This window comes from Lithobates pipiens, unplaced genomic scaffold (assembly GCF_037356315.1).
Source record: "Lithobates pipiens isolate NorthernLeopardFrog02 unplaced genomic scaffold, aLitPip1_a1.2 Scaffold_13, whole genome shotgun sequence".
NCBI classification, from domain to species: Eukaryota; Metazoa; Chordata; class Amphibia; order Anura; family Ranidae; genus Lithobates; species Lithobates pipiens.
The window spans coordinates 264,854,120-264,998,298 of NW_027507718.1; positions in this window are offsets into that span (position 1 = coordinate 264,854,120).

A 144,179-nucleotide genomic window follows, 5' to 3' on the forward strand; every position below is an offset into this window, starting at 1 on the left:
TGTTCCTAGGTTCCCCAGTTCTTCTCACTAGGACCACGGTGAACTGTAACTAACAAACCCAGATGTGAGATGTATTATTTCACCTATGAGTTCACACCTGTCACTCCCTGGTTACTCTAGCATAAGATGCTGCTAATAAAGCATGATCTGTGCATTATTAGCTAAAGTGACTGGCAGGAGAACATTGGGGGTCTAATAGATCCCTGATGTGTCCACAAACAGACATTCAGGAACACTTTGGGGGTTATTTACGAATTGCAAAATGCCTCCTGTAGAGGAAGCATCATGTCCAAAACCAGCACTGTTGACTGTAGACACAGAGGCTGCTTGCCCTCTTTTAGCGGCCTGTGAGCGTCTGCCTCTCCTTGGTGGCCTTCCAGACCTAATGTATATTTTGTTTTGCAACACCACACTACACTGTATTAGACACTGTGTACACCACCTGCACTGTATTAGCAACTGTACTACGACTGCACTGAATTTTATACTGTGTACACCACCAGAAGTGTAGTAGAAGTGTAGTAGAAACTGTACACACTGTATTAGATACTGTGTACATTGCCTGCACTGTATTAGCAACTGTACTATGGCTGCACTATATTGTGTACTGCGTACACCACCAGAAGTGTAGCAGAAACTTTACACACTGTATTAGCTATGGTGTACACTGCCTGCACTGTATTAGCAACTGTACTATGGCTGCACTGCATTGTGTACCACAATAAACAGTTTTTGACATTTCCTTTATTATAAAAGAAAAGTGTCCCACAATGTACATCCATCATCAATCACGCCGTCCGACGGACCCGAAAAATAGAAAAAAAAATTAAAGAACTCCGCCCCCATGGGAGGGCTCCCACTGACTGCTGTCTTTTGGCTTTGACAGCGTCAGAGGAGACGGATGGCCTCCCATCGAGGTGGATCTTCTTTTTTTTATACTTTTTGTGTCCATCGTGCGGTATGATTGAAGATGGATGGACATCGCGGGACAGAATTATTTTTTTATTTTGGCATGGAGTTCCCCTTAAAATCTATGCCATACCCAAAGGGCCTGGTATGGATTTTGGGGGGGATCCCATGCTGTTTTTTTATTTTGGTATGGAGTTCCCCTTAAAATCTATACCAGACCCCTTAACCACTTCAATGCATATTATATGCTCTACACTGACTGCACTATGTATATATATATATATATATACATATACATATATATATATATATATATATATATATATACACACACATACACTAAACTGCCTGCATTGTATATATAGTCTACACTAAAATTAATATTCTACACTGAATAGACTGTATATATATATATATATATATACATATACATATATTAAACTGCCTGCATGCCTCCAACTAATCTGCCTAATCTAGCTCAAGTTCTCTGAATCTCCTCCACGTATCACACTACATATGACCCCCGTTTAATCAGCCTTATATAGTGTGGGTTGGGGACTTAGCCCCCTGAGCCATGATTGGCCAAAGTCGCCCTGCCTTTGGCCAATCATGGCTCTCATAACAGATCAGGCTGTGATTGGCCAAATCACAGGTCAGGTGCATGCTTTGGCCAATCAGCAGCTGTCAATGCACTGCGATCTCAAAGTGTATTATGGGGTATAAGTGTATTATGTATTATTATTACTCCATAGTGCTCTAATTTGCCGCAAACGTCCCATATGTTCGGTTCATCTGCAGACAAATGAACATCCGATGTTCAAGTCATTCAATTCAAACATTGGGACCATCCCTAATCCTCATTTTGTCAGGCTACTGTGACACACCAGGTATGTGACACAGGTATGTGACACACTCTATGAATGAATGAATGAAAGTCTCTCATAATTGAGGTGCACCACAGTGCACGAATAAAATCAAACTTAAATTAAGCAATATTTCATGCACCTGTCAGCCCTGCTGTCGGTTGCTAAAATCTACTAAGATTTGTGCTCAGCTTTCATGGTTGTTTTGCAACCTGCTATCTTAAATTCACCGAATTGTTATTATTATTATGTCAACTTATTTTAAGTTATTTAGTTTAACATTTATTATTCTGTTATAAATAATTCAGTTCGTCAAAGTTCATAATCTCTTTAGAATGATATTACAGATAAATAAATTAAAAGTCGGAAAAAAAAAGATAGTAAAACATTTCCTTGAAGCCAAACAATGCTTTTAGCTCTTCTGTCATTTGATATTTTCAATTCTCAGCTTTTTGGTTCATATTCTCTTTATAACTCTGTACCTCTGCCAGTAAATGTGTCCAATTAACCTCACTAATGAGCTAATCAGCAATATAAAATCTGTGTAAAATCACAAAGAGTGCTTGATTTATTGAAATGCACTGAACTCTTTCTACCTGAAAAGTGCTTTATTGCACTTATTAAAGTAGACCTGTCTTCTGTCACAAAGCATAATTTGTCACTGGGGCACATTGCAATGCTTTGCCCTGATAAGGAGGATGTGACAATAAACCTATCATAAAATGATTGCCAAAGCAGAAGGAGCAATTAAGATGTCTGAGCGCCACAGCCTATGGCTAGAAAACAGATGGATAATCTGGATAGTAATATGGTATGGACATCAGTGACTTTTAACTATGAGTTTTCTGAAGTTCACCAGCTGTATAATTGCCATAAAAATAACATTTACTTAGAATAAATAAAACATTTGGTACAAAGGCAAAAATATTATGAGAAAACAGATGTAGTGTCCCCAAAATAGTATCAATATGATTTTATAAAGGTACAGCTGTTTATAAAGGGGTTTAAAATTGCATTATTAAAAATGGTTTGAATTTGCTAGATTATTCATGAATTTTTAGAAAAAGGTAGGTTAGGTGCAGTGTTAAATAGATTCTCAACAACTATCTACTGTATCTACAATAAATAGAGAACAACAACTCTCACTAGTTCTTGCAGTGCATCAAATTTGAATTATTTAAACATGTAATCAATTAAAAAATAGCACTTGAAACATTAAAGGCTTGAAACACTGCGCATCATGCCCGGTAGTTAGCAGACAGCAGAATGTAGACATTTAGTTATTTCAACTTTTGTTCCTTCAAAACTGCACAAGAATGCATGTTTTCACATAGGGTCTATTTATTACTGTTTTCATCCAAGATTTACACAACTTTCATACAAGATTCACCAATAATTTTTTCACATGAGATTTAAGAAAAACTGGTTAACCCCTTTGTCTACCAAGGTTCATTTATAAATGCCAAGGAGTTAAAGCAAGCTCACAGCTGCTGCAGCCTTGAGCTTGGTATCAATGTTTGAAATAGGTTTTCAGTTAAAAATGATCCAGGTGGCTCTAGATCACTTTTAGGTGGCTCTGAAGATGTGCCCCCTGATTGTTCCTGGGTTCCCCAGTTCTTCTCACCAGGACCACGGTGAACTGTAACTAACAAACCAAGATGTGAGATGTATTATTTCACCTATGAGTTCACAGCTGTCACTCCCTGGTTACTCTAGCCTAAGATGCTGCTAATAAAGCATGATCTTATTAGCTGAAGTGACTGGCAGGAGAAACATTGGGGGTCTAATAGAGTTTATTTAGGAAAGGCAAATCCACTTTGCACTACAAGTGCACTTGGAAGTGCAGTCACTGTAGATCTGAAGGGGACAGCATTTTAGCTTGCACATGATTGGATTATAAAATCAGCAGAACTTCCCCTCATTTCAGATCTACCCCTCAGATCTACAGCGACTGCACTTCCAAGGGCAACTGTAGTGCACTTGAAGTGCAAAGTGGATTTGCCTTTCCTAAATACCATATTTTCCGGCGTATAAGACGACCTTTTACATGTAAAAAAATTGGCCAAAAAGCAGGGGTCGTCTTATACGCCGGGTCAGCCCGTCGGATGGCTGCTTGGTGTTCAGTAATACTGTATGTAGCTTCGGCCACATACAGTATATACTGCTGAGCCAATCCTGGTGAGCGATGTATTCAAATGAATACAGAGCCTGCTCGGATTGGAGTAACGACCTCTGCCAATCCGAGCAGGCTACTCTGTAGCCTGCTTGGATTGGCTTGGAGAGTCAGAGAGGCGCGGGCTGATGATGTTACAGCCTCTGCCAATCCAAGCAGGCTTTGTATTCATTAATAGAATACATCACTCACTGTGATTGGCTCCAGCAAGTGCAGGAAGAAGAAAGAAATATGAAGCATCGAAAGCCGGGTCGTCTTATACGGTAAGTACAGTTTTAAAAGCGTTTTTGTCCTGTAAGATTAAATGGTCGTCTTATATGCCGGGTCACCTTATACACCGGCAAATATGGTAACCCCCTTTGTAATACAATAGATAAAATGAATTCAAACAATTGTAAAAAGTTACACATCACCCTTGTGCACAGCCCAAAGTGAATACACAGGAGAGGGCACTTTAAAGCGTAACTCCACTTTTGTTGAGAAAAAAACATTCCGCCCTGGGTGATCTATGTACATTGCAAGGATTATAACAACCTTTGTTGCAGATTCTTACCTTTTGCTATTCTGAAGAAATACATGTGTGTTTGTATGTGCCTCTGGGCTCAGTGAGTCTAATGGGAGTGGTTTCAGAATTATCAGTCAGCTGTGGCAGCTACAGGGCCCTACTGAGGAAAGCTGCTGGGCCTGCATCCCTTTAGACGTGTTGCTATTGGAAATATCTCACCAAAAATTACATTTGTGTTGCAGAGGATGCCTTAAATCTGACTTGTATCTTAGGCAGACTTCTGGGAATCTTGGTGAGCCAATCACACAAGCAGGAAATTATGTTTCTGGGGAGTGGTCAGTACACATTCTGTGTACAGAACAACTCCATGTAGCTATATTGCTTTGCATTTTATAGAAAATTACAGCAGCTGCAGATTGAAAAGGAAAGGTCATTTTTAATTGCATTCGATTACAATATGGCTTGTATCTCAATTTTACACACCACATTATTTTTTTTTTATTTTCTATTTTTTCCCCCATGAAAGTGGAGTTACCCTTTAAGTGAGACCTCGAGGATCATTAGTTTAAAATCTCAAACCATACAATCGCTCCATTGTTCAGTCCAAAAAATTAACATTTATTCACATCAACATCTATAAATAATAAAAATCCACAGTAAAAAGCATATGTTACACTTTAAAGGGGTTGTAAACCCTTGTGGTTTTTCATCTATGTATTAAGGTGAAAAACCTCCTGTGCAGCAGCTGCCCCTCAGAGCCCCCTTTTACTTACCTGAACCTGGTCTTTCTAGCGATGGGGATGAGCACACCAGCTCCAGCCGGTGTCTCGGGTACTCATTAGATAGATTGATAGCAGTGGGAACCATTGATGTAGGAGCCGGGAGCGGTGCTGAGTCCTACTGTCTGTCAATGGACGCAGCAGCAGGACATGGGAGCACACCCACACAAGTGCCCCCAGGTGGGCACTTGAGAAGAGGAGGAGCCAGGAGCTCCACAGAGGGACAGCAGAAGAGGAGGATCAGGCCCCTCTGTGCAAAATCCTTGCACAGAGGAGATAGAGGAGATAAGTATGACATGTTTGTTATTAAAAAAAAAACAGGACTTTACAACCCCTTTAAAGAAAACTATATAACACATTGGCAGATTTCCGAATCAAGTTAGTAGTCCCAAAAACTGATATGAGTTGCAATCTCTTTTACCCTGTCTTTTTTATAATTTTGTTAAATATGACCTCACTTAAAAGGCAGGATTGCAACCCACAGCGACAGAAGCCACCTCTCCCCTATCCCCAACAGTGGTCTGCCCACCTCACATGCCTGAAGCAATGTCCCACAAGAAAAACAAGCTGGCAGGGCCCCACGGGTTCACCAACCTTTTCTCTCATTCCCGGTCCTAGCAGTCCCAAGGTGACATGGGCTCACAGCAAGGAGAAGCAGTGGCCACTCATTCTCAACACCTGCCTCTTGCTGACTCCCTCTCAGTCATTAATAATTCCTTTACATCACAGCTGCTCCCCAGGGACAGAACAAAGTCCATTTCATTCTCAAGCCATAGAGCTCCAGTAAACAAAAAGCACCTTAGCTCCCAGAGCACAGATAATGGTTATGATGGGGATTCTATTAACTCCCTAAGAAGGGGACAAGTTCTGGAGTACAGATTTCACTGTAATGTCCAGCTGGCCTAAATTAGAGTTCTTAGTGAGATACCTGGGTGTGCTCAGATAAATTAAGTCCATCCAAAGTCCCAATCCATAAAGAATTGTAAGGGAGAAGTTTGGGAGACACCCACTGATGCTGTCCTCAGAGTTGTGACAGGCTCTGTAAAAATTAGACATGGGCGCTGTCAAAAAATGTGTTTTGTTTCGTTCCGTACGAAAAAAAATCGTATTTCATAATTTGGGTATGTAATTCAATTCGGATTCGTACGAAATATGAATTTTCGTTAAATTCGTAAACTTTTCGTTAAAATAACGAAAGTTCGTTATGATGAATTTATCATTATGAGGGCCTCCCACCATCCCTGTGCTGTGCTGACTTCCTGGGCTTTTACCCTTTAGTTTTGTTAAATTTTTGTAAAAATAATGAATGTTCGTTATGACAAATTTATCATTATGAGGGGTTCCAACCATCCCTCTGCTGTGCCTACTTCCTCTGATTGGTGAACAAAACACCAGTCATGTTTCTGTTAATTTGGATCCGAAATCCATTAATAACATTTCGTATTTTGTATGAAATCTGTAAGCATAGAAATTCCGATAGGATTCCCACCATCCCTGCGCTGACTTCCTGCGGTTTTAACTTTTAGGTTCATTAATTTTTCGTAACAATTGTGAATTTTCGTTATGATGAATTTATCATTATGAGGGGTTCCCACCATCCCTGTGCTGTGCTGACTTCCTGGGTTTTTAACTTTTAGACTTTTAGGTTCGTTAACTTTTTTTGTTAATTATGAATTTTCGTTATGAATTTGGATCCGAAATTTGTAAACAAAATTTTGTATTTCATACGGAATTCATATGCATAAAAATTTGTATTTCAGATTCGTACCAATGTACGAATTTTCGGAAATTCGTACGAATTTTCGTTTCGTACTAAACTAATCGCACATGTCTAGTAAAAATCGAATTAGGACAAGAGAAAGGATGGAAGTGCCAGTCTTGTCCTAAGTGGCAGGGTTTAATGAAAAGGATTAAAAATACTCACAAGAGTATTAATAAATCATGCTCATCTGTACATGACAAAGTACTCCAGCCATCATTTGTCCTGCAGGATCGCTGGGAATATGTTCTGTAGCTGGAGATAGTGAAGGTCTGACTCCGGGGCCTGCTAACATGTGCACAGTGTAAGGTGGTTAAGGATGAGCCGAAAACCCCCCTGTTCGGTTCGCACCAGAACCTGCAAACAGACCTAAACTTTGTGTGAACTTTAGAACCCTATTAAAGTCTATGGGACTCGAAGGTTCAAAATCTAAAGTGCTAATTTTAAAGGCTAATATGCAAGTTACTGTCCTAAAAAGTGTTTGGGGACCTGGGTCCTGCCCCAGGGGACATGGATCAATGCAAAAAAAAGTTTTAAAAACTGCAATTTTTTCAGGAGCAGTGATTTTAATAATGATTAAAGCGAAACAATAAAAGTGTAATATTCCTTTAAGTTTCATACCTGGGGGGTGTCTATAGTATGCCTGTGAAGGGGCGCATGTTTCCTGTGCTTAGAACTGTCCCTGCACAAAGTGTCATTTCGCAAGGAAAAAAAGTCTTTTAAATCACTTTGAATTGTCGGCTCCCATAATACAGAGAACACTCAATGAGTGTTCTCTGTATTACGGGAGCCAACAATTCATTCATTGATAAAAAAATAAAAAAAGCGTGAGGTTCCCCTGAATTCAATTACCAGGCCCTTCAGGTCTGGTATGGATTTTAGGGGAACCCCGCATCAAATTTAAAAAAAAATTGACTTGGGGTCCCCTAAAAATCCATACCAGACACTTTATCCGAGCACGCAGCCTGGCAGGCCGCAGGAAAAGAGGGGGGACGAGAGAGCACCTCCCCTCCTGAACCGTACCAGGTCACATGCCCTCAACATTGGGAGGATGCTTTGGGGGTCTGTGACCTCTTAAAGCACCATGTCCCCATGTTGATGGGTACAAGGGTCTCATCCCCACAACCCTGGCCGGTGGTTGTGGGGCCTGCAGGAGCTTATTAGAATCTGGAAGCCCCCTTTAACAAGGGGACCCCCAGATCCCGCCCCCCCTGTTTGAAATGGTAAGGGGGTACAAAGGTACCCCTACCATTTCACAAAGAAAGTGTAAAAAATGGTTAAATAAGACAAACACACTTTTGAAAAATTCCTTTATTAAAAATAAAAAAATAAAATAAAGATTCCAGCGGTGGTAATCTACTCTTGCTATCCAGCAATGGATGATCATCTCTTCGGGGTCCAGCGATGGCTGATCTGATCCAGCGACGGGTGATTTTCAGTCCAGCACAGTCCATCCATGCATCCCTCTTTTGTCTCCACTGAGGAGACACTGCAGGGATCCCAGCGCTTACATTTCTTATATTAGGAGGGCGGGGCCACCCGTCACCTGACTCCGCCCCTCTGACGCTGGTGAGGGAAGCCAGGGGTTCCCCAATGACGTATGGGTGACCCCGCCCCCCTCTGATGTAACGGAAACCTTTTTTTCTTTGCGAAATGACACTTTGTGCAGGGACAGTTCTAAGCATGGGAAACATGCACCCCTTCACAGGCATACTATAGACACCCCCAGGTATGAAATTTAAAGGAATATTACACTTTTATTGTTTTACTTTAATCATTATTAAAATCACTGCGCCTGAAAAAACGTCAGTTTTGAAAACTTTTTTTTGCATTGATCCATGTCACCAATTTAACATGAAGGGGTTTTACCCTTTGAGCATCTCTCCTCTCTTCAGAAGATCTATTTAACATATGTATGTACCCATGGTAATGAAAGAGACTACATCTTTTACTCACACATAAGGTTTACTTCAGAATTGATCTTTTTGTGCAATGTATACCACCTACTATCTGATGCTTTTAAGAAAACAGTAAGTTGCCTAATAAGACTATATCCTTTTTTTATAATGCCTTCCATGACAAAATATCCTTTATTATATCCACTCTTTTCATACAATGCCTTAAAAAAATATTCATACCCCTTGATATTTTCCACATTTTGTCATGTTACAACCAAAAATGTAAATGTATTTTATTGGGATTTTATGTGATAGACCAGCACAAAGTGGCACATAATTGTGAAGTGGAAGGAAAATTATAAATGATTATTACATTTTTTTACAAATAAATATATGAAAAGGGTGACGTGCATTTGTATTCAGCCCCTTTTACTCTAATACCAAGATACCCTAACTAAAATCTAGTGGAACCAATAGTCGTCAGAAGTCAACTAATTAGTAAATAGAATCCATCTATGTGTAATTTATTCTCAGTATAAATACAGCTGCTCATTGAAGCCCTTGGAAGTTTGTTAGAGAACCTTAGTGAACAAACAGCATCATGAAGGCCAAGGAACACACCAAACAGGTCAGGGATCAAGTTGTGGAGAAGTTTAAATCAGGGTTAGGTTATATAAAAACTATCCCAAGCGTTGAACATCTCATGGAGCACTGTTCAATCCATAATCTGAAAATGGAAAGAGTATGTCACAACTGCAAACCTACCAAGATATGGCCATCAATCTAAACTGACAGGCTGGGCAAGGAGAGCATTAAACAGAGAAGCAGCCAAGAGGCCCATGGTAACTCTGGAGGAGCTGCAGAGATCCACAGCTCAGGTGGGAGAATCTGTCCATAGGACAACTATTAGTCATGCATGCCACAAATCTGGCTTGAGACTGGGGCTGAGGTTAACTTTCCTGCAAGGCAACACATATTCATGTGTTAGAATGGTCCATTCAAAGTTAAGACCTAAATCCAATTGAGGAATGGGCAAATATTTCACTATCTAGATGTGCAAAGCTGGTAGAATCATAGCCAAAAAAACTTGAAGCTGTAATTGCAGTGAAAGGTGGTTCTACAAAGTAGAAGTAGGGGGCTGAATACAAATGCACACCACACTTTTCACATATTTATTTGTAAAAAAAAATTGAAACCATTTATCATTTTCCTTCCACTTCACAATTATGTGGCACTTTGCGTTGGTCTATCACATAAAATCCCAATAAAATATATTTTCGTTTTTGGTTGTAACATGACAAAGTGTGTAAAATATCAAGCGGTATGAATACTTTTTCATGGCACTGTACAATGGAAAAGAAACTTCTACACACAATTTTCCATCCCTCAGTGGTGTAAAGCCTTTTCTATGATTCACAAAGCATCTAATTGTATAGATCACTGCTGGAAATGAACAATCAAAATTGCCTTACACTGGTATTATACACCCTTTCGGTTAACCAAATTCAAACCTTCACAGTCACAACTTTGCTGGAGAGAGTGTCGCTCAACAAGAGCCCTCATACACATATTATGTTATTGTAAACACATAGGCGGCTATTGGAAAGAAAAATGTTCCAAGTTATAGTAAAAATAACTAGCTTCCTCCCTCCCCCCGCTCCAGCTCTAGCCCTGTTAAATTTTGGGATAGAAACCTACCCTTCTCACTTCCATACTATTGTCTCACATATTTTGCTGGCTTCCAGGCCGACTAGCCAGTAGAAATGACAATCTGCACCAAGCCCTATAGAAACCATTTAAATTATTAAGATCAATTTCATGGGTTTTGTTAGCCATTCAGAACAATTAATGCCCTCTTTTTACCAAATTATGAAACTCCTGGGTTTTCTGGTTGAACAAATCCTAAACCATTCTGCTTTGATTGTTCTTTAGGTCTCTCTCCCTCTCCCCCCCCCCCCCCCCCTTTCATCCTAAGTACACTGCAATGATTCTGCTTGGTTTTGCTAAGTTCTGTTTACATGGTATTACTATTACTATTCCACATGAATTCCTGCTCCCTGTAATGTAAAACACACATGGTACTGTTTTGATATTGTATTACACTCTCTTTTACTGATGTGTGGGCTCAACACTATTTTCTTTCTTAATTTTGTCATTTGTTTTCCTCTTATAAAAACTTATTGATAAAAAAAAACAAAAAAACTTTCCTATGTTGATAAGTACAAATTATAACAAATGACTTATGCCCAAACTGGACTAATCACGTGGTCTGATCATGTCCCTATCTCCATTGATCTCCTCTGAAATACTACCTCTGGTACACGTCTGCCATGCAGACTCAATTCTATTCTTTCCAACACAACTTATAAGGAAGAAATCAATTGTGCAATCAAGCCTTTTTTTCAAGCTAATGTTGTCTCAGTATCTGACACCACCCATTTGTAGGATGCTCATAAGGACTTCATCAGAGGCCTTTTAATTAAAACTATCTGCCCATTAGAAGAAGAAACATATGAGACAAATCTCCTAACTTGATAAATAAGAAAAAAGGTTTGGGACTTCATGTGGAGCATGCAGCCAGAGAGGCAACACATTATTATTATTATTATTATTATTATTATAATACAGGATTTATATAGCGCCAACAGTTTACGGAGCACTTTATAATATAAAAGGGAGACAATACAGTTATAATACAATAAAATACAAGAGGATTAAGAGGGCCCTGCTCAGAAGAGCTTGCAATCTAATAGGGTGTGGGAGGTGGTACAAAAGGTTGTAATTGTGAGAAATGAGCTGATGGAAGTGGTAAAAGATTAGTTAGAGACGTGATAGGCTTTCCTGAAGAGATGAGTTTTCAGGGATCGCCTGAAGGTAGCAAGAGTATATGGGATAGCCGGGACAGGTGGAGGTAGCGAGTTCCAGAGGATGGAAGAGGCTCTGGAGAAATCCTGGAGATGAGCATGAGAGGAGGAGACAAAAGAGCTTGAGAGTAGGAGGTCTTGAGAAGAGCAGAGAGGATGATTTGGGTGATATTTGGAGACAAAATTGGTGATGTAGCTCGGAGGAGAGTTGTGAATGGCTTTGTATGTTGTGGTTAGTATTTTGAATTTAATTTGCTGGGTGATTGGGAGCCAGTGTAGGTAGGGATTGGAGAGGGTTGGCAGATGCTGAGCAGTTGGTAAGGTGGATAATTTGGGTGTCATCAGCGTTTAAGTGGTATTGGAAGCCATGGGCGGTTATCAAGTGACCAAGAGTGGAGGTGTAGATAGAGATAAGAAGGAGTCCATGAACAGAGCCTTGGGGGACCTCCACAGAAAGGGGTAATGGAGAGGAGGAGACAGAGTTGTAGGTGACACTGAAGGAGCACTGTGATAAATAGGCAGAGAACCAGGATAGATTGGAATCTCGGAGGCCAAGGGAAGTTTATTGAGAAGGAGTGGGTGGTCAACAGTAGCAAAGGCCGCAGAGAGGTCAAGTAGTAAGAGTATGGAGTACTGGCTGTTGGTTTTAGAAGTTAGTAAATCGTTAGTGAGTTTTAGTAAGGCAGTTTCCGTGGAGTGCTGCAAGCGAAAGCCATACTGTAAGGGGTCAAGAAGGTTATTTTCACTGAGGTAGGGGCTAAGACAGTTGTAGACTAAGCGTTCTAGAAGTTTAGAGGTCTGTGGAAGCAACGAGATGGGTCTTAACATATGTCTTAATATAACAAAATACAATTTTAACATAATACAACATAATACTAAAGATGGTGTCTGGTGGATATACCATATTTGTGACCATATATCTTGCATAATACCAGAGTGTATACAATATGATATAGTAAAACAAGGAAACTTTAATTCCATAACATAGTATATAGTAGCAAAGTAACACAGTGGCATAGCAGCATAATATAATCACAGTGGTAAAATAATGAAAACACCAGGCTCATTGTTGCATGTCTCCAAAGTAACAACATCATAAAAATTGGTAGAGTCCAAAAGAGCATACTATAATTAATGTATAAAAATAGTATGAGAGGCATCTAACAGTTCAATGCGTTTCATGACTATGTTGCCACTCTTCAGGAGTGGCAACTCTGAGGCGGTGACCCCCATGACACAGATGGAAACAGAAAGTAGTCCCTGGAAGAGAATACCCCATGGATAGTGGAGAGTAGTGTGAACCACATATAGAAAGCCCATCTATAAAAAAAAATAATTGTGTATATAATGTAATAAACCATATAAGTCTATATATCATGGTGGCAAATACTTTGATAGAGAGTATATTAATATATGACCAATTAGTGATGGGTACATGCAGTGATAGGGTTTGGATAAAAAACAAGTTAATAAATGGTGAAAAAAATCACACTCAGGGGAGATTACTGGTATGTGAATAGAGAATACAATTACTAAGGTAGAAATAAGAAAACTTTTAATTGAAGAAACATTGTTGGCAAAAATACCTAAATACTTCTGTGTAGATGTGACATCTACATAGAAGTATTTAGGTATTTTTGCCAAAAATATTTTTTTCTGCCCATTCCTCTGCTGATGTTTCCATCTGTGCCATGGGGGTCATCGCCTCAGCTCCCAGGCTGATGATTCACCCGGCCGTCCCTTGTCCCGTCTGCCTGTGCCCAGACTCATGGTTGGTCTGTAAGTATGAGCGGGGGATTTGTTCCTGTACTATTCTCTCTATATAATACCCAATCTAATATTTACCTTAATACCTTTATAGCATCTACATCTCATCTGCACCTGAAGAGTGGCAACATAGCCACGAAATGTGTCAAGCTATTAGATGCCTCTCATACTATTTTTATACATTAATTATAATATGTTCTGTTGGACTCTACCAATTTTTATCATGTTGTTACTGTGGAGACGTGCAAAAATTAGTCTGGTGTTTTCATTATTTTACCGCTGTGATTATATTATGCTGCTATGCCACTATGTACTATGTTATGGAATCAAAATTTCCTTGTTTTACTATATCATATTGCATGGTATTATGCAGGATATACAGTCACAAATATGGTTTATTCACCAAACATTATCATTAGTATTATCTTGTGGAGATACGCACCAATGAGTCTGGTGTTTTAATTATTTTACCACTGTGATTATATTATGCTACTATGCCACTATGTTACTATTTGCATCCTCAAATCCCGAAATAGATCCAGTCTTGCCCCCACTTAGTGACAGAGCTTCATAACTTATGAAACCAACTTAAGCACCATACACACTATCAGATTTTCTGCTGATTTTTGTCTTCAGATTTACCAAAACCATGCAGTGCAAGGGCCTGCCTGATTGCATACAAATTGAAACTCCTAAGGTTTGACCTCATAGTATATGGTTTTAGTAAATCTGAAGGAAAAAAAAATCATCAGCAAAATCTGATAGTGGGTATGGGGCTTTAGTGTCTATTTTCAAAAAGCCTATGTTTTTTTTTTTCATTAAAAGGTTACATCCTAATTTCTACTCCCTCCTTGCAAAACAATATAGACAAAAAATAGAGAAATCCAAAATTTCCTTTCTTTTTGACCTTAACAGTCATAACATTCTCAACCCTCCAGACATAGCTAAACAATTCCAAAATGGCTACCCCAAACACTACAAACTACAGGATTCTCCTGTCCCTCCTTTCCCTATTTCAGATGCCATACTAAAGTTCTTAGATGTGTTTATCTCTCTCCATTCCTGAACAACTACAGACTCTCTCCACTTCTTTTTCACTAGAAGAAGTCTCTAAAATAATTGCAGCCTTACCCTTAGACAAGTTCCCAGGTCCAGATGAATTTACAAAGGAATAATACTTTTCTAGACAGCATAGCCTCTCACATTTGTAATTCATTTAAAAATATTGCAGAACAAGGTTCCTGTCCCAAAGTCCCTTGAGGCCTTAATCATCACCATCCTAAAACCAGTAAAATCTGCTGATAATCCTTGCCATTTCTGACCCATCTCATTATTAAACATAAATACAATGCTATACTCTAAGTGCTTAGCTAACAGCCTCACAAATTTTACACCTCTATTAGTCCACCCTGATTAAGTAGGCTTTGTTACAGGATGGTAGACCTTTGATAGCACTAGAAACAATGGGTGGAGGCTGCCCCCTGTCCCCTATTATGTTTTTTTTAGCTATGGAGCTCCTTGCAGAACTTATATGCTCAAATGTTCACATTTCAGGAGTCAGAGTAGGATATGTCCAACATAAAATTGGCCTTTACACTAAATTTTATCCCTGACTAATCCATTACAATCCTTCCCACATTTGAGTAGCCTCTTTCTAAACTCTGGGCTTTGGACAGCTGTGGAGAAAAAAAAAAGACTGCAGACAAACAGTGTGCTGTCTGAGTAACCATTTAAAGGGACAGGGTAATGGAAATATGGAGCTCTGCAAGTATGGAGTACTTATATACTAAATGTGCTATTGTCTATCAGTAATATGACAGGCATTGTAAGTCAGTGAGTTTAATGGAGTGTTGGGTAGTGGTGTGCACTTAACATGAGGTGAAGTGGAATGCATCAGCTGGAGCCTGTATGGTCTTGGCCACCATGCTGCAGCTCAGTTTCAGGGTCTTGGCAATCTTCTAATAGCCTAGGCCATCTTTATGTAGAGTAACAATTCTTTTTTTCAAATCCTCAGAGAGATCTTTGCCATGAAGTGCCATGTTGAACTTCCAGTGACCAGTATGAAAGAGTGTGAGCGATAACACCAAATTTCACACACCTGCTCCCCATTCACACCTGAGACTTTGTAACACTAACAACTCACATGACACCAGGGAGGGAAAATGGCTTATTGGGCCCAATTTGGACATTTTCACTTTGGTGTGTACTCAATTTTGTTGTAAGTGGTTTAGATATTAATGGCTGTGTGTTGAGTTATTTTAAGGGAACAGCAAATGTACACTGTTATACAAGCTGTATACTCACTACTTTAAATTGTAGCAAAGTGTCATTTCTTCAGTGTTGTCACATGAAAAGATATAATAAAATATTTACAGAAATTTGAGGGGTATACTCACCTTTGTGAGATACTGTGTATATATATATGTATATATATATATATATATATATATATATATATATATATATATATATATATATATATATATATATATATATATATATATATATATATATATATATATATACACATACACACATACATACACACACACACACTATATTACCAAACATATGGGCACACCTGACTTTACACGCACATGAACTTTGATGGCATTCCAGTCTTAGTCTGTAGGGTTCAATATTGAATTGGCCCAACCTTTGCAGCTATAACAGCTTCAACTCTTCTGGAAAGGTTGTCCACAAGGTTTAGGAGTGTGTCTATGGGAATGTTTTACCATCCTTCCAGAAGTGCATTTGTGAGGTCAGGCACTGATGTGGACGAGAAGGCCTGGCTCACACCTCAAACTTGCTTATCCATGTCTTTATGGACCATGTTTTTGTCTCTTGCGCTTGCCTATTTACTTTCCTCTGATGGATTATAAATTGTTTTACTGCAATGTTTATTTGTCCTACATTGTCCTACATTATTTTTCCTACATTGGGATTTGTACTTGTATATTTTTATTGTGGAATTTGTTGTTTTCAGGATCATACATTTTAGGTATGGTTTGTTGCATATTTAGGATCACCATACCACTCATGGGCCTCACCACATTCAGGCACTTTACCCTTTGAGGTTATCCATCAGAATATTTATGATGTTAAAGATTGGTCATCAGTCTATCACGTTTGAAGGAGCTACCTGCCTATACACCCCCTGGCAGTTTACACCATCTTATCTCACCTAAGGTTCACCATTATATGTACTCTTATTATCACTATCTTTCTTGCTTTTTATTTTGGATTCTTCCATCCTCCCACTTCCCCTCCCTTGTTTCTCCCCCTCTACCTCATTCACCCCTTCCCCCTACCTGTTCCCCACCCCTCACCACCTCTTCTCCTTTTCTTTTCTTCTTCCCCTCTCCTCCCCCCTCCCTTTCCTTCATTCTCTCTCTCCTTCTTCCCCACTTATTGCTTTGCTTCTCCCACCTCATCCCCCCTTCCCATGCCCTGGCTTTGTTCTCTTTCCCTCCTCCTTTTTCTCTTTCTTCTTTTCTCCCCCCCCCCCCCCCCTTTTCTTTTTCCATTCCCTTTATATATATTTTTTTTTCCTTAATCTTTCCTTGCTCCCCTCCTTTTATTCTCATTATTCCCCTTCCCTCCTTTCCATTCCCTCTCTTCTCTTCTCCCCCTCCTCCCCCCTCCCCCTTCCCCTTCTTTCCCTATTCCTAACCTTTGTAATTTTTGCTTTTCCCAACTGTAAAAGCAGCCTATTTTTCACTGTGAAACTGTGAATGGCATCCATTCATATGGCATTGTGTAAAACTGTAATAGCTGTCATTGGCAACAGCTATCACAAGGCACAGGTCCACTGAGATAGGCCATATACAATTTGAGCACTGTTAGCAATCAGGGCAATACTCACAATAGTACACAAGGGCTATGAATGAAAGACATTGTTTATAACTGAGATTTGACTGGTCACCTTGATTACATGGTACCAGGGCCATGTGCAGTGGCCCGGTACAATGATCTGTCTTCTACTGTGTCCAATGGAAACTAGGGTACACATTAGGTGCTAGAGTGGGATGATGCCACCCAGGATAGCAGTGCTGCCACCCAGGCATATTATTACACTGCACTATCAAGCTGAGATGTCATGAACATAAAAGGCAAAGCAGGGTTTGGCATGTAAAGATTAAAATAGATCAATTTAAATCATAGTGTAGGAAAAAAATTATATTTGGATGCACATAGGAGCTATGACTAAGTAGTGATTTTGCATGAAACACCTTAGTTTCCCTCATGTTTTTTTATATTGTCGATTGCTCTTATGAAGTTATGCTACAATAAGGGTGATTTTTTTGTATGTGCGGCCAGACAGAATTTTTTCCTACACTATGAAGACTAAGAAGGAGAGGGTCAACACCTGCTAGTATGATGATTGTGGTCACTAATTTTAATAAAGTATTATTTTACTGAAGATGTAGTTGAAGCTTGGAATAAACTTTAAGAAGAGGTAGTAAGAAGGTCAACAGTAAATGGCTTCAAACATGCTTGGGACAAACATAGATCAATACTCAGACAAAAAGTTAACAAAAAACCCCTCCAAAAAAAGCAAAATAAAAAACAACAAAAAACAAACAGGCAGACTCAACAGAATACTCAATATTTTTTTTGCCATCACTGTTTTATGTCTCTATGGTGGAGGTGGAACAGTGGACTGACGTGGAGCGGTGCTTATCTTTCATTTGCATCATTTTGCATCAGTCAATGTAGAAGCAATTAATAGAGTAGGGATTTTTATTTCCTACATCTCTGCTGTATATGTTTGCCACATAACAGAATTGCCGCCAAACCAAAAATGTCTTTGCCATCACCTCAAGTACATTGCATTTGCATTGATTGGGTCATGGGTAGCTAGTCTGCTTTTGTTGAGTTCATTCAGTACAATATGAACCTATTAAAGTGGTTGTAAACCCTTACAAACCACTTTGACCTACAGGTAAGCCTAGATTAAGGCTTACCTGTAGGTCCAGGAAATATCTCCTAAACCTACACGGTTTAGGAGATATTTACCCGAAGACAGCCACCGCTGTCTATGGTGCATGCGCCGCAGATAGCGGCGCGCAGGCACACTGGGCAGGCCGCAGATCATGGCGATATGCCGCGAGTGTCGGCTTCCGTGTGCATGCGCGGGAGTGACATAATCGTGGCTCCAGCGAATCACAGCGCCAGAGCAGCGAGACCCGGAAGTCGCTCCGGGATACATGGCAGCGGCGAAGAGGAAGACGAAGGACCGCTTCGGGGGCTTTGTTCTCAGGTAAGTTATTCACAATGAGCTAGTATGCTATGCATACTAGCTCATTATGCCTTTGCCTTACAGGGTGTTTTTTATTTTTTATTTTTTTGCCTTTACTTCCTCTTTAAGAGGTATGACACAATCAGAATTCATGCTACTTCCATTTAATTCTGAAATTTTGCCAGCATCTTTGTGAATCTACTGTCCAATAAATGGAAGTATAAATGTTAAATGTTTCCTAAAGTAATTCTTCCAGATAGATTTAATAGTTAGTATTATATTTACAAATTATTTATATCTTCACAATATAATTAACCTTTATTATAATTACCTTTACTTTAACATATTTTTCATAGGTACTGTAAGGTATATGAAGGGAGAGCAAAACACTAACTTTAATAGCTCACACAGGAATTTTTTTTTCCAAGGCTCTTATGTTTGTAAGAAGCATGTTGATAACATGCCATTTTATAGCTTCTTTTATAGCAACCCTTACAGGCACTTAGTGCTGATGTAGAATTGAGTTTGTTTATATTTGGTACATATACTGAAAAGTGGTTCAAAATGTACAGTACACAGCTGTACTGAATACTGTAAAAGTGGTAAGATCCCAAAATGGATAACTGTTGGGTATGCTTATTGGGCAGAACCCAAAATAATAAAATTATACATTTCCCCCAAAACTTTTTTGTCCTTTGATGCTGATTTGTTTGTAAATTGAAACTGTTACACAAAATGCACATACTGCATCATATTCATAAGACGGACTCATATGAGAATCTCATGAAAAAATACCTTTCTGGTTTGCTTATAAAGGAACTGAACTGTGAACACTGTCCCTGTGCAGGCAGAGAACACATATTTATTCAGAAGTATTAATGGTAGGCTTACTGCAGCTGATCTTTTCCCCATTATTGACTTACCATGCCTTGTTCTGCAGCCATCTTGGTAGAGGAGCAGTGATTTTCTTGTTTATACCAGAGCTGCCTTCCTGATGATTTCTGAACTAATGGCAAAGAATCAGCAGAAGAATTAGAGAAAGCAAAGATCTATAGAATAAATGAAGCAGACACAGGCAGTTCCTTATACTGTAGGTCCTAAGTTATGACTTTCTCTCCAGTAAGCCCCAGGAAGAGCACTATTTTTTTCAAGTGAAATTGAGATAATTCTTTCAGAGTACTGCCTGGACACAATTAAAGTGATATGAAATAAAAAAACAAATAACAAAATATTTAGCATCTTATTAATCTTAACCACTTCCCGCCTGCCATATAACAGAATGACATGCGCAAAGTGGTTTAGTTATTCTATAGACATCATATGACGTCTATTAGGATAAGCTGCGATTGCGCACCCGTGGGGCACACAGTTATGCCATTGTTGTCAGACTGACACACCGCATAACTGATCTTGGTAAAGAGCCTCTAACATAGGCTGTGTCCAATCACAATGTAAACAGGAAGAGATGTGTATCGGCTTTTCATCCACTTGCACTGACAGATGCAAGTAGAGGAGAGCCAATCGGCTACTCTCCTCACAGGGGGGTCTATACTGATTGATTATCAGTACAGCCCCCCCCTCCCAAGGATGACCACCCATGCCCAACTGGGATGCCCACCCAGGACCACCAGGTGCCAATCAATGCCCCTCGGTAATGCCTGCCAGTGCCTCCTCATCAGTGCTGCCTATCAGTTATATATCAGTGCCCATCAGTTCCACCTATCTGTGCTGCCTGTAAGTGCCCATCAGTGCCACCTATAAGTGCCCATCAGTATTGGCCTATCAGTACCCATCGGTGCTGCCTATGAATGCTCATCAGTGCCACCTATCAATGCCTATCAGTGCTGTATATCAGTGCCACCTATCAGTGCCCATCAGTGCCACCTATCAGTGCCCATCAGTGCTGCATATTAGTGCCTTATCATCAGTGCCCATCAGTGCCACCTCATCAGTGCCCACCAGTGCTGCCTGATCAGTGCCCGTAAGTGCAACCTCATCAGTGCCCATCAGTGAAGGAGAAAGCATACTTATTTACACGATTTTGTAAAATCAAAAGAAAGCTCTATTTGTGGGAAAAAATATATCTAAAAATGTTGTTTGGGTACTGTGTTGCATGATCGCGAAATTGTCATTCAAAGTGTGACAGAGCTGAAAGCTGAAAATTGGCCTGGGCAGGAAGGGGCAAAAGTGCCCTGTATTGAAGTGGTTAAAAAAATCCAACACTTCACAATCCTGATATGTGTCTTCTGTACCATGTGTGAAAATCCCTGGTGTTCCTGCTAGTCCCTCCGCTTATATATATATATATATATATATATATATATATATATATATATATTTATATACATACAGAGGCGGCTCTCTAATTAGGCATATTAGGCGTTTGCCTTAGGCCCCGCACTGGGAGGGGCCTCGCGGCCACCTGATCTGTCTAATTAGAGAGCCGCCTCTGAGGCTGATAGCTCCAGATCACAGATAAAGCCACTCAGCAGGGCTGGCCGCTGACGCTTGTATAAGACCTCCTTAGGGGGGCAGGAGAGGGGGGGCCCTGAAGCTGATGGTCCCTCAAGTGTGCTGGCACCGCCCTGCTCAGCAATGCAGACATCAGACTGGTAACATGCAGCGCCGAGCACTGCGAGCTTCAGCCTCCACACTCACTTTCATCGGCTTCCACGGCCCCTCCTCCTCCCACATGAAAGGCAGATGCTGGACTTTCTTTTCAGCACATCGATCAGTTGCTTCTTCTCTCCAATAGAATCCCCTCCCATGTGGGTGGTACCAGAGCCACCTCCATTCCAGCATACTCGTTGACGAACTGGAGGTAAGTGAGAGGAGGGGGGAGGGGCTGAGTGAGACCAGGGGGAGGGCCCAGAAAACACAGTAGCAGGAATGGCATGGATCCTCAGAGGAAGGTAGAGGTGCTGTATCATGCTGGACTGTACTGATTACACACAGCCTGCTGCATGTATATAATAGGGACATCTAGAGAGAGATCGAGGAGGTATAGATGGGGCAGAGAAGAGGATATAAGGACAGAGTGAGGGAATAAGAGAGATGTGTCAGTTAGAGAGTACATGGGGGCAGACAGAGCAAAGGTGATGGGACAAAACATCAATTAGGCCCCTTTCACATGGGACAGACTTTGCTTTGCTCAGCAGGGAGTCTGCCTGCTGACTACCCTCCGAGCAGAGCAAGAGGTTAACTGGTCTGCATCTGCTCCACTTATGCCAAGCAGACACAGTCCATACTGTTCTATGGGCAGTCAGGTGTAAACAGACTGCCTGTCTGTTTATACCCAACTGACATTCATCCTGATCAGCCCAGACAAAGGGTAATGGATCCCCCTTCAGTTTGTTTTTGTTGGGTCGGATTGAAGATAGGCGGGTGTAAACGGACAAAAGTCCATCCACCGCTCCATAGAGGAGAATGGAGGGTCCGCTCAGGTCTGCCTGAAAAAACTGACAGGTGAACTCGATTGGATCCTTCATGTGAAAGTGCCTAAATATACACACACACTCTCCAATGGTGCTGTGATAATCTTGTGCATATCCGCTGCAAGCTGTTTGCACAGACTTCGGTGTACCATCACCAAAACAAAGCACATAATGTACCATTTGCTTACCAAAAAATGTGACTCCTTACATTTTTGAAGTTACATGCACTTGTCATCTGTGGGATATTTACAGCCAATTCACTCAAAAAGTGACAGTTTTAGTAACTTTCTCCCAGAGCATCTTTTCCCCACTCTGCCTGGTCAGGTACCAACCACAGCAAACCCGTGTATGCAAAGAATAAAACATACTGTATGCATTACCAGGACATTTCTTTATTAAAGTAATGGACTTACAGCAAACTTTACTAGGATAAAGCAACAAATTGTTTACTTTCATAGTTAGTAAGGTTGAATAAAGACACCAGTCCATCCAGTGAGTGTCTACAATTGTCCCTATCCCTGTACATTGTACACTCACATTGGTCCCTACCCTCAAGGAGCCCACAATCCAAGGTCCCCATCCATATACTAGGGCCAATTTTGGACAGAGTCCAATTAACCTACCTGCATGTCTTTGGAGCATGGGAGGAATAAAGGAGTACCCAGAGGAAACCTACGCAGGGGCAGGGAGAACATGTAAACTCCAGGCAGGTAGTGTCATGGTTGGGAATCGAACCAGCGACCCATCTTACTGCTAGGGGAGAGTGCTAACCATTACACCACTGTGCCACCCTTGTCCTGGTATTGCTTTATTCTTTGCATTTACGGGGTTGCCTCTGGTTGGTACCGGACCAAGCTACTATGCCTGTAGTGTTATTTTTGAGTGAAGTGGTTGTAAATATCCAGCAGATGACAAGTGCATGTGTCCTCATAAGTTTAAGGAGTCTCATTTTTTTAGTAAGCAAATGGAATGTGCTTTGTTTTGGTGATGGTCCACTGAAGTCCGAGCAAATAGTTTGCAGTGGGTCTGCTCAAGTTTATCACAGCACAGTTTTGTTGGATTTTTTTGTATGACTTGTATGTTTTATGCTTATTATTTATTGTACCAGCACTTTGGAATGTACATATATTAATTATTCTTGATATCTATCACACTATATAACATTTTACTGTGGTACACACTTATATGATGGATGTTCTTTTCTTTTCTTTCTTTCCCCAGTGACAGCCTGCCAGAATAGCTAGGATCTGTGAGAGCAGCTCCGTATTATACATTACTGTACCCTCCTGCCCCTGTACTGTGTCCACTTACCCTCTCCCTGTACTGTATCCTCCTGCCCCCTATACTGTGTCCACTTCCCCTTCACCTGTACTGTACCCTCCTGCCCCCTGTACTTTGTCCACTTACCATACCCCTGTACTTTGTCCACTTACCCTCCCCCTGTACTGTACCCTCCTGCCCCCTGTACTGTGTCCACTTACCCTCCCCCTGTACTGTATCCCCCTGTCCCCTGTACTGTGTCCACTTACCCTCCCCTTGTACTGTACCCTCCTGCCCCCTGTACTTTGTCCACTTACCCTCCCCCTGTACTTTGTCCACTTACCCTCCCCCTGTACTGTGTCCACTTACCCTCCCCCTGTACTGTGTCCACTTACCCTCCCCCTGTACTGTGTCCACTTACCCTCCCCCTGTACTGTACCCTCCTGCCCCCTGTACTGTGTCCACTTACCCTCCCCCTGTACTGTACCCTCCTGCCCCCTGTACTTTGTCCACTTACCCTCCCCCTGTACTTTGTCCACTTACCCTCCCCCTGTACTGTGTCCACTTACCCTCCCCCTGTACTGTGTCCACTTACCCTCCCCCTGTACTGTGTCCACTTACCCTCTCCCTGTACTGTACCCTCCTGCCTCCTGTACTGGGTCCACTTTTCCTCCTCCGTACTGCACCATCAAGCCGCCTGTACTGTGTCCACTTACCCTCCCCCTGTACTGTACCCTCCTGCCCCTTGTACTTTGTCCACTTGCCCCCCGTACTTTGTTCACTTGCCCCCCCGTACTTTGTCCACTTGCCCCCCCCCCTGTAATTTGTCCACTTGCCCCCCCCGTACTGTGTTCACTTACCCTCCCCCTGTATCCTTCTTATACAGTTAATTTTTATCGCTTGAATTATTTGTCCTATTATGGGCATGAGTGGGGCCTCATGTTTAAAGAGGGATTCCACCTACAAAAAAAATATTAAAAGCCAGCAGCTATAAATACTACAGCTGCTGACTTTTAATAAATGGACACTCACCTGTCCCGGGTTCCAGCGATGCCGGCAGCCGAGGCCGATCGATCGCTCAGCTCTCGGCTGCTGCCGCCACCATTCTAGGTGAGGGAATCAGGAAGTGAAGCGAAACGGATTCACTTCCAGGTTCCCTACTGCGCATGCGCGAGTCGCGCAGCACAATAGGAATTGTGCACGCTGTCACTGAGACCCGTGTGTGTCCCAGCAGACAGTGCGGCAGGACAGGAAATGGCGTAGACTCCCATGGGAGTCTATGCCCGGAAGTGGGTGTAAATACCTGTCTTTGACAGGTATCTCCACCCCCCTCCCCCCTGAAAGGTGGCAATTGTGACACCGGAGGGGGGGAGGGTTCCGATCAGCGGAAGTTCCACTTTAGGGTGGAACCCCGCTTTAAGTTTTGCCTAAGGCCTCACAAAGCCTAGAGCCACCTCTGTATATATATATATATATTAACCAAACTAGGCCTGATAGCACAATATGTTCAGTTTTCTAGCTGTGCTGGGAACTCAGCCTATTCTCCTCCAATGTTCATAATTCCCCTGAAACCCCCTTCCTGCACAGCCATTTATTGAGAAGATCAGTGTACTTCTGTCCCCCCCCAGCTCTCTGAACCCCTTTTGCAGCTGAGAACACAGAGTATGTGATCACTTATATAAAGGGAGAAAAGGTGTTTATATGTTTTTTTTTTATATGTGTACACAAATGTTTCCTTTCATTTCTATTTTAAACTGAATGGGTTGTTTTACAAGGTAAGGGTTTACATACTCATACTTTATGGTGACTGCTTTCATTTTATTTAGCTTTGTTTTCACCTGGTGGTCCAGCCAGTAATACACTTCCTGTCTTAGGGTACCTCACTCTACTGGAGGAGCAACAAAGCCAACTTTGGACAGAAGCATTGTCAGTCTGGAGAGAGGATAGTTGCATATTTAATTTGACTAACAAATGAATGCCAAAGTCAATCTTTTGTAGGCAGCTACAGCAGCAGTTTTTTTTTTTCCCTTTCTATATAAGGGTCTTGCATAAATTGATATAATCTGACCACTGTTAAATAGTTTCTTAGAACCCTCTAGCTGCCACTATTGCTGGGCATCCTGGTATGTTAAAGGAAGCTGAAAAATAACAGAATTTACAACTTAGTAAATAGGTGAAAATAAAGGGAAATAAAACTAAAAAAGGAACATAACAAAGTCACCATATCTAAAAATTAGTAAGCTACAATATATATATATATATATATATATATATATATATATATATATATATATATATATATATATATATATATATATATATATATATATATATATATTCTTTTTCAGGTTAAATACCATTTTAACACTTCTACATTTTCATATAATGGAAGATTAAACACAAAAGAAACAAATATCCATATTTACTAGCCTCTGAAAAAAAAAGCTTAATGGGAGAATTTATCTTGATGCATAAGAAATCATTGTCAGTGTGCTTCTCAATCTCCCTGGTGCTGAAAAAAATCAAATTTAGGCAAGAAAGTAAGCGGCAGGCTGTTGGAGAGAGTAATTTATACAATAGGCTAACCTATCCCAGTTTCGCCTTATGATGCTTTAGATTGGATGTGCCCTTTAATAAAACCTTGAATTTTATGCAATGGAAGAAATATTATAGTGCAGGAAAATAAAGTCCTTAATTTGAAAAATTTGAAGCTTTAAAGTATGAGTATGGCAATCCCAATTGTGCCATTCACATTGAAGCAAATAAAAATGTCTGTCATGTAATAAATATTTACTTCAAGAAAGGGTTAATATTTTAACATGGCAATATATACTAAAATGTAACCTGCCTAAATAATAAACTTTATTGATGTAATTAACATATTTGTGAATCTCAGCATGAAATTGTCTAGTAAAATGTCCACCTTTTAAATATTTCAAATGATAAAAATGCACAATATAAAGATAAGCTTTTCTGAAAGGTGCGTATCTTTAGTATGCAATGATCATTGATATGAAGGTTCCAGTTTCTAAATCAACATAACAAGTTTGATTCATGTTACATTACCTAATGTGACACTCTCTCTGTGTTGTTGTAAAACAGCAATTTTATAAATGGAAAGTGCTAATGAATGCACTAATGAATTCACTTATGAACTGACTTACTGTATTAATCATGACACATTAGAACACCTTTAGAGTGTTTCTCCAATAATCGTAATTAATGTCCCCTCTTATGGACATATATTATTAAAAGTGTGCATGCTGAAAGTGTGCCAATGATAAGAAATCATTATGCGAAAAAGGGTAATAAAAAAAAAACACATTTGTTTCTACCGTGGCTATTTTGAATCCATGTTTTATTGAGTACATTATACCTTATACTTTTTTCTCTCATTGGGAAATAAAAATCCCTATTTGTGATGTTCCTGGGCATCATATGAAGTTGTATTTTGCTTCACATCTATATGTTCAATGGGAATTTCAGAAAGCACATCCTTGTGAGGCATGTAACTATACAGAGATAATACATCTATTGTCACAAGAAGTGTATTTGGAGATAATTGCTGTATATTATGTAGCTTGTTTGGGAAATCAGTTATATCTTGCAAAAGAATAGCTATGTTTTTCACAAATAGCTTTAGCACATTTTCTAGCCCTGGGAGTTGTTCAGTGAGTGTATTCATACTTGTTATGTAGCTGACTGAATTTACTAACTTGTGGAGCTTGGACAGAATACAGGATTTCCTAATTTTTGGATTTTTTTGAAATTGCACTGTTCAGTTATATGGGAGGGGATGGTAGTGATTTAATAAGACTTTTTAGCTGTTGAGTAAAATTACAGGTGGGATTCCAACAACTCACAATGCTTGCCTTCATGCAGCCATTCATACATGAATCAATCAGTAGAAGATGTATTTTTGATTACTGGAGCCCAAACAAGATGACAAAACCTTACAGGGGTAAAAACTTCAAACTGTGGAGTCACAACTATACATTAACCCCACTGTTGCCAGAGCCATTTTCAAATTTTTTGCACAAATGCTTAAAAAATCATTTAAGGTCTAAAGATTAGGTAAAACCTCCAAACATTATATATTTGCAGTAGGAAAACACCCTGTATGTCACAAAATATTAGCAAAATTGTTTATAAAACTCAAAATTTCAATAAAAATACACACATTTTAGGGCACATAACTTTTGGTTACATGAAAAATATGAAGGTATGCTAAGTAAATAAACACCCAACATGTCAAGGTTTAAAATTGTGTGTGCCTGTGAAGCGTAGCATACTTTGGTACCCTATATTTTACATAGATAATGTTTCAAAAGCCCCTATAGGTCATCCGTTTAGAGTTAAGCATGAATAATGGGCCCATAATTATTTGTCTCACTCTAGCATGCACAGTAATATTTAAGGTGTATAGCCCAATTGACCTTTTTATGTGTAGGCACTCACAATGTGTGTATTTACAGGGGGGGGGGGGGGGGGTGTCACATACCAGGTGAGTAGAGCCTGATTTATGCAGAGGAATGCCTATCTTACACCTCTGACTTAGGGCCCCTGGTAGAGTATACAGGTGGCGCAGGAGTGCAGAGTCTCACAGGTGCCGGTAGACGTGCTAACTGCTGCTGGTTGAGTAGTTACACCAGATAGCAGCGGATGTTCCGAGGGCAGGAACAGGCTAGTACCTGGATGAAATTAGCCAAAGAGCAGGTCCCCTGTGCAGATGGACAGGTGCTTGAAACTTGGTAGCTCTGAATGGACTGGAACATAAGCAGAGTCAGACAAGCCGGGTCATACACAGAACAATCAGATCAGGTACAGATGCGGAGACAGGAGAATGGTCCAAGAACAAGCCGGGGTCCATGCAGATGGAGAGCAGGAACAGTCAGGAGCAAGCCGGGTCTGTATTTCAAGAGCAGATGCAGGTAACAGGGAACAGGACAATCACAGAATGCTGTAAAAGAGACAGCACTGATCCTGGGTGCTGATTCAGCTTAAATATCCCAACGCCTTTTTGTCTGCAGGCATTATTCTGTTTCCAGACCAGCCGCCGCAGTTTTACTGTGGCAGGTTGGCTCCCCTGGGCAAAATGACGTTACCTTAAGCCGCTTTGCCTTTTGGCCACTAGGGGGGCGTGCGTGCAGCCGGAGGCATTTGACGTGCCCATGGCTTGCCGCCTAAACTGATGTGAGTGCCCAGAGGGCGCAGTGACCACCGGGCACCCGCGATCGCTCATTTCTTTCAGGGGAGAAGAGACTGATCGTGTTGATTATGAACACCGATCTGTAATTTCTCCTAGTCAGTCCCTTCTGCCCCACAGTTAGAACACAGTTAACCACTTGATTGCCCCCTAGTGTTAATCCCTTTACTGCCAATGACATTTATACAGTAATTAGTGCATTTTTATAGCACTGATCACTATATAATTGTCACTGGTCCCAAAAATGTCTGATATGTCCACCTCAATATTGCAGTCCCAATAAAAATCACCAATCAAACCTATGCCCTAGTGCAAACTACAAGTGCAAAGTGCAGATCTGAGGGGGACCATGCAAGGAAAGTAAAAAACAGCATTTTAACTTGCACACGATTGGATGATAAAATCAAGAGAGCCTCCCCTTATTTCAGATCTACCGATCAGTTTTACAGTGACTGCACTTCCAAGTGCACTTTCAGTGCAATTTCAAGTGCACTTTGCACTTGTGGTGCAAAGTGGATTTGCGTTTTGCAAATAACCCCCATTGTGTTTTTTTTTTTCAAAATCGTCACTGTTCTTTTGTTTATAGCGCAAAAAATAAAAAAACTCAGAGGTGATCAAATACCACCAAAAGAAAGCTCTATTTGTGGGAAAAAAGGATATAAATTTTGTTTGGGTACAATGTTGCAAGACCGCACAATTGTCAGTTAAACAACGCAGTGGCAAAATGCAAAAAATGGCCTGGTCTACCAGAAGCTGAAGTGGTTAATGAGGCATCGGGGGTCTAAAACACTCTGTTGTCTCACCTGACCTCCATTGAGGCTAATAGAGTAAAGGTACAGTCCATTAGCTTTTTCCCCATCTTACTGGCTATGGAAAGTGACAGAAGGACCCACAAGATACACCAGCAAATGAAAGTTTGCTGATCCCCCTCCCCTCTATATACAGCACCCACCATGCTTATTCCCGGTCCGCTGTTGGGCACAGGGAGCCCAGGAAACATGGCAGGAGTGCATAGAGGGGTTATGTGGAAGCAATTGGGCAACTGTACAACTAACAGCTGCTTTGTCAGATTTACGCACACGCCAGGCAGCTGCAGCCACCGCAATTGTATATAACCCTGCCCACCACTACTGATGTAAGATATATGGTGGTGACAGTAAAATGGTTAAAAATTCTAAAAAACAAAAGGAACTTTGAGTATGATATGATTATATAGCTGCACTTTCGGTAATTTGGAATATCTAATTCAATGCAAAAAGTACAAGTTAGGCCGCGTACACACGGGCGGACTGTTCGCCCAACTAAGTTCGTCAAACAATCCGACAAACAGTCCATTCAAAATTAGCATGAACGGACTTGACCACACACGATGAACGAACAGTCCGCTGAAAACGTGCGTGATGACGTGTACAGCACGTACGACGGGACTAGAAAAACGACGTCCTATACACTGCAATGCAACCTTCGGCCGTGTAAACCCTTTCTGAGCATGCGCGATACTTAGTCCGTCCAACTTGCCTACACACGAGCGGACTGTCCGCTGAAACCAAGTTTGGACGGACAAAACCAAGTTTGAACGGACTGTCTTACGGAAATTCCGTAAGACTTTGTTCGTTAGACTGTCCGCTGAAACAGTCCGCTGAAGCCCACACACGAGCGGACTGTCCGCTGAAACACTGTTCAGCGGACTAAGTTGGGCGAACAGTCCGCCCGTGTGTACGCGGCCTTACATTAGCAAAACAGGACAGTATTACATAAAAGAATGAATCTTTATAGACACACCATAAAAGTACCATAAAAGTTGATCAGTGCACACCTGTGGAAAATCATTTCTCAAAATTGACCATTCTTTGGAAGACATACATCTCACCTAAAAAAAATTGACTTTTTGTAAAAGTACTGTTTGGACCCTAGATGAAGAGGATATTCCTCCAAAAGCTATATAACAAAAAGCAAGATACTCCCAATGGCTTATACACAGTTTACAAGTAATGAAAAATACTTTATTTTAATGTATTATATACTTATACTTATATACTTGTCTTAATATTGTTTTTAGTTTCAATGGGTAAAATTGCATCAATAAAAGCAGCGATAACAAAAAAGAAAGGGGATGGGAAGGGGAACATGTGGAAAAGGAGGAACAACGACAAGAGCACTGTTGTACACAAAAATAAACATATTAGATGTCTATACAACATTTAACAAAAAGAAATCCACAAATGGTATATCTGTGGATCTTACTGTTTAGACTAACCCCAGCATGTTTCAATCATAATTTTGTATACAATCTTCTTCAGGGGTATAGAGACATCTATAACATATCAATACAGAATATTAGCAATATTGACATCAATAACATCATCATCATTGGGAATAAAGAGCTTGTATATGCAGGAATTAAAAAATAACAAAGGGTCCTACCTTTGATACGAGAAATATTTAAATAGCCAGTGCAAAAAGACATCCCAACACATCTGGATATGCTCAATTCATAGATATCTCACCTACAACGTTGTATTTTTTTGAGAGCAGCACTAAATAAATATTCTTTAATTCAATGAGAATATGAAAATAATCATCTGTTTCTATGTTTACAGAGTCAGAATTTCTTCATGGAGACGCACATTGTCCTAAAGAAGTCACCTTACTATGTTTGCACACCCGTTTGTGAATCTTTAAAGGCTCTATGTGATTTAGCTTTGATTGAATCAGTCAATGTTTGTTTCTTTTGCACTTTTTTTGCACCTATGATTGTTTGCACTTGCTGATTGATCACACATTTATAGTTGCCCACTTTTGTACCGAATTTTAAGAGATGTGTAACAGTTTGTATCTTTTACACAGATTGTAAAGTGTATGGTCATTTGCACACTTCTTCATACATTTATTTTCTATGTTGATTTTTTTTTTTTTATATTTATTGCCTTTTTTTAAACCTATAATTAAACATAAAATAGCACTAATACAATCCTAATTCCACATAAATATTGTATCCTACCAGCACATACAAAAAAAAGGAGAAGAGAAAAAAATAGATGAAAAATGTCACATTGGGTACAGTGTCGCATGACCGTGCAATTGTCATTTAAAGTGCGACAGTGTTGAAAGCTTAAAATTGGCCTGGGCAGGAAGAGGCTGTATTAAAGTGCCCTGTATTGAAGTGGTTAAGAATTATTGGCAGCCCCACGCATTTTTGAAGAGCAGTGCGTTTTGGCTTCTGGTGGTTGGCGGTTGTTGAATCCATTGCTATTCCAGGACCCGCAACCACCCCAATAGCGTGAACAGCGTCTTAAATTGGAGAGATCTCCTCCTGCTTCCTGTGTCTCTGAGACAGAAATTACATTTCCCTGATGGGAAAAAAGGTTTTGGAATTACAGGCACTTTAATCTTTTATAACTTAAAAGGAATATATAGTGGTTTTTAACATTTTTTTTATTTTAATTTTTTATTATTTTAAATGAGAATTAGAAAACTAAGTAAAAAGAGGTTATTTTTCACTAGCTAAATATGAAATTTTACATATAAAAATGTTTTGTTTAGGGGCATTTCCAACTTGCAGTATAGAAACAACCTTTTAAACAAGCTCCACTACCACTCAGCTATCCTAAAGATCATCTTGCAGATCTTCTTCAAAGCTGCCACAGCCTCCAACAATTACTCAACTACACATAGCAGCCACAGCGATGGTTAAAATCAATCAAAATGTTTGCTCACAGGCAGGGAAAATTGTAACTAGTCTTATGCACATGAACTTTAATCCAGAAATAGAACATGTTTCTATGCAAAACATTAAAGTGTCACAAAAATACTATCAATAAAAGCCGTATTACATGCTGTCAGTCACTATGAGTATTTCCTCCATATCACCTCTGAGCAGCCCATGTGACCATAGAGTCACATATGTGGGCATACACAAATGAAAGGCTCACTCCCTCCCACCCCTCCATGCCCACTAATCAGCTAAACACAATAGGGGTGGGATATTACATGTAGATTAATGGAGGCTTCTCCTCCTTCTTATTCTAATGCCGCGTACACACGATCAAACAATCGGGTGGAAAAGTCCAGCAAACTCAAGTCCGCTGGACAATCCCACCCGTGTGTAGCCTCCGGCAGACTTTTTTGACCCGAAAGTACGGCGGACTTAGAAAGTAGTTTTGCACTCCAATATTCCCGCCGGACTCGCATTTCGGCGGACAATCCAGCCGTGCGTATGCCAGTCCGCCGTACTTTTGAAATGAACAGACTTTTCCCACCCGGAGAAAAGTCCGCTCATTTCGAACGGGTCTCCAGGTAGGCGGGACCCGCGAAGGAGACGTCGCTGGCCCCGCCACCTGGTATGGACTTAAAGGGGAACCCCAACGCCGAAAAAAATCGGCGTGGGGGTTCCCCCCAGGTCCACATCAGACCCTTGTCCGAGCACGCTACCCAGCCGGCAAGGAAAGGGGGGAAAGAGCGAGTGTCCCCCCCCCTCCTGAGCCGTACCGGGCCGCGTGCCTTCAACATGGGGGGTGCCTTGGAGAAGGGGGGGCCGCACGTCCCCCCCACCCCAAAGCACCTTGTCCCCATGTTGATGAGGACAAGGGCCTCTTCCCGACAACCCTGGCTGTTGGTTGTCGGGGTCTGCGGCCGATTTTTTTGGCGTTGGGGTTCCCCTTTAAGTCCATACCAGGTGGCTGGTCTAGCGACGTCTCCCTCGTGGGCCCCGCCTACCTGGAGACGTGCTCGAAATGAGCGGACTTTCCTCCGCGTGTGTGGGTGAGTCTGTTCATTTCAAAAGTACAGCGGATAGTACGGCGGACTTAGTATGCTGTATTAGTCAGCTGAAAAAGTGCCGTGTGTGGGCAAGTAGTCCGTTCGGAAAGTCGGACGGACAGTCTGGCGGGGAAGTCCACCAGACTAAGTCTGTCGGATAGTCCGCTACGTGTGTACGCTGCATTAGACACAGCCCGTGAATAGCTGAAATCCACCCATACAAAGATATTGCCAAAAATAATAAAGATTTAATTTTAAATATATATTTGTATGACAACTTAAAACAGTTGATATTAGTTATTTATTTTTACTCTGTATTCCAAAGGTTGTTTTTTATTATTTTGAACCTGTTTTCTCTGCAGACAGGGTGGGAAAGATCTGGGTCATGTGACAGCTGTATATCAATTAGGAAAAGGGTATTTAGATGAAAGAAAAAAAATAGTAACAATAGCATCATCCATTTACAGAAATAGAAGTGACAATATAAATGAAACAGCATTTGTTTAGTATCACTTTAACATGGTATTCAAATAAAAATGTGTCCATGAAGGCACGATCAGATCATCAGATGAGTAATCTCTATACTTTCTCATTCAAGCGATTCAACTAAATTCTACAGGTATAAGGCCAGCATTAGTTTTTTTTTTTCCTTTTAAACAATGCAGTGACATGCTGGGTAGAAAAAGCAGCTTAACTAACAGATGGACAGTAACAAATTACTGTCCCACTTTAAAGGATAAGCTCACCTTTTATAAGAAAATGATAAATGCATCTTATTTCAGGTAAAAAAAAATGCATTTTTTTTATTTTTTACACTAAAGCCTGTAAAGCATTGTACCCAAACTCAGTAGATCATGGGTGTAATGCCAGCATACTTCAGACTTTAAGTACACTGCCTGTCCACACCTCCAATACAGGAAGGCAGTTTCTGAGTTGCAGAAGGAATCAATTAACTAGAGCAGGGGTGTCCAAACTTTTTTCAAAGAGGGCCAGATTTGATGAACTGAACATGCTCGAGGGCCGACCATTTTGCCTGACATTCTTTGAACCAATAAAATTCGGTCTAAGTGTGTTCGGCCGAGCACTAATACACTACCCAACAAGAATTCTCATGCCTTTGTGGCTGTGTGTGGTGAAGAGATGAACTCAAGTGTATTATTTGGATACACCGTATTTTTTGGGGTATAACACGCACCTTCACTTTAAGAGGGAAGCTTCAGGAAAAACATTTTTTAATTTTAAATAAAGAACTGAAGCAAAATAAGGGTCAGTGCCCATCTGCAGACCCACAATTGCCAGGAACCCAGCGCCCACTATTGTCAGGAAGGCAGCGCCCACCATTGCTAGAAATGCAGCGCCCACCATTGCTAGAAATGCAGCGCCCACCATTGCTAGAATTGCAGTGCCCACCATTGCCAGGAATGTACCCACTATTGCCACGAATGCAGCCCCACCATTGCTAGAAATTCACTCACCATTGCCAGGAATGCAGCCCCACCATTGCTAGGAATGCAGCGCCCACCATTGCTAGGAATGCAGCGCCCACCATTGCTAGGAATGCAGCGCTCACCATTGCTAGGAATGCAGTGCGCACCATTGCTAGGAATGCAGTGCCCACCATTGCCAGGAATGTACCCACCATTGCCAGGAATGCAGCCCCACCATTGCTAGAAATTCACTCACCATTGCCAGGAATGCACCCACCACTGCTAGAAATTCACTCACCATTGCCAGGAATGCAGCCCCACCATTGCCAGGAATGCAGCCCCACCATTGCCAGGAATGCAGCCCCACCATTGCACGGAATGCAGCCCCACCATTGCCCGGAATGCAGCCCCACCATTGCCGGGAATGCAGCCCCACCATTGCCGGGAATGCAGCCCCACCATTGCCGGGAATGCAGCCCCACCATTGCCGGGAATGCACCCACTATTGCCAGGAATGCAGCCCCACCATTGCCGGGAATGCACCCACCATTGCCAGGAATGCAGCCCCACCATTGCCGGGAATGCACCCACCATTGCCGGGAATGCAGCCCCACCATTGCCAGGAATGCACCCACTATTGCCAGGAATGCAGCCCCACCATTGCCGGGAATGCACCCACTATTGCCAGGAATGCAGCCCCACCATTGCCGGGAATGCACCCACTATTGCCGGGAATGCAGCCACCATTGCAGCCACCATTGCCAGGAATGCAGCCACCATTGCCAGGAATGCAGCCACCATTGCCAGGAATTCACCCCCAATTGCTGGGAATGCAGCCACCATTGCCAGGAATTCACCCACCATTGCCAGGAATTCACTCACCATTGCCAGGAATGCAGCCCCACAATTGCAATTGCCAGGAATGCAGCCACCATTACCATCAGTGCAGCCATGGAGGGCAGGACGAGCGCCAAAGACATCCTACAGGAGAATTTCCTGTTTACACAACGGCCCCTTTAAGAGAAAGTCCCGCCTCCTCTGATGGACAGAACAGTCGTCCAATGGCAGAGATGGGACTTCCTATTACAGCTGCCATGTACACAGGAAATTCTCAGCCTGTGTGCATGGCACTCGTCCTGCCTCCTCCCTCCAAGGCAGCTGGACTATATATCTTTTGTGACCCCAGCGCTGGGGGCCACAAAAGATGTATATGTTTAAATAACCAGGCGGGCCGTTCAAAACCAGACCGCGGGCCGCGATTGGCCCGCTGGCCGGACTTTGGACATGCCTGAACTAGAGGATGCTCCATCAGCTCCCTCACAGTTCATTGAGAACTACAAGCCATTGGCTGAGGTGCTTGTAGTTAGTTATTTTTCAGAACTCTTTGAATGAATGATGTGGCCACATGGGGATCAGGGAGAGAGGAGGCAGGAGCTGGAACATGTTACATGTTCCACCATAAATACGGGTAGAAGATGTAACATGTTCCAAAGATGAACTTATGCCTCGTACACACGATCGGACTTTCCGACAACAAAACCGTGAAATTTTGTCTGAAGGGTGTTGGCTCAAACTTGTCTTGCATACACACGGCCACACAAATGTTGGCCAACAATTACGAACGTAGTGAGGTATTAGACGTACTATGTGTTTTTTCAGCTCTTTAGCACCACCCTTTGGGCTCCTTCTGCTAATTATGTCTTAGTAGAAGTTTGGTGAGTGTTGATTCCCGCTTTTATTTTCGCGTTTTTCATTTAGCACTTTTCCGTTTGTTTCTGAACGGCCGTTCGTCAACCAGACATGCTGCGGAATCAGAGGAGATAACATGTTATTTATTATTGGCATTGGAGTTATTGCTTTCACATAATTTTTTTGGTTGAATAATGATTTGATTTGGTATATTTTCTATATTTTTGGATGCATAGAATGCACTTTTTGGTTAAAGGGGTTGTAAAGGTAAATTTTTTATTTTCTACATAGGTTCCTTTAAGCTAGTGCATTGTTGGTTCACTTATCTTTTCCTTCGATTTCCCTTCTAAATGTTTTTTTTTCTTTGTTTTCTTTGTCTGAATTTCTCACTTCCTGTTCCTCCTCAGTAATAAAGAACTGAAGCAAAATAAGGGTCAGTGCCCATCTGCAGACCCACAATTGCCAGGAACGCAGCGCCCACCATTGCCAGGAAGGCAGCGCCCACCATTGCTAGAAATGCAGCGCCCACCATTGCTAGAAATGCAGCGCCCACCATTGCTAGAAATGCAGCGCCCACCATTGCTAGAATTGCAGTGCCCACCATTGCCAGGAATGTACCCACTATTGCCACGAATGCAGCCCCACCATTGCTAGAAATTCACTCACCATTGCCAGGAATGCAGCCCCACCATTGCTAGGAATGCAGCGCCCACCATTGCTAGGAATGCAGCGCCCACCATTGCTAGGAATGCAGCGCCCACCATTGCTAGGAATGCAGCGCCCACCATTGCTAGGAATGCAGTGCCCACCATTGCTAGGAATGCAGTGCCCACCATTGCCAGGAATGTACCCACCATTGCCAGGAATGCAGCCCCACCATTGCTAGAAATTCACTCACCATTGCCAGGAATGCACCCACCACTGCTAGAAATTCACTCACCATTGCCAGGAATGCAGCCCCACCATTGCCAGGAATGCAGCCCCACCATTGCCAGGAATGCAGCCCCACCATTGCACGGAATGCAGCCCCACCATTGCACGGAATGCAGCCCCACCATTGCACGGAATGCAGCCCCACCATTGCCCGGAATGCAGCCCCACCATTGCCGGGAATGCAGCCCCACCATTGCCGGGAATGCAGCCCCACCATTGCCGGGAATGCAGCCCCACCATTGCCGGTAGTGCACCCACTATTGCCAGGAATGCAGCCCCACCATTGCCAGGAATGCACCCACCATTGCCAGGAATGCAGCCCCACCATTGCCGGGAATGCACCCACCATTGCTGGGAATGCAGCCCCACCATTGCCAGGAATGCACCCACTATTGCCAGGAATGCAGCCCCACCATTGCCGGGAATGCACCCACTATTGCCAGGAATGCAGCCCCACCATTGCCGGGAATGCACCCACTATTGCCGGGAATGCAGCCACCATTGCAGCCACCATTGCCAGGAATGCAGCCACCATTGCCAGGAATGCAGCCACCATTGCCAGGAATTCACCCACCATTGCCAGGAATTCACTCACCATTGCCAGGAATGCAGCCCCACAATTGCAATTGCCAGGAATGCAGCCACCATTACCATCAGTGCAGCCATGGAGGGCAGGACGAGCGCCAAAGACATCCTACAGGAGAATTTCCTGTTTACACGGCCCCTTTAAGAGAAAGTCCCGCCTCCTCTGATGGACAGAACAGTCGTCCAATGGCAGAGATGGGACTTCCTATTACAGCTGCCATGTACACAGGAAATTCTCAGCCTGTGTGCACGGCACTCGTCCTGCCTCCTCCCTCCAAGGCAGCTGGACTATATATCTTTTGTGACCCCGGCGCTGGGGGCCACAAAAGATGTATATGTTTAAATAACCAGGCGGGCCGTTCAAAACCAGACCGCGGGCTGCGATTGGCCCGCTGGCCGGACTTTGGACATGCCTGAACTAGAGGATGCTCAATCTGCTCCCTCACAGTTCATTGAGAACTACAAGCCATTGGCTTAGGTGCTTGTAGTTAGTTATTTTTCAGAACTCTTTGAATGAATGATGTGGCCACATGTTCCACCATAAAAACGGGTAGAAGATGTAACATGTTCCAAAGATTAACTTATGCCTCGTACACACGATCGGACTTTCCGACAACAAAACCGTGAAATTTTGTCTGAAGGGTGTTGGCTCAAACTTGTCTTGCATACACACGGCCACACAAATGTTGGCCAACAATTACGAACGTAGTGAGGTATTAGACGTACTATGTGTTTTTTCAGCTCTTTAGCACCACCCTTTGGGCTCCTTCTGCTAATTATGTCTTAGTAGAAGTTTGGTGAGTGTTGATTCCCGCTTTTATTTTCGCGTTTTTCATTTAGCACTTTTCCGTTTGTTTCTGAACGGCCGTTCGTCAACCAGACATGCTGCGGAATCAGAGGAGATAACATGTTATTTATTATTGGCATTGGAGTTATTGCTTTCACATAATTTTTTTGGTTGAATAATGATTTGATTTGGTATATTTTCTATATTTTTGGATGCATAGAATGCACTTTTTGGTTAAAGGGGTTGTAAAGGTAAATTTTTTATTTTCTACATAGGTTCCTTTAAGCTAGTGCATTGTTGGTTCACTTATCTTTTCCTTCGATTTCCCTTCTAAATGTTTTTTTTTTCTTTGTTTTCTTTGTCTGAATTTCTCACTTCCTGTTCCTCCTCAGTAAGCTGTTCAGTAAGCTGTTCTGGCTGACTAACCACCAGCTTGGATGATGGTGAGAAGTTTACTGAGGAGAAACAGGAAGTGAGATATTCAGACAAAGCAAAAAAACATTTAGAAGGGAAATCAAAGGAAAAGGTAAGTGAACCAACAATGCACTAGCTTAAAGGAAACTATGTAGAAAATAAAAAAATTACCTTTACAACCCCTTTAAGTTCTATTGACATATAGCATGTCTATTTTTTTTAATGCACAATAAAAAAAATTGTGGAGAATAATACTTGGCTATGTGTTTTACTTCAAATGAGAGTTTGATAGAAGGTGGTTACATTTTAAAAAATACAAATTGACAAGGGACACCAACATAGTTGTATCTTTGTTTTTAAAAACTAGGGGATAATGGTGTTGTGGTAACTTGCACAAAAAAAAAAAAAAACATTATTATATTATTCTTGATATCACTAGAAAAAAAAGCTTTTGAACATTTGTTTGTAATAACTCCATCAGTATCACTAGCAAAGCAGCTTCATTATTATCCCATTAAAGAAGAAGAGAATGTGCGCTGCATTTGGAGATTTCATAATTTGCCACATCACAAATGTAATTCTCCACTATGAGCGCTAGTTTACAAGACCGAGCACTTCTGCTTTCGAGCATGCGTGTTTGTACTTTGGACTTTTGTCCAACAGACTTGTGTACACACGATCGGAAAATCCAACAACACACATTTGTTGGCGGAAAATTTGAAGGCATGATAGTCAATATTTGTTGGCGGAAAGTCCAACAACAATTGTCCGATGGAGCATACACATGGTTGGATTTTCCGCCAACAGCCTGTCATCACACATTTCCCATCAGAAATTCAATCGTGTGTACGGGGGCTTTAGTCTTCAAGTACTATAAACTTTAAAAAAGCTCACTAGTAGCAACCTGTCAAAATCTATTTGCATGAGGTCTAATATATATTTCTACTACATTACCTTCTTTATCATATTTTTGTGCACTGCAATTTGTGTCAATATAATCAGATATTTCTATATAAGTAATAAAAAATAGGTATGCAATATCTGTTATATTCTGAATGTTATTAAAAATCAAATGCATTCTCAATTTTGGAACATTAAGGATCTTTTCGCAGCTTATTCTTAGCCTCTTCTTAGCTTTTTTGATTTCTCTGTTATAAGGAGAGCTCACAAAAAAAGAGTAGCAAAGCAGTTATGATACAGTTGTAACAAGCATAAATATTCAAAATTGCAGTATTTTCTTAATTACAATGATTTCCATACCCTCTCTGCCTTAGGTCCATTGCAGTGCCTTTTTGTGTAAATAACTGAAACCAATAACAAAATCACATTCTTTCAACCCATGACATAATTAACATATTTTCTCCAACTATCTACTATGATGTGACCTAATACTTAAACACATGATGGGCATACAAGCAAATTATCCAGCTACAAATTATGTTTTGTATAATTTTGTTTAAAATGTGTATACATAAATATTAGGAAGAGCTTTAAAAATTGCATTGTATTTAGGCTTTTTTTCTGCTTACATTTTGAATGATACCTATTTCTCAAGCCTATTTTCCAGTGCCATTTCTCATCAATGTACTGTGAAGGATTAGAATTATGATGCTCCTCAGACACATCACCCTACCTTTCTCTGTTTGCTCTGGTTTTATGGAGGTGGTAATACTGTACATTTGATCTTTGTATTTATATAATTAAGAGACCAGCAGAAATTTAAAGAGTTGACTCTTTTGGCGTTGATTTTTTTTAAGTGTGATTATTTTTTGTAATGCTATTTTCACAAGTCAGAAACCCCCTTTTCCCTTATTATGACTTCTATCTGCATCTCTCAGACTGCTTGTCCTCTATAACAATAACTGTGATTATCCGAACCCCCACTGGCAGCAGATGGAATGAGGCTGCAAGATAAGCCATGTGCTTTTCTCTTGTGTTTCAGATCAGTATTGGAGCTGAGGGAAAGCTGTTCTTCACAGGGAACCCAAGTGGGAGCCATTTTAAACAAGTGTGAAGAAAATATTGGGGTAATTACCAAACACATGGAGGGGGTCTGTAGCTATCAACTGTTGTAAGAATGGATTTTAAAATTCATTTAGCAGATTAGTTGATCCTTTCCCTGCAGTCGGTCTTATAATATAATTTATGTGCACATTTCATGCTGAAACCCAAAGCTAATACAGATAAACCAAGAAATGACTTGCAATGTATTACAGAATATAAATGTTGCAGTGTGTGTGTGTGTGTGTGTGTGTGTGTGTGTGTGTATATATATATATATATATATATATATATATATATATATATTCAGTAGCTGGTATAAACCAGCTGGTATAAAGCAGATTTCTAAAAAAAAAATTAAATAGAAAAAAGCTAGAAATGTTCTTTCACCAACTTTTCTATTATCATTTATTTCATTTTTATTTATTTTTTTGCTATTATTATTATACAGGATTTATATAGCGCCAATAGTTTATTCAGCACTTTACAATATAAAAGAGAGACAATACAGTTATAATATAAGAGGATTAAGAGGACCCTGCTCAGAAGAGCTTACAATCGAATGACTTGACGTAAGCAAAAGGGGTTCCAGAATACCCCCTGGATCACTGTCTGCATGGACTAGGAAGACTTGAACTGAGGTCATCAGGCTCTCTTTCTGGTTGATTTTTAATGGTTTTGGTCTGATGTTCCCTTATGGACCCCGTCTTTTGGGGAGTTTTCATTTTTTTCCATCCATGTTTGCTTCCTGCTGCATAGGCTTGGGATTGTTTTCTTATCTTTTTGATTAGGGCTGTAGATATTATTTACTGCACTTCTATTTGCTCTAAGATACAGGAGCCTTACTACGTATCTTTGGTGAGGTATAAACTGTTTTGAATCTATCCAAACAATCAGTGTTACCTCACCTTCTTAACACTGGTAAAAGTCTTACTAGTGCACTGAAGGTCTACAGTGGTTCCAATGATCAGAGACTGGCCATTGGAGGTGCACGATATACAGCTGGTGGAGGAGTGGAGGTATCAGTGTCTTAACAAATTCTCACAATTAAATGAAATGTGGGCACTAAGGGTGGATTTCACTACCTCTGATATGTATAAACAATTGATATTGTGAATATGTTATGTACAGTTAGATCACAATCTTCTTTACAGCTTGCTTATGATGCTTTTGGTCTAAGGATACCCCTCTTTTATGGTTCTGCTAACCCTCCCTTTCTCCTTGAGGGGAGGAGGGGGAGAGCTGGGGCTTTAGTGATTTTTGATCCTTTATTTATTACTTCTTGGTTTATGCCCCATCCCTTATATGTTTGATTTCCAGAGACCTTATTTGAGTTATCCCGCTGATGTTTATAGTTTTATGTGCCTCATGTCACTGATACCCATTGTACTATGTTTGCTATTTGAAGTTGTTCTCCTGGTATATCTCAGGGGACATGATCCTGCTAGGGGTATGGGTGGGTTGACACCGTTAACACCTATGATATTATGTACTGGCTGGCTTATGTTAAATCGTGTCTCTGTTGTCCTACTTTGTTATTTTTTAAATGTATAAATAAAGATTTTTAAAAAAATTTACCGCCTTGATTTCTTTTAAAAAAAAAGAAAATATATTCCCATTTCTAGCTGAAATCTACTTGTTCTTTTTTTTCAGCAATAATTTGTATTTGTTTTAGACATTTCTCTTCCAAAAACAAACAATTGTAAAATCCAGTCTCTCTGTTACAGGTAAATGTCAATACAACTTTGGCTTAAAGGAATGACAGCCCCTCCACGACTCAATTTAGGATAATTAATTGTTTTCTTTTTTCCTTACTTACCTTTTACGAAGTACCTTGTGTACTTCTGTCCCAGCCTCGCTGAGGCCCAGTGTGTCATGTCCTCTTCTCCCCCACTGCGTTCTGAGACTTTTGTGTGTGCCAGAAGATGACAGGGCCATTCAGGAAGTATAGTGTGACTCGTGCATGTGCAGTTGGAAACCAGCAGTGAAGCCTGAATGCTCCACTGGGAAGGGGAGGATTCTGTACTGTAGGAGGGTCTGTACTGTAGGGGGGTCTGCACTGTAGGGGGAGGGGTCTGTACTGTAGGGGAGGATACTGTACTGTAGGGGCTTCTGTATTGTAGGGGGTCTGCACTGTAGGGGGGTCTGTACTGTAGGGGAGGATTCTGCACTGTAGGGGGGTCTGCACTGTAGGGGGGTCTGTACTGTAGGGGGGTTTCTGTACTGTAGGGGGGGTCTGTACTGTAGAGAGGGGGTCTGCACTGTAGTGGGGATCTGCACTGTAGGGGGTCTGTGTAACATGCAGGGGGTCAGGAGCTGTGAAGGGCTGTGTAATGTAAAGGGATGCAGAGGTGCAGGGTGCTGTGTAATGTAAAGGAGTCCAGAGGTACAAGGGATGTGTAATGTAAAGGGGTCCAGAGGTGCAGGGTGCTGTGTAATGTAAAGGGGTCAGGAGGTTCAGGGTGCTGTGTTATGTAAAGGGGTCCAGAGGTACAAGGGCTGTATAATGTAAAGGGGTCCAGAGGTGCAGGGTGCTGTGTAATGTAAAGAGGTCCTTAAGTGCAAGGTCCTGTGTATTGTAAAGGTGTCCTGAGGTGCAGGGTGCTGTGTAATGTAAAGGGGTTCAGAGGTGCAGGATGCTGTGTAATGTAAAGGGATCCAGAGGTGCAGGGTGCTGTGTAATTTAAAGGGGTCCAGAGGTGCAGTTGTGGAGAGGGGGGTACACAGTAGTGACAAAAAGATATTGAAAGATGCAGAGGTATGCAGGGGGCACAGTGGGGTGTTTTTACATTTTAAGGTGGGGGGGTGCCAGATATAGGATCCGCCCCAGGTGCCAAAGGCTCTAGGTATGCCCCTGCATAGCTACACTTGAAGTAATGTAAGAGGCGCCTGCAACGTCACACTATTTTATATATCTGCCACTCTATTCATTTTTACATTGTAAGTGTCCATTTGGCCGCTCTTAATAAAGATTGTATTCGTGTTTTAACATATTACCCTATGGGAATCTTTCCTCTATTCTCCATACATGATCGCTATATGTGAACACCGCAATTGCACTGGTTTATTTGAGCCATAAGATGTAAAGGAACATCCACTATTATCAGGAATCGGTGGTGATTACCTTACCCTTTGAATGAGATAAGCTGATTTTCTGCTGTATAGAGGTAAGAGCATGGGGAGGATTGAGTGACATGCCCGAAGAACATTCATTGGAGAATGTCTTTGAGGATTCTGGTTTAAGTGTTGCTGCATTTTCCTCTGTCTATACCAGACACGGTGCATGGACTGTTGTTTTATTTCCTTGTGTGTGTGGTGGATACACACACATTAGAACTGACAGTATACTCACAGAAAACTGCTATAGTTTAATATTTTTAAAAAAAGAAAGGAGCAACAGGCGGGACTTTGTATGAGGCACATGGGAGCAGAAGCATAAAATTTGGTAAAAGTAAAGTTTTTAATAAGTACAAGTAGTTATATATTTACATGTTATTGCACAATCATAAATTAATATTTTCTATTTCATCAATGTATACACATTCCAACAAGGACTTAATAGTAAACATGTGAAGAGCTGAGTATTCAATAAACACAGATTATATATAAATACATGACACATTAAAGCGTCATTTAGAGAAAAACCATAAAATTAAAAGAGCAAAAATCAAAGAGGAACGTTCATGCTTTGTTGACAATTGTATACACAAAACGGCAGTTGAAAGCTCTACGTGTTTCGTGGCCTTATAGCCACTCGTCAGGAGCAACACCGTAGTGGTAGCCTATGAATGAAATAAAATAAACAACCATTTTTGAGGGGAAATTTTTTTTTAATTTTTTTTATTAAAATGAAAAAATGTACGAACATGGAGAACCCCCCACAGATGCACATTCGACCCACAGACTTACATATATATCTGCGCAGAGGCGGCACAGTACACCGAGAGTCGGGCCGACCCAAAAATGCCACGGACCGGGGCTGAGGGAGCATGCCCAGGGTGACAACCAAAACACATGAACCACCCCCCTAGCAGGTTGGGATAAGGGATGTAGCAAAAGTTGAGTATGGGAAGTGGGGTGGTCCTCATGGGGGGACCTATAGAGAATAAGCAAATAAAATTAGTGTGTGTTAAAATGTGTGTGAAAGATTTATAAAAGTGTGAGCACTAACATTTGATTTAATTTATTTCTTTTTATAATTTTTCATTTTTGATTCTTTTTGGTATGAATTTTGATTGTTAGTGTGTAGAAACTATTAATTGGAGACTACACCCTTTTTTTTTTTTTTTAATTTCTATTATATTTTTATTTTTTAGTCCACTGACTTCATTGCATGTGCGCATTGGCGGTGTCGGGTGCTGTCAGTGTTGTGACTCTCGGTGTACTGTGCCGCCTCTGCGCAGATATATATGTAAGTCTGTGGGTCGAATGTGCATCTGTGGGGGGTTCTCCATGTCTGTACATTTGTTCATTTTAATAAAAAAAAAAAAAAAAATTTCCCCTCAAAAATGGTTGTTTATTTTATTTCATCCATAGGCTACCACTACGGTGTTGCTCCTGACGAGTGGCTATAAGGCCACGAAACGCGTAGAGCTTTCAACTGCCGTTTTGTGTATACAATTGTCAACAAAGCATGAACGTTCCTCTTTGATTTTTGCTCTTTTAATTTTATGGTTTTTCTCTAAATGACGCTTTAATGTGTCATGTATTTATATATAATCTGTGTTTATTGAATACTCAGCTCTTCACATGTTTACTATTAAGTCCTTGTTGGAATGTGTATACATTGATGAAATAGAAAATATTAATTTATGATTGTGCAATAACATGTAAATATATAACTACTTGTACTTATTAAAAACTTGTCTTTTACCAAATGTTATGCTTTTGCTCCCATGTGCCTCATACAAAGTCCCGCCTGTTGCTCCTTTCTTTTTTTTAAAATACTAAATCGGGATGGAGGAGGGGATGTGAACGGCCCCTATTACCTCATTTAAAGTCCCAAACAATTTCTTTTCTTCCTTTTGTTAAATGCTATAGTTTAATGTTATACATATCATTTACGCAGCATTGTTTTAACATAGGCACACAGGTTTATTGTTTTAATACACAGCATTATAGATTATACTTTATTGCACGTTTATACTGTTCATGATTATTGCGATTTTGGCATAGCATTTATCGCAGTATTCACTGCATTTATCATCACAGGATTTTTGTACAATCTGTGGTCTTCCCCTTTGTTTGCACATTATCTTTGCACATTGTTTATTGCACAGCATATTCTTTGCACATTTTTGCTCTTTTGCACAGTATTTGGAACTGCGATTTACCTTATAGGAATATGTCAGTGGTTTGTTGTGCAAGACCATCATGTTTGGCACAACACTGTTATTCCTCACAGAATATTTGCAATTTTGCACACATTGGTGGTTTTTGCACAGCTTTTTTGCACAGTATCTATTTGCACATATTTGTTTTTTTTGCACTTTTAGTGATCCATTTGATCAGTTTAGTTTTAGTTGCGCTTATCTACTCCATTTTACTATTTATTTACATGAGTGCACGGTACACACTCCAGATATAGCTGCAATTACCTAGTTTATCATTTTTTATATAGATATTGCGAGGGACCCTCATTATTCTTTATACATAACCTGTGAGAGTGCATACAACATCATCTCCCACTGGTGATCTGTTACAGGGCCCAAATTTGGACCACTGTTCTTTAGCCAGAACAACTACCAATGCTTGAAACTTAGCATAAAGAGTGGAATAAAATTGGGAAATCACACCTTTTTTAGTATCACGTCTCTGAACTATAGACAAAATAGTGGACCTGCTATATCGCAAAGTACGTGCACAAGTTTGAGACTTGATGGCATGTCTCAGCTGAAGGTACTGAAAAAACCTCTGACGTGGGAGGTCAAATTCCCCACATAGTTGATCAAATAATTTAAGAGAAGAATTTTCATACAATTGTACCATATACTGTATCCCGTTATTATTCCACAATTCAAAACCCTTCAACTTATTCAACTCCCCATATTCCCTATTATACCATATGGCAGTGTAATCAGTAAAACCTTGGATAACTGTAATATTTTTCATTTTTGCATACTTTGTTTAATAACTATTCTGTGTAGAAATTAGAAGGATGATTCAGGTGTCTGGCCTCCAAGAGAAACAGGAGTGGGTACCTATTATATTCAGTAAGCACTATCCCTTGTATTGGGTCAAACTCCTGAATCTTATCCCATCCTAGCAGATGCTGTAGTTCAGAGGCCAGGAAATAATATGTAACATTTGGTACAGCCAACCCACCTACCTCTCTATTCAACATCAGCGTTGTCAATTTGATATGCAGATGTTTCTTCCTCCAAATCAGCTCCTGAAACAGGGTATACATTTTTGTAAACCAACTAGATGTAAGCCATAACAGAGAATGATGAAGATTGTATATTAAACGGGGGGCCCAAATCATTTTAATTATGTTTACTCTTCCAACAACTGTAAGCGGCAATCTACAGCAACTTAAGCATTTATCCTTAACTATGTAATATGTACTATTTGAATTTGATGAGCTTAAGCCAAAAGAGGATCTTGAATATCATCTAATGGGAGGAGAACAGATGTGTTACAATTTATTTGGAAACCATAAAAGGATCATGGCAACTAAGGACTGTTGTATGTCATCTAAAAATGACAGGGCATTGTCAGTTTACAGAGCCACCGTATACTCCCTTATGCCTCATCTGAAGCCAATAATCCCTATCATTTGTTGAATGGCCAAAGACAATGGTTCAATGGCCATGGCAAATAATAATGGCGACAGTGGACAGCCTTGTCTGGTACCCCTATAAATATGACATGGTTGAGAAAGCATATTAATTCTCAATCTAGTAGTGGGATTATTATACAATAAACAAACTAATGACACAAAATTCGGACCAATAGCAAAGGCAGATAAAACTTCCCATAGATATTCCCACTTGACACTGTAAAATACCTTATGAGCTTTCAAAGAAAGGGTTGCTCTATGGCCACTATTATCTGCTGACAATTGCATATTCAAAAATAATTGTCAAATATATTTAGCTGCTGCTCTATTAGGTATAAAGCCTGATTGATCAGTGTGGATTAGGTCAGGAATGCAATTAGATAGCCTATTAGCAAGAAGTCTCATCAGAATTTTAACATCTGATGTAAGAAGGGAAATAGGATGATAAGACTCTGGCTGAAGCTTGGCCTTCCCAGATGTAGGAATTGCTATTATTGTTGCTTCTAACATTGAAACAGGGAGTTTATGTTGTTGTCTAGCCTCCCCAAATACTGACAAAAGTTCAGGCACAAAAGAGATCACTGGCATCTAATTAAATTCAGCCAGTAAGGGTTGTCCCTCCAAAGCGGTCTCCCCAAAATTGAAACCGCTTCGGAAATCAACACACATGGGCGTGTGATCAGACAAGTCAATGGGTGCATATGAAACAGGAATTGAGCAAATAGTTTCAGCACAGCATTATTATATGGTGGAGGTACATATATATTTGGCAAGAGAAAACATCTATTTTCGAGAGTACAAGCCATAAAAATACCCTCTGGATCAATATTGTATTGTCTGCAGGAGAATGTCACAGCGGAAGAAACCAAAATTCTCACTCCCCTTGCATAAAATGAGTAGGTGGCATGATATTGAAATTTATGGTTAGCCTTATGAAAAAGAACATTGACATCCCCGGATACATGCATCTCTGTAGGCACACAATAGCTGGATTATATTGTAATAAGGAGTAATACCTGTTTTTTTTTACTGCATCCCCCAGACCCCGAACATTCCATGATAGGATAGAAAATATATTTTAACATGTGCAACAACAAAAAAAGGTACACTAACCATGAAGGGGGGACAGCAAACAAATTGTCTCCCTCAGTCCCCCGACATGTGTTGCATGTTGACTAAATAAGTACAGTACACTACTACCTAGCCTCACATCTTCGTGCAGCGATATCCTGATCTTGCCTTTCACCGCCAAATAGGTGGTTGGAGATCGAGATGGGCTCTTTGTTTCCCACTCAGCCCTGCTCCCTAATCTGGCCCCCTTCACTGCACCAACATTTCAAGCTTCTTTGCCTAGGCCCTATGTTGTTCTCATCAAAGATATGGCGTACCTGTGGTACAAGGTTCTCTCTCTCTTTGTCATGCCCCCCCTCTAAAGTCCTCTATAGCCCCTTAATCCCAGACAGTTTGTCCCCCAAATGCATTCCTGGGCTGAAGGAAGTCTCTTCCAGCTCCGCCATTTCACCCATCCAATTTCCTGTAAGCTCCAGACCTTTTCAGATCTCCAGTATAAACATCAGATACCTGACTGCCAGTTCTACTCATATCTCCAAGTAAGCCATTACCTATCCACATCTCCTTGACCCGTACTCTACCTAAACCAATGGCTTTTGAGCTGCTTTGTTCCCAAGGCCCCATCAAAGGTGTATAGTATCTACCATATACCAATTACTGCAGGAGTCCTCTCCACTCTCTGAGGACTTATACGCTTACATGCAGAAATGGGCCCAAATCACTCAAACACCAATATCTCTTCCTCAATGGTCTAAGATTTGGACTCATACGTCCAAAGTATCCAGGTGCATGACGCAGAGAGAGACAGCACTTAAAATATTACTCTTCTGATACAGGACTCCAGAATGACTGCATCATTTTGATCCCTCCCTCTCTCCTCTGTGCTGGAGGTGTGGTAAATCCAGGGCACCCACTATCACATCTTCTGGCAATATGAATTGATTACGCCTTTCTGGTTCACGGTGATGTCCCAGCTTCAGCGTATATTCGAACATCCCCTTCCACTGGATTCAGTACACCTCCTTTTAGGTCTCCCCTCCTCTGAACTAGGGAAAGCTTCGAACAAATTAGCCTTCTATATTCTGCTGGCTGCCAAACGAGTTATCCCAATTTGTTGGTTATCCCCCTCCCCCCATCTCAGGACCTATTTCTGCAGGTCATCACAGAAATATGCAGAATGGAACACATGACAGCCCAGGTAGATGATGCAGCGGACAGATTTGATAAAGTTTGGGATCTGTGGGACAAATCTGAGTTCGGTATCACACCCCAATACCCACATATCCATCTTACATCTCAGTCCCTCATCTTCAGTCCTCAACTTCTCTTAGGTTATAACCCTCAGGCCGCGTACACACGGGCAGATTGTCTGCCCAACTTAGTCCGCTGAACCGTGTTTCAGCTGACAATCCGCTCGTGTGTGGGCTTCAGCTGACTTTTTCAGCGGACAGTCTGACGGACTTTGTCTTTTGGAATTTCCGTAGTTTTGTCCGTCCAAACTTGGTTTTGTCCGTCCAAACTTGGTTTCAGCGGACAGTCCGCTCGTGTGTAGGCAAGTTGGACGGACTAAGTATGGCGCATGCTCAGAAAGGATTTACACGGCCGAAGGTTGCATTGCAGTGTATTGGACGTCGTTTTTCTAGTCCCGTCGTACGTGCTGTACACGTCATCGCGCAAGTTTTCAGCGGACTGTCTGTTCATTGTGTGTGGTCAAGTCCGTTCATTCAAAATTTGGACGGACTGTCTGTCGGATTGTCTGACGAACTTAGTTGGGCAGACAATCCGCCCGTGTGTACGCGGCCTTAGACTTCACTCTTTTGCATTTCCTTTGATAGAGTTATGCCTTGTACACACGGTTGGACTTACTGTTGGAAAATCCGATCGTGTGTGGGCTCCATCTGACTTTTTCTGTCGGAATTTCCGACACACAAAGTTTGTGAGCAGGATCTAAAATTTTCCGACAACAAAATCTGATTGTTTAAATACCGATCGTGTGTAGACAATTCCGATGGACAAAGTGCCACGCATGCTTAGAATAAATTAAGATACCACAGCTATTGGCTACTGGCCCGTTTATAGTCCCGACGTGCGTGTTGTACGTCACCTCGTTAAGAACGATCAGATTTTCCAACAACTTTGTCTGACTGTGTGTATGCAAGACAAGTTTGGCACAAAATCTAATGGATTTTGTTGTCGAAATGTCCGACTGTGTGTACAAGGCATTACACATCTTGTACTGGACCTGTTTGTTGTCATTAGATCTGCAAATGATTCTTTTGAATTTCAATGTACTAGATATACCTTTCTCTACATTTCTCAAATTCTGTATTTACATGTTATATATTCAATAAAAATCCACCCCAAAAAATAAAATAAAGTACACTACTTGTTAAAGGCATATACTCTATAGTAAAGAGAGGGAGATCATTCCCTAAGTTATTACCATTTAAATAACCCATGGCTGAGTCTATAGACAATAAAGGCAGACAATGAAAAATAAAACCATACCACAATCTAGAAAAGTTCTGCTGGACATAAAAACAACAAAGAAACAACACAAAAAACACCATTGTACAGATAGGACACACATCTAGGGGTTGTCTATTGACTAAGTTGGAATAGTGGTCAACCACAAAAAAATTAGTCCACATAATGATCATAAACACCAAAAAAAAAAACTGTGCTTATGATTGGGGACAAAACTGTTTACACCTACTATAACTCCATTTATTGCCTTTAAAAAGAGAAGTCATGGGTGTTGGGGGGAGGGGGGTTAGGGCGAGGAGAAAAATATAAGCATTTTCAGTATGAACGGTCTAGGCTGATTTCCAGATGGCAATGGGTGGGTGGCGATACACTTTGCCTTTTTTTAGTAAAACCCTCTGATCCAAACACATCTTGAAGCCATTGTTCTATAAATTCTGTTGGGTGTTTACCTTCAGCCCACTCCGTCAGGCCCAGTATACATACGGTGTTCCACCTTGGCCTATTTTCAAGATCTTCCAACCTACGATTGGAATTAGCCACTTCTGTTCGGGTATGTTTGATCTCATTTTTCTCATCAGGAAGATCATCCTCTATCCCACTAACTCTACCTTCCAGAGCAGTAGTGTGCTTACTTATTTTTTGCATATCTCACTGAACTATAGCAATGTCCTCTTTAATACCCTTCATTTGATCTGCAAGGAATTGCAAGGACATATTACAAGCCTAAACTGCCCTGAGAACATTGCCCAAAGTAGGTTCTGTGGACTAAATAGGTTCCACAGGCTGCTCATGCTGTTCAAACTGTGTACATGCAGATGTAGGGGCTGTACCAGGAACTAGAGCTGTACATAAGTCCTTTCCATATATTAGGGGCTCAAGTTCAGGCTCAAACTCAGGTTGGTCAATGACAGTCTGCATGATCCATCATGCTTACAGGGAGTCCAGGCATATTTATGAAGCTTACTGGTAATCTCACTTGTCTAGGCTCCAGTGGATTGTACAGAATGCATCTAGTGGTTGGGCCCATTTTGACAAACATCCTCTGACTCATTCTGCTCCGTTTAATTCAATCAGGTCTGCGTGACTTTACAAGAGACAGCACACCACAAAATAGCAATAATACCTTAGATCCCATACTGGGATTGCTTCCCCAGGACCGGCAGGTAGGGGGAAGAATCTCTCCAACCCAGCCCCAACAAACAACACAGAGTACTGACAGGCTGATGAAACAGATGCAGCGCTAATAACAAACTTATATAAATGTGAGTGAAAAATGGTGACCAATTACAAAAACAAAAAAATGTGACAAAAAAAGAAGAAAACTAAAGCAGAGACCCATCAAAAAGAATGATGATGTACGGGTAAAATCCAAAAAACATCCAATTAGAATAAAGTGTCCACAAAGATCAATGAAGAAATAGTTGTGACATCCGTGATATAACTTAAAAAAACGTGCAAAGTGCATCCACATCACAGGCAAAAGTGCATGAATTGCCTTCTTACCAGAAGGTGATGACTGCAAAAGCAGTCTCACCCAGCCTCAGGAAGTAAGGTCTCCCTCAACCTTATGGATACTCTGGAACTCCCTTATGGTATAAGAGATACTCCTTGCTGCAGTGCTTCTCTACCCCGATTCCTTTCACATGTGTGGTTTGGCTTTGCTCATAGGTGTGCTACATTCTCTTTTTGAATTAGCAGTTAAAACAGACTTCAAAATATTACTTGCTTATTTTACTTGCAAATATGTACTATTTTGCACTCTTCAGTCCAAAAAAATATTGTTTATTTAACCAAGATAAAATCTGTGTGTTCTCTCCCTCTGACATAACTTCTTACAGCAGTGGTCATCAACCCTGTCCTCAGGGCACACTAACAGGCCAGGTTTGCAAGATAACTGAAATACATCACAGGCAACATCATTTTCTGCTCAGTGATTGCAGTATTGTAGTCTGAATCTCCCCAAGGTAATACATAAAACCTGGCCTGTTAGTGGGCCCTGAGGTCAGGGTTGATGACCACTGTCTTACAGCATAGATAAAAAGGAGTACATACTGTCTGTTTTTCTTGATTGATGTAAATAAAAAATCTGTACACCAGCTGTAAACAATGATTTAAGCTGTAGGGAAAAAAGTGACCAGTGATCATTCCCAAACCATATGAATATATATGCTGCACTACAAAAAATATGAATGTGTAACATGTAATAATATTTACAAAAATAAAATAGCAACTAGAAAGATCAAGTGATGAACACTTCAAATAAATAACTAAATATAAAGTGCAATAATAAAGTGTACACCATCAAATATAAATGTGAATAACATAACAGAAAACTCTGCAGATAACAGTGCAGAAATAAACGGTGAATCAAGTAAATCAGTAAACAACCTGTGAATGAATATTTGCAGAAAACACCACCACCTTTATTCCCTTTTGGGCATTCTCTCACCTTAAAGTATGACCATCATCACAAAGGTCACATAAGGGCTCATTCAAAACATAGATCTCCAGTCAGGCAGCAGTGAATGGATTGAATACTGACAAAATAACAATTCTGGAACTTCCCACACAGGTGTGTTCAATAGGCTGCCGTCTCCCTAAATCAGATGAGTTTTAATTTGGTAAAAACTACTATATGACAACAAATCATATATCCCCCAAAAAAATAAACAACATTGCACAAATGTGGTAAGAACATAATAAAAACTAAAACATGAATATAGTTAAAATATCCTAAAAGCTATAAAAACTAGGTGTCAATCCAGGAACAGTTAATTCCTAATTATGGGCATACCTCTGCCTGAAGTAGACACCATGTATCCACTACTCCTATACATGCAATTAAAAGACAAATATATAATGCAGAAATAAACACAATGTGCATAAAATAAGTAATAGGGATATGCAAAAATTGAGATAGTTGAATAATGATATACTATGCATACAGTATATTCAAGGTTGTAAAAATATATATGTGAAAACTTACATATGCCACATTGTTGCAGCACAACAGGAGGGGCTGATTCCTGATCCTGTGTAAACTACCTGGTTGCAACTTAATGCAAGTACTAATCCCACATAAAAGAAAACAAGGGAAACATTCCATATGTGATACATAAAATAAGTACAAATTCAAACCAAAGCCTTAACTTGCTTGTTGTGCTGAAAATTTTCTGGAATAATGTTATATATAACACCTTCAAAGTCTTTTTATCTTCATTTGGAGCAGCTGTTTTCTTGACTTTTGCATTTGCTGTAGACACACACTAGTAATTAGTGATGGACGAACATCTGATGGGACAGTTCGCGAACACAATCGATCCCATTCATTTTAATGGCAGGCGAACATGAAAAACCTCCAGGTCATATTTGCAGCCACAAAATACTAACTAGCTGTGCACACATAGTCCCACAACATGGACATCGACAAGCATTCTAATTGCATTTGTCACTCTTTGTAGTTGTAGTATCGCTGCAGAACCGCTCAGCAGTCACAATGCTGCACAATACAAATCCACTACAATATGCTTTCTATATTAGACACACCAAGCAATAGTACACCTATACCAGTCCTGAAAAGGACTTTTGTGGACCTATATTAGTTAGCGATTTGTGTCACTACAGTCTGTCCCTGCTCCACACAGCAACCTCTCCCTACACTGATCAAAGACAGCTGCAGAACCGCTCAGCAGTCACAATGCTGCACAATACAAATCCACTGTAATATGCTTTCTATATTAGAAAGTATATTATAAGTGTATTACACCCCTATATACTGCACACCAAATAGTACACATATACCAGTCCTTAAAAGGACTTTTGTGGACCTAATAGCTAGTGATTTGTGTCACTACAGTCTGTCCCTGCTCCACACAGCAACCTCTCCCTACACTGACAAAAGACAGCTGCAGAACCGCTCAGCAGTCACAATGCTGCACAATACAAATCCACTATAATATGCTTTCTATATTAGAAAGTATATTATAAGTGTATTACACCCCTATATACCGCACACCAAATAGTACACATATACCAGTCCTTAAAAGGACTTTTGTGGACCTAATAGCTAGTGATTTGTGTCACTACAGTCTGTCCCTGCTCCACACAGCAACCTCTCCCTACACTGACAAAAGACAGAATGTGAAATGGCAGCCAGATCAGGTCTATTTATAAGGTAGGGGGAATGTCCATGTGCTGAAATGTCTCAATTGGCTGTCCTGTACCACATGATGGCTGTGTCATGGGTCAAAGTTCTTCACAATGTAAAAGAATGTGGCGGCCGCAAATAGCTCCATATGTTCGCTGGTTCGGCGAATAGCGAACGTGCAAAGTTTGCTGCGAACCGCAAGGCCATCTCTACTAGTAATCTTCTGCTGCCTTAGTAAAGGTAATGTTTTGGCTTCTTCTTGCTGTACCTTTAAGGAGAAAAACACTGCCTCTAGATAAGCCTGCTCTCTGATTGCAATGCATTTTCCCATAGCTGGAAAATGCAGACAGGTAGACCACATTTATCAAAATAGTCCTGATGCACAATGGCTTTCACCTACATTTGCATATGTATGCAACTAAAACTCCTGTTGTTAACCTAAATAGTTGAAATGGTTTTGTCAGGAAAACCAGAAAACCGAACGTATGCTTATGCTCAAAGAAATGTGCATGAAAAAACAAAAATAAATACACACAGAAGGGTCCACAGAACTGTGCACAGAATTAGGACCATCTACACAAGCACGTTGTGAGTATTAGCGTGCTTCTTGTACTCATGAGTGTTTGTGTGCATGTTTGTATGGACTTTGGACTATTTAAAGCTCTACAGAACTCAGAATCATTGCTAAGTGGTTGTCTTTTTGCCTGTGACCCGATCTTGTGTGTACTTCTGTATCCTAATGCAGCTTGTTGACTTTGCTTGTTCCCGAACCCCTGTTACTGACCTTTCTTCCTGCCTGCTGTCCTGGTACCTCCTCTGCTCACCCGATACCTTGGCCTGGATTTGATTCCGCTCCTGGTTTCTGATTCTTTACTCCTGCTGTCTGATTGTTGCACACTCCTGCCTGTCTGATCACACATCTGAGATTCTGCATCTTCCAGCTTGCCTGTTGTACCGTCTTTAGCTTTACATCTATCACAATTTCCTGACCCGGATCTCCTACAGGCACCCATGCCCTCTCATTAACTCAGTCTCAACCAGTTTTTTTTTCTGCTGTTTAGCTTGAAAGTGTGCTAGGGAAAGTGTGCTGGGGGCTGCTAGGGACTCCCAATGGCTTATATATGTTGACTTTGACATAGTGCTGTTCTGTTGAAGAGACTAAGACTTTAGGTCTTAGTACTAGCTTGAAAATATTGTCTTAGAACTAATCTATTTGACATGTATTCAACTGACAACCCATGCTGTCTGCTTATTCATCTTTCCTCACCTCTCCATTCACCTAAATATATACTTGCTTGGGTTAAGCATGATGTAGACATGCCACCAACCTGTCAGAATCAACTTTTAAATCTTCAAGATTGGCCACCCTCATATGTCTATAAATGTACTTGTTTTATAAATATAAATCTGCATAATCCAAATATTTTCCCTAATACATCATTGCCCTCAGTAGGAGGTTATAATATCAAATTCATCTAATCAATACAAATAATGAACTGTGCTTTCAATACCAACATGGTGAACATAGTTTTGAATACCAAAGGATTGTGTCAAAACTGACACTTTGCAGTAATATATGCTGCTTAATAAAGGTTTGCAATCATAACTTGATCCTAAAGAGACTACATTTTAGTTATTTTCACCTGAAGATAATATAACATAAACTTCACATATTTTTGTTCTATCAAAAAATATATAGAAAATATAAGGTAACTATCTAGCACATTTCAACTCAAAACCAAAAACACATTGCTTTACTTTTCTTTAAATTTAGAGAGATAAGAAAGCTGCAGACTTATTTCTGTTTTTGATTAACTGCACTGTGCTTATATATGTTCAAAAGCTTTTAGCTCCATTAGAGAAAATGTTTTTACTTGATAAACTTTCATTATGTGAGTTGCCTTTGATGTAAGATTACCTCAGTCAACATTAATTTTAAACTAATAGAGAATCATCCCCTTAAGCATGTTTCTTATATTGCTACTTCTTAGAATTGACATTGAAAAATACAGACTGATTTTTATAGACACAAAAGAGTCATATTAAAAAACATTCTTCCAGGACAAATTAACCTACCGTGAGATTCCAGTGACCCTGGAGAATTTCATAAATTTTGTGTATCCTGGTGGACACTCGTTTATCTGAGAGAGGGTGCCAGAGACAATTTTTTCCTTACAGATTTGATGCTAAATCCTCTCCTCAGCAATTACTAGTTCCTTCTGTACTATCTGCTGTAGGGTCTGAAGGAGAACCTATGGATGTAGGGGCTGTGCGTTTGTCTGAAAATGAATGTACCAAACGCAGGACTCTAGGCCTCTGTTTTTATTGTGGTAAGCCGGGTCACCTCCTGCATTCTTGTCCGGTGCAGCCGATAAACTTCTGGGCTTAATGGGTGATCGAGGAGCCTCATTAGGCCATGCAGTTTTGAATCCTCCTCAAGAGAGATTATTAGTCCCTATATCCTTATCTTGGAATGATAAGTGCTGGTGGGGTATTTCTCGATGCAGCACTGGTTAATAGTCTTCAGATTCTGATTGTGGCTAAAGATCCACCGCTCTGTGTGACAACTCTTGGCGGAGACCCTCTTGGGGATGGACTCATCACTCTTGAATCCAAGCCTCTTTCCATCCTGTTGGGTGCTTTGCATTTTGAAGTGTTATCATTTGATATCTTTCCTTCTCCTAGGTATCCTGTCATTCTCGGTTTCCCTTGGTTACGTAAACACAATCTGTCCATTGACTGGTCCTCTTTTCAAATGTCTGCCTGGAGCACATCCTGCCATGTCAACTGTCTCTAAAAAGTAGTACGTAATGATGTGTCCATTCATATGCTGACTACTGCCCCTGAACCACCTGAGGCCTATGCTGATTTTTCTGATGTGTTTTCTAAAAAGGGAGCGGAGGTTCTCCCTCCCCACCGCCATTATGACTACGCTATAGATTTGCTTTCTGGAGCTCCCTTACCCAAGGGGAGACCCTATCAGCTCAGCCTAGCGGATACCAAGGCGATGGAACAGTACATCAAAGACAGTCAAAGGAAGGGTTTCATTCGCCCTTTCACCTCTCCTGTGGGGGCTGGGTTCTTTTTTGTGGAGAAGAAAGATAGAGGACTTAGGCCCTGCATTGACTATAGAGTGCTTAACCAAATTACTGTAAAAAATTGATACCCCCTTCCATTAATTACTGAGCTGTTTGACCGTGGTCAAGGATCTAAGATATTTACCAAGCTGGACCTCCACTCAGGTTGTATGTCAAACTTTCCAAGTGCTCCTTCAAACTACCTGAAATGCCCTTCCTGGGTTACATAATTTTGTCCGCGGCATTCCAGATGGATTCCAAGAAGCTCAAGGCCATTTTACTATGGGCCAGACCTAACACATTAAATGAAATTTCATTGGGTTCTGTAATTATTATCGGAAGTTTATCAAGAATTTTTCCAAGATTCTAGCTCCCATCACTGCTCTCACTAAGAAAGGGACCAACTGCTCCGTGTGGCCTGCGGAAGCTCTGGAGGCATTCAATCATCTAAAGTCTGCCTTCTGCTCCGCTCCTGTACTCCGCCATCCTCAGCCTTCTGCTTTCTTGGAGGTTGATGCGTCTGAAGTAGGCACTGGAGCTGTGTTATCTCAATGAGAACCTACTTCCAACAATCTTCTTCTCCAATAAATTCTCCATCACAGAACAGAATTACGACATGGGGAATAGATAACTTTTGGCTATCAAGCTAGCCTTCTCCGAATGGAGACACCTTTTAGAAGGTACGGAAATTCCTGTTGTGGTTCAGACTGACCATAAGAACCTGATCTACCTGGGGAAAGCTCAAAGACTGTATTCCAGACAAGCCCGCTGGTCACTTTTTTTCCCCAGTTCAACTTTGTTGTAAAATTCATTCCTGGCACCAAGAACCAAGGCCGATGCCCTGTCTCAGCAATTCCCTTGGGAGAATCTGCAAATACCTCTTGATCATATTGTCCCTCCTGAATGAATTATTGCACAACTGGATACTGCTCTACAAAGGAACTTGGCTGCACAGTCTCGAACACCTTCTAATCTCTCAGTTCCACCCAATACTTTGTTTGTTCCCCTAGAATTACAGAAAGAAGTGTTTTAATGAGCCCATGGCCAGAAGATATATAGACGTTGAGGTATCAATTAAACCTTTCTATGCTTACAGTCCCTGGTTTGGTAGCCTACTCTAAAAAAAGGATATTATAGCCTTTGTTAGAGCCTGTTCGGTTTCTGCGGTCATCAAAATGCATTGTTCTGTTCCTCAAGGTTTATTACAACCGTTACCTGTTCCTTGTGCTCCCTGGACTTATATTAGCATCGACTTTATCGTGGACTTCCCCTCCTTCAGTGGGAATACTGTCATTTGGGTTATAGTTGACAGATTTTCTAAGTTAGCCCACTTCACTCCTATGCCGCATTACCTTCTGCCCCCATCTTGGCCATATCCTTCCTTGAAAATGTCATCCGTTTACACGACATTCCTGACAATATAATTAGTGTCAGAGGCCCTCAGTTCATTTGCTCATTTTGGAGGGCCATTTGCAAACATCTGGGAAACAAGAATTCCCTGTCATCAGGATACCACCCCCAATATAATGGCCAAATGGCAAGGGTACATCAAGATTTGGAGATATACCTATGGGCTTATATCATTGCTGAACATGACAAATGGTGCGAGATGCTACCTCTAGCTTAATTGGCACACAATTTGCAATGGCCCTCTTCCTTAAGATGTTCCCCTTTCCAAGCTGCCTTAGGGTATCAACCCAGGGTTCTTCCCTTCCAGTCTTCTCTGGTAAAGGTACCTGCAGCAGCCAACATGGTGTCTAGATTAACAAAGCACTGGAGGAATGTAAGAAAGGTTCTGCTGCAGTCTGTACACTGATACAAAGGGTTTGTGGACCGTCGAAGAAAACCTGCCCCCCGCTTTTGTCTTAATAAGTTGGTATGGTTATCCACCAGGAACATTAAGCTGCGGCAGCCCTCTCCCAAATTAGGTCCTAGGACCTTTTCACATCCTTCATAATTATCCAGTGGCTTATAAACTTTGCTTGCCCCCTCACCTTCATTTACCCAATACATTTCATGTATCCTTGCTTAAACCCTTTGTTAAGAATAGGTACTCTCTACCCTCTAGATGTCCTTCTCCAGTCTCTGTGGATGACCATCAAGAGTATGAAGTTATAAAGTTAGCAATATTCTGTATTCCCAAAGTAGGGGTAGACAATTACAATATCTAGTGAACTGGAAGGGCTACTCCTTTGCAGAGAGGACTTGGGTGCCTGCTTGTGATGTTCATGCCCCACGGCTGGTCAAGTACTTCCATGATAGGCACCCATGCAAACCCAAATAGTTTGGGGGCAGCTTTGTGTGGGGGGTACTGTCACGCCATGTCCGGGATTTGATCCTAGGACCTGGTGTTCGCAGACAGGTTCCTTTTGCCAGGGAACTTGCTTTCTGGTAGAATCTCTGTTTGGTTCTACTCCATGAGTTTGGATGTTGGCTCCACCCTGGGACCAGCTGTTGGTAGTCACCTGATCAGTGACCCTATAAATCCTCACTTCCCCTTCCTGTCCTTGCCCTAGTATAGGTCCTTGTTTGTGTTAGTTTGGTGGATCCTATTTGTTTCTGGTTGCTGACGTTGCTTGTTCCTGACTCTGATTATTGGATTACCCCTTGGATTTATGTTGATCTTCTGGTTGCTGACTTTGCTTGTTTCCAACCCTGATTCTTGGATTACCCCTTGGATTTACTCTGATCCCATTGCCGATCCTGCCTGTTTCTGACACTGCCTTCTAGTAGACCCCTGTGTACTTCTGCCTTGGTCCGAATTGTCCTTTCACCCACCGGGTTCCTGTCTTTGGCCTCTACTAACTGTGAGATATTTATTGGTGGTTCCCTGTTAGGCTGTTTGCACAATCTATTGCAGTCCCTTTATTCTGGCTGCAGGATCTCAGCCATCTTTTCATCTGATACTGGGATAACAAGAGTACTGGTCAGGAAACTGGAGAGGTGGTGGAATTTCCTGGCAGACCTGACACTCTGTACCTTTAAAAGTAACGAAAAAAAAATCAGTGTTTCTTTATTAAACAGAGCATGTGGCTCACTCATTTTTCTACCATGTTACCCTAGGTGACTGAGCCAGTCATGAGGAGGAAGAGAGAGTCCCCCAGTTTTGTGTGAGATTCAGTTTGAGTCCACTCTTATACAGATCTACGTCTCTTCACTCCTGATGGCAGAACAAGAGCCAACACAAGGCTAGCTTGCATGCATGCTCCTGGCAGCAGAACAGAAGTGAGAAAACAAACTGTAGGAACCTATGTGCCACTGATGAGGCAAAAATTAAAACAAACCTATTGCTTTGTCCTGCATGAACTAAGTGCAGATTCTTCTTAAAGTGGGACTTTAGACAGAAAATGTTGTCTGGCTAGATCACTTCAGGCTGACTATGTAAAACATTAAGAATAAATGTGTATACTGTTCAAAATACAGTAATACGTTGTCTCATCCTGCTTTGCACATGCTCAGTTGCTCTTCATTTTTAGGTATTTTTAGGCACTGCAGAGTTTGTAGAGGCTAATCTGTTGTCAGCCTTACATTGCAAGTAAACCCTCCTATCCTTTAACAGTAAGGGAGCTGCTTCTGTTTTAACTGCATCTGTCATGATGCAGCACATGTGATCAGCTATGGCACCAACCATTTGATGGATTGACAGTTTAGTTGAGGACACAATCAAATTTGACAGTTTTTGACAGTCAGTTTTTTCCAGCATTCCAGGAATGTAACTGTTTTTTGAAACCGGTAAATTGATGGGTTTAGTTCTGATTTATGATTTACTGTGGGGGCTTTGGGCTTCAGCAAAATGGCAGCCTCCAGCAAGAAATAACAGGGCTCAGCAATAGCAGAGGAATTCGAGAAATACTATGCATCGCTTTACAACATTAACAAATCAAGCCCCCCAATTCAGTCCAACACGGCCAAACTAACAAAATCAAACAGTTTTTGGAGCAAAATTGGGGGAGGAAGCTGACCCAAGACTTGACCGACAGCCTAGAAGGCCCAATCACCCAACAAGAATGGACAACAGCGCTGAAACAACTAAAACCGGGCAAAAGCCCAGGCCGGGATGTATTATTGGCCGTTTATTACAAAACTTTTGCAGAACACCTCGAGGCCCCATTCAGAAAGGCCTTTAACTCTATAACACCATCCAACCCACTTCCCCGGGAAATGCAGGAGGCCCACATAGTTGTAATTCCCAAAGAAAACAAAGACCCCACACAGACCGCAAACTACAGGCCAATCTCATTGCTTAACGTAGACCAAAAAATATTCTCCAAAATAATGACCAACAGAATCCTACCACTCCTCCCATCAATCATTCCCAATGATCAAGTTGGATTTGTCCCTGGATGAGAAGCCAGGGACAATACTATCAAGGCCATAAATCTACACTACCATATCACATCCTCCAACCAAAAAGACTTTTTTCTATCCCTGGACGCAGAGAAGGCATTCGATAGGATACCATGGGATTACATGGAGGCAGTACTCCAATCCATGGACATAGGCCCTAACATGCTCATCGTCATCCTATCCTTATACTCAAATCCCTCAGCAAGAGTTAGAGTGAACAATACCCTGTCGAGTGCCTTCTCCATCCACAATGCTGTCCCTTGTCCCATATCCTATTTATATTGACCCTGGAACCTCTCCTAAACAGTATCAGACATAACCCTGACATCCAAGGCATTAAGGCTAAACACAAAGAGTTTAAGCTTTCCACTTATGTGGATGATATACTCCCTCACAAATCCACATACCACGCTGCCAGTCCTACTAAAAGAATTCCAACATTTCAACCAGATATCCAACTTGAAAATCAATCTGTCAAAATCGTTTGCCCTCAATGTGTCCCTGCCCCCAGCACTTGTGGCACAATGTAAAGAAAACTTCCCTTTCCAATGGAAAGTGGATGCAATCACTTATTTGGGCATCCAGCTACCATCTAACCTACAAGACCTACACATAAAAAACGACATACCGATTTTGAACAAACTGAAGACAGACTTAAAAAATGGAACAAGCCAATCTTCTCATGGTTCGGTAGGGCGGCAATTCTAAAAATGAACGCTCTACCGAGAATCTTATATATCCTACAAACCATACCCATCCATATCCCACCCAACTTCTTCAGCACATACAGGAAAATCTGCTCCAAGTTCTTATGGGGGGATCAAAGACCCAGAATTAGCTATACACACCTATCTCGACCTAAACACTTAGGAGGAATCGGCCTTCCAGATCTTCAGAACTACTACAAAGCTGTACACCTGACCCACATCATCGACTGGAATTGACACATATTATCAAAAGACTGGGTAGGTTTAGAAGCTTAGTTTACAGTCTTACCCCTTAAATCCATACTGTGGATGAAGAACTATCAAATTGCTTCTGCAGAACATGCAGACAAACCCAATTATCGTTTACTTCAGGCCCTCTGACCCCATTAAAAATGAACACAGACTTCCCCCCCGGGCATGACCAATGGCTTCCTCCAACAACACTGGTCCAGAGACCAAATACTGGCACATCACTTCAATGACCAGGGGAAAAAACAAACAACCTCTCGCCTCGCCACACTTATGGACAAACCCACTGTCCCAATATGGACATAGCTGCAGACCCCACACTTTCTGAAGGCACTAGATAAAACAAGCTCCTGCTCAAGGGAATTGACACCCTTCGAAAGAGTATGTACACAAAACCCACCCAAACCCATCTCATATCCACAATCCACTCTCTCCTCTTCGCGAACCACCAACCAAATGATCTTACACAATGCAAAGCTTGGGAAAAAGACCTACCTCCCTAACATCAGAGGAGTGGGAAAATATACACCTCATCATACACAAAGGATCAGTTAGTGTTACAACACAGGAGAATGGCTACAAAATACCGGACACGTGTTGGAGATGTCTAGAAGACAAGGGCACACTGTAACACGTTTGGTGGTCTTGCACACGCATTCAAAATTTCTGGAAGGAAGTCTACCGCATTAGCACACACATTACATCCCTAGACCTGAAAATGACCCCGTCCCAATACCTCCTTCACTATACCCATCTATCCCACAACACATATCACAAATCTATTGCGATGCACATGATCAACGCCGCAAAACAGTGTGTCCAAATCCACTGGAAATCGCAAGTCACTCCAACACTTAAAGAATGGTTCGGAAGAATCAAACACATAGCCGACATGGAAGAACTTATATACAGCGCACGAGATAACCCTCACAAACATGGCATGAAGTGGGCCTGCTGGTCACACTTCCAGACAACAAGGGAATTCTCCAAACTCAATGAACCACCACAACAGACACAAGACTAGCAGTGCATCCGACAGCATGACTCAAGGACAGGCACATGTCCCGTCAAAATTGTAAAAAAGGTTACTTGGACCCTCGACCAATTAGCAGACCGTTCACCTCCCCACCCACACACCCGATCCCACAGAACTAACATCATACAAATCACCACCCCCCTGAGGAGGGAGGCCGGAACTAGGCAGGAACCCCACCCTGAAAAGCCGATACCCCCATACCCCCTCCTACATCACCCTGATTTCCCACCTCTGTCTTCCCCACTAAGACACCCCGACACCCCCAACATCTACTTATTCAGCCTAACTGGGGTCCCCTCTAGATATGCCCCTCTCTCCCAAAAGAGGTACCATTAACACTATCAATCAAGAGAGGGCTCACCCATTAGACAAACCTCATGGATAAAACCCACACTTCACAAGAAGCTATAATCCAGAAAGCCATGATTCAGAGTCCAAGGGAGAAAGAAGTCAAATGACTATGAGTAGTTACTTATAAGTACAAAAAAATTATCACAAACGCCCTGGTCTTGGTTCTCCCCTGAATCATGGCATTAAGCAACAAATGCCATACTCATGTGCCAACAAAGACCAAGCATACAGCAAGATGACCCCCACTAGGTCGAATCGGAAGCGACCATACATACGGGGTACTCCGCTAAGCACTATATACTAGATGTTGATAATCCTATTTCCACTCCCTAACTGTTATTAACCATTATTAACCACTGTTAATGACCTGTTAATGTTGAAGATACTTGTACAATGTGTTTTATGCCATGTACTGCTGTTCAATATCTTTATCAATAAAAAATATTTGGAAAAAAAAAGAAATAACAGGGACAGTGCTGAAGGCAATTCACAGCACACACTCATTTTGGTAGCATAATTATTATTGTATGTTCCTTGCTAAAGAACATTATTTTCTAACAAGTTTTTATGGGTAAAGTTCCAATATGGTATAAAGCTGTAGCATGGCCATGCCACCTCTGCCAGAACATATTATAGGTGTGTTCCTAAACATGGAATTTTTGTTATGAATTAAGAATTGAGATAATAGAGGTGAGGGAATAAGCCAGTTGTGAGCTTTTGGAGCTATGCAGTTGAAACAGGTCATTGCAGACATTGCAGATGAAAATTAACTGTATTAAAAAAAAATAAGAGCCCCTTAAACTAATTTTGTGCTTTTTTTTGTATTTTTTTTTTTTAAAGTTATGCATATTTTAAGCAAACCCCCCAAAAAATGAATAAAGATGAGCGTACAACCCTGAAGCAAAGTCATGTAAAGAAATTGGTAAGAATTTGTTTCTAATGTTGCACAAGAAACCCCAGGACATGTTCATTTATTAGAAGCATCCTAATTTGAAGCCTAAAAACTAAACAGCTGAGGGTGGCTGGAAAGGCAGAAAAAAAACAGCTGAGATGCATACTGCACTCACATAATCCAGCCCTGGCATTAAAGGATAACTAAAGGTTCATGTTTAAAAAAAAAAAAAAAACATGTCATACTTACCTCCTCTGTGCAGTTGGCTTTGCACAGAGTGACCCTGATACTCCCCTTTTGGGGTCCCTCAGCGGCGTTCCTGGCTCCTTCTCTTCTCGAGTGCCCTGTTGGAGAAGCGTTCTCCGTCGGGGCACTCGTACGGGCGTGCTCCCGTTTCCTGCTGCTGCGTCTATTGACACAGACAGCAGGACTCTGCCCCGCCCCCGGCTCCTGCTGCGTTGGATTTGATTGACAGCAGCAATCTATCCAATCAGGACCCGAGACACCGGCTGGAGTTGGTGTGCTCATCCCCGTCATGGAAAAGACCGGGTTCAGGTAAGTAAAAGGGAGGCTCTGGGGTGCTGCTGCATTAGAGGAGGTTTTATACCTTAATGCATAGAATGCAGTAAAGTGAGAAACCTTGAGAGTTTACAACCCCTTTAAGCAAATCAGTACACAACACAACACACTCATCTGTCATGTGTACAATAAACGAGTATCAAGCTGCACATCACTGTGTGTGTGTTTTTTAAATACCCATCACCATCACCCAAGTTGGGTATTGTTTAGGAGTTCTTATCACAGCCAGGCAGGCTGAGCAGGAACAGCCATAGGGAAGAGGTTAAAATCTAGTGAACCAGGTGTAAAGAGTGCCCCACCAGTCCGCTCTGGTGACCTTAAGCCCTGATTCACACTGACTGTGGGAATGAAATTGTGAAAGTTCAGTTGAACTCACACGATTTCATTCCTGCATGTCAGTCCCGACTTCGGGGGCAATTTCAGAGACATCTGAGAGACACAGATTTCAATGTAAATCGCACCCCCAAATTGCCAAAAGTAGTACAGAAACTACTTTTGGGAATTGGTGCGCAGCGCAAATGCGGCGTTACAGCAATTCAGACACTGCCATTGCTGCAATTGCTGCTGATTTGGCATGCGATTTGGCAAATTGCATGCCAAACCGCATCAATGTGAACCAGGGCTAAAGTGAATAACGCAACACCAACTGTACCTTTAAAAAAAAAAAAAAAAAAATCTGAGTTTTTTTTATAAAACAGAACATTTCTAGACAATATCACCTTTGAGCCATTGTGGATCATTTTTTGGCTGTGTCAATACTATCCTCATTATGGAAATGATCTCCCCAAGGCTCCTTTGTATACACACAGCTAAAGAAAGTATTTAATACATTTTCCTTCTCTTTGTTCCCAGTCAGCTACTCCAGATTACTTTGTGAATAGCCTACATGTTTAGACCTGACCTTTTTACTATTGATAAATTTGAAGAATGTTTGGGGGTTTGTACTTGCAATCTGTCCTTCCTTTTGAATTTTCACATCCTTAATTTCCTTTTTACATGTTCTGATATATTTTTTGTAACATATAAATGCTGATAGTGTGCATTCATTTTTATATTTTTTAAAAGCTCTTTTCTTATGTATAGCTTTTTTAACTTTGGCTGTGAGCCACATAGGTTTTATTGTTATCCTTTTAACCGCTTAAGCCCCGGACCAATTTGCAGCCAAAGGACTAAGCCCCTTTTTGCGTTTCGGCACTGCGTCATTTTAACTGACAATTGCGTGGTTGTGCAACGTGGCTCCCAAACACAATTGGTGTCCTTTTTTCCCCACAAATATCTTTTGGTGGTATTTGATCACCTCTGCGGTTTTTATTTTTTTTGCTCTACAAAAATAGAGCGACAATTTTGAAAAAAAATGCAATATTCTTAAATTTTGCTATAATAAATATCCCCCAAAAATATATAAAAAAATTTTTTTTTCCTCAGTTTAGGCCAATACCTAGTCTTTTACATATTTTTGGTAAAAAAAATCGCAATTAGCGATTATTGATAGCTTTGCGCAAAAGTTATAGCGTTTACAAAATAGGGGATAGTTTTATAGCATTTTTATTAATATTTTTTTTTTACTAGTAATGGCGGCGATCAGTGATTTTTATTGTGACTGCGACATTATGGTGGACACATCGGACATTTTTGACACATTTTTGGGACCATTGTCATTTATACAGCAATCAGTGCTATTTAAATGCACTAATTCCTGTGTAAATGACACTGGCAGTGAAGGAGTTAACCACTAGGGGGCAGTGTCGGTGTTATGTATGACGTTATGTGTTTTTTTATTGTAGGGGGCGTGGCCTGGCATGTGACGTCACTGATCATCTTTTCCTATAAAAAGGAACAGATCATCGGTGACAGCCACAGTAGGAAGCACAGGGAGAGGTTTGTTTACACAGACCTCTCCTCGTTCTTCAACTCTGTGACCCGATCGGGTCCGCTGGTCCCGCAGCCACGGTCATGGAGCTCAGGACTGGCTGGCTGGACACTTAAAAAGCAACGTAGAGGTACGTGCTTTTGCCCAGCCTTGCCATTCTGCCGACGTACATCGGCGTGAGGCGGTCCTTAAGTGGTTAAACGTATTGCCCATGGGAATATACTTTGAAGTGAATTTACATACAGTATTTTTGAAGAATTCCCATTTCTGTTGTGTATTCATTAATGGCAATATTCCCTCCCAGTCTAATGCCACGTACACACGATCGGACATTGATCAGACATTCCGACATCAAAATCCATGGATTTTTTCAGACGGATGTTGGCTCAAACTTATCTTACATACACACGGTCACACAAAGTTGGTTGGAAATTGCGAACGTCAAGAACGCGGTGACGTACGTAAAGCCAAGAAAAGTTCAATAGCCAGTGCGGCTCTTCTGCTTGATTCCAAACTTGCGGGGAATGTTGTGAATCGGATCTGTGTACACACGATCGGAGTTTCCGACAACGGATTTTGATGTTGGAAAATTTGAGATCCAGATCTCAAATTTTTGGTGACAGAAATTCTGATGGAAAATGTCAGATGGAGCCTATACACGGTCAGAATTTAACTTGAAAAGCTCCCATCAAACATTTTCCAGCAGGAAATTCGACCGTGTGTACGGGGCATAAGTCTTGGAAAGCAGCACTCATCCTTGAAACATTTGCTCTCCTAAAGTTAAGTGTATTTATATTTCCAAATTAGCATGTTGCTTACATCTAACGTGAAATGAAATCATGCTATGGCCACTGCCACCCAGATGTTCTTTTATATGACATGGGGTCCCACACAAAATCCACACCGGGCCCTTCAGTTTTGGTGTGGATTTTAAAGGGAACCTCATGCCAAAATGTAAAAAATAATGGTGTGGGGCCCCCCCAAAATCCATACTAGACCCTTATCTGAGCATGCAACCTGGAAGACCGCAGGAAAAGGGTGTGAGAGTGCCCCCCCTCCTGAACTGTACCAGAAAACATGTCTTCAACATGGGGAGGATGCTTTGGGGTCCCCTCATCCCCACAACCCTTGCCCAGTGGCTGTGAGGGTCTGCAGGTGTGCACCCGATCCCGACCCCTTCTATGTGAATGGGTAGGGGTACATTGTACCCCTAACCATTCACCAAATAATTGTCAAAAATGTAAAAAATAGAGGAAACAGTTTTTGACAATTCCTTTATTAAAAATAAGTATCCCGCAATGTCCATCCATCTTCAATCACGGCGCCTTGTTAAAGGGGGCTTCCAAATTCTGATAAGCCCCCGCTCGTAGACCTCCACAACCACCAGGCAAGGGTTTTGGGGATGAGGCCCTTGTCCCCACCAATATGAGGACAAGGTACGGTTCAGGAGGGGGGCCCTCTCTCATCCCCCTATTTTCCTGTGGCCTGCCAGGTTGCATGCTCGTATAAGGGTCTGGTATGGATTTTGGGGGCCCCCATGCCATTTTTTAAATTTTGGCAGAAAGTTCCCCTTAAAATCCATACCAGACCTGAAGGGCCTGGTATTGATTTTAGGAGGAGACTTCCACGGCATTTAAAAAAAAAATTGCCATGAAGTTCCCCTTAATATCCATACCGGACCTGAAAGGGCTGGTATGGACTGGGGGAGGGGAACCCACGCCGTTTTTCAAAAGATTTTTTAATGTATATTGCCGGAATCCAACAATATATTACAGCTGCAAGCAATTTGAAATGACATTTTGTTTTCCTTTAGAAATTAATTTTTTTGTGGTACTGTTACATGGAAAAGATGCACTACTTTACAGGCAGACCAAGGGGACCCCAGGCACGATATTTAAAGGAATATTTCATTTTTTGTTTCACTTTAAGCATTATTAACCACTTAGTAACCGTCCCATAGGCGAATTATGGCTACAGGGCAGTTGCTTAACTCTGGGAGGGCGTACTATGACGTCCTCCCAGAATTCCGCTCTCACACGCCCCCTGGGGCGTGCACCCGAGATCATCCGTGATCGCTCCGTCAAATGATGGAGCATTTTACTTGTAAACATGACTCTCTGTGCACCGATCAGTACATTGTGAGAGAAGAGGGGGAGAGATTGGATGGCAGCAGTGCTGTGGGCTGGATCTGTAGTGCCCACAGCACTGCTCTGTAACAACTGCAGTCGCATCCAGCCAGCCATCCATCCCTCCATGCTCAGCCATCCCTACAGGCTCAGCCATACCCTGCCATACTCTGCAATACCCTGCCATAACCGGCAATACTCTGCAGTACTCTGCTGTACTCTGCCATACCCTGCCATACCCTGCAATACCCTGCAATACCTTGCCATACCCGGCAATACCCTGCAATACCTTGCCATACCCAGCAATACCCTGCCATACTCTGCCATACTCTGCAATACTCTGCCATACCCTGCAATATTCTGCCATACTCTGCCATACCCTGCCATACTCTGCCATCCCCTGCCATACTCTGCCATACCCTGGCATACTCTGCAATACCCAGCCCTACTCTGCAATACTCAGTGATACCCAGCCATACTCTGCTGTACCCAGCCATACTCTGCTGTACCCAGCTGTACCCAGCCATACTTGTGATATCCAGCCATGCTCAGCCATACACGGCCATGCTCAGCCATGCTCAGCCATACTCGACCTCTCTATGTGGCCAGGCTGTGCAAGTCTCACACATGTGGTATCGCTGTACTCAGGAGGAGTAGGAAAATCTAGTTTGGGGTGTCATTTTTGGTATGTACATGCTATGTGTTAGAAGTATTGTATAAATGGACAACTTTGTGTTAAAAAAAATGCTTTTTAACCGGCGTCATGACTCTCTGTGCACCGATCGGTACATTGTGAGAGGAGAGGGAGAGAGATTGGATGGCAGCAGCACTGTGGGCTGGATCTGTAGTGCCCGCTACACTGCGCTGTGACAATTGCAGTCAAATCCAGCCAGCCATCCATCTCTGCATGCTCAGCCATCCATCCATGCTCAGCTATACCCTTGTCCTCATCAACATGGAGACAAGGTGCTTTGGGAGGGACCCCAAAGCATCCTCCCAATGTTGAGGGCATGTGGCCTGGTATGGTTCAGGAGGGGGGGGGGCGCTCTCTCGCCCCCCCTTTCTGAATATCTCTTACAAAAAAAGAGCGACAATTTTGAAAAAAAAAACACACTTTTTTACTTTTTGCTATAATAAATATCCATATATACATAAGTGCAGTGCTTAAAGGTACCTATATCCATAAGTGAAAATATGCATTGAAAAAAACAAAGCAAAAAAATGATATTGGTGAAAAAGTCCACTAGAACTTGCAAGTAGATGTTAAACAGATTAAAGAAAGTTAGGTACTCTTACCAGATGGGTTGGACACATCCACCTACTAGCCGAATGGTGTTTTCCCCTCAGGATTCCTTGCGATCTCCAGGTGGAAAAGGTGGATAAAGTTTCTGAACCGTGAATTGTTGAAGGACTTGGTACCAGAATTCTCGTAAAGGATTCACCATAGGGGGGACAAAGCATAAAAAATGCCTCGCATAGTGAAATACAACCAATGATGGTTTATTGAAAAAATTAAAAATAAAACAGCACTAATAGTCTATAAAAATCACATGATACATAAAAACAAAGTAATTGCAATGTGGGGAGCAACAAAATGCTGGTCCTACGCATTTCGACCTCTAAGTAATCAACAGGGGCATCTCGAAACGCGTAGGGACAGCATTTTGTTGCTCCCCACATTGCAATTACTTTGTTTTTATGTATCACATGATTTTTATAGACTATTATTCCTGTTTTATTTTTAATTTTTTCAATAAAACATCATTGGTTGTATTTTACCATGCGAGGTGTTTTTAATGCTTTGTCCCTATAAGGTAATGAGGGATATAGGTAATGAGGGAACCATCTTGTTAAGAGACATCCATTTTGGGTATTGGAAAATTACTGTTAGCATGACATAGAAACCTATTGCTTAAGGTCATATGTGTTTTTTGCTTGTACAAGGTATTTTATCACAAGGTTAGTTATCTGTTCAGAACAGTTGGATGTGGTTAAGCTACTTCCTTTTAAGAGCAGAAGTAACTTCATGGCGTTAGACCACAGGCCTATCTTGGATTACATCTAAGAAACATTCTAAACTGTGAATATATATATTTAGCTTTTTGTTTCTAGGCAGAAATTGCTTGTACAAAAAACCATGATGACGTAGTAAAATATACTATCTTGCATATTTTATGTGGCAGTCCCTGATTGGCTAAACCACAGGGCTGTGCTTTAGCTCAAACTAAATAAAACTGCTGTGTGTGCTCCAATATGCACATTCATTATTCACGTACAATCGTGTGTATGTGTGATGTTTGTCCACCGGTGAACGGGACCTCCGCTCTTCCATCCTAGCCTAGGCTACCAGGGGTTACTTACAGAAGACGAGCAACCTAACAGTTTTGGTACCAGAAGTGGGGTTCGTCTCGTCTTGCGACAGGTAAGTCACTTTACTCTTTTTACCTGATTGGTGAATGGTGTAAACACTTACTCTGTCCGGGCGGCCGCTACGAACTTAGTTTAAAATTAAAAGAAGTAACTGTGCCTTCGCGGCGGACTAGGCTGGTCCCTCGGAAGGTTAAAAGGGCTCGCAAGGAATTTATAGGTTTAGGGGAGTCCGACTAGGTTGGTCTGACTTAAAACTATTGGTAATAGTATTTTTAACACGGGAAGTAGTAGATTACGCCCGTGACAAAGGGATTGGTGGAGTGGACGCCCATTTGAATTTTTTTAAAAAAAAAAGTGCACTATAAATTGATAAATGTATTGCAATACGGTTATGTCATGTCTTAAAGTATATTAAGAATATGTCTGTTTCTCTCTAGGTACGTGTGTAAGTATATAGAGTATAAGTTTTAATATAGAGTATAAGGAAAATAATTGTTGTTGTTTAAATAAGTGCAGAATATGAGGAGCCCTCTTGTAGTGACATAGCATCCGCCTGCCCCCATTGCACGTTAGGTCTACTCTTCCTAAGAATAGATGACAAGTGGATTTTACTGACCACCAGACCAGGGGGGTTCTCTTGCAGACTTGGTGTAAGAGGGGTATATCCCGCCACCAGGAAAGATTTACACTTTATCGTATATTAAGGGTGAATCTTCATAGTTTTATATAAGTCCATCTGCCCCAAAAAAGATCAGGGATCCTACTCCCAGACCAGAGACCGGATTGTTGGACAAACCGGGTGTTATCACCTGTGTCCTGCCACTAGACACACACTGCCCAGACTACTAGATGGGGAATTCTGCAGCAACCCAAGCCATGGCCACCCCATCACCCTATGAATTTGTCAGTAATATGATCCCTGGCCCCCAGGTAGAACCATTTTGGACACAAGTCCGGGAAAGGTGTCACCAATTGGGAATCCATGACCCAGGACCCCAAGGTCCTTGTTCAGAGGAAGACTGGCAAGAAGTCAGTAAAATTTGTCAGGTACATAAGCATTCTTATCCTCCCTGCAAAGGGACTGACCCACAATACATGAAGGATTGTTTCTGTGCATGGAACAAATGCCTTGTAAAATATAGGCAATTGTGGACAGCAAGGACATTGGAAATCCCAGTGCCCTTATAGGACTGGACAGATTAGAGCAAGAGGCAGAGGCAGGGGATTTAACCCCCAGACCCGCCCACAGTATCCCCGTTATCCGCCATACCAGAACCCTCGTCAACCACTACCCCAATATCCTACACAGCCACAAATAATGCACCTTCTTCATGATCTTACCCGCCCCCCTTGAAACACATGCCATCTGGGCAGAAAATAAGGGGAGCGTAGGTTTCATTAACTGTACACCTTACTCCCCACAGATGCGCCCTGATGCAGAAGCACAATATCACAAACAATACCCCCTGCCCCCCCGAAAAGACCCAAGGCATTGCCCCCCAGATCAATGACTACATATCTAAAGGCATCCTAAAACCAATCATTAGCCCCTGGAACACACCCATTTACCCTGTAAAGAAGGCCAGTGGCGAGTGGAGACTCGTCCAAGACCTCAGAGCAGTAAACCAACAAGTGATTCCCCTCCCACCCCTAGTCTCAGACATCACTTTTATTTTTTCATGCATACCGGCAGACTCTCTATGCTACACAGTAATTGATTTAGCGAATGCTTTCTTTAGCATTCCCATTGCAGAGGAAGCCCAACCTATGTTTGCTTTCTCCTGGGCCGGGGGCCAACTAATCTGGATATGTTTATTGTAAGGGTATGTAGACAGTCCAGCCGCCTTCTCCATGGTACTCAACGAGACTGTCAAGTCTTGGACTTCTGAGCGTGGGTCGGTACTAATACAGTATGTGGACGACTTGCTCCTGTGCAGTCGAACTGCTGAAGATTGTGCGGTCGATTCAACATCACTGTTACAACACCTAGCTCACGCCGGGCATCTAGCATCAAGGAAGAAAATACAATGGTGCCAGCCACAGGTAGAATACCTAGGGTGCATTCTAAAGGAAGGGACAAGGCTAGTGTCCCCCAAACGTGCCGCAGCCCTTCGAGCTCTCAGTCCCCCAAAAGACAAAGCTGCCCTGCTCTCGTTCTTGGGTGCAATGGTATATTGCCGCCAATGGATTCCTGACTGTTCTCATTATGATAGTATCCTAAGAGAGGCTACTGGCTCGACAGCCCCTAAATTAATAGATTGGACTGAAGACAGACTACAAGCTTTTCAAGCTCTATTAAACAGTCTGTCAAATGCTCCCGCCCTAGGGTTGGTAGACTATGGTAAAGCTTTTCAACTATACTGTGTAGTCTCGGGGACCTCTTTTGCCGCGGTTTTGACACAACAGCATGGAACAGGCTACCGCCCTGTCTCCTACCTATCTAAAAAAAAAAACTCCCCCTTCAGGTTCAAGGCATGCCATCATGCCTTCAGAATTTAGCCGCCTGTGCTATGGCCGTACCAGATGCCAACAAGATGGTCTTGGGACACCCGATGACGCTTTACACCACACATTCTGTCACCCACCTCATACAGAACATGAACACCCAACACATGACCTCACAAAGACTCAGTGGATATGAGATTTCCCTCATGAACACAGACAATCTGTCTCTCAAATATGTTCCCGCTAGCAACCCTGCTGTCCGCCTCCTGCACTCCATGCTGCGTCTACCACAAGACCCAGACCAGCTTCATGACTGTGTGGAAAAAGTGGAATCCATCACATCCCCTAGACTTGATCTCACGGATACACCTATTATAGATGCGGAAGATGTTTTCGTTGACGGTAGTTGCTCCCGCCCCTCTGATTCCACTTTCCTAACAGGTTATGCGATAGTCCAATTACCAGACAAGGTGCTAGAAGCCAAGCCGCTACCTCCCTCTTCGGCCCAAGTAGCAGAATTGGAAGCTCTCACTAGAGCCTGCATTCTATTCACTGATAAAAAGGTGAACATTTACACCGACAGTAGATATGCTTTCGGAGTGGTGCATGACTTTGGTGTGATATGGGCTAATAGAGGTTTCAAAACCGCAGACAATAGACTAATTGCCAATTCCACACATATTATGGCTCTTCTCCAGGCCATCCTTCTCCCAAAGGAAGTGGCTATTATCAAGGTAAAAGCCCATTCCTCGGATAACAGTAAAATATCCAAGGGTAACGCCCTAGCCGATAGGACTGCAAAGCAGGCTGCCGCCTCCTCCCCTAACCCCCCTGCCCCCACAACAGTTTTCTTTAAAGAGCATTTCACTTCATCTAACTTCAAAACAATTGTAGCACAAATACAAACAATGGCCACAGACCAGGACGTTCGTTTCTGGGTCGCTGCAGGATTGACCAAAGACCCCGAGGGTCTTTGGACAAAAGAGGGGAAGGTACTGGGAATACCTGAAGCAAGTTGCATAGGAGCTGCCCCTTTAACCAACCTGTATAATAAATCTTTTTGTACAAATAATTTGAATAAACAAATCCAACTTCTGACTATTACCCCCATTAGACCCTAACTCTGACATTAACATTTATTCCCAACAGGAAGTGTACGTGAAAAATCTGGTAAGTATGCTCCACGAAATAAACGAACAAGTTTCTGTCACCTTTTTTCCCTCTTCCCACAGAACCAACGCATCCCTTCATCCCTGGGGATAAAGTGCTGATCAAACAATTAGCACAAAGAAAGAGTATCGGACCGGCTTTCTCAGGACCATGGAAGGTGGAAAAGGTATCCAGGACCGCAGTGTTAACAGACCTAGGAAACACCTGGATCCACGCCAGCCGTCTTAAAAAGTGTCCCCAGCTTCCCTCGACTCCAGAGCCCCTGGCAGTGACAGAGAGCAGCAACTCCCAAGAACAAGATCTACAAGAAGTTCAGAGAGGCATAGAACAAATTTCCCTGGAAGATCCCACACCCCCTCAAAAGGACAAAACAGAGCCAACAACTGCCGGGATGAGAAACGAAGAAGAAGAACAGAACTCTTAGATAACAAATAATCAGAACTTTAAAAAACAAAGATGCTTTCTCCATCAGTGTCAGGGAAGGCCTTGTGCCTCTTATGCTGTATTACCCTAGTAGTGTTCCTACCAACCTGGTTGATAGCTAACTGTATATACCACCCTGAAGATTTGGGACCCCTTTTCCAGCCTAAGCTTTGGCCAGGGAATACTTGCATGGTTAAAAAACACCGCCATGACTATAATAATGATATTTTTTTTTTTTTTTGTTCCTATATGTCTGTTATAGGTTTATAATGTGTATAATTGTTAAAGCATCACATACCAGAAATGAAACTATTAAATTAGATGCATTTTCCCATGATCCTAAGGTATGGTATAAAAACCAAGAGCACAAGGGTTCGGAGTATGAAGCCTGTGCTATTAAATTAGAAAAGGAATGATCATTATGTAAATCACAGAATGATCAAAGGGAGGATTATAAGGTAATGAGGGATATAGGTAATGAGGGAACCATCTTGTTAAGAGACATCCATTTTGGGTATTGGAAAATTACTGTTAGCATGACATAGAAACCTATTGCTTAAGGTCATATGTGTTTTTTGCTTGTACAAGGTATTTTATCACAAGGTTAGTTATCTGTTCAGAACAGTTGGATGTGGTTAAGCTACTTCCTTTTAAGAGCAGAAGTAACTTCATGGCGTTAGACCACAGGCCTATCTTGGATTACATCTAAGAAACATTCTAAACTGTGAATATATATATTTAGCTTTTTGTTTCTAGGCAGAAATTGCTTGTACAAAAAACCATGATGACGTAGTAAAATATACTATCTTGCATATTTTATGTGGCAGTCCCTGATTGGCTAAACCACAGGGCTGTGCTTTAGCTCAAACTAAATAAAACTGCTGTGTGTGCTCCAATATGCACATTCATTATTCACGTACAATCGTGTGTATGTGTGATGTTTGTCCACCGGTGAACGGGACCTCCGCTCTTCCATCCTAGCCTAGGCTACCAGGGGTTACTTACAGAAGACGAGCAACCTAACAGTCCCCCTATGGTGAATCCTTACGAGAATTCTGGTACCAAGTCCTTCAACAATTCACGGTTCAGAAACTTTATCCACCTTTTCCACCTGGAGATCGCAAGGAATCCTGAGGGGAAAACACCATTCGGCTAGTATATTGGGGTGCGTGGCTGGAGCCCCCCATAAGCTCGTACGACACACTACTATAAGGTGGATGTGTCCAACCCATCTGGTAAGAGTACCTAACTTTCTTTAATCTGTTTAAAATCTACTTGCAAGAGGCTCTGAGGTCTGAGAAAGTTGCGAACTATTCTGCCACGAATACCATCTGACAACTTCAAAAAGTCCCAGAAGTACCACTTTGAGATCCATAGAGATTAATTTTGGGACTGTTTACACTTATTTTTTGATTCTAGTGGACTTTTTCACCAATTTCATTTGTTTGTTTTGTTTTTTTTAAATGCATATTTTCACTTATGGATATAGGTACCTTTAAGCGCTGCACTTATGTATATATGGTAATCTGAACTTGGTTTGTTTGTGTGTCAGCAGCTTGGCTGTGTTTTTCACAGGAATATTGCAGTTTCACTATTTTTTGTATTTATTATTGAATTAGCGCAGTTTTTCTTTTCTTTTGTATTTCTTTTCTTTTATAATAAATATCCCCCAAAAATATATAAAAAATATATATTTTTTCCTCAGTTTAGGCCAATATGTATTCTTCTACATATTTTTGGTAAAAAAAATAACAATAAGCGTATATTGATTGGTTTGCGCAAAAGTTCTAGCGTCTACAAAATAGGGGATAGTTTTATGGCATTTTTTATTATTATTTTTTTTTACCAGTAATGGTGGCGATCTGTGATTTTTATCAGGACTGTGACATTATGGCTGACACATCAGACATTTTTGACACTATTTTGGGACCATTGTCATTTATACAGCGATCAGTGCTATAAAAATGCATTGATAACTGTGTAAATGACACTTGCAATGAAGGGGTTAACCACTAGGAGGCGATAACGGGGGTTAAGTGTGTCTTAGGGAGTGATTCTAACTGTTTCGGGGATGGGCTACCAGTCACATGACTGCGATCACTGCTCTCGATGACAGAGCAGTGATCGCTGTCATGACACAAGCCAGAACGGGGAAGTGCTTTGTTTACATAGGCACTTCCCCATTCTGAGGCTCCGTGAGACGATCGCCGGGAGACACGATGTACAGTGTGACCGTGCCTGAGGGACTGACAGACTTGATGTCAGGGATTCTTAGTTTACATATATTGAAATACATGTTGATTATCCATTTCTCCTTCTGGTGTGGTTCACCTTTTAAAACTTGTGTGATAGGCAAACAAAGAGACAAGGCAGAAAATACATAATGGTATAACGAGGCATGAGTAATAGAAACATACAGGTAACAAACGTAATGTCCCACAAAATTTAACAAAAAGATGGAAGACCCATTCTGAAGTGTCGCTGGGAGGATAGGGTGTTTCTAATCAAAATGTCCACTTATATAGCCTGGACATATGCTAACAAAATGTTGTGGTCAAGAGTTTCCCTATCAGGCAGGATACATTGTTAAAAATTTACATATATTAAAAGCAATGTTGAAAACATAATGATTCAATGATAACCATCTCGGCCTGGCCTATACCTGGAGGGCTAATAAAGGTATGGATTGAATGCATAAAACATAGCAAAGAGAAGAGAAGGAAAAAGAAGGAAAGTCCAGTAGAAAAGAGGAGAGTGAGGAAAGGGGAAAGGAGGGAGGAGGAGAGTCCACGGGATGTGCGTCGGGGAAGTATCAATGCAGGAGAAGTGTGGAGTCAAATCGAGAGGGTTGGAAGTACATGATCCATGGCTGCCAAGCTCTGAGGTATTTATCATGTGTGTCTAAAAGGGTGGCAGTTAGCTTCTCATTTACCATGACCTCATTCATACTATTTTTAACTGCTTGAAAACTGAGTATGGGGGATTTCCAGTCTTTTGCAATGGTCAATTTAGTAGTAGCAGTAAAGTAATTTGTTTACCAAGAAGGGCTTCATAGAGGTCTCTTTTAAGGTTTATGTGAAATAAGTTATGAAGAATGGTATAAACCCTGACCCATAACCTGCACGCCCTCGGGCATGACCACCATATATGTGCCATAGAGCCTTCTTGTGAGCATCCTCAAAAACAAAGAGGAGAGTACCGTAAGTTGGAATGAAACGGACCAATCTAGCTGGTGTGTAGTACCACCTATATAACACTTTATAGGCATTCTCCAATATAAGGACATTTCTTGAGCACTTGTAAAGGGCTATGGTAATAGTCTGCCAGTCCTCTGGGTCTCATTGTCTCCCCAATTATTTTTCTCATTGACGATGGTAGGATCTCAATGGAGGCTTTTTTGTAGAAATTATGAAAGAGTATATTAACCACTTGCCGACCGCCTCACGCCGATGTACGTCATCAGAATGGCACGGGCAGGCATAAGCACGTACATGTACGTGCTTTGCCTCCCGCGGGTCGGGGGCCCGATCGGGCCCCCGCCCGGTGCCTGCGGCGGTCGGTTTTCGTTCGGGAGCGATCCCGGACGAGGGGACGGCCATTCATTCATGGCCACCCCCTCGCGATCGCTCCCGACGAATGGAAATCCCCGGTGACATCACTTCCTCTCCTGTAATGTAAACACAGGAGAGGAAGTGATGTATTCTCTCCTCCGTGTCGGTATTTTTCGTTCCGACACGGAGGAGAGCGGATCAGTGAGTTGCACCAACACATCCCACACACAGTAGAACATGCCAGGCACACTCACACCCCCCCTTTACCCCCCGATCACCCCCCCAATTACCCCTGCCCCCCAGTCACAGTGACACCAATGTCATTTTTTTTTTTTTTTTTTTTTTTTTTGCATTGGTGTCATTTGTGACTGTAATAACTGTTAGGGCAGTTAGGGTTAGCCCCCTTTAGTTCTAATGTACCCCCCTAACCCCCCCAATAAAGGTTTAACCCCGTGATCACCCCCCGTCGCCAGTGTCACTAAGGCTGGGTTCACATTGCAGCGGTTTATGAGAACGAATGTGATTCGCACCGCACTGCAGTGCAAATCACATCCGATCTCTGTGCGATTCGAGTTCAGCCATTCGCCGCACCCGCCGCACCCGCCACACCCGCCGCACCCGCCGCAAATTCGCACGGGACCCTTTTTTTGGCCCGCAGCAGAATCGGATCGCATGGGTGTTCACACCATGCGATCCGAGTTTGCAGATCGCACTGCGATATGCGAACTGATCTGGGGGTGTCAGTAACATTTCACTGACACTCCCAGCAGTTCGCATAGGGCAGTGTGAACTGCCGCCGGGAGGCATGCGATGCGGGAACCCGCCGCGGATTCGCGGCGTTTCCGCATCGCTCCAGTGTGAACCCAGCCTAATAAGCGATCATTTTTCTGATCGCCGTATTAGTGTCACAGGTGACGCTAGTTAGGCAGGTAGGTATTTAGGTTCGCCGCAGATTTTTATAGCGCTAGGGACCCCCATATACTACCGCATAAAGCCCCCTGATTGCCCCCTAGTTAACCCTTTCACCAGTGATCACCATATAACTGTTACAGGTGACGCTGGTTGGTTAGTTATTTTTTTATAGTTTCAGGGCACCCGCCATTTATTACCTAGTCTCACTAGTGTACCCCTAAATTTAGGGGTGTCTACTTTCTAAAATGGGGTCATTTGGGGGGGGGGGTTTGTGCCATCTTGGCATTTTATGGCCTTCAAAACTGTAACGCCCTTAGAAAGCCTGAAGGCGGTGCTTGGTTTTTGGGGCCCCGTACGCGGCTAGGCTCCCAAAAAGTCCCACATATGTGGTATCCCCGTACTCAGGAGAAGCAGCAGAATTTATTTTGGGGTGTCATTTCACATATGCCCATGGCATGCGTAAGCAATATATCATTTAGTGACAACTTTGTGAAAAAAAAAAAAAGTTTGTAATTTTCCCGCAACTTGTGGCAAAATATAAAATATTCCATGGACTCAACATGCCTCTCAGCAAATAGCTTGGGGTGTCTACTTTCTAAAATGGGGTCATTTGTGGGGGTTTTGTGCCATCTTGGCATTTTATGGCCTTCAAAACTGTAATAGGTAGTGAGAAGTGAACTCAAAAAATTACGCCCTTAGAAAGCCTGAAGGCGGTGCTTGGTTTTCGGGGCCCCGTACGCGGCTAGGCTCCCAAAAAGTCCCACATATGTGGTATCCCCGTACTCAGGAGAAGCAGCAGAATTTATTTTGGGGTGTCATTTCACATATGCCCATGGCATGCATGAGCAATATATCATTTAGTGACAACTTTGTGAAAAAAAAAAAAAAAAAAAAAAAGTTTGTAATTTTCCCGCAACTTGTGGCAAAATATAAAATATTCCATGGACTCAACATGCCTCTCAGCAAATAGCTTGGGGTGTCTACTTTCTAAAATGGGGTCATTTGTGGGGGTTTTGTGCCATCTTGGCATTTTATGGCCTTCAAAACTGTAATAGGTAGTGAGGCGTGAAATCAAAAATTTACGCCCTTAGAAAGCCTGAAGGCGGTGCTTGGTTTTCGGGGCCCTGTACGCGGCTAGGCTCCCAAAAAGTCCCACATATGTGGTATCCCCGTACTCAGGAGAAGCAGCAGAATTTATTTTGGGGTGTCATTTCACATACGCCCATAGCATGTGTGAGCAATATATCATTTAGTGACAACTTTGTGTAAAAAAAAAAAAAAAATTTTTTTTTTGTCATTATTCAATCGCTTGAGGCAAAAAAATAAAATATTCAATGGGCTCAACATGCCTCTTATCAATTTCCTTAGGGGGTCTACTTTCCAAAATGGGGTCATTTGGGGGGGTTTTGTACTGCCCTGTCATTTTAGCACCTCAAGAAATGAGATAGACAGTCGTAAACTAAAAGCTGCGTAAATTCCAGAAAACGTACCTTAGTTTGTAGATGTGACAACTTTTGCGCAAACCAATAAATATACAATTATTGACTTTTTTTTTACCAAAGACATGTGGCTGAATACATTTTGGCCTAAATGTATGACTAAAATTGAGTTTATTGGATTTTTCTAATAACAAAAAGTAGAAAATATCATTTTTTTTCAAAATTTGCGGTCTTTTTACGTTTATATCGCAAAAAATAAAAATCGCAGAGGCAATCAAATACCATCAAAAGAAAGCTCTATTTGTGGGAAGAAAAGGACGCAAATTTTGTTTGGGTACAACATTGCATGACCGCGCAATTACCAGTTAAAGCAGCGCAGTGCCAAAGTGTAAAAAGACCTCTGGTCATTTACCAGCAAAATGGTCCGGTCTGAAAGTGGTTAATGATATCATGATAATAGGGGTATAAATGTGATGCTTACCAAACAAAAATTAATTAAACCATAAAAACAGTGAGCCTTTGGAAGTACCACAACAAATAAATCCAAAGCAACAAATTGCATCCTTAAATTAATGTCTCATCAACATTGTATAGCCAAAGATTAATAAACCAATGCTAAAACAATTAATGAGAATCCTTCCGGCAAATAATAATCACCAAGCAGGAGTAAAAATTGCTAAAACAATTAAAGTAGATCCTTCCTCCAAATGACCAAACATGAATATCAAGCACAGTGTCACTGAATTATTTGGATGAATTGGAATTCACATTGAAGGAGATTGTCACAATCGGATCGCACCGTGTATGGGATCTTTTTCAACAATTTATTGGATCTTTTCACTATCTGATGATCATTGTACTAAGCACTTTGTTGGACAATTTCTAGACTTGTTTTATACTCCGTATTATGCATTTTTGCTGTTTCTGCATATTTGTGTGTCTTTATTAGCATTTTACTTAGGTTTAGCTCGAGGTGAATCATAGAGGGCTGACTTTTTTGATATATAACATTTTATTTAGAATTACATTGAGTAATGGCAGCAACTCTGTAGTTATATATATATGTATATATATTGTGTATATATAGGGCACTTATAGTTTAGGGTGTAGCTGTGCAGGACTAAAAAGGGACATGGTAAGTTAGGAGAGTAGAAAGAAAACAAAGAAAGAAAAAGCCCTGGGAAGGCCTGAAAGGGGAGATAAAGAGCTCAAGCCCCCTCATGACCCAAGAATAAAAAGGGGTAAAAGGAAATTGTTAGAAAAAGGAATAAAAATAATGATAATAAAGGACTGGTCATAACATATCTTTAAGAGTGGTAGAAGTGGAGAAGTCGATCCAAACATACCATAGGATTTAAAATTGTGTTTATTACATTTAAAGCATGTAGGTTTTATGCTGAGGAGTGAGAAGTAAAAGAGTTTCAGGTGAAAAAGATTTTATTAAAAGTTTTAACAGTCCTACAGGAGCAAATGTTTACAAGACTCTCAGGGCTCAACCCTTTTTTGATTTTTGATGAGCCCTTTCACCCCTAAAGCCTTTCTGCACTAAAAAAAGAAAAAAAAAAGAAAAAAGAAACAAGAAACTGGTAGTCCTTGCTCCTGGACAGTGATATGCCCATCTAAGGACATGTGAGCAATATTACGTGCAATAGCAGTGTGAGCCCAGGCTGATGTGCTAACATACCTCCAATAATAACCTGATATAACAGGAAGAAGGTTGGTTGATGCTGGGCATTTTAACCTGCAAATATTTTGGCAATAGATTGCAAAGTAGAAAATCTGCAGGGGCAGTAATGGACAAGAGGGAAGTTTTGTTGTCGAAGCTGAATTTGTTTTAACATGACCGTCTATATATTTTTAAAATAAATAACAAAAGTTGCTTCTCAGCCCCAATACAGTTACAAACAACAGATAGCATGCACATACAGTATGTGATATTGTTGCAATAGCCAGGAAAAAGGAAATGTATTGGGTTGGTCTTTGGTGGTAGGCCATAGTAATAATAAGAGATATACCGTATAACAAAGTTTTAAAAAAAAGTTTTTTTTTTTTTTTTTTTATATTTTGGCCCATTTTTTTCTTTGTTATTATAAAAAAAGTCAGGAGGTATATTCATTGTCATTTACTACAAAATAAAAGCCAAATTTGTCTTTAAAAAAAGTTATCATTTATTATGAACATTCAGGTTGTGATGATATGTACAGTTGCAAAACTAGATTAGGCATTAGGATTTATTTTACCCTACATGCAGAGCTTAACACAAAAATTCGAAGTTAACCAAAGTTTTGCCTAAAAAACAGGGATTCCTAGTTTGCATAAATTGCAATACATGTTGAGTATCCATTTCTCCTGCTGGTGCTGTTCACCATTTAAAACTTTTTTCATATATAACATTTTATTTAGAATTACACTAAGTAATGACAGCAACTCTGTGGTTATATATGTATATATAGGGCACTTATAGTTTAGGGTGTAGCTGTGAAGGAGTAAAACAGGTTTCTTCATTACATTTAGAGGTAAATACAGTATATAGTAGGTTTTATGCTGAGGAGTGAGGGGTAAAAGAGTTTTAGGTGAAAAAGATTTTACTAAAAGTTTTAACAGTCCAACAGGAGAACATGTTTACAATCCTCTCAGGGCTCAACTCCTTTTGATTTTTGATTACCCCTTTTACGCTTAAAGCCCTTTCGCACTAAGAAAAATAAAATAAAGGATACAAACATGAGGCAGTTTGGTAGTCCTTGCTCCTGGACAGAGCTATGCTTATCTAATGACATGTGAGCAATGTTCTGTGCAATATTATTGTGAGCCCAGGCTGAGGTGCTAACATACCTCCAATAATAACCTGATCTAACAGGAAGAAGGTTGGTTGATCCTCGGGATTGTAACCTGGAAAAGGATAGGCAGTATATTGCAAAGTAGTAAATCTGCAAGGGCAGTACTGGACAAGAGGGACTCTTTGTTGCCAAAGCTGTTTAAAAAAAAAAAAAAAAGACAGTCTATATGTTTTTTAAATAAATAACAAAAATTGAGTTTTAAGATTTATTGTTCTATAGCACACACCTAGGAATTTACGTGTTCTGTTACAAGGACTGTACCAATCCCAAGAAAGAAAATAAAGTTGTTTTTGATGTTTTGTTCACTGTATGATTATATAATGTTGTCTGATGGGGGCTAGCAAAAATGCAGATCATAACATTTGTTCTGCAATAAAAAGCAAGTGTCAGCCCTTGTTAATCTGGCAACTCATGTAAGTTAAAAGCTTTTAGGAAGATTTGCTCCAATACGCTATCCATTGCATTACAGATTATTGCAAGGATATCTAAATCTCCGTGTGATCATGTAGATCACACACATTTTATGTAAGGCTCTCCTTTACAAACAAACTCTTCTAAGCAGGTTATTACGCATGAATGGTTAGAATTATTGAAGACATTTATTCAAACTTTTCTTTTTCCTCAAAGCATTAGAGTCTTGATATACAGACTAATTTTAGAAAGCATAACTAGCAAAAGCAACTTTCATCTTAATGCATTTCATTACTCTGGAGATAAGGTACAAAAACAGGACTTCAAAACTAACTTGAATTAAAATGAAAGCTCACACTGATTTCGTTAGAAAAATAAACAAGAAAAGATGTCAACATTTTATTTATTTACAACACAGCATAAATGTTTTAATGGTGGTGAACAGAGACTGTGTTTATTAGAAGCTGGTAGGTTCAACTTATTGATGCTTCATCAACAAAATGTTGCACCCACTGTAGATACAGGATTACAGATAGAAAATTGTTTGCTCGGTGAAATAAAGAACAAATAAACATAGAAGAATATACTGTATATATTTGTAAGTAACTAGGGAATGAGATGGCGATAAACCACGGGACAATGATTTGTATAGGTCAGAAAGTACTTGGCAAAGCCAACTTTCTAATGACCCTCCTCACATGACAAAGGACATCTTATGTGGTGAGTTATATAATGTTACAGTGATTGATGTAATGTGAGTAGGGATAAGGTAAGATAAGACAACCTGACATGGGGCCCCATACAGACAACCTGACACAGGCCCCCATACAGCCAATGCTTCAGCTATGAATAAACACAGTGATTGATCAGTACAGATCATGCGAAAGGAAGGAGATGGTAAATATGATATATTTACCGGCCCCTTCAGTCAATTTCAATCTTGAAACATCCTATTGTCTGCTTGAAGCTGCCAGTGGAAAGGAGAGAAGGCACCCCAGCACCACTGTGAGGGTAGGAGGTGCAAAAAGGGGTGCCTGGGCAGCAGGGAGAAACATATGGTGCACAGGAAGAATGATTAGTGTGTTTGGGGGGGGACAATTAATGTAACTGATCCTTTGTATAGATGTCTCTGCAGCAGCTTAAATTCATTGGCAGGGAGAGGAGAAGAAGTCAGCTTTCAGCTGCTGCAGAGAGCCATACAGGAGACTGGTTCAGGTAATTGCCCCACTCCGCACCGATCACCCTCCCTGCCCACATCTGGTTCACCCTGCTGCCTGGGCCCACTGTTGGCCTGGGTCCCATACAAGAGGACTGGACCCCTTATCCACTGCCCTGTTTGGGGCTATAATAGATTTGAGTTAAACCCAGCCCAGTTGCAGTTCGTAGACCCACTAAATCAATGTGCAATTTTAACCCATAGTAACCAACTAAACATAATTAAATTCCTAACTTAGGTCCGGTGGCTTAGAAAAGTCAATAAAGGGGCTTTTGGATAAGCTAACCCCATCACTATTAGAGAGTGGGTTCCTAGCCATATTAACAATCTGATATAGCTGTGATAGGGAAAGCATAGGAAATGCCGCTGTTCAAGTGCATAGGGGCAGGCCAGTGAAGGGCTTGTAGACTTTGGCAAGTATCTTAAACCAGATGTAAACCCTAGCAAGACATCATGTAAGTAGCCAAATGAAGCATGCTTTGCTCAGTGTAATGCTGGTGATGTCCTGCATCTTCTTTACAGCCAGTACCTGTCCATGACAGTGATAATAAGCTACTTGTGTTTTTTTTTACATGGGACAACATTTCTGTTTATTGCTGGCTGCAATTGTTTAATGGTGAAAACAGTTAATTATGCTTGGACAATGTGCCTCAGCAGAGATCCTTTGGGAGAAAATGTCACAGGGTGATTTTCAGGCAGAAGATTGCGGAAGACAAGGAAAGAGCTTTTTGACCCTATAACACAAGGTGGCCAAAACAAGGACCTTTATATTAGTATAACCAGCTGTTATTTTAAGGAAAGCTAGTCATTAAAATATAAATAGGCATTTCCTGATAATATTATGCTAAGCTTATATGAGATTTTCGTGACTGGATTAACACCTACTTTAACTGTGCTTTAGCTCTTTGAATTGCACTGCTGGAGTACATTTACTTGCATGGCCAGGCCTGCCGCTGTGCACAGATCTGTGCACCCAAAAATTATTTTTAAGATCGATACCTTCCCAAAATTACTGATTATTGTACTGTAGGTAGCTCTTCAATTGTAAAGACACAAGGAAGAAGCGCCTCTGGATGCAGACACAGGACAAGGTTTCAATATAGATAAAATCCACAGGCAATTCACATTTTTGTGGTTAAAAAAGGCATTGGTCCCAATCACCATTTACCCTTTTCTTTGGTCACTCCCCCTCTTTACCTGTTATATTGTAAGGCTTTGAGCTTGAAGAAGGAGCTCGGCTGCCACATCACTCGCAGCCTGTATGGTCAGGAAACTCGTTGCATTCCAGTGACATCATCCCTCCTCGCCCGAACCCTTTCTGCTCCAAGCCTCGTACCGAGTATATCTCCACTGCAACCTGCCAACGATCATTCAGCGCTGTTTACAGCGAGCCTGGAAGTGCCCACAAAAGCAGGAACAGGCTGATTTAATTGACGATACCCCCTATGTTGGGACCAATGCCTTTTTTAACCACAAAAATGGGAGTTGCCTCTGAATTTTATCTATATTAAAACCTTGTCCTGTGTCTGCACCCAGAGGCGCCTCTTCCTTGTGTCTTTTCAGTGTCATTGAAACATGGTTTCTGTTACCCCCTGACGGCTGCCCTGAGTACGGGACTCCCCTCTTCATCATCACTCCATATGGTCTGTGGACTTTCCAAATCACTACTAGACTGTGGATTTTTATTATGTTATCTCTACTGTGCATTAAGGATGAGCAGAACACCCCTCGGTTCGGTTTGCACCAGAACCTGCGAACAGACCTAAACTTTGTGTGAACTTTAGAACTCTATTAAAGTCTATGGGACTCAAATGTTCAAAATATAAAGTGCTAATTTTAAAGGCTAATATGCAAGTTACTGTCCTAAAAAGTGTTTGGGGACCTGGGTCCTGCCCCAGGGGACATGTATCAATGCAAAAAAAAGTTTTAAAAACTGAAGTTTTTTCAGGAGCAGTGATTTTAATAATGATTAAAGTGAAACAATAAAAGTGTAATATTCCTTTAAATTTCGTACATGGGGGGGTGACTATAGTATGCCTGTGAAGGGGCACATGTTTTCCGTGCTTAGAACTGTCCCTGCACAAAGTGTCATTTCTGCAGGAAAAAAGGTCATTTAAAATCACTCGGGCTATAATGATTTGTCAGCTCCCGTAATACAGAGAACACTCATTGAAAGTCATTGATAAAAAAAGTGTGAGCTTCCTCCAAATTCAATTACCAGGCCCTTCAGGTCAGGTATGGATATTAAGGGGAACCCCGCTTCAAATTTTAAAAAAAATTGACGTGGGGTTCCCCTAAAAATCCATATCAGACCCTTTATCCGAGCACGCAACCTGGCAGGCCGCAGGAAAAGAGGGGGGGATGAGAGAGCGCCCCCCTGAACCATACCAGGCCACATGCCCTCACCATTGGGAGGATGCTTTGGGGACCCCACCAAAGCACCATGTCCCCATGTTGATGGGGACAAGGGCCTCATCCCCACAACCCTGGCCGGTGGTTGTGGGGGTCTGCAAGCGGGGGGCTTATCAGATCCCGGCCCACCCCTGTTTGAAATGGTAAGAGGGTACAAAAGTACCCCTACCATTTCACAAAGAAAGTGTAAAAAATAGTTAAATAAGACAAACACACTTTTGAAAAATTCCTTTATTAAAAAAAAAAAAAAGATTCCAGCGGTGGTAATCCACTCTTGCTATCCAGTGACGGATGATCATCTCTCCGGGATCCAGCGATGGCTGATCTGATCCAGAGACGGGTGATCTCTCAGTCTAGCGCAGCGAATCCATCCATCTTCTGTCTCCAGGGAGGAGACACTGCGGGTTCCCGGTGGCCTGACGTTTCTTATATGAGGAGGGCAGGGCCATCCGTCACCTGACTCCGCCCCCTCTGATGCAAGTGGGGAAGCCGGGCTTCCCCAATGACGTGTGGGTGACCCCGCCCCCTCTGATGTAACGGAAACCTGTTTTATTTATTTATTTTTTAATAAAGGAATTTTTCAAAAGTGTGTTTGTCTTATTTAACTATTTTTTACACTTTCTTTGTGAAATGGTAGGGTACTTTTGTACCCCCTTACCATTTCAAACAGGGGGTCTGGGATCTGGGGGTCCCCTTGTTAAAGGGTTCTTCCAGATTCTGATAAGCCTCCCGCCCGCAGACCCCCACAACCACCGGCCAGGGTTGTGGGGATGAGGCCCTTGTCCCCATCAATGTGGGGACATGTTGCTTTGGGGGGGTCCCCAAAGCATCCTCCCAATGTTGAGGACATGTGGCCTGGTACAGTTCAGGGGGGCGCTCTCTCGTCCCCCCCTCTTTTCCTGTGGCCTGCCAGGTTGCGTGCTCGGATAAAGGGTCTTGTATGGATTTTTAGGGGGACCCCACGTAAAAAAAAATGTAAATTTGATGCAGGGTTCCCCTTAATATGCATGCCAGACCTGAAGGGCCTGGTAATTGAATTTGGGGGAACCCCACGCTTTTTTTTATCAATAACTTTCAATGAGTGTTCTCTGTGTTACGGGAGCTGACAATTCATTATAGCCCGAGTGATTTTAAATGACTTTTTTTCCTGCAGAAATGACACTTTGTGCAGGGACAGTTCTAAGCACGGGAAACATGTGCCCCTTCACAGGCATACTATAGACACCCCCCAGGTACGAAATTTAAAGGAATATTACACTTTTATTGTTTCACTTTAATCATTAATAAAATCACTGCTCCCGAAAAAACGTCAGTTTTTAAAACTTTTTTTTGCATTGATACATGTCCCCTGGGACAGGACCCAGGTCCCCAAACACTTTTTAGGACAGTAACTTGCATATTAGCCTTTAAAATTAGCACTTTAGATTCCTCCAATAGACTTGTACAGGGTGTTCCGCGGCTTTTCGAATTTGCCACGAACACCCCAAAATGTTCACTGTTCGCCGAGCAGGCGAACAGGCAATGTTCCAGTCAAACTCAAAGCTCATCCCTACTGTGCATATATTGAATATGCCTATACAGCATATTACCTAATGTGGGGTATCTACTGTTCTTGTTCTCTGGGCCTTTTAACTCTTCAATTGTCAGCATCTTAGCTCCTTTTTTTTTATTAATTTAGGGCCTTTGCCCTTTTCTAACGTCATTTGGAAGAAAAACTAATAATTGCAAGAACAGTGAGCATCCAAACCATCTCATGTTATAACACTGAGAATCACTGCATTCTTTCCTCATAGATAAAATAAAAGCTAAGCATACACCAGTTAGGCATGTTATTCTTTATTAAAATTGTCTGTTGCCTGTGTTCTATGTCTCTAGTAATAATTTCCTGTTGCTGAAAAAAATCATATTGCATGTCATCTGTGAAATATTAATTCTTGTAGTAAAACATGTGCATGTATTTTTTGTGTCGAATACATTTTGACCAATTCTCCCTCATTAAAAATGTCCTGCTGCTGGTCAATTTCTTTTAGATTACAACTTTAGCTTGGGGGGATTAGAATGCAAAGGATGGTTATTGTTGACAGCCTGTTCAATAGCTTTTCTTTTCAGTACCTCACTGCATTCTTTAAAAAAGAAATCGGAAAACATTGTGCATCCTAAACACTGTACACCCCCAGATTTTTTTTAAAAATCAGCTTCCTATTCACAAATTCCCCTGCTGTGCTCAACGACCTTTCTGACATGACACATGCAGTAGGACGTGACTTGGCCAGTGAAGAGAAAGCCTCTTTTACAAAAAATAAAAATGTTAAAATCATGAAAAATTTAAATAATGTTTGAAAAAACAAAAACCAAAAAAAAAATAAAAAAAAAAATATTTGTGATGATGCGTGGCAAAATGGCTAGACCAGTGTTTGGCTCTCAACAATCACAAAGTCAGTTTTTGTTCCCTTTTTTCTTATTTCAGAGATGACCGATCATTTAAGCCTTGATTAAGTCCTTTGTACAAGGAATTCCGCATGTAGCCCCTCCTATTCATGACCCTGTGCCTCAACGGGATCTAAGGCTGGCCATAGATGACTAATTTTTGATCAGCCAGAGGGCTGTTTTTATTTCTTTTGGATTTTTGTGATTAAATATTCATGTTGGACCTTTTAAAAAAAAAATAAAAAATGGGGTACTTAAAGCATAACATTCACTTGTTATGAACCATCTGTTCTTGGGACTGCTTTTTGTTCACAGTACACCACTGAATCCTTTGATGTGCATGTCTGAGCATGCGACCTTACGTATCTTGCAAGGAACCTCTTTCATAAGGTTTTAGGACATCCTTCTTGCCTAAAAAGAGTACCCAGTTTGTATTGTTGTCCCTGCCTGTGTTTGCTTAACCAGGGTAGGGATACCTTTATAAAATAAAAAATGACAATAAAAATAATTGAAAAAACGAAATTATAATTGTGCTACCAATATATTAAGCGTGAAGTGCAGCAGCCAGCATCAACAATGATTGGATTGTGTAAATGAGAATAAAATAAAAAATGCAGCGCTACCAAGATACACCCCCTAGAGGAAGCCTACTAGAGAGAATATCCCCACAGAATAAGAAAATGTGATAAGTGTAAGCAGAATCGTGTGACATCAAAAAACATGTGTAAAATTCTAAAATGACATATCACAGCCAAATAACAAATAAAAAACAAAAAAAAAAGGTGTCCACCAGAGATTTCTTCACCTTTATTATTTTGTTTATTTAGATATCACTTATTGTGTTCACCTTCCAGGTGTTGAATGGTGGACACCATTTTTTTTCTTTTTTTTTTTGGTTTTTCTTTGTTATTTGGCTGTGATATGTCATTTTTGAATTTTATACACATTTTTTGATATCACAGAATTCTGCTTACACTTATCAAATTTTCTTATTCTGTTAGGATATTCCCTCTGGTAGGCTTCCTCTGGGGGGCGTATCCTGGTAGCACTGCTTTTTTTATTTTATAATAAAAATAATTGAACAATTTAAAAAAAGATAAGAATGTTAAATATGTAATAATACAAAAATACAACTAAATATAATACAATTAATCTCTGCGCCTCTGGAAATACTGTGCAAAATAGAGTGTTGTAAGCTGCTGTATGCCTCCTTTTTCCAAATGGAAAATAGTAAAGCATTACACATATAGTTGACTTGGTGCAGCAATCTCAACAAATACATACACTAAACTCTACATTAAATAAGAAAAAAATCCACTTAAAAATTGACTATAACCTGAGGATGTAATATCGATGAGAGCCATGCTGACGTCACATCCTGCTGTCTCATTTATGGCTGCTGAAGCGCAGGGCCACTTTGCCTGGGACCTGGAGGTGCTATAAATTCTCAAAGCCAACCGCACTTGTCAGCCTGTAAGTGCATTTTAATGTGTAGGGATTTTTTTTTAACTAAAACATACTACACTTTTTAGGTCTCTATCCTAGCAATTCCTTTGCATGTTTCTGGAAGCAGAGTGGGAAGAGCTGGAGAAGGTGTCATATGGAGCCAAACTGGACTAAATAAAGGGTGTTAATTTAGTGTTTGTAAAACAAGTCATAAGTATCAAGTGAGTGGCTTTTCAAAAGGGGAGGTAGAGAGCACTTTTGGTATGGTGAAAGAGCACAATTTAGCCCTTGTTCACATTGGAGCGACTTGTCATGCAATTTGACAGGTCAAATCTCATGACAAGTTACACCCCATTGTTGGCAATGGCACTGTTCAAATCAGTGCAACGCTGACTTTGCAGTGCCGCATTGATTTGAAAAAGTAATACCTGCACTACTTTTTGAGATTTTGGGTGCAACATGCATAGACATCTATGTATGAAGCTGCACAGATGTCTTCAAAGTACATAAAGTCGCACTGAAATGCGACTTTGAAATCCATTTCATATGAATTTGCGCAATTTCAAAGCCGCATTCAATGTGAACGAGAGCTAATGGAAGCACTTTGTTTGGACTGGTTATATATTGGACGTTGAAAAGTTTTACATAGCATGATGACTTTACAATAAGGACTGGTGGGAGGGGATTTGTAGTTGTCATAAATATTGTCATTTAAAGCTAATATACATTCATGGTTTATGTTGAAATTTGCATTTTACAAGGTAATAGCTGGCAACAGCAGATCGCCAATTATATGAAAATAGCACCAGCAGGGTTTCTTCTATTTTTTAGGTTTTGTTTCACACATTACACTGAAATTTACATAGTTACATAGTAGGTGAGGTTGAAAAAAGACACAAGTCCATCAAGTCCAACCTATGTGTGTGATTATATGTCAGTATTACATTGTATATCCCGGTATGTTGTGGTTGTTCAGGTGCTTATCTAATAGTTTTTTGAAACTATTGATGCTCCCCGCTGAGACCACCACCTGTGGAAGGGAATTCCACATCCTTGCCACTCTTACATTAAGGAACCCTCTACGTAGTTTAAGGTTAAACCTCTTTTCTTCTAATTTTAATGAGTGTCTTGTTAAACTCCCTTCCACAAAAAGGTTTTATCCCTATTGTGAGGTCAACAGTACTGTATATGTAAATTGAAATCATATCTCCTCTCAAGCATCTCTTCTCCAGAGAGAATAAGTTCAGTGTTCGCAACCTTTCCTCATAACTAATATCCTTCAGACCATTTATTAGCTTTGTTGCCCTTCTTTGCCCTTCTTTGTACTCACTACATTTCCAGTACATCCTTACTGGTGCCCAGAACTGGACAGCATACTCCAGGTGCGGGCAGATCAGAATCTAGTAGTGTGGGAAAATTATTGTTTTATCTCTGAAGTTGATCCCTTTTTAATGCATGCCAAATATTCTGTTTGCTTTGTCAGCAGCAGCTTGGCATTGCGAGCCTATCATCTACAAGGTCCTTTTCCATCCTAGATTCCCCCAGAGGTTCTCCCCCTAATGTAGATTTCATTCATATTTTTGCCACCCAAATGCATTATTTTACATTTTTCTACATTAAACCTCATTTTCTTTGTAATTGCCCACCCCATTAATTTGTTCAGATCTTTTTTCAAGGTTTCCACATCCTGTGGAAAAGTTATTGCCCTGCTTAGCTTAGTATAATTCACAAATACAGAGATTGAACTGTTTACCCCATCCTCCAGGTCATTTATGAACAAATTAAACAGGATTGGCCCCAGCACAGAACCCTGGGGGACCCCACTACCCTCCCCTAATCATTCCAAGTACTCCCCATTTATCACCACCCTCTGAACTCGCACTTGTCGCCAGTTTTCAATCCATGTACTCACCCTATAGTCCATGCCAACGGACCTTATTTTGCACAGTAAATGTTTATGGGGAACTGTGTCGAATGCTTTTGCAAAATCCAGATACACCACATGTATGAGCCTTCCTTTATCTAGATGAAAACTCACCTTCTCATAGAAGGTTAATAGATTGGTTTGGCAAGAATGATTCTTCATGAATCCACGCTGATTACTTCTAATGATACCATTCTCATTACTAAAATCTTGTATATAGTCCCTTATCATCCACTCCAATAGCTTGCATATGTTAGGCTAACTGCTCTGTAATTCCCAGGGATGTATTTTGGGCCCTTTTTAAGTTTTGGTACTACATTGGCTTTTCTCCAATCAGCTGGTATCATTCCAGTTAGTGGACTGTAAGTAAAGGTTAGGAACAATGGTCTGACAATTACTTGACTGAGTTCCCTAAGTACCCTCAGGTGCAAGCCATCTCATCCCCGTGATTTATTAATGTTAAGCTTCTCAAGTCTAATTTTAATTCTGCCCTTTGTTAACCAATTTTTAGATGGTGAATTTTTTTACATTTTTTTTTATTTGGTATATTTCAGTTTAGTATATGTTTTTTAATGATAGCACTGTGCCAACCCAACTATATATGTAAAAAAATAAATAAAAAAAAGTCATGGCAGGTGAGAACATGGCTGGGCTTGGACCAGTGTTTCACTCTCAGCATTATAAAAGGTCATGTTTCTACCCTTTCTATCTTGTTTCAGAGACCATCAGCCTTTTACAACTAATCTGGTTCTCTCTGTTCTACAGAAAATAACTTTCTAATTTCTCCTACAATGTGGAACTCTTTGTAGCTATCCCTTCTGCTAGGTGAATAGCTGGTGACTTTATCTTACAAGAAACCCTTTCTGTTTTTTTTTTTTCCATAAAAGATTTTTATTAGGTTTTGCACAGAACAGCTTATACAGCGAAAACATCCCATCTCCCATTACCTCATTGTATGCCCTCTCACTCCAGATAAATAACAAAACTTAATGGCACCAGTCACGGCACCACCACACTATATTACCAAATGTATTGGGAGGCTTGCCTTTACACCTACATGAACTTTAACTAGTTGCCACCTGCCCACCGTCAAATCACAGCCGGACGGTGAGGCTCTCGTTCGGGGGCCCATCATATGATGGCGTCCCAGAACAGCCACTCTCGGATGCTCGCAGGGGTGGTCAGCATGGCAATCGCGGCTGTGCTGTGTTGCTAGGACACAGTGTGACCCCGATCTCTGGGTGTAATCACTTTTGTGAGATACTCTACAAAGTTTAGGAGTGTGTATAGGAGAATGTTTGACCAATCTTCCAAAAGCGCATTTGTGAGGTTAGGCACTGATGTTGGAGAGCCTAGCTTGCAGTCTCTGCTCTAATTCATCCCAATGTTGTTCTATCGGGTTGAGTTTAGGACTGTGCAGGCCAGTCAAGTTTTTCTACCCCAAAATCACTCATCCATGTCTTTATGGATCTTGCTTTGTACACTGGTGTGCAGTCATGTTGGAAAGGGAATGGGCTACCCCCAAACTGTTCCCATAAGATTGGGAGCATGAACTTGTTCTAAATGTCTTGGTATCCCTTCACTGGAACTCAGGGGCCAAGCCCAACCTCAGAAGAACAACCCCACACCATAATCCCCTCAACCAAATGATTTGGACCAGTGCACAAAGAAAGGTCCAAAATGGCATGGATGAGCGAGTTTGGGGTGGAGTCCTGACTTCAACCTGATAGAACACCTTTTGTGGTAATTAGAGAGGAGACTGTGAGCCAGGCCTTCTCATCCTTTTCAATGGCTGATGTCATGCACTTCTGGAAGAGAAGAATGGTCAAACATTCCCATAGACACACTCCTAAACCTTGTGGACAGCCTTCCCAGAAGAACTGAAGCTGTTACGGCTGCAAAGGGTGGGCCAACTCAATACTGAGCCCGACAGACTAAAATGCCATTAAAGTTAACGTATGTGTAAAGGCAGGCATTCCAATCATTTTGGTGTGCGTATATATATATGTGTGTGTGTATATGTATATGTATATATAATGTTGCCCTGACATACTGTACACTTAAATATTGCTTATACTGTAGGTGGGGTAAAAAAAAAAGACAGTGATGAATGAAATGACATAAGAAAGGTGGGTGCTGTATGTGTCAAGATTGAAGCTTTGGAATTGGAATAGACAGAGATGTGGGGGGACTGAGAGAATTCAAGGGGGAAGAAAAAATGGAATAGACCTAGGAATAACAAATCACTATTGGGAGTGTTGTGTATGATCAGCAGAAATATGGATGCTTTAAATGTTTCATGTAGCTTTCAATGTCAATACATTCATAGACATATGTGGTCATGCATGTCCTGTAACAGAACATGCGACACACAATAACATGCACCCAATTCTCTTATACTTTAATTTTCTCCTCAAGAGATACTTTGTGTCAATTTAATTTGTTCTAAACCTGCAAATTGGTTGAGCATTAATAAACAGTAGACACTAAGAACCTGTAATATAATATTTTTCTGATTTTTTTTTTTTTTTTTTTTACAATAGATGTGCCTTAATATACAAACATTATCACAAATATATGTAACATAAATAATATTTGGCAGCAACCAACGTGTTTTCTTTGCTTAAGATAGATAGTGCATAAATGTTCAAATTAAGTTAATCTTCTTGTCTCATCTATATTCTCCACTACAACTGATTTACATTGCAATGATAAACACGGTTGTCACCAATTTTAACATCAGTAGTTGCTCATCATAATTATTCATTATACTTTATAATTGACTTTGATCAATCATGTTTGACTATTGTATGATTTACTAAGTTCCTCTAGCATGGTATGGCACAAACAAGGAAGGCTGGAATGATTTTATATTGCAAATTTTACTTAAAGTAAAGTAAAACTGTACATGTATATCGCTAATTACTCTCAGGTAACTTTTTAATGTACAGTGGTCAACCTCTGTTGCTTGCATAGTACAAAACGTAATGTTGTATAAACAGTATGTATAAACACAGTATCTCACAAAATTGAGTACACTCCTCACATTTTGTAAATATTTTATTATATCTTTTCATGTGACAACACTGAAGAAATGAGAATTTGCTACAATGTAAAGTAGTGACTGCACAGCTTGTATAACAGTGTACATTTGCCATCCCCTCAAAATAACTCAACACAGGCAATAATGTCTAAACCAGTGTCCTGTTGCTTGTTAGTGTTACAAGGTTTAAGGTGTGAATGGGGAGCAGGTGTGTTAAATTTGGTATTATCGCTCTCACTCTCTCATACTGGTCACTGGAAGTTTAACATGGCTCTTCATGGCAAAGAACTCAATGAGGATTTGAAAAAAAGAATGCTTGCTCTACATAAAGATGGCCTAGGCTATAAAAAGATTGCCAAGACCTCGAATCTGAGCTAAAGCATGGTGGCCAAGACCATACAGTGGAACAGGACAGGTTCCACTCAGAACAGGCCTCGCCATGATCCACAAAGAAGTTCAGTGCACATGCTCAGCATCATATCCAGAGGTTGTCTTTGGAAAATAGACATATGAGTGCTGCCAGCATTGCTGCAGAGGTTGAAGGGGTTGGGGGGGTCAGCTTGTCAGTGCTCAGACCATACACTGCACACTGCATCAAATTGGTCTGCATGGCTATTGTTCCAGAAGGAAGCCTCTTCTAAAGATGGTGCACAAGAAAGCCTGCAAAACTGTTTACTGAAAAAAGCAGACTAAGGACATATATTACTGGAACCATGTCCTGTGGTCTGAGGCCAAGATAAACATATTTGGTTCAGATGGTGTCAAGTGTGTGGTGACAACCAGGTGAGGAGTACAAAGACAAGTGTGTCCTGCCTGCAGCCACACATGGTGTTGGGATTGTCATGGTCTGGTACTGCATGAGTGCTGCCAACACTGGGGAGCTACAGTTCATTGAGGGAACCATGAATGCAAACATGTACTGTGACATACTGAAGCAGAGCATGATCCCCTCCCTTTGGAGACTGGGTCACAGGGCAGTATTCCAACATGATAACAGCAGGGGGAGTGGAAAGAGAGAGGAATAGAGAAAGAAGTGGAATAAATAGTGGGGGCAAGGAGCAAGCACCGGAAATTGCACCCAAGACACTTTGGACACAGTTCCCCACAGACAGCTAATGTGTAAGTTAGGGTTTAAAGGCTTAGAAAATGTATTTAATATATAGATAGAAAACGTGATTAAAGGCTATGTTCATACTACTACACTGTCTGACCCTTACTTTAGGAAGCATTAAGGTGAAAAAACATGAAGGTTTACAACCTCTTTAATGTGTGTCTTCTTAATCCACTCCTTTGTTGCTTTGGCGGTATGCTTTGGGTCATTGTCATGCTAAAAGACCCATCCATGACCCATCTTCAGTGTTCTGGCTGAGGGAAGAAGGTTCTCATCCAAGATTTTACAATGCATGGCCCCGTCCATTGGCCCCTCAATAAGGCAAAGTTGGTCTGTAGCTTTAGCAGAGAAACAGCCTCAAAGCATAATGTTTCCACCTCCGTACTTGACTGTAGGGATGGTGTACTTAGGGACATATTCAGCATTTTCTTCCTCCAAACATGGTGAGTCTCCCTCCCCAAGAAGGCACATGTACAGTCATGCAAATGAACATCTAAATGATTCAGGAAAGGATTGGCAGAAAGTGTTGTAGTTAGATGAGATCAAAATTGAGCTCTTTGGCATTAAATCAACTTGCCATGTTTGGTGAAGATAAATGCTGACTTTGACCCTGAACACCATCTTTACAGTGAAGTACGGAGGAGAATACATGATGCTTTGGGGCTGTTTCTCTGCTAAAGGTACAGGCCGACTTTTCCACATTGAGGGGACAATGGATGGGAACAAACCTTTGATAAGAACCTTTTTCCTTCAACCAGAACACTGAAGATGGGTTATGGATGGGGCTTCCAGCATGAAAATGACCCAAAACATACCACCAAGGCAACAAAAGAGTGTCTCAAGAAGAAGCACATTACGGTCTACGTCACTAGAGTGGCCTGGTCAGTCTCCAGACCTAAATCCTATAGAAAATGTATGAAGGAAACTAAAACTTTGAGTTGTCAAGAGATAGCCAAGAAACCTTAAGGATTCAGAGAAAATCTATAAAGAGTAGACCAAAATCTCTCCTGAGATGTGTGCAAACCTGGTCACTAACTACATTAAACGTCTTACCTCTGTGCTTGTCAATAAGGGTTTTTCCATCAAGTACTAAGTCATGTTTTGCTTGTGGGTCAAATACTTATTTTGTTTACTGAACTGCAATTTAATTTGTTGTATGTGTGCATTTATTGTATGCGTTTTTTTTCTGGATTTTTGGTTGATATTCCGTCTCCATCATTTTAAATACACCTACATTAAAAATTATAGACCCTTCATGTCTTTGTAAGTGGGCAAACTTACAAAATCTGTATGGGATTAAATAATTATTTTCCTCACTGCATAGAATAGTGCTTCTGCAGTGTCATATGTCCCTTTCCATGTTCTACAATACCTGGTTGATCCTGCCTATTCCTGTGTTCCCCTATGTAATCTGCCCACACCTATCATGGCTGCTGCCATAATAACATGGTCAGTTTACATCCTTCCATCATCCTGCTTTCTCCTCAGTGTGACTGCATCTCCCCCTCCCTCTCTCCTTGTCATTTCCATAGTCTGTGCAAGAACCGGATTTCCTCCTCTACCCTCCTGTCTTCACTGTGTAATACTATTCCCTTGCAGCTGGCCATGGTTACAAAGTCAGAGTGGCCCTGTTATTCTGACTGGGCGTCATATGACATCCAGCAGGATACCATGCTGGCACACGTCCGTGGGGGCATGCAGCGCAGCGATCAGGAGTGCGTTGTCTCAGCCTGACACCTTGCCTCTCTGATTGTGACAAGAAACCTCTGTCAAAGGCTTCTTACCACGTGATCAGCTGTGACCAATCACAGCTGATGATCGCGTGAACCAGGAAGTGCCGGTAAACGGAATTTCCTGGTTCATGCTGACAGGGAGAGCCAATCGGCAGCTCTCCCTATCAGATGGGGGGTCTATGCTGATAATCAGCACATTGATTATCAGCACAGCCCCCTCAGATGTGCCACAACACCTTTTAAAATGTGCCCATAAGCTGTCAGTCAGTGCCCCATAAAAACAAAGCTCACAGTGCCCATCAAAGAGCCAATCAGTGTCCATATCAGTGCTAATCAGTGCCCACCGCAGTGCCAGTCAGTGCCCATCTCAGTTCCCAGCAGTAAAACATGTCAGCACCTCAACATCAGTGCTGCCCATCAGTACCACTTGTCAGTGTCAATCAGTACCGTTTGTCTGCCAATAAGTGCCACCTGTCAGTGCCCATCACAGCTGCCTGTCAGTGCTCATCACAACTGCCAGTCAGTGCCCATCAGTGCCACCTATCAGTGCCCATCAGTGCTGCATATCAGTGCCGCCTATCGGTGCCCATCGATTCTACATATCAGTGCATCCTCATCCTTGCCCATCAGTGCCACCTTATCAGTGCCCATCAGTGCCTCCTCATCAGTGCCCATCAGTGCCGCCTCAGTGCCCGTCAGTGAAGGACAAAACTAAATTTTATAAACGAAACAAAGAAAAACTTTTTTTTTCAAAAATGTGGTTCTTTTAATTTTGTTTAGCAAAAAATTAAAAACACAGAGGTGATCAAATACCACCAAAAGAAAGCTCTATTTGTGGGAATAAAATGATAAAAAATTTGTTTGGGTACAGTGTAGCAGGACCACACAATTGTCATTCAAATTGCGACAGAGCTGAAAGCTGAAAATTGTCCTGGGCGGGAAGAGGCGAAAGTGCCTGGTATTGAAGTGGTTAAATACTTTTGTCTTCTCTGTTTTAGGTCCATATCAAGTGCAGCGTATGTGTGTTTTTAATATTACATACCTTTTTTGCACATCACTGCTGTGCAGTCACGTGTCCTCCCTCTGCTAACTTGCATACATCAAAAGGGAATCTCAGCCCCTTCCTATGTACTCCCTTAGATTGGAAAGGAAGCAAAGGGAGTACACATGACTGTACAGCAGCACTGTGCAAAGAAGGTATTTAGCATTAAAAGTTTTTTTTGTTTTTTTTTTTAAACACGCATACTACATTTAATTTTGACCTCAAACTGAGATGATAAAGGTGTTTAATAGCTGTGACTTTGCAACTACTTTAAATGTAAAGTTATACACTTGGGGGCTAAAAACATACACAATGCACTCCTGGAGAAGTACAGCTGAGAGAGTCAGTATTCAAGAGGGGTCTGGGCATTTAGGTACATCACAGGCCTAATAATAGCAGGTAAAGTGAATCTGCAGGTAATAAAGCAAGCAAAATACTTGTTTGTATTAAAAGAGCTATAGACTCTGAGGAGTCTTGCCCTTATAGTAAGGTCTCATTAGTATGGAATATGCTTTACAGTTTTCTGCACTAGCTCACAAAAAAAGGATGTTGGGGAACTGGAGAGATGAGGAACTAAACTGACAAGAGGCATGAAAGACCTCTTCTATGGGGAAAGAATCTGAAAAGAGGCAAATAAAGGGGATGTGGTCACCAAGTATAAATACATAAAAGGTCCATTTAGTGAACTTGGTTAAAAGTAACTGCAAAGGACATTGCATCTGGAGGAAAGGAGTTTTAACTTCACAGTTAAAATAGTGGAATGTGTTTCCTCAGGAGTTAGATAGTTAGCTCAGTTGATTTTTTTCTTTGAAGCTGCATGAATTCCTAAATGAACAGAATCTAACCAGATATGAACATATAAGTATTAAAAAAGCAAGATGGTTGATCCAGGTAATATATCATTTTGGATCAACAGAGGGTGTAAGAAACTCTGTAATAAACTCTGTTTATGTAGGTTGTCTAATTTTCAATGTATTTATTTATTTTCTCTATTGGTTTCTCTTAATGGACTCTTAAAAAACACCTGCCACTTGAAAATGCTGAACAAGTGTTGTCTTTTACAGACGTCATTAATACTTTTGTTGTACAATTAATATTCCTCATAAGATATATTGCTACATACCATTTTTTTAACGTATGCCACAACTTGGATAGGGGTATACAGAAATAAGGAATGCTATTTAAAATCTGCATAGATCCATATGACAAAAATATCTACTTAGAATATATACATATTTATAGACGCCATATTATTATGGCAGTCATCGCAATAATTAGAAATGAATGTGCTGTGTAGAAGAAGCATTGCTCCTCTATATGCCTATCTTCTTTTACATTGTGGTAGTTATGTTGTTATGCTGTCTTCTTAGGAGCCAGTTTGATACCAAAGATGACAGTTCCTGCCAAACTATTTATATTTACTGTATCTAAAATAGTAAGTCTCTCAGACTATGTGCTGCTGTTCCCTGCATTCAAAAGCAGGTGCTGGGACATATAACTCTTTTAATACCAGTATAAATATTTCATTTTAACATTGTTTTATTGAGCATTAGAAAGCTATTATTTGGGGCATTCAATGGAAACCTGTCACAAAAGTACTAACTATGAATACTCTAAGGTTATAATTGTTATTAAACAAATGTTTTAATAAAAAGAACAAGATGGCAGATCAGATGACCTTTCACACACAGTGGAGGGGATGAGTCAGAAGGCAAACTTCATGTTAAGGTGGCATGCACATCAGGTACAGACACCTAGCCGCTAAGGTAGCAAAACACCTAAAAGTCGTTGTGAAGTCTTTTTTTCTTTTTTTACTAAAATAAAAAAGATGTTATATTTGCCTGCTGTGTGCAGGAGTATTACACAGAGCAGCCCCGGACCTCCTCTTCTGGGGTGTCCTAATGGCTCTCTACCTCTTCTCTGTATGCCCCCATATGAATCAGTTTCCTATGGTGGCATACATGTGAGCTCACTTCCAAGCTGGGCTGTGTGCATCCATAAATACACACAGAGTGGCTTGACCCACTCAGCTCCCACCTCATAGGATTTTACTGATGGCAGCAAAAGCCAATGGCTTCCATTGCTCTCAACCAAGCTTGTGAGAACAGAGAGAGGAGAGAAAAGAACTACAGATGGGCACAGCACTGGATTAATACAGGGCTCATGTAAGCATTTAGGGAGGAAAGGGGAAGGAACAGAAATAATAAAGTTTTTTTTATCAATTATCAGATGGAAGCCACCCAAGATCTTTCAACCCCCCCCCCCCCCCCCCCCGTAATGCCCCTCTCCCACACACACGCCTCCGTCATGCATCCTGAGATCCGTGTGCCCACTGGAGCACCTGTGACCAAAATGGCCGTTGCCACCAGAGGAGAGAGCGAAGTGGATATGCATTTGCTCTCCTACCCTTCTTCTTTCTGACATGTAAAATGTCACTTTGGGGTACCTGTTAGTATCCCCAGCCTCTATGGCTGGTAAAGAATCTAATGCAGTGTGATGTGCACTACATTTGATTCATTAGAGGACAGATGAGACACCAGAGGTATTTTAGAACCCTGGTGTCTCATTAAATGGAACTTCCCCAAAATAAATCATCATATAGGGGCTTTTTTGTCCCAATGTGATGAAAAAAATGAAAAAAAAAATGGAAAAAATGACAGTTACACACAAGCACATAAACCCCCCTCCCCCCCCCCCAAAAAAAAACTTTTGAGGCCCCATCCTGCGATGCCATTTTCTGTATTTGAAGTATATGCTGGACCTGGAAGTGGGTCAGCGGTCAGACATTACTGTCTGTTAGTTGCTTGAAACACTAATTAATGGTTTTAAGGCACTGTTTACATCAGAATGTTTGTTTTTTAAATGGGGAAATATTTTAACGATTAATAAAGTGTGGTGCACAATGATCTTTTGTTAGTGGCTTCTCTATGTGATGTGCTGAGCATTGGTGAGGAGGTACCTGAAGTAAAGTGATGGCCTGGCAGAGCAGTGGAATATGACAGAAAACCTATGCTACATGCAATTTGACCCAAATTAAATAGAGAGTCACAATATCTCTGGTGAGTTGTTACCTTTAAGGGGAAAGTGTGGCACATCACATGTTTGGAGAACTTTTGTTTGGTCAAGCAAGCACTTACACAGTGAATTGTGTTTGAGAATATATTTTCTTTTATATATTATGTACATTGACTGAATATATGTTTGCTACAAGAGTATTATAGACAAAATAATGCACAACAGTGGTACAGCATTATTTATTTGTTTGTAGCACATCCATAGCACTGATCAATTTTGCATAGAACCTCATCTTTTATATTTTATCAAAAATTGGTAATTTATTGTATTTGCCCTAAAATAACCTTTAGTATATTTTTTATGTGCTGTCTGAGGTACTTGATGTGTGGTGTAGTGGACATTTGCTTCAGTCCAGGTCTCATTTTTAGTCCCCCCATGGTTTGCCTATGGTGTCCTTGTTTGTTGGCCCTGTTGTGAGGGGGCAGGGGGAATGGAGGGGAGGGCCTGCTCTGGTTCTGTGGGGAATAGGTGAGTGGGGGTTATTATAATTATTATTTTTTCTCTATCTCTCCTTCTCCCCTCCACCACCTCTTTACAGATGTGGATAATATATTTTTCATTGTACATTGTATAATGATATGCTTATGTTTTCATTATGTTTTCAGAGGCAGATGGAGTGTCCTAAAGAACGAATTGAGGGACTTGGGAGCGAAATTAAGGAAAGGGACCTTCAAGGTAGTATTTTCAGGAATACTAACGGTACATCGAGCGATACCAGAAAGTCAGAGGGAGATTAGTGAAGTAAACAAGTGACTGAAGAGCTGGTGTAGTTAATAGGGGTTTGGATTCCTGGAGGACTGGGCTGACTTCTCAGTCTATAGAAGGGATGGACTGCACCTAAATGAGGAGGGTGCAGATCAGCTGAGAATGAAGATGGCCAAAAAGTTAGAGGGTTTTCAAACTAAGCGATGGGGGGAGGGTCCAGAGGTAGAAATAGTCAGTGCGGAACACATTCTAGAGGGTAGTACTGGAGGCATTAGTGGTAGGTTGACCAAAGCACATAAACCCAAGGTAAGTAAAGCAGCAAGTCCTAGTTTCAATCTTGAAACACCCAGTAAGAGGATAATATGCCACCGGTCTAAACTACGGGGCATGTTCACCAATGCCAGGAGCCTGGCAGACAAGATGGGTGAACTAGAGATACTGGTGTATGAGGAGGATTTGGATTTTGTGGGAATTTCACAGACCTAGGTCAACAGCTTTCATGATTGGCTAGCAACCATTCAAGGTTATACACTTTCTCGATGGAAAATAATACTGGGAGTATGCTATAGGCCCCCTAACCTGAGGGAGGAAGGGGAGACAGATCTCCTATCACAATTTGGATTAGCAGCAAGGATGGTAAGTGTTATCATAATGGGGGATTTTAATTATCCAGGCATAGACCGGGCAGAGGGAACCACGCATTCAGCTAAGGCTCGCCAGTTCCTAAATGTCTTGAAGGACAATTTTACGGGTCGGATGGTAGATGCACCAACTAGAAATAAAGCATTACTGGATCTACTTATTACCAACAATACAGACCTGATCAAGGATGTGGAAATGCAGGGCAATTTAGGTAACAGTGACCATAGGTCAATTGGCTTCAGTATAAATCACACAAATAGGAAACATAAAGGAATACAAAGACACTGAATTTCAAAAGAGCCAACTTCCCTAAATTACAAACCTTGCTAGAAGGCATAAATTGGAATAAAATCTTAGGAACAAAAAACACGAGGAGAGATGGGTTTGCTTTAAGAGCATATTAAATGAGGTCATTAGCCAATGCATCTCATTGGGTAATACATTTAAAAGCACAAATAAAAGTCCTGGATGGCTTAACTCCAATGTAAAAATGCTTATAAAAGCAAAGGAGAAGGCCTTCAAAAAATTCAAGGTTGAGGGATCATCATCAGCATTCAGACTATAAAGAATCCAACAAGAAATGTAAGGGTGCAATAAGGCTGGCTAAGATAGAACATGAAAGACACATAATGGAGGAGAGAAAGAAAATCCAAAGAAATTCTTTAAGTATGTAGACAGTAAAAAAGGGAGGACAGACCATATTGGCCCTATAAAGAATGAGAAAGGACATCTAGTTACAAAGGATGGGAAGATGGCAAAAGTGTTGAATTTCTTCTTTTCCGAAGAAGTCTTCACGAGGGAATCGAAAGGCTTCAGTAACCAAAACTGCAGTGTTTATCCTCATGACACATCACAGGAAACACCTCCATGATTAACAGAATAAATCACCAGGACCAGATGGCTTGCACCATGGTACAAGCCATCTTAGGTACTTAGGGAACTCAGTCAAGTGATTGCCAGAGCATTGTTCCTAATTTTTACTGACAGTCTACTGACTGGAATGGTACAAGCTGATTGGAGAAAAGCCAATGTACTGTAGCACCAGTATTTAAAAAGGGCCCAAAATACAACCCTGGAAATTACAGACCAGTTATCCTAACATCAATAGTATGTCAACTCTTGGATGGGATGATAAGTGACTATATACACAATGTTAGTAATGAGAATGGTATCATTAGCAGTAATCAGCATGGATTCATGAAGAATTGTTCTTGCCAAACCAATCTATTAACCTTCTATGAGGAGGTGAGTTGCCATCTAGCTAAAGGAAGGCCCGTAGACATGTTGTATCTGGATTTTGAAACAGCATTTGACACAGTTCCCCATAAACATTTCCTGTACAAAGTGAGCTCCATTGGCATGTGCCATAGGGTGAGTACATGAATTGAAAACTGTCTACAAGGGGAGTTCAGAGGGTGGTGATAAATCGGGAGTACTTGGAATGGTGCGGGGAGGGTAGTGGGGTTCCCCAGGGTTCTGTGCTGGGACTAATCCTGTTTAATCTGTTCATAAACGACCTGGAGGATGGGGTAAACAGTTATTTGTGGATCATACTAAGCTAAGCAGGGCAATAACTTCTCCGCAGGATGTGGAAACCTTGGAAAAAGATTGGAACAAATGAATGGGGTGGGCAACTACATGGCAAATGAGGTTCAATGTAGAAAAATTTAAAATAATGCATTTGGGTGGCAAAAATACCACCTTCAAATGTGCCTTCTGGTTACAGGGAGTGAACATATATATATATTTTCAGAATACAGGGGTTTGGTAGAAAAACTAACAAAAATGAATCACAAAGCTGGCTTAATATACTTTATAGATTATATGTGATTTTTAACACACATCATTCCTCTGTGAGTAAAACTGTATTATCAGACTATGATGTTTATGTCATATATATATATAGTTTCAATGACTAATTAATCTAAAGCTACAAGCCTTTTCATGTTCCGCTGACCAATTCCCACTACAGGTATAGAAAGTTTACCTTGTATACAAGGTAAACTTATAAAATGTTTTTGTCCTTTTTATCTGTTATCTTTAAAATCAGTAATTATGTTTTCCATTTATGATTTATTCAGTATGAGGTTAAAAAATGTATAATTAGAAACAGAACGATGATATTAATTGTGCCTTTTCTTTTTGCATTCTTCCTTTTTGTACTGTGTTTTCTGCATGTTGTGTTCCATCAGCAATGTCCCTTAGATAATTACTCATGAATATGCCGTGTATATATCTTCAGTGATAATGAGTAAAAAATAACGCTCTATAATATTCTTCAGCAAAAAGGACATTGAAGTGCACTGTTTATAGCTTAATTAACAGCAACCATTGTATAAGCTCTTTGCTCCCATTCTACATTTAATAAACATTCAGAATCACAGCAGGAACAATACCACAGGGCTCGTGTATTTTTACTTTTGGCCATCCCTACTCTGCAGTATGTATGTAACTGAAATCCAGCTTGTTTAGTAAACAATCCCTGAGTGAAATGTGGTGAATGATCATTAACAAGGTATAAAGTAATAAAGTACATACTGCACTTGTTGATAGAGAACATGCTTTAAAGTAACATGCTATTCAATCATAATTACCATAAAATACTATTACAGTGCCCTGAAAAAGTATTAATACCCCTTAAATTTTTCTACATTTTGTCATGTTACAATGAAAAACTTAAATTTATTTTACTGGGATTTTATGTAATAGACCAACACAAAGTGGCACACAATTGTGAAGTGGAGGAAAAATAATACGTTTTTCAAAATGTTTTACAAATAAATATCTGAAAAGTGTGATGTGCATTTGTATTCAGCCCCCTTTACTCTGATCCACCTAACTAAAATCTAGTAAAACAAATTGCTTTCAAAAGTCACCTAATTAGTAATTCGAGTCCACCTGTGCGTATTTTAATCTTAGTATAAATACAGTTGTTCTGTGAAGCCCTCAAAGGTTTGTTAGAGAACCTTAGTGAACAAAGCACATCATGAAGGCCAAGGAACACAACCAGACAGTTCAGGGATAGTTGTGGAGAAGTTTAATACAGGGTTGGGTTATAAAAAAAATATCCCAAGCTTTGAACATCTCACGGAGCACTGTTCAATCCATCATTCGAAAATGGAAAGAGTATGGCACAACTGCAAACATACTAAGACATGGCTGCCCACCTAAACTGACAGGCTGGGCAATGAGAGCATTGATCAGAGAAGCAGCCAAGAGGCCCATGGTAACTCTGGAGGAGCTGCAGAGATCCACTCCTCAGGTAGGAGAATCTGTCCACAAGGCAACTATTAGTTGTGCACTCCACAAATCTGGCCTTTATGAAGAGTGGCAAGAATAAAACCTGTGTTAAAAGAAAGCTGTAAGAAGTCCCATTTGCATTTTGCAAGAAGCCATGTGGGGAGCACAGCAAACATGTAGAAGAAGGTGTTCTGGTCAGATGAGACCACAATTTTACTTTTTGGCCTAAAGGCAAAACGCTGTGTGTAGCAGAAAACTAACACTGCAAATTACCCTAAACACACCATCCCCTGAGGAGATCTTAGAAGAAAACTTGTTAGTGTCTGGAAATGGCTTGAGGCTGGGGTGGAGGTTCACTTTCCAGCAGGACAACGACCCTAAACATACAACCAGAAGAAGAATGCAAAAAACAATGGGCTGTAATTGCAGTGAAAGGTGGTTCTATAAAGTATTGACTATATACATATATATATATATATATATATATATATATATATATATACCCCCGCAAAGAGCTGCTGGTAACTGTTTCCCCTATTCCTGCACAGCCAGGCAACGTGCATTTTTCACTTGCATCCAGACACAAGAAATCAGTCCCAGGGCTTGTTTTTGTTGTTTTTATTAGGCATAACAACTTGGATAGGGTAGAGGGGTTATGGGATGCCCAACTTGACTGAAACAACAGATGGGGGCAATTTCCTTTCTATGTACAGAGAAAAGATCCTGGACTGTTCTCCTTCCTGGACACACTCAGTCTTTAAGGATCAATGGCAAAAATGTCAAAGGAGCTCTTAGTCCCCTTTGGAAAATAGCACAAAATGTTGCAGATGAAGATCTCCCAGGGCACAGGATAAAGGGTTAAACACAGCACTGTCTTTTGAAAGCTTGCTATATGTGGCTGTCTCTCCTCTTGTGACTCCCTGGGTATGCTGATGTACTCACTCTGTCCTCTTTGCTCTCTGCTTCTCAAACTGTTCTGCTGATAGGATCTTCCCAAGCCAGCCCAAGCACAACCTGGAGACAGAGTTCCCTATAGACCTGGGGACCCCTCCAAGGCATCCTCAGCACTCCATGACCCAATCACCTCCCCTGCTGGCATGGCTCCACCATATCCATCCCATAAATGAATTAGAGCAGAGACTGCCAGCCAGGCCTTCTCATTCAACATCAATGCCTGACCTCACAAGTGTGCTTCTGGAAGACTGGTTAAACATTTCCATAGACAGGCTCCTAAACCTTGTGGATTGCCTTCCCAGAAGAGTTGAAGCTGTTATAGCTGGAAAGGGTGGGCCAACTCAATATAAAGTTCAAGTGCATGTAAAGGCAGGTGTCCCAATACTTTTGACAATATAGTGTATATGGACACTGATTTGGTTAGAGAAATTCTCAGCGCTGAAACTGTTGCAGTAAAATAGTGCCCTGAAAACTATTGTACCAAGAAAAAGGAGTAGGGTGGACCAGTACAACACAGAAAAAAATATAAATAAATAAAAATCAAATCAATAAGCAAATAAACTAAGGTATGTTTCCTATAATTAATTTACCCTTTTGTATAACTTGACCCTCCCTCCTAGATTGTAAGCGCTAACGAGCAGGGCTCGTTTCTATCAGAAAAGTCTTTGATTCCCCCTGTATTGAAATGTGTTGTAATTGTACTGTCTGCCCTAAAGTTGTAAAGCGCTGCACAAACTGTCGGTGCTATATAAATCCTTTATTATAATAATAATAATAAGAAGAAGAAGAAGAAGAATAATATTTTAAAAGCATATTTCAGTTTGTATTGGTGTATACCTTTTTGTTGTTTAATGCACTTTTTTACTAATAGTTATAAAAGCTGTTTTTCTTGTGTTAAAATGCTTAAACTCAGAATTTGAGGGGTTTGTCATGCACATGTTAACTAGTCTTTGTGCCGAACATAGTGAGCTATTTATCATTCTGAGAGAAATAGAAATGGTTGTCATAAGTGACAGTATAACTACTGACCAGCACAATGGTTTGTCCCTGCTGCATTTCAAATGGCGATATGTTGTCATATAATATTTATTTTCATTTCAACTTGTATGGTCATTTTTCATATGTGGTGCCCTTGGTGATGATGGAAATTAGTTGTATAATAACTTACTTTAAAGGACTGTCAAGCTTAGAGGAAGCCACTGCCATTGACACTTAGAAAAAGGTAGCCCTATAAGGAGTCATGTGCAAGAAATTGAAATGTCAGTAAAGAACAACCATGAATTTCCATTTAAATAACAGTGATCTATAATTGTATTATGCCTCTATAAATTACCTCTTCCTCTGCTGTGTCACTCAAAGATATGGAACCACATATCAAAACCGATGTAACAAGTGAGAGATAAAATAATCTTGCCACTAAGGTCATAGCTGGAGATTTGAATCAATAGCTTCTGTATGCAGAGATTAAAGGTTTTTATCTCACAAACAAATTCAGCACATGTTTTGCGTGTTATGTTAAGCTAAGGCTAAGAGGCCTCAGAGAACAGGTTTTATGCAGTAACATATTCAGAGCATTGTATTAAAGCAAAACAAGTCACTACATCCAATTTAGGACACTGACAGTTTCTGAAAAGTGCTGCATTTTAAATCAGGATGAATTTTTAATATATTTTATATACAGTATTTTGCTGCATTTAGGAAAAGTTTAGACTAGTTGATCTATGGAAATCCTAGATATGAAAAAAAAAAGATATATTAACACAAATATAGTTGATAAGAATATATGTATTTTCTTTATCAGTATTGGATATGTGGGTTAGAGTAGGGAATGGTAAAAAAAAAAAACTCTGTCAGTATATTTGTGTGTCTGTGTGTCCCAATGAGGATATGTTTTTACCGCCAGTTCTGGAGACACAGAACAAAGTGAAAGGACGTCAATCTAAAATTATGGGAATTTCCTGCTTAGACAGTTGTTCCCACTGGGAGATTTCCCCCTACACCTTCTGTTGTGTAATAATTGTACAATCCATCATGTTTTGTCCAAGTGAAGGTGAATCTGCCCAAGGACAAGGGCTGTAATACAAACCTGAGAGGGCTTATAACCTTTCTACATTCATCTGTGTAAAAATTGGGACTGTCTGGTCTGGTGTATTGGCCAGGGAAACTACCCAATCCTTCCTTATTCAGACTCTAGAATACAAATTAATTAACAAGCTGAATTTTGATCCATGGTGGGCTGGCCTAAGTCACAGCTAAGTGATCTTCTCGAACATAGTTCAGGTTAATTTTCCTGTCAGGCCAACTTTCTCCATTTGCAGCCCTAACATACAAAACACCACATTATGGGCAGCATATAAATCCCAAATCCTGTATTTATGGTTAAAAAGGGGGTTTTGCTAACCCATTAGGAAGCCTGTGAAGATGGAATTTAGCACATAACTTTATTGAGGTGTAGGGGTAACAAAACATAGTTATAATAGTTATAACATAATATAAATCCTTGTTAGCCATGATGTCCAGAAGTAAAATGCCAGATAATCTGGGAGACATCATTGACCGTTATGGTCATAATCATATGCGATCAATGTCATTGTTAGGGATCACTTAATTACCAATGGGAGTGTGGCCCATTAACATTGTTGGGCTGTGGGTTGTTATGATTAATGAGAATTTGCAATCGCCATGATTGACAATAGGTTTGCATCGCTGGATGTTGTGATTAATGATACATTTACATTATAGAACATTATGGAAACTTTGTTTATCTTGAAATTGTTCTTTAACGTAATATAAAAGATCTTGACTATTGTGTTGGCTTGCATTTTCTTTTTTTGTGGGAATGTCTATTAAAGAATATTAATGTACCCTTGTATTTATTCCTCTAAATGATGTGGATATCCAGGGGCTGCCTTGTTATGAAGGGGTTCCCGATTACTTTTTAAGTCACCCCATGTCCTTTTAGCAGAGCAAGATATGGGGAAGAGGCCGCAAAAAGTCAAATGACCACAGATGTGGTCATAAGACAGTTACATATAGGACAATATGCAAGATATATATAAAAAAAAATGAAATCTCATCAATAACTAATACTTATTAATAATGTTCAGTTATTATTACTTACTTATGCCAAAAAGTCACTACCATTAAGACAACTAATATTTATTTTTAAATCGTCACAACAAAATAGAATATTTAATTTGTCACCTTATAGGTTTTAAAAGCAACTGTGTTCCATGCATTTTCCTATCAGTATACTGTACATCCAGCAGTTCAACTCCAGGGACCACTTAGTTTACATAATCAAATCACCACCTCCTCCTGGTGTCAGCACATCGCCATGTATTACTCTTGCATACTAGGCTAATAGACTCTACAAGGTTTAATAAGATAATTTAACAAAGCTAAAGCGCTCTTAAACTGTGCTAAACATGTTGCATACTCTTTATCTCCTATGTAGGATATCAGAACATCTTTATCACAATTTCTTATTTCAGTACTCCTACATTGATACAACAGTTAATTTCCAAGAGTCTTAAAGTATTCAAAATTCATATATCACATTTGCCTGCTGTTACAATTTATTTCCAAGGAACAAAATAATGTATGTCATATCTGTGCGACACCTTTATGTATGCCATATCTATGTCTCTAAAGGGTACTGAGGTTTCACATCAATCATTTTTAAGGTACAGGCAACATTACTGAAAGGGTCAATGTTGCTTGCATAGCAGCTAATGCTTGGTCTTACTACCCTTTAGTCCAGTGGGGAAGAGGCTCTTTTTCCTCCACATCAAGACAAGGTTCTTTGCAAGAGAGGGGAAGGCTTTGCCCCCCCCCCCCACAAGGTATCCCCCAATTTTGAAAAGCATATGGCCTGGTATGGTAGAGGACAGGGGGAACTCATACTTACCGCCCGCTTGTTTCTGGACACCCAAGCTGTATGCCTGAATAAAGGCCTAGTTGGAATAGTGTGGGAAACCACAAGACACATTTTTAATTTTTTTTGTAAAGTGGCAGTACATATTAAATTACAACTGTGTGGGCTTGCCTTTATTTTCTATTCATATGCTTATCCAACCATGAAGTCTGGGTGGCCAGGAAACTGAGCTCAATAAGCATGTGACCCCACTTCCGATACCATAACGAGCCTTATACATGTCAACACTCGGGGTATCTTGCAAGGGTGACAGAACAACCTCTCCTCCCGCAAAGAACCCTATCCCAATGTTGAGAGACAAGGGACTCTTCCTTCCATCCTGTCCCCCAAAAGGGATATAGAGGTTTTTGAGAGGCTTAAAAGGGAATGTGAAAGCCCTTTTTATAATAAGAGGGCCTCAGATATCTGGCCCCTCATATTTGACCCAAAGCCAAATCTCACCACTAGTATCTACATTTATGCCAGGAAAGAAGAAAATGCCAACATGACCCTTAGCATTGGTAGGTGATGCCTAGGCAGGCCATAGACTATGCAGTTTTCTTTCTTTTCCCCATGGGTGGAAGGAAAAAAATAGCTTGATTCCCCTGTCAACATAGTCAGTGTTGATTGGTGAATCCTTCCCATAGTGAAATTGTGTTCTGCCGGTGGGGAGCACAGGGAACCTTCCCTGCTGGCAGAGCACAATGATAAATGTTGGTAGCTATAGCTGACAGCACTAATTGTTTGGAAAGAATCTGACAGGCTGGTTGTACCCAAGTCATTTGATAGATCGGATTGTGTATAAGCAGGGTTACATACATAGATTGAAATTCATCCAGTCCTTGCTGAACCATATGAATTTTGATCCATGCATGGCTGGCTTAAGTGTGAATTCACACTGACACTCTGTGAAAGCGATTCACTTGTCTGGCCACACTGTGTTGCTGGCTGCTATGGGAAAGTGTGGTGTGCATGAGTAACCGGTTCCCGACTGACGCACACCAATGTACGTCGGCTGAATGGCACGGACAGGTAAATGGGCGTACAGGTACGTCCCTTTAAATTTGCCGCCATGCCATCACGTGAGTGCCGCCAGTGGCACACGTGTGCCAGCCGGGACCTCCGTGAGTTGGCTTGCGGGTTACCAGTGATCGTCTCACGGGGAGGAAGAACAGGGAAATGCTAATGTAAACAAGCATGTCCCCATCCTGCCTAGTGACAGTGTCACTGATGTCTGCTCCCTGTGATTGGGTGCAGAGATCAGTGACGTGTCACATGTAGCCATGCCCCCCACAGTTAGAAACACGCCCCAGGACACATCTAACCCTTCCCCTGCCCCCTAGTGGTTAACCCCTTCACTGCCAGTGTCATTTACATAGGAATTAGTGCATTTATATAGCACTGATTGCTGTATAAATGACAATGGTCCCAAAAATGTGTCAAAAATGTCTGATGTGTCTGCCATAATGTTGCAGTCACAATAAAAATCGCAGATTGCCACCATTACTAGTAAAAAAATATATATATTAATAAAAATGCCATAAGCTATCCCCTATTTTGTAAACGCTATAACTTTTGCGCAAACCTATCAATAGACACTTGCGATTTTTTTTACCAAAAATATGTAGATGAATACTTATCGGCCTAAACTGAGGAAAAAAACTTTTTTTTTTATACATTTTTGCGGGATATTTATTATAGCAAAATCTAAAAAAGAATGCATTTTTTTAAAAATTGTTGTTTATAGCGCAAAAAATAAAACTGCAGGGGGGATCAAATACCACCAAAAGAAAGCTCTATTTGTGGGAAAAAAAGGATGTCAATTTTGTTTGGGAGCCACGTTGCATGACCACGCAATTGTCAGTTAAAATGACGCAGTGGCGAATTGCAAAAAGTGCTCTGATCAAGAAGGGGGTAAAATCTTTCAGGTCTGAAGCGATTAAGCACATCATACAGCTCCCTTTTTTTGTAAAGCTTTATTTGAGGTGTATAAAGTGTACACTTTATTCACTGCAATGTTTTGCAGTGAGATTTAGACTGGTGCACTGCAATAAAGTGCAGCATATCTGCATTTTATCGCAACATGCTGCAGCGCAGTTCTAGACTGCATTGCAGTGCAAATGGATCACATAGGAAACCATTCTTTCCTGTGTGTTCCTGCGGTAACAGACATTTTACAATGCAGTAAAACGTTTGTCATTGCATGTAGTGTGACTTGGCCCTAAGTCACAGTTAAGTGATCTTACTAAATGTATTTCAGGTAAATTAATCTGGATTAAACTGTCTTGGGGCCAATTTCTTGCAGTATGTAATTGGGAAAACAATGGTGTGCATTAATGTGTCAGCAATCTCTGACAGACTGTTACACACAGACAGTCTGTAACAGTCTTCACATTTAGAATGTAAACAGTCTGTAAGTCTTTACATTTACCATGAATACATGAAGATAATTGTAACAGTAGCTAGATTCTTCTTAAAAAACAATATTATTATACACGATTTTTATAGCACCAACAGTTTGAACAGCAATTAATAAACAATTGAGTACTGTCTGGGATGCTTGTTTTTTGCACTTAAGCCCCATACACATTATCAGATTTTCTACTGATTTTTGTCTTCAGATTTACCAAAACCATGTAGTGCAAGGGACTGCCTGATTGCATACAAATTGAAACTCCTAAGGTTTGACCTTGTCTGGCCACACTGTGTTGCCGGCTGCTATGGGAAAGTGTGGTGTGCATGATTATCCGGTTTCAGACTAGCGCACACCGATGTACGTCAGCAGAATGGCACGGACAGGTAAATGGGCGTACAGGTACGTCCCTTTAAATTTGCCGCCGTGCCATCACACGAGTGCTGCCAGTGGCACACATGTGCCGGCCGGGACCTCCGTGAGTTGGCTTGTAGGTTACCCACGATCGACTCATGGGGAGGAAGAATGGGGAAATGCTAATGTAAACAAGCATCTCCCCGTCCTGCCTAGTGACAGTGTCACTGATATCTGCTCCCTGTGATTGGGTGCAGATATCAGTGACGTGTCACATGTAGCCAAAAATGTCCGATGTGTCCACCATAATGTCGCAGTCACAATAAAAATCGCAGATCGCCACCATTACTAGGAAAAAATAAATATTAATAAAAATGCCATACACTATCCCCTATTTTTTAAACGCTATAACTTTTGCGCAAACCAATCAATAAATGCTCATTGTGATTTTTTTTGCAAAAATATGTAGAAGAATATGTATCGGCCTAAACTGAGGAAAAAACTTTTTTTTATATATTTTTGGGGGGTATTTATTATAGCAAAATGTAAAAAATAATGCATTTTTTTCAAAATTTTTGTTTATAGCGCAAAAAATAAAAACTGCAGGGGGATTAAATAATAGTTTTTTGATATTATCCATGCTCCCTTCTGAAACCACTGCCCGTGAAAGGGAATTCCACGTCCTAACTACTCTTACAGTAAAGAACCCCCTACACAGTTTAAGGTTAAACCGCTTTACTTCTAATTTTAGTGAATGGCCGCGTGTCTTATTAAATTCCCTTCCGTGGAAAAGTTTTATCCCTATTGTGGGGTCACTAGTACGATATTTGTACATTGAAATCATATCCCCTCTCAAGCATCTCTTCTCCAGACAACAAGTTCAGTGCTCGTAACCTTTCCTCATAACTAATGTCCACCAGACCCTTTACTAGTTTTGTTGCCCTTCTCTGGGGTCTCTCTGGTTCCAGCACATCCTCCCTAAGGACTGGTTCCCAGAACTGTACAGCATATTCAAGGTGCACCCGAAGTCTTATAGAGTGAGTTAATTATCATTTTACCTCTGGAGTTAATCCCCTTTTTAATTCATGCCAATATTCTGCTTGCTTTTCTTGCAGCAGCTTGGCATTGCATGCCATTTCTGAGCCTGTCATCTACTAGGACCCCCAGGTCCTTTTCCATCCTAGATTTCCCCAGAGGTTCTCCCCACAGTGTATAGATTGCATTCATATTTTTGCCACCCAAATGCATTATTTAAAATTTTTCCACATTAAACCTCATTTGCCATGTAGTCGCCCAACCCATTCTTTTGTTCAGATCTTCTTGCAAGGTTTCCACATCCTGCAGAGAAGTTATTGCCCTGCTTAGCTTACTATCATCCGCACATACAGAAATTAAACTGTTTATCCCATCCTCAAGGTCATTTATGAATACATTAAATAGGATTGGTCTTAGGACAGAAGCCTGGGGGACCCCACTTTCCACCCCTGCCCATTATGAGTATTCCCCATTTATAAATTTTGACTGAAATTCCACAATAATATCTAAAAAATAATAATAGTATAATTATGTAACTTGCTGGTGGCAAGTAGTAGAGTTGTCAGATATTGAAGCTTCTTTCCATTACTAGCATATACAATGAATTTGTTCAGTGTTCTTATTTTGTTTTTCCAATTTTCTTATTTTTCATTCCTATCCTGTCAATTTTTTCATTCATGACTATTTGCCACAGTGTCTGCTTACTGTTCTTTCAGGCTAGACAATTCTTCACTTGTTTAATTTTTAGCTCCTTTATTTGTTTGTTTGCTTTACTGCTTGTGCATAACATTCTTTTAACAGCATATGAGGTTTCTGTCTCTGGAAAACCTTTCACATGAGCACTTGTTACTTGCTGGCAAGATTATTGATTGTAAAAGGAATGTTGAAACAAAAGTTTCTGCAAGAATGGGTAAAGTTGTTATTGTTTTCATTAGCAAAGAGAGTTTGGCACACAAGGTGATGGAAAGTGGAATAGTAATAAAGGTATGATTCTTATTTTATGCCCCTGGCAACGGCGCTACTAAGAGATAAAACCTTAAATATGTCACTTATCCTGAGAAATGGTTCAATAACCAAGAAGGCAGCTCTAAAAAAAAAACATCTAGCAGAATGCTAAATTACAATTTTAATTTTATAGTGACAATCATGTAGGCTTTATTTTCCAAAGTAAACGATAAATAATATTGGTATGAGGTTACATGGTAAACCCAGAGGGCAAATTAAAGAGTAACACATTTATTATGGAAATACAATAGTTCCTTCTTAAGTTTAATGTGTATGATTATTTTTTATATGCTCTTAGATTAGCTAAATGTGTCTAGAAATGTATCTCACAATCTATTTTGTTGGCTTGGATGCACAGATATTAAAGAAAACTGGTCAGCTTTGGTTAAAAGAAGCAATTTTTGCACAATATAACACACTGTATAATCAAGCAAATACTTAGAGGTACCGAAAATCTATTTTTTCTGATGAAGAATTTCATACACACAGTAAAGCACCCGCTAAATGTGAGAGGGCCTGTTGATTCCTGACATCAAACCCTATTTAAGTTGCTTTACTTAGCAGTTGACTTACTAAAGCCAAATAGACGGTGCACTATGCAGAGTGCAGTTGCTCCAGAGCTTAGTAAATGAGATAAAGCTTAACTTCACAAAGACTAACCAATCACGTGCAAGGAAAAAAATAAAAAATAAACAGCATTTTTGCCTGCACATGATTGGATGATGGAAGTCAGTAGAACTTCTGCTCATTTACTAAGCTCTGGTGCCACTGTACTTTGCAATGTGTCATAGATGCAATATTTGCCCATGTGTAAAAATGCAGTTCACAATTTATTATTTTTTGACACAATGGGGTTGATTTACTAAAACTGGAAAGTGAAAAATCTGGTGCAGCTGTGCATGATAGCCAGTCAGATTGTAACTTCAGCTTTTTCAATTAAGCTTAGACAAAACAACCTGGAAGTTGGTTGGTTTCTATGCAGAGCTGCATCTGATTTTGCACTCTCTAGTTTTAGTATTTAAACCCCAATGTCTGAATTAGTAAATGTGTTTTTTTAGCCTTTCAATTCAACATACAGTTTCTGTCCCAGCAGCCAAATTCAGGAGAGCACAAAGTGTTATTGCAACTCAAGGAATGGATAGGCATTAAGATACACACTGGGGGTTATTTACTAAAGGAAAATCCAATTTGCACTGCAAGTGCACTTGGAAGTAAAGTTGCTGTAGATCCAAGGGGGACATGCAAGGAAAGTAAAAAACAGCATTTTAGCTTGCACATGATTGGATGATAAAATCAGCAGAGCTTCCCCTCATTTCAGATCTACCCCTTAGATATACAGTGACTTCACTTTCAAGTGCACTTGCAGTGCAAAGTGGATTTGCCTTTCATAAATAACCCCCAGTGAGTCAGTGTGGTTCCATACATCAAAATAAAAATACATTCACACTTACTACCCCTGGAAGTGACAGAAGTGCAACAGCCAAGTTGAACAGTTTGTTAAGAAAAGCATTCATTCTTTTTCTCCTGAAGTAAGAACCTTTTGGTTTCCAACACCCCTAGTAATCCTTCTTTATCCAGGGTGTACTAGAGTTAGAGTTAGAAACAGGATTTGGGTTCAGGTCAAGCATAGGTTTAATGTCAAGCATAGGTTTAATGTCAACCCAGTCCATTTGTAGTTGACAAGTTTGCTATAACAACCAACTAACAGTAATGAACTTCGGGGCCTTTGAAATTTGGTCAGATGGCTCAGAAGAGTTGATAAGGTTTTTTTTTGGATAATTTACCCCCTAAAGAATAAAAGGTTGGTTTCTCAGCAGCTATACTGGCAATGTGACACAGAAAGAAAAGGGAGTACTGCTGATAAAGTAAAAACTATAAAGTAAAAAAGTAAAATAAAAACCCCAGACTGAATGTCCTTTCAGCATAAAATGCTGCTTATCTTGGGGAATTTTAGGGTGGGAGAGAAAAATATTTTTACATCTGCATGCTGCTTTTGTCTACTCCTTACAGCCTTTTCACATGCCCTACAGTCATACCATGCTGTATGTGCTTTTTCACAGAGCGCATTTCCTAATGTTGGCTGGCCACAACTGATTTTTTGCACAGCCTGGCCCTGTCCACATGTGCTAGACTGATAACAGGATGCATGTTTTGTATTTCTTTTCACAGAGCCTTATTTTCCTTATTTTTGCTGGCTGTATTTTTCAAAATACCTTTATAAAAATTGGGCAATTATACCTGTAATTATAACGGGCATTGTCACAAATAGAAAAGAGGAATAGGGCTGTGATACAACCCTCAATAAAATTCAAATGAAAAATCTCAGTGCATTAACCGCTGAAAACCCAGATATATCCACTAATAAATCATATAAAGGCAAATAATCCAAAAAGATATATAAATATTCAGTGCAACATCCAAAGTTAGACTACTTAGTTACAAGTGATATAAACTCCATATAACCAAGTGCACAAAGTATGCAGTGAGCGGTGATCTCTAAATGTGGAACTCCAAGCAAACTTATGGCACACACCATGTAACTCCACCAAATATTAATATATGAGCTCACCCTTACTCTGACCTCTTTATCATAGAAGGCCTGAATACACCTGAAAAATAGTGGCTAGACTAATGTTCTCTGTATACATGTTTTATTTAATATAAATAAAGGGGAGTTGGGACTTTAAAAGAAGCACCCAAAGGTGCCTCCATCCTGGTAATTAATGAAGAAAAAAAGGGAGTTGGGACTTTAGATGAAGCAATTGAATATTGGAGGTCGATTACAATAAAAAGTATTTATTTAATAACATAGATCTCAAAACATTGAAACATTTATTCATTTCATATATATACAAGGAGCGTGCACAGGGGCTAAGCATGATAAGTAGGAGAGTACATGCATAACAACACATTATCAAAATAATAGATGTATAGACAATAAATGGCGTGCACATACCAAAAACAACATGCCTGATGCTGGCACATGCACACACATGGTATATATGTATCTACCAAATAGTATATAAACATCATAGAGTATAATGGTAGTAAGTAAATATCAATCCATATGGGGTGTAGCTGCGGCATCAAGTAAAGCTCTATGCATTTTGTGGGTATTCCCACTTGTCAGAAGCGGATGCAACAGACATTCCTATGGAATATATATATATAAAGATGTAAAAAACTTTGCTATAGAAAAAATGCTCAAGAGTATTTGTAGTGTGTATAGATGGTTTACCAACAACACTCACCAACCCAGACAGTGACTGAAGTGTGGAAGAGTCGGCACAGGCTTGGCCAAGACCATAACCCCAACACGGGAGCTGAGGCGGCATAATATATGGATGCAGCATTGGAAGGTGTAAAAGCATAGAAGAACAAAGTGAGATCTCCATATGGCAAAAAAAATGGTGTATAATTCATGAAGCAGGGGTATCTAAAAACAAAATATTACATATGTGTATAATTATAATAATAACATGTTATAAGTAATGGTAATAATGCTTATAAATGAACCCAGTATAGCTCCTGGCGAGCGCCCCCCTCCTGAACCATACCAGGCCCTCAACATGGGGGGACAAGGGTCTGCGGGCGGGGCTTATTGAAATCTGGAAGCCCCCTTTATCCCGCCCCCCTATGTGAATGAGTATCGGGTACATAGTACCCCTACCCATTCATCAAAAAAGTGGCAAAAATTTATAAACACAATAGACAGTTTTTGAAAAATCCTTTATATCCTAATAAAAAAAAAAACACAAAATGCTCTGCCTCTTGGGAGGCCTCACGCTGAATGCCTCCTTTCCGCTTTGTCATTTATTATGGCCCCACCCCCACATGACCTCACATGCCCATCTGTGATGTCAGCAGGGGCAGGGCCACAGGGTTGATATAGCTAGGTGGCTCCACCCCTTACCTATATAATAAATGCCAAAGCGGGAGGCCTCCCAGGAATTATTACTTTTTGCCACTTTTTTGGTGACTGAGTAGGGGTACTATGTACTCGATACTCATTCACATGGGGGGACAGAGTCTGCAAATTCTCCAAATTCCGATAAGCTCCCACCCAGAGATCCCAACAACCACAGCCCAGGGATGTTGAGAAGAGGCCTTTGTCCTTATCAACATGATCCTCCCCACCCCAAAGCACCCACCCCCCCATGGTGAGGGCATGTGGTCTGGTATAGTTCAGGAGGGGGGGCGCTTGCTTGTCCCGGATAAGGGTTTGGTATTGATTTTAAGGGGACCTAAGGGATTTTTTGACATTTTGGTGTGGTGTTTCCCTCTAAATCCATACCGGACCTGAGGGGCCTGGTATGGGCTTAAGACCCCACACCATTTTTTTCTTTATTTTTTCAATACCCGGGTGCCAGCAATTTTAACCACAAGTCATTTTAAATGGGATTTGACTTTAGAAATGTCATTTTTGCTGTAGCATGTTTTATGCATGCTACAGATGCGTCAGGATACACTTTGCAAGCACATTAAGGGGACCCCCGGTCACTATATTTAAAATAATTTTTCATTTTTATTGTTGAACTTTAAGCATAATTAAAATAACTGCTTCTTCACTGAGTGTCCCCACCCAGTTTTAAGCCTACTACAGAGCTGTTATTATTTCAGTTAATGACTGTGTTTCAACCTACATATGAAATTGATGATCATTAGCCCTTGCTTGGCATAATTGGTTAATCATAAGATGGATTATAATCCTACAAAATCCATGACTTTGTGCAAGTGTACAAACTGATACCTTCCTACTTAACAGTATTCCTTCACTACTGCCCAAAACTCTAAAACTTTTGCACAGTAATATATATTTATATATATATAGATACACACACACACACACATACATACATATATTCACACACAGTGCTCAGCATACATGAGTACACCCCTAACAGATTTGTCAGAAAACCTCTACTTTACTTTCAGCATCAAAATTTTCTATGGGGCACTATACTACAAAATACTTTTTCTTAACAAATTCATTTAAGACCGTGTTGCAAAAATGAATACATTCCAATAAAAATCTTAGAAGCAAATATAAATTTTAGACAACAGAATCCTAATTAACAAGAATTCAACAACAGGTGAGTCAAATTATTCATTAAAGCATTTAGTTGATTATAAAAGGGTGCTACTTAAGAAAACCCCCTTCTGTTTCATGCTTTCAGTAATGGCACCACATGGAAGAAAAATGTGATAAGATTTAAGAAAGAAAGTAATTTCTTTACAAAAGAAAAGTGAAGGCTACAATAAAATCAGCAAAGCTTTACTTATCAGTCAAAATTCTGTAACACAAGTGATACAAACATTTAACACAGATGGAACTGCAACCATCTCACAGAGAGGTCCAGTCTGTTCATGGAAGTTAACACATTGACAGGAGCATCTTCTGATGAGAAGGGTTGAAGAAGTCACCATGCAAGTACACTGTTAGTTAAAGAAGTAGAAATCCAAACTGATGTGATTGTTTCCCCTGACACAAGATGGCATACATTGCAGAGCAATGGCATACATGGGTGCTTTTCATGAAGGAAGCCTCTCCTAAAGCCCATGCACAAAAACCTGCATAAAATTTGTCAGGGCCCATGCTGAAAAAGATGAAGTGATGAGACCAAGATACATTTTTTTTGGAACTGATGGCTTTAAATTTGTATGGCATAGCAAAGGTAAGGAGTACAAAGAAAAAAACATGGTGCCTACAGTGAGAATTGTTGGTGGGAGCTACATTTCATTGATGGTATCATTAATTCGCAGATGTACTGCTCTATATTGAAAGAGAAGATGCTACCATCACTTTGTGCGCTTGGTTATCGTGCATGTTTCCAACATGACAATGATCCAAAACACACATCTAAGGCTACTGTTGCATTTCTGAAGAAGAACAGGTTGAAAGTGATTCTCAAAGTATGTCTGATGATCTGAACCCGATCGAAAACATATAAGGTACTGAAGAGACCAGTTGAGCATCACTCTCCATCCAGCATCCAGGCTCTAAAAGAGGTAGTTCTTGAAGAATGTAAAACGATAGATGTTGCAATATGTCACCATCTTGTTCATTCCATGCCTAGAATTCTTGGTGCTGTTCATACAAATCATGGAAGTCATACAAAATACTAGACTTTGATGTGGGGTATATTCATTTTTGTATCAACTAATAAGATTTTGTAATCTAAAGTTTTCCACAAAGTTATATTATTAACCTTACTTTCATGTAATGGAGCTAAACAAATGTTCTATAAAACGTAGTCTTGTGAAAATTTGGGGAATTGTTCTTGCGTTCATTGATATATTGATCTAAATCTTACTTTTCAAAAAGGGTGTACTCATTTATGCTAAGCACTATATATATATATATATATATATATATATATATATATATATATATATATATATATATATATATATATATATATATATATATATATATATATATATATATATATTTATAGATATATATATATATATATATATATATACACACACACACACGCACACGCACACACACACACACACACACACACACACACACACACACACACACACACACAGTGCCTTGCAAATGTATTCACCCCTCTTGGCTTTTTACCCATTTTGTTACATTACAGCCTTTTGTTAATCTGAATTATATATGATGGATCAGAACACAATAATCTAAGTTGGTGAAGTACAATTTAGAAAAATATATACATAAAACTATTTTTCAGAAATAAAAAATTGATAATTGGCATGTGCGTATCAATTTACCCCCTTTGTTATGAAGCCCATAAAAAGCTTTGTTATGAAGCCCATCAAAGTTGTGGGCATGTTCTGTACATTAAATGATGCAAATCCTCAAGCAATCCATGTTAATTCCAGGTTGCCTCACATGTCAAAACATGAAAAACACAACACCCCAAGGAGGTGAATACTTTTGCAAGGCACTGTATATACGTATATATATAAAATGTTGCACTAAGTTCATGTGATTGCTGCTTGTTAAATCTGAACTATACAGGCAAACAGATAAATACACAGATGAAATGCCTACGTGGGCGTTGTTTTACCTGCCAAAGAATTTGACTTTTTATCTATCCAGTCCTGAGATGTACAGTACACAGCTCTGCCACACACAAAGTCCTGCTTTTTAGGTTAGGGAACCTAATCTTACAGTTTGACTTTTATTTGCAAATCTACTTCCCACACCCTTTCACACAATGTTTTCCTCTCATCAACATGCTAATTGCGCTCTAATATACCCAAATTGCTCCTTGGCTGCTTCTGACTCCCACATTCTGAGCTCTACTGTAAATTTGATAGCAAGAGGCTGAAAATAAAATTCAGACACTTACACTGCTTGCATTTACAAAATAACTTAAATAATGTATTCACTAATACAGTGCCGCATTCAATTGTACCTTTTATTTCGACCTGGAGTCCAGCTTTAAAGTTTTAGAGTTTTCATGGGAGTGTTAAGACATTATATTTATTGCAGTCACATTTTTTAAAATGTAATTTTAACTTGGTTTCAGTGTGCGACAATTACATTTTCTTTGATTGATATTAAAATTACTATGATAAAAATTTATTTAACATGATTAGGACAGCCGTTTCTTTAAACTGCAAACTTTGTATGCTGAAATGTAGCATAATTGTCCTCTGATGAGAAAATATTAATGTACAAAGTTCCTATTATTTAATGTAGGACTTATTTTTTTATGAGCAGCATTAGTATTTGTTAATGTACAGAACTGTGCAATGAAAAGTCAGAACATTGTGCTCAAGAGGGCTTCATGGAACATCTTGTTAATAGCTAATAAGATATCATTACTAAACTTTAACTGCCTGTGGAATTAAGTGTTATGGAAAGATTGCCTTTTGCTAAAACAATGCTTTGCTTTTGCTGGCTAAATTTGAGGCTTAAATGTTTACTGCTTTTTATGTTAATTAATTAGGCTATTTTATGTTGTTAAAGTAATCAAATTACTGTTTTTTTGGGGGTTTTTTTTACTGGCAGGTAGTAGAATAAGCTACAAGATTTACGAATAAAGCAAACCTGAAGTGTAAAATACTTTCCTAACTCAGTATTGTCAGCTCAGGTGCCCATACACTTTATCTTCAAGTCCCAACTATTGATGACCAGTGAGGTTACCCATCAAAGTGATCAACAAATAACAAAGCTTAGAAGCCAGAAGGGTTTCAGTTCAGGCTGTTGATCTAGACCATGTAGACCATAGTGCAGAAAGTTCAGGCTGTTGACCTAGAGCATGTAGACCATAGTGCAGAAAGTATCTGAATATCAAAATGGTCTTGCATTCTAGCCACCAGGAGTACTGACTTATACCCAGAGATGACTGCAATTTGCCGACAATGCATACAAATATTTAAGAATTTAGAATTATATGAATGCATACAGATTTTCAATTGCAGGTCCGTTTTAAATTAATCCTGTTAATACTGTAAAAGGTACTGGTTAGACTGTTATTATAATGAATTTCCCAAGAGGTGCACAAATCTTTGGATGACCTCCAAGGGTGGGAGAAACTCTGAAACTGAAACCAACTCAGGGTCATACTATTATAATTACAAGGGGTTTAATAGTATCGTGATGTTTGCGGTGGTGTCAGCGACCTATCACTTCCTGTATTTGGATGTGGGGCAAAATTCCCGGATGTCGGATGGTGGAGTGTTCGCACGGATGGAATTCTACTGGCGTCTCCAGAGTGGCAGCCTGGGCTTGCCACCTCCAGAGGAGAATCTGGAAGGACTCCCGTTCATTTTCGTCGCGGATGAGGCGTTTGCTCTGTCAAACCATCAATGCAGCCTTTCCCGAGGAGGACCCTCACCCCGGATCAGAGGATCTTTCATTTCCATCTGGCCCCGGTTCCACCTATTTTTGACGCCAATCCACATGGCGGAATATAAACTAAATCATATAGTGCTTGCCTGCTGCGTTCTGCACAATTTTTTGAAAAAACATTCAGCTAACTATGTGGTCTCAGTTGGGCCAGATGCAGACTTGCCGGAAAATGACAACCTTGCGGCCCTTGAAGCTGGTCGCCCTGGCTTGCCCCCCCAAAGCACCCACGAGGTCAGAAACCAATACATGGAGTACTTTGTGGGTAGGGGGGCCATTGATATGCCAGACAATGTCTGAGAGACATTATTTTAATACATTTCTCTTTGAAACTCCAATAATCTTTGTTTTCATTTACTGCTTGGCTTTGTTTTAGGTGTCTCATAGGTATTTTTGCTGTTTTTTTGGGGGCCTTTTTTAACAACAGTGCAAACCCAAATTCTGAGCAAGATGAGGTGACAGTCTCTTCTTCAGATAATCTTATTATGTTGTGGGTCTGCTACACACACACCTTGTTTTTGTTGATAATGTATGTAGTACATTAGTGACAAAAATATTGCTCATTTTCAGCACCCTGGCAGAAATATGTGTGGTCAGGAAAATGGCGTGATTGGGGAAATGTAAACATCCCTGTGGGTGTTATTTACTAAAGGCACATCCACTATGCACTACAAGTGTACTGCAAAAGTGCACCTGAAACTGCCCTTGGAGTGCAAAGTGGATTTGCCTTTAGTAAATAAAACCCATTGCCTCAGAAACCAACACCTTTACTACAAATACTGCTTTTGTGTATTGAAAAAGGAAGCCACACATTGTTGATAATTTAACTTTTTAATTAAAGCACATTCACAGGTGCATTTAGAAAAGAGTTTTACAACAAACCAACATATTTGGTGTATAGAAAACATTATTTTGGGTAACATTTTTATAACTTGGCGTTTTTGTGTCAACAGGCATGTATCAAAGCATAACATACAGTACACAGGAACTTACAAAGTTCAACTTTGAAAAGTGAAGACAATATCAGACATTAGTATGTACAAACTGTGCTGATATTGCACTCATTGGATGGGGTGTCACCCCTGGAAAAGCCAAATTTGGAAGATGCACACACATTGAGAATACAAAAGTGGCCAGTTTCCTCCTGATCCCATGCCTAATGTCAACATGTGCTATCTCCCATCATCTCAGCCACTTTAGTAGCAAGGAAGGGGTTGCACCCACAAAACACGTACATTGATCCCCCATGATGGGAGATAGTACATGTTGACACACTGTGTGCATCTTCCAAATTTGGCTTTTTGAAAAATATAAAAGTTTTTCGGAAAAATAAAAAACGATGCTAGCTAGTTTGGGGTGTTTCAGAGTCTCCCCAAAACATCAATGATGTTCTTCATTTTCTATTGAATATCATTGATGTTTTTCTGTATATTCTCTAAATCGTGATTGCACCCCATTATCTCCCCAATGGGGATCTGGGCACTTTCACTGGTAAAATGTGATTCTTCTTCCACATCACCTAAAAAAATAAATAAACACATCATGTATTATAAATATGCAGACATACATTGATTAGCTTACCGGAAGCTGTGGTCTCCGACACTCACCTGTTGTGGTGACAATTTGTCCAACTTCAACAATCTCTCCTTCCTCCTCCTCCTCCGCTTCTGGTGTTGGAATTTCCCCTTCTTTGGGAGGTGTGGAGTCCCTTGTGTCCTCAGACGTCCCGAGTCTTCTCCCCCCTATGAGAATGTAAAAAAAGAATACTTAGCACACAGAGGGCAGAAATAGGAATATGAAACATTGCTTGGAAGTGTCGTACAATTGTGTTTTTTGGCCGAGTTCAATGGTGAGAACATTCTTTTTGACACTTTCTAAAGCTGGAATACTTACCTGCAGTTTGAACAAATGTAGTGAAGTGTAAGTTGGGAAAACATTGTTTTGGGAGTGGGCTAACGAACGTTGTTTATTACGAATGATTGAACCCATTAATTTCGAATGTGGCCATTTTAAACTGTACAACATTAAAACAAAGCACATGGAGCAGTATACAAGCAATAATAATAATATGAACACACGACAACTTCTTACTTTTTTGAAGAACTCGCTTGATCCCTGTACTGATCGTGCTCCCTCAGTTTCAGGTCTGACCAATGTTTTCTCAGTTGATCCTTGGATCATCGTACCCCAAAATGATGAAGACTCTTCACAACTTTAGTCATGATCTTGGCCTTTCTGATATTTGGGTTTGGGTAAGGTCCATACTTCCCATCATAGACGTTCCTCTTCAATATGTCCACCATCTCCAACATCTCTCCAAAAGACATATTTGAGGCCTTAAATCTTCTCTTCCAGGATCGGGAAGTTTCAGGCTCCGGGCTTTCCTCAACCTCCTCCTCGCTAGTGGAACTATGATTGCACACCTGCTGTGTCTCCGCCATGTGCTCTCCCCACTGCACCGAAAGAGAAGGGGCGAGGAATAGTCTAGAAAGAGCGTCAGGGGCGGGCGGAGTTTCACGCATACGCACTGTATATAAAACGTACGATCTCTGAGCAGACTGAGGACGATCGTGCAAATGAAGGTACAATTTTTAACTTGGTGCATCACTAGCTTATACTGCTTCTATATAGGACTATGTTGGGACAAGATTAGGAGAGTTTAGCATGGTATTATTATTATTAGGGTTTGACTTGTGTTGTGTCTTGCAGACAAGATGGATCCCTTCAAGCACTCAAATTTTATGGGGCTATTCATTGATCTGCTCAGGGAACTGCCCTGCCTGTGGCAGAAGAACAACCCCTTTTATAATGACCTAAGAAAGAGGAAGGCAGTGCTGGAGAAACTTCTTGCTTTGGTGAAGATCATGGTCCCCACGGCAGACATGACCTGAGGTGTATATATCTCAGGGAGCAAAAGAAGCACCAGAATTCCTTGAGATCAGGAGATCCACGTGACATTTATTACCCCAGGATGTTGTACCACGAGAGGCTGCATTTTATGGCAGACCAGGGGGAACCCACGCCACCACTCTCCAGTCTTCCTTCAAGGCTTCCTTCACCCCCAGCTGAGGTTTCCGATGTCCAACCTGGGCCTTTCAGGCCGCAACATGTGGAAGGGCCCAGCTTGAGACAGGTATAGCATTGTTGAACATATTTCTTGTTGTACATTTAATGATGTTAACTAGATGTTATTATTGATCAGTAAGTTGTGATTTAACAAAGTAGTTTACATCTCAATAGACAGTAGTGACCAAAAATGATTGGGACAAGAATGAAAAATGCTGGGCTCAGAATGATAGTCTGTTCTATTTGGTAACATTCAATTTGCAACAGTCAAAATTGTGTGATTGATGACCAAAAAACTAAAACTATGTCCCATTTTCATACACAGGAAGACCTCAGCCGGAAGGAGGCTGTGGCAAGTGGTAGCCGGGAGGTTGACCACCACCCTCCTTCTCCTCCTCCTGCCACAACTACAGGAGCTGAGCCACAGCTTGGAAGGAAGCCTGGAGGGAAGTGCCCAAGGAAGACCAGAGAGTGATGGCCTGGGTTCAGTCTGGTCTGACAGAAGATGCAGCCTCTTGTAGGACCACAGCCTGGGGACTTCTGGACCGGACTGCTCTCCCTGAGATATGTACTCCTCAGGCCACAAATTTTGCATTTTCAAATTAGTTCATGTCTGCACTGGGGGCCAAAGGCTTTGCCAAATTGACCAGTTTCTCCAGCGTTGCCTTCCTGTTTATTTGTTTGACACCTAAATAAAGTTTTTTTTTGGTTGAAGAAATACTTGCCTATGTGTTTTACTTCAAAAAGGACAGTTTATTTGTAAGTAGGCAGGTACATTTCAAAAATACAAAGTCAAATGAATAACAAGGGGCACCAACACCAAACAACCTCCTGTAGATTAAAAAAGAAATCAATAAATTAAAAAGATAATAATGGTGTTATGGTAAATTGACACACAAAACACACCAAAAAAAATGCAAAGATGAGCAAACTGTCAAAAAAGGAGATGCTGATTAAAAAAAACAACCACAAAATAATAATAAAAAAAAAAGATTGGGGAGATGTGACAAATTAAAATATTGTATTGCTGAAATGAGAAAAAGGAATAAAGAAATACGTTTGGGAGAAGTAAGTGTGAATATGAGCAGCAAAACAACGTCATTCTTGTAGCATTGTAAAGAAAAAGTTAAAGAATTTTTAACATTACAGCGTGACAAATGTGCTATATCGATTACGAGCGGTAGTTTTATCTGAGCGATCGCTTCCGTCTCAGAATTTTATTGTGAGCATGCGTGGCACCTTGTCCTTCGGACTAGGCTACACACAATCGGAACTGACGTGATCGGATCATGTTGTCGGAAAATTTTATAGCCCAGCTCTCAAACTTGGTCCGTCGGATATTCTGACGGAAACAGTCCGATGGAGCCCACACACAGTCGGATTATCCGACAACACGGTCCTATCGGACATTGTCCATCGGAATGTCCGACCATGTGTACAAGGGCTTAGAGTTTATTTTAATTGTGTAGTGCAATGTAATGTGACTGTAGGGTTAAGTTAAGGTTTGTGTACACGTACACATGTAGGGAGAGGAATGGCTAGCTCATCATGCCCTACAAGTTAACGGGTGTAATATCCATAATATCAGAGTTTGGCAACTTTTCTGTCCTGACCATAAACTGGTCTAAATCTGCCCTTATGATGCTGGATGAGGAACGAGAGATGGAACTTCCTGATTCTTGTCCCATTCCAGTAATAGCCACCTTCAAGTATCTAGGAATACAGATCTTGCCCCAGTTCACAGTTAATTGTTCCCTAAATGTGCATCCCTTATTGTCCCGCTTTCCGGATAAGATTAATACATGGAAAAACCTTAAACTGTCACTGGCAAGCAAAGCCAACCTAATTAAAATGATTTTAATGTCCCAGCTACTGTATTTCCTCCAGAACTCACCTGTAGTGATACATCTCAAAATCTTTAGAGTGGTCAATACCCTGTTTTTGATGGTTATTATGGAACACTAAGCCCCCAAGATTAAACTGAATCAGTTGCAGCACTCTAAGGACAGTGGAGGTTTGGTGGTATCCAACTCTTGGCTGTACTATATAGCTGCCCAGATCTGGTTGGCTCTATGTCCCAAGATCCAGTGGGCTCGTCTGCTCAGCTGATGCTTTTCGCCTCAGGGGCTGAGACCATCCTGATAGGTCTGGAGGCGCAACTGTCCTATAAATCCAATAAACAGACACCACATTCACACTAATCCAAAAAATATGGAGCAAGGGGGTGCTGGGATTCACAGAATTCAGTCCAGTCTGGGGTAATCTTTCATATGTGGAATTCACTAAGCTACAGCAGGGGCCCAGGTGGCGCACCTTTGGTGTGACTGCTGTCCCACATATTTAGCAATGGTAAAAGGCTATCCTTCCCTGAACTACAAACCAGATTTAAACTATCCGCCACTACTCTTACCTTCAGCTCTGACATGCCGTTAGTGCACAGGGGGCTGCAGGAGAGTGGGCATTGACACCCACTTCTATTTTTCACGGGCTACAGCCTAGCACTGAAACTAAGGGGACCATATCTCAGTGTCAACAAATGTTACTTACACAACACTTAGGTACGTACCCCAGTAGGGCAGTGTCTTTATGGGAGAGAGACTTAGGGTCACTTACGGGAGATCAGTGGGAGGAGGCCCTGCAGTCCGTATCAACTTATTCTCTGAATGTGGCACAAAAAGTTTCCGAACTCTATATTATACTGAGAGTACACTACACCCTGACAAAACTCCATAAAATGGGCAGACTGGCGGATTCTATTTGTAGTCGATGCCAACAACACAATGGGGATCTCATACATCTCCTCTGGCACTGCCCAAAGCTCCACCACCATTGGAGCGAGCTGGTTGGAACATTCAGCCGAGTGTTTCAAATAAAGGTACCTTTAGACCCAATATGCTGCATACTGGGGGTTCTGGGCGATGTTATCCCTGAGGAACTGCTAAGGATTGCATTCTCTAGGACACTATTTCAGGCCAGGAAACTTATTTTAATGGGATGGAAATCAATCTCACCACCCACTACTGCCTCTTGGATAACGCATATGGGAAATACCCTTATTATAAAATGGTATATCTACCAACATAGGGAATGCCCATGTAGGTTTGAAAGGCTATGGTCACATTGGCTAGACACACCCGGACTATGTCCCAGGGAATTGGTATTGTCTCAACTCCTACAGTGTGCCTAGGGGTGATTATGCTATATATATATATATATATATATATATATATATATATATATATGATACATGTATGAAGGGATCTATGACAATGGGGGGGATTGTGGGAGTGAGTAAGTGGATGATATGTCTTGTTCTATAGCTGCTGCAACAGTAACTGTAATATGTAACTGTCATTGTTCAAAATGTATGGCCTGTGCATCGGAAGTTGTTCAATATGTTCAATAAAAACCTTTTTCATTAAAAAAAGAAGGGGAAATGATAACAGGGCAGGCTTATGAAAAAGTATTTGCTTAGAATTGGGGATACATAGGGGTTGATTTACTAAAGGCCAATAGACTGTGCACTCTGCAAGTGCATTTGCTTCAGAGCACAGTAAATGAGATAAGGCCTCACTTTGCAAAGAATACCCAATCACATGCAAGAAAAAAAAAGGGTTTATTTACTAAAGCTGGAAAGTGCAAAATCAGGCTCACTTCTGCATAGAAACCAATGAGCTTCTAACCCCAGCTTGTTCAAGTAAGCTTTGGTAATAAAACCTGGAAGCTCATTGGTTTCTATGCAAAATTGTGCCTGATTTTGCCCTTCCAGCTTTAGTAAATAAACCCCATTGTGTACTTAAAAGTGGGGTATGCCTGTACTTGTTCTAGAGCAACAGCACTTGCAAGGTGCACAGTCTAATGTGCCTCTAAATTAACCCTTTAGTGTTACTTTTTTGCAAATATGACAAAAAAGTAAAATTGTACTAAAAAATAAGCTAAACATTGTGAAAAATCACTATATAAAACATGTCTCTTAAGGTAAAATATAGCTTGCAGAATTTGCAGATTAGCAAAGTTTCGGGCCAAATCATTGGTTCAGTTAATGTATAATTACTATATTATGCATAATGTGTATAGTTACAACTCATTCTAAAGATAAACAGCTTACCGTACTTAATATGTTTTGGTTAGTTGTAATGAAACAAGTGTTGGATATAGAACATCAATATTGTTAAAAAAAAAATGACTAATTCAAAATGAAATGTCCGGTAAACTATCTGTCTTAACATGAGCCCTTTGCTGCAATGCACAAAAATGTTAGATTAGAAATTGACAAGAGGAGAATAAAAGAAAAATCCATAAATCACAGTGAGCTAGGTTACTGCAGCAAACATATGTAATTATATTTTTCACTGATTCCTAAAGGTAATAATTAAAGTCTGTAAAGCATGAATCCAATAAATGTCTCTAGCATGTCTAATAACATGCATTTTAAATTTCAATCCCAAACTTTTCTACAATATCACCCATTTTATTGAAAATCACTTAGGCCGCGTACACACGGGCGGACTGTTCGCCCAACCTTGTCCGCTGAACAGTGTTTGGGCGGACAGTCCGCTCGTGTGTGGGCTTTCAGCGGACAGTTTCAGCGGACAGTTGGACGGACAAAGTCTTTCGGAAATTCCGAAAAACTGTCCGCTGAAACTGTGTTTGAGCGAACAGTCCGCCCGTGTGTGGGCTTGTCCGCTGTACTTTCGAAATGAGCGGACTGTTCCCGCTCGGAAAGTCCGCCCATTTCGAGTGCGTGTACAGGTAGGCGGGGCCCGCGAAGGAGACGTCGCGGGCTCCGCCGCCTGGAATGGGCTTAAAGGGGAACCCCAACGCCGAAAAAAATCGGCGTGGGGGTTCCCCCAAAGTCCACACCAGACCCTTGTACGAGCACGCTACCCGGCCGGCCAGGAAAGGGGGGCGAGCGAGCGCGCCCCCCCTCCTGAGCCGTACCAGGCCGCGTGCCCTCAACATGGGGGGGTGCCTTGGGGAAGGGGGGGCCGCGCGGCCCCCCCACCCCAAAGCACCTTGTCCCCATGTTGATGAGGACAAGGGCCTCTTCCTGACAACCCTGGCCGTTGGTTGTCGGGGTCTGCGGGCGGGGGGCTTATCGGAATCCGGGAGCCCCCTTTAAGAAGGGGGCCCCTGGATACCGGCCCCCCACCCTATGTGAATGAGTATGGGGTACAATGTACCCCTACCCATTCACCTGTGGAATAAAGTACAAAAAAAAACACAACACATGGAAAAAGTATTTTATTGCACAGCTCCGGGGGTCTTCCGTCTTCGGGGGTCTTCTCGCCGGACTCCTCCGCTATGTGTGTGTAGCTCTTTTACTAGCGGAGGAGTCCGGCTTTCTTCCTCCCCGCCGCCGGCCTCTTCTCCCGACTTCGGGGGTCTTGTCCCCCTCTTCGGTTCTTCTGCCGGGCCACCGCGCCTGGTCCGGTGGCCCGGTCTTCTGTCGCCGTCTTCCGTTCTTCTGTCGCCGCCTTCGGTTCTTCTGCCGGGCCACCGCGCCTTCTTGTAGCTCTTTTACAGGCGGTGGCCCGGTCTTCTGTCGCCGCTGTCGTCGCCGCCGCCTTCCGTTCTTGTTCTTCTTGTTCTTCTTCTTGTTCTTCTCCTGGAGATGTTGACTCGACGATCTCTCCGGCCGGAATGCCAGAGCCGCGCTGTGCGGTCACTTATATAGTGACAATGGGGCGGTGTCACATGGTATATGTCACATGGGTTGGTCACATGGTGACCCCGCCCCCTTACGATGTCATAGTCCCCATGTGACATCAACCCATGTGACCAACCCATGTGACATATACCATGTGACACCGCCCCATTGTCACTATATAAGTGGCAGCGGAGCGTGTCCCTGGCATTCCGGCCGGAGAGCTCGTCGAGTCAACATCTCCAGGAGAAGAAGAAGAACAAGAAGAAGAACAAGAACGGAAGGCGGCGACGGCGACAGAAGACCGGGCCACCGCCTGTAAAAGAGCTACAAGAAGGCGCGGTGGCCCGGCAGAAGAACCGAAGGCGGCGACAGAAGAACGGAAGACGGCGACAGAAGACCGGGCCACCGGACCAGGCGCGGTGGCCCGGCAGAAGAACCGAAGAGGGGGACAAGACCCCCGAAGTCGGGAGAAGAGGCCGGCGGCGGGGAGGAAGAAAGCCGGACTCCTCCGCTAGTAAAAGAGCTACACACACATAGCGGAGGAGTCCGGCGAGAAGACCCCCGAAGACGGAAGACCCCCGGAGCTGTGCAATAAAATACTTTTTCCATGTGTTGTGTTTTTTTTTGTACTTTATTCCACAGGTGAATGGGTAGGGGTACATTGTACCCCATACTCATTCACATAGGGTGGGGGGCCGGTATCCGGGGGCCCCCTTCTTAAAGGGGGCTCCCGGATTCCGATAAGCCCCCCGCCCGCAGACCCCGACAACCAACGGCCAGGGTTGTCGGGAAGAGGCCCTTGTCCTCATCAACATGGGGACAAGGTGCTTTGGGGTGGGGGGGCCGCGCGGCCCCCCCTTCCCCAAGGCACCCCCCCATGTTGAGGGCACGCGGCCTGGTACGGCTCAGGAGGGGGGGCGCGCTCGCTCTCCCCCCTTTCCTGGCCGGCCGGGTAGCGTGCTCGGACAAGGGTCTGGTGTGGACTTGGGGGGAACCCCCACGCCGATTTTTTTCGGCGTTGGGGTTCCCCTTTAAGCCCATTCCAGGCGGCGGAGCCCACAACGTCTCCTTCGCGGGCCCCGCCTACCTGTACACGCGCTCGAAATGGGCGGATTTGCCTCCTCCTTACGTGGGCGAGTCCGTTCATTTCAAAAGTTGAGCGAACTGTTTGCCCAACCTTGTTCGTCAAACAGTCCGCTCGTGTGTGGGCAAGTCCGCTCATGCAAATTTTGAGCGGACTGTTTGCCCAAACTGTTTGACGAACAAGGTTGGGCAAACAGTCCGCGCGTGTGTACGCGGCCTTATGGTCCTAGGTGAGTCTTATCTATTTTATGATTGTTTTATTAATCATCTTTTTTTTGTAACTGAGCATGTAACAATGTAAATAATAACCATTTCCTGCCTGGCCTTTTTCCTGCCATGGCCAGGTGGGTGCTCTGCTATCCAGGATGGACATCCCACGTGCCTCATGCATGCCCTAGGGGCCACGCAGGGGCATGATCTGTGACCTGCTACGTCCAGAGGACACAACAGAAAATTGTACCGGGCTGCTGTGCACAGCCTTATTACCATGTGATCACTGTGACCAACCATAGCGATTACATGTCAGTTGTAAACAATGGTTATCATTAGGGTTGAGCCGAAAATTTGGAATAACACACCAACACATTAAAGTCTATGAGACACGAACATGAAAAATCAAAAGTGCTAATTTTAAAGGCTTATATGCTAGTCATTATCATAAAAAGTGTTTGGGGACCCGGGTCCTGCCCCAGGGGACATGTACCAATGCAATTTTTTTTGTTTTTAACTTTTTTTGAGAGAAGTGATTTTTTTAATGCTTAAAGTGAAACAATAAAAATGAAATATTCCTTTAAATATCGTACCTGGGGGGTGTCTATAGTATGCCTGCAAAGTATCACATTTTCCCGTGTTTAGAACAGTACCATAGCAAAATGAAATTTTTAAAGGACAAATTGTCATTTAAAACTGATGGCGGCTGTAATGAATTGTTGGGTCTCGGCAATATAGATAAAACTTATTGAAAAAAAGAGCATGGGTTCCCCCCAGTCCATTACCAGGCCCTTTGGGTCTGGTATGAATAGTAAGGGGAACCTCGAACCAAAATGAAAAAAGAAAAAATGTGTGGGGGTCCCCCTAAAATCCATACCAGGCCCTTCAGGTCTGATATAGAAATTAAGGGGAACCCTTCACCAAAATAAAAAAAAATGTCATAAGGGCCTCCCCAAAATCCATACCAGATCCTTATCAGATCGTGCAACCTGGTAGGCCGTAGGAAAAAAGGGGGTGGGGGAATTTCCAGGTATATTAATACTTTTTCAAGGCATCATAGGCATACCAAAACTTCACAATTATCTAATAAATCTTGTAAAATTTTAATGAATAAGATCTCATTAGGTAATAATTTGCATTTAAATGTATTTAAAAATCAAGTATAGCTATTAAAACTTCCAACTGCCATCATTGCATTTAATTGGAATCATAGAGGAGTATGCACCCAATCACACAAGGAGCTCCACTAAAAAAGCTCAGAAATACATTTTTATATACTGTAATATGATATAGAAGTATTGATACTGTAAAATTGTCCAAAATGTAAATGGTACAGATTCATGTTCACTCTCCGGAATTGTACAACCTTCACTTCATAGTGTCTTGACACGATAACATCCCATCAGCAGTTTTACCTCAGGCTACTAGATTCATGGCAAGACACAATTTTCAGGTTGTCAGTCACTATGTCTGAGATACTGAACAAATCATTAATCATAATCACATGTTAAATCGTCACTTTTTTATTTGAATTCTGCTTAATGGCTTACTGCATTTTACATATTATTTGTAACAATTATAGAATTTCCGTATTAAAATATATTTTTTAACTGGGCAATGCAAAAGCATATATTGACTGCTGAGGTGCTCAGTTGTAGAATAGCGGAGGGCATAGCAAAGCTCGAGAGTTCCCTGAGAGCAAAGAAAATGATTGGTATTGTAAAGGTGCTCAGAGCAGACACAGCATCAAAAATATGTTTTCATGTTAAAGGTCAACTCCAAAAATATATTTTATTATTTTTTTAGTGACCAAGTAATTATAAAAAGCAGCTTTGGCTACAACACACACCTCCTTCCCAGCACTGTTCTCTGCAGTTATTACTTTCTGTCACTATGTTGCCAGTCTTCCAGGATGTGTCAGTCAACCCACTTCTTGTAAATGCAGGGTGTCATAGATGCACCCCTTGTAGGAGCATCACCACAGTGCCCTGAACTCAAAGTACAATAATACGGAGAACAGCTCCGATGTCGTCAGATCAGTTAACATCTCAAAGCACCATAGAAGACTGCTAAACTTTTTGTAGGTACTGTATATCAGTAACAAGAACAAGTTATACTATGGGATAAAAAAAAAAGGAAAACTGGGTAAAATACTTACGTTATGGGAAACCTGTATATTACAAACAATTTCTTAATTTCAGTCTTCTCATAAGTAGATGGTACTAACAAAAACAAGTTGAAGGATAATACTGCTTCCCAAAATGAAGATCATTTGCATTGTCTCTAGAGGTAGCAGATGAACTGGCTAATTTAAAGCTTAAAGCGGGAGTCCGCCATTTTATTTTTATTTTTTTAAGCCAGCAGCTACAAATACTGCAGCTGCTGACTTTTAAAATAATGACACTTACCCGCCCAGCGCGCCCGCGATGTCGGCACCCGAAGCCGATTTCTCGATCGTCTCTCGGATGCTGCCGCCGCCATCTTGGGTATGGGAATCAGGAAGTGGAGCCTTGCGGCTTCATTTCCCGGTTCCCTACTGCGCATGCGTGAGACGCGCTGCACAATAAGGATGGTCCCCGCTGTCTCTGGGATCCGTTTGTTTCCCAGCAGACAGCGGGGGACCTTCGGAAAGGGGCATAGATTCTGCGGAAAGGGGCGTAGATTCTGCAGAATCTACGCCGGAAGTGGGTGCAGATACCTGTACTGTACAGGTACCTGACCCCCCTCCCCCCTGAAAGGTGCCAATTGTGGCGCCGGAGGGGGGGAGGGTTCCAATGAGCGGAAGCTCCACTTTAGGGTGGACCTCCGCTTTAATAAAGTAATGGGTCCAGTATTTATTCCAGAGTTCTAAGAGGACTTAGCTGTAGAATTGATGGACCATTAACTGATCTTTTAAATTAATCTCTTCTAACAGGAGAAGTTCCCCGTGACTTGCAAAGAACTAATATTGTACATAGTAGTGGTAGAATTATTAGTATCTCTTCTAACAAGAAGGAGTAATCATAATTTAAAACAGACAATTTGCTATACTAGAAGCATAGGTGTGCTCAGCTTATTGCATTAGGGTGTGCACCCCCAGGCTCAAACGCACACTACCGACCACTCACCGTGTTCATTCAAAAATGGAAGAGGCCGGTAAATTACATATTTTACTGGCCCCTTTCCCCACTCATCCTAAAACATCCCCGCAGCAACAGCCAATGGGAGAAGAGAGGAGGGAAGCCGGGAGCAGCACTGCGGGGGGCAGGGGGGCGCCAGCGCAGTAGAGGGAATCTGTTCTGCACAGGGTAATTAGGGTGTGCCTGGGCACACCTGGCACACGCTGTGTGCATGCCTATGACTAGACGTATCTAGACATACTAGGCCTTACTAGTGGCAGACCGTGTCAGACCAGTCTGAAGTTTTTGACTACAGTATATGACCAATGTTTAGTATCAGAGTAATGCTGTGAAAATAGCCTATCAAGATTTCAGAAAAGTATTTGATATAGTTCCACATAAATATTGCATAAACCAAAACTGTGCAAGCTAGGACTTAAACCTTGCTGGCTAAAGAATAGATGTCAGAGTGTGGTACAAAGCACTGTACTAGGTTTTGTTCTATTTAATGCTTGTAAGTAATATAACTGAAGTTTAGTGGGCTCAGTATGTTTTTCTGCCAATGACATGAAAGTGTGCAATTGGTTTAATATTCTTTGAGGTGCTTGTAACATGGAACGTGGTTTGGCATTACTGGAAGGTAAGTGCAGTGACTGAATTTTTATTGGATATAACAAAAATAGAGAATGAAAGGGGGTAAGCCTTTTCTTAATTTTTGCATTGTTATATATGTTATATAGTCTGGAACTCACATATTTTCGAGTTAGGGGCCACTTTATGGATGTGTCTTAGATAAGCAAGTTGGCTGCACATGTACTGTAATTGTATAACTACAGTATTCAACACAAACTCTGTTTTTAACCTGAGATGATGTGAAAACAGTTTAATTATGTTTTTATTTCATTTTTATTTTTTGTGTTGACTATCTGGAGAATTTGTCATGCTATTTTTATGATGGGGATGTGTTTGTTCAGATTAGTGAAGTTACTAAAAGGTCCACTGCTTGGTGCTAACACAGTGAATAATGATAATTTGATAACTTGTTTTTAACTTTCAGAAGGTAAGTGTCACAAACTAAATGATGAACACCAGTATTTGCTGGATTGCAAATCCAGTAGTGTTAATCCTATATACTTGATACTCCTATATACATGATTGGTACTTGTTTTATTTTTTATTGTCTTTTGTTTGTAAAAAAAAATTGCATGGCATCACATTCCACAGAAAAGACAGACTTGCATATCAGGCATATGAGCTAGTATAAGAGTACAAGCAAACATTAAGCTGGCCATAAACAGAACAAATTTTGCCTTGTTCTTGATGGACAGGCTAATGCCGCGTACACACATTTCCAACAACAAATGTTCGATGTGAGCTTGTTGTCGGAAATTCCGACCTTGTGTAGGCTCCATCGGACATTTTCTGTCGAAATTTCCGACAACAAAAATTTGTGAGCTCGTTCTCCGTTCTTCAACAAAAAACGCTGTTGAAAATTGCGATCATGTGTACATAATTCTGAGGCACAAAAGTCCATGCATGCTCGGAATCAAGCAGAAGAGCCACACTGGCTATTGAACTTAATTTTTCTCAGCTCGTTGTACATCACAGTGTTCTGAATTTCCAACAACATTTGTGTGACTTTGTGTATGCAAGACAAGTTTGAGAGAACATCCACCGGAAATAAATCCAGGATTTTGTTGTCGGAATGTCCGATCGTGTGTATGCGGCATAACCTTTTGAACATGGGGGGATTGTGCAAGATGGCACCAGAGCTGGACCTTGATTGCCAAGCTCCCCTTCTGCATTGGGGAACCGGTAGCTTTCCAGGCATACTTCACTGTTCAGTCTGCCTTCCACAGGCTCCTGCCACCCTGCTGATACTCCAGGAGCCTCGGGATAGTTTAACAGCACCACTTGTCAGTGAGTGGAGCCAGAGGGGGCAGAGAAGAGGGGCATATGTCCTCCTGATTGCATAGAGCCTGAAATCCATGCACAGGGCTCTGCTT